The 144,179-nt window shown below is 37.5% G+C and overlaps 6 protein-coding genes across 7 annotated transcripts; 2 read left to right on the forward strand and 4 right to left on the reverse strand.

Annotated features, from left to right (window-relative positions):
* Positions 1-27,391: 27,391 nt before the first annotated feature.
* On the forward strand, positions 27,392-51,642 carry LOC145766180 (complement receptor type 1-like). The gene is made up of 26 exons (XM_082577840.1): positions 27,392-27,478; positions 27,892-28,006; positions 28,619-28,750; positions 28,916-29,008; positions 30,781-30,918; positions 31,820-31,946; positions 32,929-33,126; positions 37,436-37,633; positions 38,711-38,908; positions 39,054-39,251; positions 39,612-39,812; positions 40,618-40,815; positions 41,169-41,369; positions 41,548-41,748; positions 42,029-42,226; positions 42,473-42,673; positions 43,594-43,791; positions 44,020-44,220; positions 44,501-44,698; positions 45,977-46,177; positions 47,103-47,300; positions 49,244-49,444; positions 49,941-50,138; positions 50,796-50,996; positions 51,086-51,283; positions 51,438-51,642. Exons 1-26 carry the CDS (start codon positions 27,392-27,394, stop codon positions 51,640-51,642), a joined length of 4,683 nt encoding a protein of 1,560 aa, XP_082433966.1.
* Positions 51,643-52,401: 759 nt separating this feature from the next.
* On the forward strand, positions 52,402-64,040 carry LOC145766189 (P-selectin-like). Its single transcript, XM_082577850.1, has 14 exons — positions 52,402-52,424; positions 52,865-53,062; positions 53,444-53,644; positions 53,786-53,983; positions 54,396-54,596; positions 55,104-55,301; positions 55,884-55,996; positions 56,689-56,889; positions 58,509-58,697; positions 59,711-59,896; positions 60,417-60,528; positions 60,745-60,890; positions 63,367-63,530; positions 63,814-64,040. Exons 1-14 carry the CDS (start codon positions 52,402-52,404, stop codon positions 63,994-63,996), a joined length of 2,313 nt encoding a protein of 770 aa, XP_082433976.1. The 3' UTR covers positions 63,997-64,040.
* Positions 64,041-64,362: 322 nt separating this feature from the next.
* LOC145766196 (potassium voltage-gated channel subfamily A member 1-like) lies at positions 64,363-77,004 on the reverse strand. The gene is made up of 6 exons (XM_082577862.1): positions 76,973-77,004; positions 75,129-75,229; positions 69,089-69,291; positions 68,671-68,852; positions 65,407-66,100; positions 64,363-65,168 (listed from the first exon to the last, which is right to left on the reverse strand). Exons 1-6 carry the CDS (start codon positions 77,002-77,004, stop codon positions 64,737-64,739), a joined length of 1,644 nt encoding a protein of 547 aa, XP_082433988.1. The 3' UTR covers positions 64,363-64,736.
* A 2,923-nt stretch (positions 77,005-79,927) lies between these two features.
* Positions 79,928-89,049, reverse strand: LOC145780630 (uncharacterized). 2 transcript variants are annotated; one of them, XM_082592257.1, is made up of 4 exons: positions 88,918-89,049; positions 83,496-83,687; positions 82,606-82,738; positions 79,928-80,538 (listed from the first exon to the last, which is right to left on the reverse strand). In XM_082592257.1, exons 1-4 carry the CDS (start codon positions 88,961-88,963, stop codon positions 80,409-80,411), a joined length of 501 nt encoding a protein of 166 aa, XP_082448383.1. In that variant the 5' UTR covers positions 88,964-89,049; the 3' UTR covers positions 79,928-80,408. The 2 variants fall into 2 exon arrangements, with proteins under 2 accessions (XP_082448383.1, XP_082448389.1); XM_082592263.1 differs by lacking the exon at positions 82,606-82,738.
* Positions 89,050-113,754: 24,705 nt separating this feature from the next.
* LOC145780647 (uncharacterized) lies at positions 113,755-119,510 on the reverse strand. The gene is made up of 4 exons (XM_082592273.1): positions 119,379-119,510; positions 117,625-117,720; positions 116,671-116,797; positions 113,755-114,633 (listed from the first exon to the last, which is right to left on the reverse strand). The coding sequence occupies exons 1-4, from the start codon at positions 119,422-119,424 to the stop codon at positions 114,501-114,503; spliced, it is 402 nt and encodes a 133-aa protein (XP_082448399.1). The 5' UTR covers positions 119,425-119,510; the 3' UTR covers positions 113,755-114,500.
* Positions 119,511-129,866: 10,356 nt separating this feature from the next.
* Positions 129,867-130,322, reverse strand: LOC145766206 (uncharacterized). The gene has a single exon (XM_082577873.1). It carries the CDS (start codon positions 130,320-130,322, stop codon positions 129,867-129,869), a length of 456 nt encoding a protein of 151 aa, XP_082433999.1.
* Between the last annotated feature and the right edge of the window lie 13,857 nt (positions 130,323-144,179).

Raw genomic sequence — 144,179 nt, forward strand, 5'->3', positions numbered from 1 at the left:
GGGGGGGGGGACTTGTATACCAGCTCCAAAAGTTGTTTAAGGGGTTTTCCATGAAAAACAAAATGTACTTAAATGTCATTTTACAACAATGTTTTGCACTTTTAAGACAGCATGTGTTATAACTATGATATTTAAGAGATAATAACATGTTTATCATCAGCAGGTAATCATAGCCAAAGTATGCAGCTTAAGCATGTGCTGTTATGATTTGCTTACACACACAAATAACCTATACAGTTGGGCAGAAAAGATAACATACAGATTTGTGATGCAAACTTGACTAAATCCAAATCTTAACATCTTAACAGAGAAATTCCAAGACAATTAAAAAAAAATTGTCAGTAACTTTACTCAGAAAAACATGACAAGGAAATATTGCTTTACTTTGCACCAGTTACGACAACATGAGCAAATAGAAATGATACAATAGCTGGAGGCACTACCGTACTCTCACGAGCATGCAGCATAACACAGCCACACAACCTTCAAGGATTTAAAACAAACTCTTTCAGCATCACGTAGATTGTAGATCAAGGGTCTCAAACTCGCAGCTCGTACGGATGTTTGGTGCAGCTCGCAATGCATTTTTAAACTTTGAAATAATGGACAATTCATATTTTTTATAATACATAATGGCTTAATAAATTACACAATGAGGTTAGATTGTTGTGCAAATGCCAGCATTTAATGAATGCAAAATAGCAGTACTGTATTATACCATATTTTTTCTACTTAGAAAGATAAAATGCACTTCAAAATTGCTCAAAAAATCTAAAAATGCCTATCAAACTTGATACAACTTTTTAGCACAAGTGCTAAAAAGTTGTATGAAATTATTAAAAAAGTTGGGAAAAAATTGAGTTGTACAGTAACTGTTGCTCTATTATGTGTGAGAAACTCTTGTTGTTGCATCACAATCACATTGCCTAATGCCTATCCCTATTCAATTATTGTGTTGTTTCATTGTTTGCAATGGTAACCTTGGTATTTGCTATAAGTCAGTTCTTCAAGGGTTTAGTTTTTTCTGCACTTTGCAAGTTGATTGCAAGATTTTTGCTCATCAGGTCCGTCGTTTCGTTTGCACTCTTTCATTTTTTTGCATTTGTACAGTGTTTTTACATCTCTTTGTTCATACTGCTTTGTTGTGATCTAATGTTATTAGTGCATTCTCTGACTACTTTTTTTTATTGCGTTTTAACCGTGTTACTGTGCTTACTGACTTCTTATTGTGTAGGTGTAGGCTAGGGTGTACCAAAAAAAATAAAGTTTTTTGGATTTTTTAGCCTATTTGCTAAAACTTGCATTTGGGGTCACAACCAACTTTACAACAAAAATTTTTCAATTTTAAAGACGTCTCACGCCGGTATTCTGCGTTTCCATGACAACGCGGCCAAAATTTCATATTTTGGTCATATCTTCAGATCCGTAAGTGCTAGAGACTTCATTGTTGGTGCTATGGATGCAGAATGTCCACTTTCCTATCACCATTCAATACATTTATATACCCTAAAGTCTTTACTTTTTGAGATTTTTGCTAAAAACTGATTTTTGCCATGTTGTCATAGGGATTTATCCAAAAATAATCTTAAAAAACATGAAATTCAACAAATAATTCATGCTAAATGTGCATATTTATACTGGTACCGGTATGTAGGATAGTTTAAATCCAGCTGCTTTACTAACTGCTTTTCATTTGTTTTTTGAGACAATGCAATTTAAGTGGTATAACTAGCACAGTACAAACCGGCACCAGCCAGTTATATTACAAAGCAAGAAACAAAAAATGTTAAACAAGAATGTTTGTCTTGTTGCAGACAAATATGAAATTAGCCATAGCTAGGCCATTAACACAACTTGTATTTGCAATAAGTTTAGACTTAAACAATATCATAACCAGAAAATCGTACATGTGGTATATCTGTAATGACCACCAAAAAAACGCGGGATAAAATTAGAACTAAAATGGGTAGTCAAATTAAGAGACACAGTGAAAAACTCTCAAAAATGCTCAACATTTGCGATACAATCTACTGTACAATGGGATGGCCAACTTTTGCATCCTACAACACAGCACACTCAAACAAAAACGCAACACATGGCTATACTTTTGCAATGCCTCATTGAAGATGAAGAGATCCTCTTGTCTCTAAGTCAGTAGTTCTCAAACTGTGCGTCGCGACGCCCTGGTGCGTCGTTTCACTTTTTCAAAGGCGTCGCAAAATAGTTCCGTTTCTTGGCTGAACTCAGTTTTAGATTATAAAAATAAGGTTAACCCTTTGAGGACTGCTGGGACACATGTGCATCATGCACTTAACCGATTACACTGCAATTAACTAAAAAATTGCCACTGCGGATACCCTAACGTAGTATTGAATGTCTATCCTTCAAAAAAAAAAAATTGAAAACTCTGAATCATTATTTCGGTTTGAAAACAGTGAAGAGTTGAGGTTACAAGTGCGTTTTTTCCCTTCAAATTTGCAAAGCATATTTATTTACATTTGTCCAAGCTCGAGTCGAAATTTGCACAATACTTCCCGGAAAAATTTTCAAACTACGAATAGATTTGTGATCCTTTCGTAGTAGGAAATCCGGCAAATTTTTGAATTCATTGAATGACGATTATTCAGGTTTGGTGAAAGAAAGCATTGCAAATTATTATCCTATTCGCCACGTCGTATTTATGTAAAGCAGGATTTTCTGCCTTGGCGGTGATAAAACCACATATCGATCACGAATAAACAGTGAAAGAGAAATGCGGGTGGTAATTTCAAGAATTCTCCCAAGATTCAATGAAGTTTGCGAAAACAAACAAGCCCACAAGTCACATTAAATAATATGCATTACTTTTTGTTGTTGTATCAATAAACAAAACTTTAATCATAAGTTTCTTCATTTACTTTTATTTGCTGGTGCGTCGCAAGTCCAGAAAACTTTTCCAGAGGCGTCGCAACAAAAAAAAGTTTGAGAACCACTGCTCTAAGTGATGTGAAAAATAGTGACTCTGAATTTAATGCGATAATTCAACAATTACAAAAATATTGTGTTGATATATCCCAAATTGTTGGTTTAGTGTTTGATACCACTTCTGTGAACACTGGTTGTAACAAATGTATTGTGATTCGTCTTGAAGAATATTTAGATGAAACCTCCTTCTATTTGCTTGCCGGCACCACATCTTTGAGTTAGCATGTGGTGTTGCATGCAAAACTGTTTATGGACTGGAGAGACATCCTCTCCAAAAGACATCACATTTAATGCTTTTAAGGAGCTCTGGTTACGATATTTGTGACAACAGTGCTTGGCCACGATGGACTAAGACCAGATGTGAAGATGTGCTGATGTTTTGTTACCTGGTCCTGAGTATTCAAACAAATTTCGTAAGGATTATACAGAACTTCTTGTGCTTTCTGTTGTGTTTCTCAGAGGAGCATTACCAAAAAAGGAGAACTTTACATTTAAAGCTCTAGGAGTCCATCAGTCCAGGTGCCACCAGTTATGCTAGGTGGATGGCAAAGCTTTTCTACACTTTTAAAATTGCTTTATTTCAATCGCAGTTGAAAGCAAAAAGTGTTTTCAATGAAGAAGTTCTGAATAAGGTGTATTCTTTGGCAACTTTTCTTTCTCTAAATTATGTAAAAAGCTGGTTAGAGTGCACTAGTGCATGCGATGCCGCACTGAATGACTTACTGCTGTACAAGCAGCTGAGTAAAGATATTCCATTAATGAAGAATGGTGCATCTCATCTCCCTGCTCAGTTGAGTCACATTGCTGAAGAAAATTTGAAGAAGCTAGACTGCCATCTCTGGTATCTATCTGAACGCTTGGTGGTGATGAGCTTGTTTGGCGAAAAAGTAACTACAACGGAAAATTCTACTTTGAGAAAATCCTTTTAAAATGCAAAAGAAAAAAAAACAACCACACGTCAGCATAAACCAGATAACTGAACAGCAAATGCCCAAAAACATCAGCAAGGACACGCAGCTGCGAGATTTATTTGGCTCAGAATCATGGATTCTTCTGGACACAATTGGAATAGACTCTTCTTTTCTAAACAGCCATCCAAGGAAATGGGCAGAAGACAGCAATTTCTTGAAAGATGAAGAAATGGTTCACAATATTTGTGTTGTTAGTGATTCATGTGAAAGAGCATTAGGTTGTTGACAAAATTCCACAGCAACCTCATCACCACAGACAAGCAACAGAAACAGTTTTTATACAAAATAATCCAACAGTTTTCGAAAGAACAAGCTATTACAGCAACATCATCCAAAAAATTCACCAAACAAAATATGATCAAATACTTTGCTTAGCTTCTAACACAAAGAGCTTATTGAAGACTGCTATGATGCTATATAGTAGTTTTATAGAAGTTGTGTTATTCAGATTGGACTCCAGGGTTAAGTTGTACATTATTCTACATTGTTGCTGTTAGTTTTAACTATTTTTTAGGCAAGTTAATTGCTTCCAATTTTCTTTTCAAAACGTTTTTGCTGGTATGTAATATTTTTTGTTGAATTTCATGTTTTTTTAAGATTTTTTATGGATGAATCCCTATGACAACATAGCAAAAATTAGTTTTTAGCAAAAATCTAAAAAAGTAAAGGCTTCAGGCTATATAAATGTATTGAATGGTGATAGGAAAGTGGACATTCTGCATCCATAGCACCAAGAATGAAGTCTCTAGCACTTACGGATCTGAAGATATGACCAAAATATAAAATTTTGGCTGCGTCGTCACGGAAACGCAGAATACCGGCGTCAGACATCTTTGAAATTGAAAAATTTTTGTTGTAAAGTTAATTGTGACCCTAAATGCAAGTTTTAGCAAATAGGCTAAAAATTCCAAAGAACTTTATTTTTTTTGGTACACCCTAGTGTAGGCCTATTGCGGCACTCAGGTTAATTTTAAGTGTTTATTTGGCCTTTAGAGCAATTTCAGTTTGAGACCCTGATATAGAGTCTTTATAGACACTACATATTGTATCACCATTCGACCACAACAAGTCAACAATCAACATAGAGATAGTCAAAGTGCAATATTATCAAGAAAAGGTAGGGCATGTACTGTTGTACTGGTAAGTAATTAAGACAAAAAAAAAACAATTTTACATTGACACAATATAAACTTGATTGTTTGAAAAACCTCTGGAGTTCATGTAGCCGGATGCAACTTAGTTCGTACCATGAACAGTTCGGACCGTCAGTTCGTACCTTGAAAAGATCAAGAAAAAAAATTAAAAAAAGTCGAAGTCGCTGATTGCAGTTTCCGCAATCATTTAAAAATTTTCCCCCTTAAAAGATCGAGAGAAAAAAATAGCTCAAAACCGAAGTCCGCTGATCGCAGCTTCCGCAAAATTTTTTCCGCAGTTTCCGCTAACCCTAATTCTAACCATAGAGTAATCTATGCTCTAACCCTAACCCTCGCTGATTGCAGTTTCCACAAACATTTTTCCGCAGTTTCCGCTAACCTTTACCCTAACTATAAAGTAATCTATGCTCTAACCCTAGCTGATCGCAGTTTCCGCAAACATTTTTCCGCAGTTTCCACTAACCGCTGTTTCCGCTTACCCTAACTCTAACCATAGAGTAATCTATGCCCTAACCCTCGCTGATCGCAGTTTTCGCAAACATTTTTTCGCAGTTTCCGCTAACCCTTGAGTTTGTTTCAAATTGTTTCGGGAAACTCCGATCAGCGACTTCGGCTTTGTGCTATTAAACTGCGATCAGCGACTTCGGCTATTTTAATTTTTTCTCTTGATCTTTTCAGGGTACGAACTGACTGTACGAATGGTTCAAGGTACGAACTAGGTTGCACCCCATGTAGCCTACCAGGCGGATGCAACCCAGTTCGTACCATGAACAGTTCATACTGTCAGTTCGTACCTTGAAAAGATCAAGAAAAAAATTTAAAAAAGCCGAAGTCGCTGATCGCAGTTTCCGCAATCATTTTAAAATGGCAGTGGCTATTTGACCGGCTCCGGTCTTTGAATCTGAAACATTATTTGACCGGTCATGACGTCACTATACGTCACTATTTTTTCTTTTTCTCTTTCAGAGCAAAAAACGAGAAGCGCCTATATAAGTTCTAAATTTGACAGTTTTAATCAACACGTTTCGTGGCGGGTGCGTTACGTCTCCTCCTCCCACTCTAGAGGGAATGAGTTCGATACTACGCGGCAGCGTTCTTTTTCTTTTTTTTTCTTTTAACTAAATTTTGACCCGAAGTGCATTTTTTTAGTCAATTTTTAATTTGAGTTGCCTACAGCGCAATTTTTTATGTCTTTTCAAATGTGAGTAATAATGTTAGAGTTTTTTTAATTTGCTTAAATTTGAGAATTTCTCTGGGTAATTTCCGTAGTCCGGGTAGTATTTGAACTCAATCCCTCTAGAGTGGGAGCCGCAGACGTAGCGCACGCGCCACAGAACGTGTTGAATAAAACTGTCAAATTTAGAACTTATACAGGCGCTTCTCGTCTTTTGCTCTGAAAGAGAAAAAGAAAAAATAGTGACGTATAGTGACGTCATGACCGGTCAAATAGTGTTTCAGATTTAAAGACCGGAGCCGGTCAAATAGCCACTGCCTTTTAAAATTTTTCTCTGAAAAGATCGAGAGAAAAAATAGCTCAAAACCGAAGTCCGCTGATCGCAGTTTCCGCAAACATTTTTCCGCAATTTCCGCTAACTCTAACCATAGAGTAATCTATGCTCTAACCCTCGCTGATCGCAGTTTTTGCAAATTTTTTTCCGCAGTTTCCGTTAACCCTTACCATAATTCTAACCATAGAGTAATCTATGCTCTAACCCTAACCCTCGCTGATAGCAGTTTCCGCAAACATTTTTCCGCAAAGTTTTTCCGCAGTTTCCGCTAACCTTTACCCTAACTATAGAGTAATCTATGCTCTAACCTTAACCCTCGCTGATCGCAGTTTTCGCAAACGTTTTTCCGCAGTTTCCGCTAACCTTTACCCTAACCATAGAGTAATCAATGCTCTAACCCGCGCTGATTGCAGTTTCCGCAATTTCCGCTAACCGCTGTTTCCGCTTAACCTAACTCTAACCATAGAGTAATCTATGCTCTAACCCTCGCTGATCGCAGTCTCCGCAAACATTTTTCCGCAGTTTCCGCTAACCGCAGTTTCCGCTAACCGCAGTTTCCGCTAACCCTAACCCTCGAGTTTGTTTCAAATTGTTTGGGGAAACTCCGATCAGCGACTTCGGCTTTGTGCTATTAAACTGCGATCAGCGACTTCGGCTTTTTTTAATTTTTTTCTCGATCTTTTCAGGGTATGATCTGACTGTACGAATGGTTCAAGGTACGAACTACCGGTAGGTTGCACCCCTACCAGGCTACCACCATATCAAATCTTAAACTACCGGTACTGTACCGTACCTAATTCGAATCCTGCTACATGTACTGCGTTTTGTGTGCCAAACTTATTGTTGAATAGGCTTGCCAGGTCCACTTATGGAAAAAATGCTAAACAACTGGTCAAAAAATGCCAAATAGGCAAACCGCTGCAAAATCGAAGGTTTCTTCATTAATGAGTAGCCTAATGAAAAGTGAAAAGATTTGATGAAAAGTGGATAAAACTGCAAAAAAGCTCACCCCACACTTACAGTACTGCTATTGCATAACCTAGAGAGTACCGGTACCGTATTCTTCAGAAAAAAGAAGCAACCAAATTCACATACATCATTATTATCCCAGCTATCACCATTAAGCATAGTATCACTTCATAGAATGCCTGTAACAATTGAAAGCCAGGTATGAAAAATTATGGAATATGAAGTTGTTTTCGTCACGTTTTGCAAGCAAGACAATAGCATTATAACAGCAACATAAAAAAGGTTCATAAAAGCCTTGAAGATGTTACTTCAACTATCAAAATTTATCGGTACTACAGTAGAAACAATATTCGTAAACACACAGTACCGGTAATGTTTACAAATACATGTGAAACGTGTTCATTTGCCATGTAAATGGTTCTATTGAAATTGCCAATCACAGTGAGTCATGGAAAGAACGGTTTAAAAAACCAAAAATTAAAAATGCCAAACAAAATTTTTCAGGCAAAAGAACAACAAAAAAAGGCCAAAAAACTGCCAAATTTTGAAAAAATGCCAAACAGGATTTTTTCATGCCAAACAACATAAAAAAATGCCAAATTTGTGAAATTTGGCATTAAAAATGCCAACCTGACAACCCTGTTGTTGAATGTTGACAAGGACAAGTCAAGGCAGTAAGGCAAAAAAAAGATGCCAGAGCAAGGTTGCCAGAATAAAATTTGCAAAAAGTGCCTAACTCACCAAAAAAATAGGCCAATTTGAGGACAAATAGGTAGAAAAAAGACCAAAAATAAGCCAAACTCAAACAAGATAAAATAAGTCGGCAGCAGTGGCTGAGTGGTTAGCGCGTTGGGCTCGCAGTCGACTTGTTCGACTCCAGCCACCCGCACTAGCTGTTGTTTCTCTGGGCAAGAAACTTTACGATAATTGCCTCTACCCAGTGAACGATTTCGAGTAATGGGTAGTACCAAATTTAAGTCATAAGTAGACAACCGGAAACAGACATTGCCGTCGGCTGCAGCGTGGGTCAGGTGTACGTCGGAACGGAAGGCGTACACCGATGCATAGCGCTCAAGTCCGCTTTCCTGCAATGCAGGATAAAGATAAAACAAACAAAGAAAACAAACAAGCCTTGTAAGTTGTGAATCAACGTGCCAGAATCCGAGCTTGGATTTGTTCTTGTTGAATTGGGTTGAATATCAGCATTCAGCAGCAGAGTTGCCAAATTATGAAAAGCCAAAGTAATACAAAAAAAGGCCAAACAAGGAAAATATTAGATAAATTTTATTTTATTATTCATTTATTTATTTTGCAATCAGACTCAAAGTCCATAGAATTTAAATTTTTAACAGTCATCACACAAAACATCAGACTAACACAACATCAAGCAGGCTACATCAAACAACGTACAAAATACTGTTGTAGTGAATATAAAATGTAGAATTAAAGTAATAATCAGAAGACATAACATTGCGCAAAAGTGGATTAATTGATCTTTTGCAACGTTCTACAAATGCATAGCAATTTTTTCCTAATAGAGCATCAAATGTTAACACGTCGTTCTGTACCTGATACACTCTAGCACTGTCGCATCTCGACAAATTGTGGAAATAAAAATAAAAATAACCAAATAAAAATAACCAAATGGATATTTACCTGTTTCTATCAAAGTAATGTCTATAATATTTTTATTTATTGATATTTTATGACTTGTAGCGGATTTTAATAAAATGTAGCATAACTATTTCTGAAAATAGCCCAAAAAATGGCAAGTATGAAAGAACTGTGGCAGATGAGTTTTAATCGTCCAAAGTGGTGACATCTGGCACCACTGGCTGGTTTAGAGGGTGAGCGCCAGTGGTGCCACGGCTTGTGTTTTAGCACAAGATCTTGTGTTTTCACTTTTGATCTTGTGCTCTTGTGCTTTCCGATCGATTTTTGGCTAAATCTTGTGTTTTTTTATCAAAGTCAAATTAATCGTTGCTACCATGGTTTGAGTTTGGTAGAGAATTAAGGAAGTTCTGGAACTAAAAGCAGTGCCGGTCTTAGGGTATTTCGGGCCCTGTGCGGAATGTGCTTTGCGGGCCCCAATGGCAATGATCCATTTCAGTAGCGTAGCTAGGTATTTTGAAATGGGAGGGGGTTGATTTGATGGTCGGCGGGCGAAGCCTAATGGCGTGTTTGCCGAAAGCGACACCCTGCGGCGGGAGATCTGGGGAGCTCCCCCAGAAAATTTTCAAAAAATTACTTTGAATTTGGTGCATTTTGAGAGCATGTTCAACAAAAATTTGGGCATGATCATTACTGTAAAATCAAAATGGTGCTGTCCAGTGGCATAACAACACGATAAGATCATGTTTTCTTTAGCATTTTTCGGAAATATAGCTATGTCTCTATGTTGAGTCTGGATGCAACCTATTTCAGTCAGATAAGTTAAATCTGGTGTGTCCGCCGTGAGACTTAATTTGTCCGCCGAGATAGCCGCTCAGACTGGACAGGTTTGTCCGCTGTCAACAAAATCGAATTTCGACCTATTTCGTCCCCTGAAAAGATCAAGAAAAATTTTGAAATGTTTGCGGCAACTCCGATCAGCGACTTCGGCTCTGTTGTTTTTTCTCGATCCTTTCAGGGTACGAAATGTTCAGGGGACGAAAAGGATTGCACCCGTTGAGTCTCTATGTTTTCTTGTTGTTAATTCCTTTGTTGAATTCACTTGTTGAATTTTTCCATGGGAAATGACAAAAATTACTGCATTTTCTGAGTAAATTCCGGGCCCCGGGTCGATATGTAGCCTTTTGTAAGATTTGCGATATTAAATTAAAGGCCACGAATCGAAAGAGAACATTGATTAGTAAGCATGTATCTTCTCTAAACTGTTGATTTCAGAGTCATGCAGTTCAAATTAGCACAAAATGGGTCGCAAAGGTTCAATTTTGCAATCTTGTGCTTTTATATCCAAATCTTGTGCTTTTTTTTTCTTAAATCTTGTGCTTTTTCCAAATTTGCTGTGGCAGCATTGGTGAGCGCAGTTTCACTCGGTAGGCACTTTAACCAGAGATATAAATACATAATTACAATAAAAAAACAATAAAAATAGAGAATACAATAAAAATACAATAAAAATACATAATACATAATTGCCCGCAAACTGCAAAACGTGATAATTTCAAGCAGTTTACCCAGAGGTTTACAGGTTTAGGGAGGAAGTTCCATGGAATTTGATTGTTCCAGTTCAGTTTTGTAGAGCTTGCATTAATATTCGTCTATTGGAAAATTAAATATGGTAGATAACTTAATTGCTATCAAGCTAAGTTACCGTAGGCTATGTATTATTGACCAGTCGGCAATAAACCTAGCAGATTACGGTAGCCCTTTTGGATTTATTGATTGTTTTGCGAGTATGTAGGAAGCAACATGCAGGTTTAGCAAGAGTTTCAGTTTTTAAACTACCTGGCTAAATACTTAGTCATGGGCATGGTAGTTCTTATTGCCGTTTGCAAGATTAGGTTATGAATTGTGGTGTATTTTACAGTTATGAATTCTGTTGTTATAATCATTCATATTTGTTTTATAATTTCAGGAATGTTATCATTATACTATTTATTTGCAGTTATTTATTAGATTATAAATGCCAGCTTCGAATCGCCCAATTCCTCAGTGTCACACGCATAGAAGTAAATGGTTTTTCTATATTTAAACTGTCAATGTTTATGCGAAAGGGAAGTACGGTAGCCTACAAAGTGTGGCATAATGAAGTTTTGAAGAATGTCATACTTTAACTTAAGTACAGAGATGAACGTGATCCAAGAGATAATATTAAACAAGTTCTTCACAAAGGAAATGCTGGAATTTGTGAGGAACACTTTAATGCAGAAGACATAATAATAAATTCCAAAAGTAGCAGTAAATCTTTGAAGTTTGGTGCCGTCCCATGCTTAAACTTGCCACAGAGAACCGGTGATAAGCTGCTGTATCCACTATGCGTCTAACACTGGTCCGAGACCAAATTACACCATCAATAGGCTACATGAAAACATTGGAGATGTCAGGAAATCTTTTAACAGGATAAAACGAATTGGGTGGCAATTTCAAGAACATGCAGATTATATTTCAATTCAAAAGAATGACCTTGTTCTTATTGTAAATATCTTAACATTAGGCTACAATACAAATTTAGTGTGTCTAACTTTCATTTTAAAGTGTCTGAGGACAGTCAGGACACAATGTTCTGTAACAAGCTTGGTGCCCAAACCACAGAATTAGAAGCACATCCAGAAAAAATGTGTCCCGGTATTACAACAAAGCCGGTCATTGGCACTAATTGCATTGTATATTACAAAGCATACAATGTATTACAATGTTGACTGATTTTCAAAAAATATTTTTTGAAAGTCAACTTGAAGTTAATCAAAAGAATTGTAAAACAAAATATCATCCTGAGATTATCCGATTTGCTCTCAGCCTGCAGTTAAAAAGTTCCTCTGCATATGATCAACTCGGATCAACTTCGTGGAGTTTTGCGCTTGCCATCAAAACGTAGCCTACTTTATTTGATTATCGTCATATGCATCAAAACCAAACCGGGACATTCAACAATCATATTCCGGATGCATTAAAAAAAAGTCATTCATGGATTCATGCAAAGATTTTGAGAAATACTTTTATATAATGTTTGATGAAATGAAAGTACGATCTAATTTAGTATTCAAACCGGAAACCGAAAAAACCATAGATTTTTACAGATTAGCCTATGGATCAAATTTATCAACCGATTTAGATGTGGCCAATTATATGCTTGTGGTTTATGTTATAAGTTTTGCAGGAAATATCAGTCGGTCTATGGCCTATTATTCAACAAACACAGCTAAATGTCATAATTTAGTGAGCATTGTTTGGGGAGGTGTAGACAGCTTGGAGACACATTGTAATTTGAAAGTGCTGGGAACTGTTTGTGATGGTAGCGCAAACAATCGAAAGTGTTTGGAAAAATTGGGATCTGGTTCTGAAAAAGTAAAAAATCCATTCACTGAAGAAGATAGGTTTATTTATTTAATTAATTTATTTAATTATTAAATGATCCGCCCCATCTTATAAAAATAGCAAGAAATTGTTTATATGCAAACCGAGTTGGAGGAACACGATTGATGCAATACGTTAATAGAGAATTGATCTTGTGGGATCATTTTAAAGAAGTGGCCTTTACTGAGATCAGGGGCGCCGGAAGCGGGGGGGCAGGGGGGGCGAATGCCCCCCCTGCCCTCAAATTTTCTGCAGATGGAGGGGCAGGGGGAGCAATGGTGCCCTTTTAAAGTCATGTATCCTACTACACATTTTGCAATATAACAATTTCTGGTATTCGCTTTTGGCCTAATTATAATCTTTCATTTTTGCCTCAAAATAATATTTTTGGCACAAAATTTTGCAACACCAGTAGCCTACAGGCCTTAAAACTCGTTTTTTTTTCGGCATCCATCGTCTGCTCGTGGCCTACCAAGAGCTCCTTCTCGGTGGCCAAATCTGCGTGCTTGGAGGCCAAAATACAAAATAAAAATAACGATAGCACAAATAAATAGAATTAAACTTGCAACAATGCTAAAATGATCACTTAGCGTTGTTGAAGTTTGGGCCTGGGCGACGTCCTACCATAGAATCGTTGCACCACGCAATAATTGCTTTATCGGGATTGTAATCCAGTAGGCTACTATTCAAACGACACTCGCACGAGTGTCCCCAATGTGGCTGATTTTATAGAAGTTTGCCACTCCCCTCAGAGAATTCTTTTTAGCAACGAAAAACAACGTTCGACATGTGTTGACGATGAAGGCAAGGTAATAAAATAAGTATTTCAATAATTAAAACATTACTTGTAGGCTTTAACTGCCCTTTATCAGAACTGACGATGCACTAGAAAGTGCAAAATATTTTTTCTGTTACATCTACTGACATCTGATCTCTGTTGCCTTAGCAATTGAGGTTTTAGCTATTTCAATGATGTACATTACTAAAAGACATTAGTAAAAGAAGCATAATTTTTGCAAAATATGATCAAAAAATGTTTTCCCCATTGATTTCAACTAACTTAGTTCTCCTTTTGAACAACGGTTCAATGTCGGACAACATCGAATCGACATAAAAGCGACAATATTGCCAGCCGATGTAAATTAGCACTTCGGATTAAGACTTTGTTAAAATAAACGTCGGGAATTACAAACAAGACTTACAGCGCTGGCGATCGCAGATGGATATATTCCATCAATAACAAATATTCCCGCACAATGCAACAGTGGCGATTATGACGCGCTGACCTAATTTTGCGTCACTCTTTGATACTACATATTTTCGACAGTTAATCCACAATCATTCTATTGCGAAATTAAATAATTGGCTAGAAGAGACCGGCGGCCAAACTTGGCCGATTGAGGAGGTAGCACCGGCGGTTCATTCAAGCACTAATTAGCGGCCATGGCCGCAGGCTGCTTTAAGGCTTGACAGTAGGTTACATCATTATAACATAGCATGGTGCCCTTGTATACCGGATTATCATTATCGCTATATTTTATCTTAAAACTTGAAAAAAAAATGGCCTTTTAGTAAACAAAAGTGCCCTTTTTTTGTAATCTTGCCCCCCCAGTCAAAAATCGTTCCGGCGCCCCTGACTGAGATGAATCGAGAGTTGCGATATTTGCCAAGAATATCAAATAGTCACGCTTACTTGACTTTTTTTTCTAAAATGAATGTTGCTGTTGCTCCCCAAACACTAAGTCGCTGCGTATCAATGGAGTTGGAGAAGTATGGTTTTAATGCCACAGCTCAATATTGTTCCATGTTTAACAGGTTCTTGGATTTGATGAGCACAACATGCAATTTTACAGCAGGTAACCCGGATTTAAAACCATATTATTCAACTAGCCTACTGATGCCAGACTTGAACGATTGCAAGGTGTATTTTTGCCGTATCTTAATAGTTGGCATGAACAGATAAATGCAGACACTCAAGTTTCCAGGGTAATTAGAAAAAAGAAATCATATCTGACCAAACCTTTAAAGGATTGAAATTATCAGTTAATGGCATGATTGGAACTATCGAATGCCTTTTCTTTTGTCAAACAACATGCCATTTGTTTGTACAAAACGTGTGAGCCAAGACGTATTGGAACATAGATAAAACTTCCATTTTCCTATAGCCTAAAATATATCGTATGCTTTTATAACCTTCGTTTTCAAAACGTGAACTAAGTGAACTCCGAAATCGGAAATACTGTACTGAATGCCTCGTAGCCTTTCCCTGATCGCGGTTGATCCATATCCACGCACCGTGACGGTGATGTCATCATTTTTCAACATCGATTTACGAGTTGGCCACTTTGCCTATCTCTGTATTTATATCTCTGCTTTAACGTAGTACACTCTTCGAAAAACGTACACGCAAATCAGCTGACTTCAGTCATGTGACTCAACACGTGATTATCTGGTCGTCTTTGCGAAAAATTTTGATACAAAGAAATTTAACTGAATACATCCCCACAATCTGCGTGGCCGAATGGGTTAGGGCAAAGGAGTAGTAATTTCGATTGCGTGTGTTCGATTCCCACCTTCTGCTAATACAATTTTTTCTTCTGCAACTGAACTGAGTGCAAGAAGAATCTTAATGATTGCAATCAATGGAGTTAGACTTACCATAATTTCTTGGGCATAATCCGGGACGCATCTTTCCAAAAGGTACCATTAAAAAATCCCCTTAGATAAACAAAAGAAAAACGCAAATCATAGTTAATTTAAGTCATCGGTTTTCCATCGGCTGACTTGGCGCAGAGGGTTAGGGCGGTGATAGGTTAGTCATTTCATTGACGTGGGTTTGATTCCCACCACTGCTATTGCTCTTTTTTCTTCTGTAATTACCAAACAAACTTCAAAGGGGATTTTTTAATGGTAAGCTACCTTTTGGAAAGTTGCATCCGGGACAAACTCAAAACTATGAATGAAATAACTGGACGAAAGGCCGAAGGCCTGAGCTTGGCAAATTTTTATTCCATATTTATATTTATAAGCTTTAATATTGCATAATAAAGTATTCTACTTTGATTGAATAAAAAATTTTATTACTTTATTTAAAGGAAAATACATGTTAATTTAAGCAACACTAAGTCACAAATCAGACATTTATAAGAAAAAAAGAAAGAACAAACACTGAGAACAAAGAAATAACACTAACTCACAAATCAAACATTTATAGGGGGATGCATTCAGAAACGATTGGCTTCATCGTTTCATTGAAGTCAATAGAATAATGACGCAATAAACGTCACTCATTATTCCTTAACTAAAAGATTTCTCAAGCTATGCGCGATATTTTATTCAACCTAATAAGCTAAAAAAATTAAGATATTAAAATAAGCCTCGAGTTAAAGCAAAGTTATGCCTTTTGGGACGGAATTATTTCATAATTTTGCATCAGGTTGGAGTTAATTTTGAAAATTTCACTAAAGTAAAATTCAGGGACATTTTGCTAACCGGGACGGGACACCGGGACAGATGTTTAAACCGGGACTGTCCCGGCCAAACCAGACGTATGGTAGGTCTAGAACAGTGTCTCTCAACCTTTTTTGGCCCAACGCTCCCTGTATAAACTAACGAAATTTTACCGCCCCCCCCTCCCCAGCCCAACAAATACGATTAATTACGAAAAGCAAATATATATTTGCGAGCATGAAAACAGTATACTGGTAGTAGTGGTTACGTCATAATGAAACTCACCAGATTTTGTGATATACTGAAAAATTACTGAATTTTAATTTTAAATAGATAGCGTTTGTAAACAAAACAGTTGGTCAATCAAATACGACGATGGTGTAAGACAGTGCTTCTCAACCGGTGGGTCGCGAAGCTATTTCAGGTGGGTCGCGAAGCATTTTTAAATGTTACTGAATGTTAAAATTTTCTATAAAATACCGACATTATTATGGATCTCACAAGTCACAGTTTGGTCTTTAGCAGTAGTGCGCCTTCGCCGTCGCTACTCTTATCTTCACTTCATTTGTTGACATTCCATTTGCATGAATTGTGCACCCTGTTTTCTATTAGATCGGGAAATTATTGCATTTCATTACGTAACAATTATGCAACAAATATGTAACAATTAGATGTGTTGTGTAGCATTAACTTTTTCAGTACGTAGCCTACGCCATAGCCTAATAAAGATGTCATATCTCGTTGTGGGTCGCACAATAAAGCTTGCATTAAAAGTGGGTCGCAAACTGAAAAAGGTTGGGAAGCACTGGTGTAAGAGAAATTGTTTGGCTATCGTGCGAGCATGTCTGAGTAGATTATACAGACAATGATGTGACGAAATCGTTACGCTGGTCGGCAGATGGGTTAAACCATAATGCCCATTAGGGGAGATGTGGGACCAATGAAACAAAATGGGTATTTTTTCCGTTGTCGCGCGTGATTTTCGCAGTACAGGGCTACTTAAGCGTTTGAGGGAAGCACATCTTCTTACTGTATTTATGCATAGCTAAGGCTTCGGATTGGACCACAGATTAAAAAATTATTTCACTTTTTAAAAGTTCACTTTTTTGTATCATTGGTCCCACCTGGGTGGGACCTTTGCAACACACCATTGGGACCAATGAGACAGGTTTACTACTTACACGAAAACTGTACTTTTTCTGAAGAAAGATTGCATTTCGTGTAAAACCAAAGAACAAGAAGTTTCTAGAACGAACATGGACAGATGGAAGAACGAACAAGCTGATTCAATACAAAATTGTTTAAACAGTAACAGTTGGCTGGGGAGGGGTCGTCACAGACAGCAATGTGATATTGTGACAAGTTTATTGCAAATTTCAAAACACCACACAAGCGTTTCGTTTTGGCAACAGAGGTTGGGTCTGGCAGAAGACATACAATATCACAATGAGACACATAAGCCACATTTTCATTTCCTGGGAACACAAAACAATCCTTCATTTTGTCCGATGTTTTCTCAATTTAGTTTTAAAAACTCCATTTCATAGTCATTATCTTGATCAGGTCCATGTGCAAGCCGGCCGATGAAATGTTTAAATTTAACATCTGCATTTGCATGAACTTTGGCCACTACATAGGTTCCAGCAGAAAGACAATCAGGAATTATGTTTTGCAATGCATTTTCTTTACATGAAACATCACTGGTATCGGTGCAAACACTCTCAACGTCAGTTTCTAGATGAACTTCCACAACACTGCTTGTGTTAGATTCTGAAGATTTTCACAACTGATTTACGTTTTCGTGATTTTTTCTTTCTTCCCTTTGCAACTGCTTTTGGATATGGCCGTATTGAAGATAACAAAATCGAATCATTTTTTTGTAAGGAAGCTGAGGTACAAGGCTCAGTTTCTCCTGTTTGGTGATGCTCATCAGAAGTTACAGAATTCTCACATTGTAGGCTACGTTTCCAGAAATACCTAGATTGATTTGGAGAAATTCATAAATTTAATGAAGTGTGACAACACTTCAGAAAATGGCTCATTTTTCATCCATCCTTCAAGTATCTGCCAAAAGTGGTATGATCAAATTTATGTTTTTTGGCAGCTTTTCTCACAGATAAGTTATATTAAACAATGTCATGCAAAGCATTATTTGAAGCTTCATTTGAAAAATTCCTTTTTAAGCCTTCGGATGGCTTTAACATAGGCATTTTCTGCAAAAAATACTTTCAAATTCAGACAGGGACCTTTGAGACATGGTCTCAATTAACAGTGTCTCAAAGCTCCCCCATCTCAAAAACTTTGAATTAAACGATAGTTTCACAAAACTCGACTTATTATTTCTCATAAAGCCTACCAATCTTGTAAAATACCTTCCTACGTAGTACATGAAAAACTTAGCATTTGCTATAATAAACACTTGAACATAATATTGAAAGTTTTCCAGAAGTACTACATTTTACTTTTGCCTGCCAAAAACATACTTTTGTCTCTCATTTCTGCATTTGCAACAACCTAACTTTCAAACCTCGTGGCAAAGAAGGTTTATGTAATCTCGTTCCAATAACTATCAAAAAAAAAGTTAATTTTTAGTAGGGATCAAAAACGAGCTGTGTTGTATTGGTCCCCTTGTATCATTGGTCCCACATCTCCCCTAATAATCAAAACGCCCTCCTTAAGCCGAGGTAATCATACCGCCCCCCTGCAAAATCAAAACGCCCACCGGGGGGCGGTACCGCCCCCGTTGAGAACCACTGGTCTAGATTCTAGACAAAAATTCTAGAAAAAAATTCTAGACTCTAGAATAAGGAAAATTGTGACTGAAATACCTACCAGTGATGTCATATACGTCACGCATGATTGCGTTATGGAATTCGAACAGAAATTTTAGATTAGTCAGAACTCAGAACATGTCTTGAACAATGGTGAAAATGGTTTTCATCTGGTTACGATATATGAGAAATATTGGTTATTATGCATTTTGAAAAATAAATTTAAAAAAAACAAATTTTAAGGCCAAATGCATAACTTCTAAGGCCAATAGACTCTAAAAAAAGCCAAATTCGAGAAATTTGGCGTTAAAAAGATCAATCTAGCAACCTTGTGCCAGAGCTCACAATTTTTGGTCTTTGACATCATCACACGATGTGACGTCATACAAAAAGGCGGAACTACTTTTGAGAAAAAGGAAAAAGGTGAAAAATCGCGGAATAGAAGTGATGAAGCGGAATGGATTTAGATTTTTCAAAAAACTTTCATAATGGGCTACCTCCACCAAATGTGCTGTAGCTTTCACATTTCTGATCGGATTTTAATAATTTTACTATCGTTTGAAAGCATGATGCTGCTTCTACCCGAATCGATTGGTTGCAAGTCTAAAGTAGGCATTATATTTATCTGGCACTAACTTAAACTTTACCTGTTTGTACCAATTCTCAGCAATTCAATTTTTACAATGAAAGTACCAACCAACACAAATTAAAAGAGTAGGCCTATGTCTTTCTTTATTCACCTAAAAACTTCCATGTTTATTATGTTATCTTCAAAATGAGCAATCGTTGTTCAAATATAACCGCTCGACGAAACTTTTTACCAAAACATAAAGCGATTAATTTCGAGTGTTCTTTATGAGCCGCCATCGTTCGCTGTGATCATCGGTGAATAGCCTACTGCCTCCACCAAATGTGCTGTAGCTTACTCATTTCTGATCGGATTTTATCAATTTTACTATCGTTGGAAAACTACCCGAATCGATTGCCAGTCCAAAGTATGCATTATATTTCTCTAGCGCTAACTTTGAAACAGTGAATAGTGAAACTTAAACTTTACTATTATTCCAGACGTTGATGAGCACCAAAGAGCTTTTAAATTTCAACGTCCGGAAAAATCCGCTCTTTGTAAACACTATATAACTTCAGACCATAAAATTATTTGGACCAACGCTACTAGGCTTTGTGGAAAAAAAGAGCCAACAAAACCAGCAAGCACCTGAGAAGGACATTGTACCGTGAGTCATTGAAAAAATCGCAAGGGGACCATTAAACAATTTTTTTGAAAAAGTGTGAGAACCACTGTTGTAAAATGACGAAGTGCGTTTTGTTTTTCGTGCAAACCATTTTAAATAAATTTGTGAAATATGTTGCTCTGAAGCGCTGTTTTGCACAAACAGCAACATAAAAAAATCGATAATGCGATTTGTTGTAGGTTAAATAACTTATAACTTCATTATAATGATTCACCAACCCATAAACAATCTGCCATAGCCTAGTAAAAAACAACCGTAGGCCTAATAGGCTAAATATTTTCTGATAAATATCACCCCGGATAAAATTATTCTGGAAAATATCCACCTTCTCCTATAAACATTGAAACTCTTTAGTGAGGGGATATTTGGAAAAGGTTATTTTTTCGGGTGCGTTTTTACTAGGGTGGACTTTTTTAGGATGAATTTTCAACGTTTACTGGTTGTAGATAACGAAGTAAAGTTTCCATACGATTGCAACCCACAACATTCATAAAACTTTTAAAACTAGCGATGAAACTAAAATATTTCTTTTGAAGCTTTCGAAGTAGCATGTAGCCTATTCGCTGAGTGAAGATGGTAAATTAGTCTACTTAGAAAGATTGGAAAATTGCATTATGATTGCCCATGAAGCTGATAAATGAGGCTATTGTTGGAACATGATTTTTCATAATATGTTTATTAAGCCAGAGGTAGCCTACGTGCCTAATAACTTTCCAATTTGAATATAATGACGGCTAGGTCATTACGTTGTTAAATTTAAATGAAATAGTAATGTGTTGTAAGCATACGTGATTTCCTTTTCAGCAACGCCAATTATTTCATTAATCAGTGCACGGTCAAATCGTCCGTGCACCATTTTTTGGCTAAGTAAATTGAAAAAAATTCTTATATAAAGAAAATCGAATTTTCTCACAAACATTTTGTGACGTGGTTACTTGCTTACTGTCCCACTGATGCAACAGTCGTCATGCAGGTTTTGTTTGGTGCTGTAGTCTTAGCAGCGTTTGTTACAGTAAATGGTGAGAGCTACAGTCAAATATAAAATTAACTATTTCTATCTTACATGGAGTGCTTTATTTAATTTTAGAAACTATACGGCATGGAATTCCACTGGAGTCTGCTTAATTTATTTTAGGATGCTGCATATTTTATTGCGAAAAATCTGAATCCTTGTAATGTTGACGCTACGGAAACAAGACATTTCATTAACATCAAGCAATTTTTTTACAGGTTTAGTTTGCTGGGAGTGCTTCAACCAAAATAATCTAGCCTCATGTTTGCGTACTGGAGTTGCCAGAAGATGTCAGAGTAATGAGGTGAAGATTTCTATTTTTCTGATTGTGCAATAAGTTACTATTTTTCAAATCTTATTTATTTTATGTAACCTACTTGTTGTTTATGGTTCATTAACTTCGAGTGGTCTCTTCTAGCTTTGAGAGTGAAATTTATATGTCTTACTCCCAATATTTCATATTTGTTTCTTTATTAAAATAAGTGTTCAACGAACACCCGCGACAAATCAATAAAAAAGCTTTGAAATTAAAAATAGCAAGAAGCACGCACTTTATTACTGAGCTTGTTCTTTACTTTCGTGTTACTTTTATTTTCCTCAGTGATTTACGCAAGATTTTTGATTTATGTGAAGATGATGAGAGCTATAGTAGGCTATGCTGTGCCAGTCAATCAAATTTATTTTATTACCAAGAGCCAGATGTAGCCAGCCAATGGCGCAATTTCACAATTGCTAGAATAAACAATTTTTGATTTATGTTTTTATCTTTTTAACTTTTATTAAACATCAATGTATATTTAGTTTTAAACGTATTTGCCGATGCTTGATATTTTTCGGATCAAGGACAGAGAAGCAACTAACTCGATGCTGTTTTTCGCTACTTCCTGTCCGTTGTGGAATTTCGTTTTCAAAATCACTTTGTTCGTTCGTTGCTCCATGAGGTTTATTTGAGACCCTGATCTTGCTTTGTTAGACCATTATGCAGTGGACCTAGTGTTCTTTAGTATAACTGTTAGCCGGCTTTTTCGACACTCTGAGTTTTGTGACGATTATTTCACGCGTCCAACAGCAGACGCATTGCATGTTGGATTGCTTCGAGCCCTGTCATTTCCAATCATGCATATCAGAAATCTTTTGTCAGCAACTATCGGGAAATCAAGATTTCTGGCCAGTATACACTCTTTTGTAATGTACCCCTGTGAGTGTTGTGGTACATCTAAAGATGCACCGTGCATCCCCGTAGAAAGCATTGATTTAGCTCGTGTGCTGGCAATGATTTTAATCTTTTACTTTTATTTAGTTTTTTCCACTTAGAAAGAGTGAACTGAACTTGGTACAGTATGATCTACATGTTACTGTTGGTAAAAACAAAGTTTTGATCGGTAGTTTCGTGTCCGTCTTCATTCAAGATAAGGGCGTAGGCCTTTGTGTCACGATCACTGCAAATGAGAAAGATATTACAATCATGCCTTCCTGTCATCGGCTTCCAACTCTGAGAGCAAATCATATCGTCTCGAAATATTATTGTCACGTTTCATCAAATTTACCAAAAAATAAGAAATTTTCCCACAATCTTGAACACAATTTAGCTTGAGTGTAAAACCATAAAACTAAGAAGATTTGTCATGGCAGTGACATAATTATGGAGCTTACATTACCTAATTGACAAACCAAATATGGTCATTATCACGTTTTGCCTTGTAACTAGTAAGCTGGAAGCATGAGAACATTTCAATCAATCCTAACGCAATCAAAATCGTCCGGCAGTCAATCAAACTTTCTTTGTTACGTTTTCATCGTATTATGCTGTATAGTGGCTGCATCAACAAAGCTAAACTTTTTTTCAACATGATTACCATCTGTCTTGGTATCTTTTTTACTACTTAAATATTTCATTTTAAATGGTTTCACTCCCAAGAATTGTTTGTCTGGTTACGTCACCGCTATTCTGTCGGCCCCTCTCAAAATTTTATCATGTCTCTTCCAAAAAAAACATGTTTCAATATGTTTTCAATGCTATTACAACGTTTCATTATCATTCTAATTCAATGTTTAATGACGTTTGCTCTCAACAGTTGCTATAGCTCAGGGCCGTTGTGAGGGTAATTTTGGCTTGGTAACAATGAAGTCCTGGACCCCCTTGTCAACGGTACTGCTTTTGCCCCCTAAACTTTTCTGTCTAGATACGTCACTGATTTATACCTGGAGATTAGAACCAGTGTTGCTTTATCTTGCTGTTTTGTTGTTTACAAATTCGAGCGCCAACTAAATATCCAAGTCAGATAAACTCTAAGCTCATTAAAGTTAGTCCTGTGTTTATTACGATACATGAAGGTTATTATAGCCTAATGTTTATGGCAATTGAAGTGTTTGCAGTAAGCTCAAATCTATTAGCTGGGACATTCAAGTAAAATATTCATTTTACATCGACATTTTTTCAATTAATCGGTCTCGTTGTTGCCTCGTTCTGGTTGGATTAAACTTGTGCAGAAAGAACGATAAAAAACGGAGGCGAATTTTCAGAAAGTATGCAAACTGGCCAGTCTTTCACTCAATGTCTGCCACTCAAAGCACTGCAAAATCATAACCAAAGCCGGGCGCGGCCATTAGGCAATCGCCCAAGGCGCAGCCCTTAAAGGGACGCAGAACTTTCTTTCCTTGCAATTTTGTAACGTTTTTGAAGTTGCTTTTCTGTAGTTTAAACAAAGATATCTTTGTAGTTTGAATATTGTCGCATGAACTGTAGGCCTACTGAAATAGATGCAAAATGAGAAAATTACACTGAGGCTTTAAAATCATTGAGATACTTGTAGGCTACATTTTTAGGGTAATTGGTACTGTGTTGCGATCTGATGAATATTTTCAAAAATGCAGGTTTGGTGGTCTCATCTGAAAACACGCATTTGCATTTGCAAGTATTCAATTTACATTTGTGGTGTGCTTGCTTACCGGTAAATTTTTTTGTTTTAAAGTAAACTTCACAAGTAAAATGCTCCAGAAAAGTAGGCTACCGTAATGTTGATTTGAAAGCAGTCTACACTCTACAATGCAGTCACAGGCTATGCGAAGAATCACCCTGAGAAATGCAGAATATTGCAGATCCTATGAAGGCTTTCATTTTCAAGAAACCTTACCCTATCTGATGCCACTGAAATGGTTAAGAAACTGAAAATTCTTTCATCATTTGAATAAGAACTACTCAGGAAAATAAAAAAGTTAGGGAAATTCGATAAAGAAGAGAGATGATGCGGCAAAAAACCGGGGCGCAAGTTTATAGCAGAAATCTGCTTTGCTGTTTTAAACATGACTTTAACGTTTGTTTAAATATTGGTCTATCACTTATGCTAACAAAGTAGAGACAACATTAATGTATAAGCATCATGGTTCATGGAATTCAAATTCCAATGTATTGTAGATGAATAAGTAGCCTAATACACAAAAAGTTGAATTGGGTTATCTACATTAGAGTTCAGGATAAAGACACTTTCTTTTTAAATGTTTTTTGATACATGCACCACTCAGCAGTCAATGCAGCATTGTTGAAGCCAACTTGCTTTTCAGTTTAAGCTTGCAGGTAGACCATATATAGCCTTTTTTATTTCAAATTTTGTACTTGGAAGTTACAGTCTATCACGAAGCGTTTTATTTATATAAAAAAAGGTTTCAAAATATCATTGTCATGCAATGGCGCGCAAAAAGAAAAATAGCGTTTTTTTGTTATATGGCGTCGGCTAAAGGCTATCGCATATTTGTAATGATGCAGACATAATTAACTGGGTTGACGAAGCCTATTTATTTTTATACCATTTGCATTACATCATTTAAAACCACACACATAAAAATACAGTAGATGCAAAGACAAAATGTCATATATGCTGTGATCAACTTACAAGCACTGTTGCTTCCAATACATTTCTAAACGTTTCATGACGTAATTTTATTTGCACAACCGGCCAAACATGATCCAAGCCAGCAAATCAATCCATTTTTGCTTTGATTGTACGTCGTAAACGTTTGCTAGCTGGAATTGCTTTGTCGTGTCAAAAGTTATGCTCGTTGTTCACAGTTGGCATCAGTCTTTGTTTTACTGGAAATATGTTTAATTGTTTATACTTACGTTTTGGAAATATAATAAGTGCACTAGGATGGTGCTGGTAGGCTTGCACGCAGCCTGTTTCATTAAAAAATTTATGCCATTGAAATCTCAAGCTATTTGTTGTGAGCGTATGGCTTCAACTCTTTTAACTTCCATTTTTTAAGCTGAGGTTCAACAAACGATCTGCATATAGGTTATATGTTCACACTTCATGAAATTCTACGATACTGAAAACGACAATTGTGATGCGCACTTAAGTTGAATTGCGTTGAGCAAACGTGACTGCGTCATAAAGTGTACAAATGCATTGGAAGCAACGGTGATTTGTAAGCTGGTCTCAGCAGATGACATGATTTTTATCTCTTTTTAAAAAAAAAAAAAACCTTGAAGATCATCTTTGAGCTTAGACAAATACAACCTAACAACCACACAGCATTTAACATAATACAATAACAGGAAAAGAAACTATAAATTATGAACGTTTGCAGCCATATTATTGTTAGCCCTTATCAAGTAACAAAATGACTGATGCTATACATAAATCGAAAAAACATAACTGATCTACAAACACTGAATCGAAAAAAGAAATGCACAAGAATGAACCGACAAGGCAGAAGAGAGGCAAAATCACATGACGCATAATTAAAAGTGAAGACGTTTAGAAGATTGGAGGCACTTGCGGCAAACAACTGCCTATTGAGGAGAGGGTTACAGGGTTTTATGAGCAAAGTCTCTTGTACTTTTGTATCTAATGCGGTAAAGCAACTACGTACAATTCTAAACGACTCCAGGAATGGTTTATTGTATGAACAGGTTTGGCAGTCGAGTATATGATCTTTAATGACACTTTTTCTGGTGAGAGCAGTTAAATTCAAGTGCTCCTTCCCTCTTGTTGCCAAATGTCGCGTGGACATATCAATGTACAGTATGTAGGCTACAGTTTGCATGTGTTCGCATGTATGTACATCTTCAAGCTACAACCAAAACAATTCAATACAGTTGAACACAGAAAGAAATGGAATGAACTGGCTTGAACGCCCTAAGATGGAAGAAGCATGGTAAACAAAACAGAAGACTGATGAAACAGATTGAATAAATTTACAATGAACCAGGCATAATGGCAAATCAAAGTAAAACCAGATAATCAGTCGTTGTATTTTAAATTAGTTCAACGTCTACTCTAGGCTAATGTAAAAACGACTAATTTTTCGTCTGGAAATGTAAGCTTAGTGGAAGCTGTTGGTTTAACATTACAGCTTAAGACGATTCGTAACACTAATCTTTGATGCGATTTTTATCAGCTATACTGCTTCAGTGAGATAAGAAGAGGCTCTGATGGGCCGAAGTTGTTCAAGCGATGCAAGCAACCACATGCGTGCTTTAACAACGTTGATCAGGTAAAACGACCTTAATAGGCTAAATTTTATGTAATTTGATAAAACTGAGGCAAAATTAACTTATACTGCACGTGGGCTAAGAGCTCAAACCTTCAACTTTTCATTTTGGTTAATTAAAAAAGCATTTATAACTTAGAGTCTGACTTTTGAGAAAACCTTTTTTTCAAACTAGGCTACTCTTTAGTTAAAACCCAGAAATTCTACGTAAACTTTAAAATAATGTGACTAACCTAAAATACGTTGTAAAGTGCTTTTGACGAATGTAACCAAACAACTATTTGTGATTGTCATGGAAGCTCTGTCTCGTGAATTTTGCGCAGGATGCCTACATAGATTACTTTATGCTGATGATCTAGTCATAGTTGCTGACTCGCTTCTGAAACTGGAGCAAAAATTTACTGCTTGGAAGGTCGGTCTGGAGTCACATAGACACATAGTCACAAACATGAAAAAGACCAAGGCTCTACAATCTACATAGTAACTGTAATGTTATCTGCCTGAAGAAGGATATCGAAAAATTTCCGTGCGGTGTGTGCAGACAAGGCGGTGTTAGCGGCAAGTTTAAAAGAGATCCCAACTATATGTGCAAGAGATGTTGTAATAAAACTCTTCCTTTAGAAAATGCCACAACGCACTTGAATTTAGGTGAAGACTAGTATGAATGTGTTAATGCTTTCTGTTTTCTTGGCGATATGATTAGTCAGTCAAGTGGATGTAGGGACGCTGTCACAGTTAAAATCAGGTCCGCATGGAAGAATTTCCGAGAGCTTCTTCCCTTTTTGGAAATCAGCAGTATCCCCTTCCTAATTAGAGGACACGTGTACAACATGTGTGTCAGAAGCTCAATGCTTTATGCCAGTGAGACGTGGCCAGTCATTGCCAAGAGCAACAAGCGTTTTAATGACAACGCTAAGGTGAAGTAGATATGCTCAAAACGACTGGCGGACAGAGTATCCATTGAAGAATTGAGAAGAAGGCTTGGCATCCACCAAGTAGAAGAGGTCGTACGATGGAGGAGACTCCGTTGGTATGGCCACGTAGGCTACAACGAATAGAAAAGGACTCCTGGCATAAGAAGATTCTGTCGATGGAAATAGAAGGCGTAATCCACGAGGACGACCAAAGAAGAAGTGGTGCGATCAAGTGAGGAGCGACCTTCGAAAGGGAAACCTTGTGGCGGTTAATGTTCAAAATAAGAGTACGTTGAAAACGGTTGTCAAGCCAGATCGACACTTACTGACGTACAACCCTCACAATACGGGGAACAAAGGACGTAAAGCCGTGCATTAACTAACTAATTCATAACAACCTTGTAATTGTTGTTTAGAATCCTCGAGCAGCTTGGGGTACATATCAATGCAACCCAAGAACACCAAGCTCTGTCTGCCGATGCTGCTGCAACCACGATCTGTGTAACAGACCAACAGAACTTTGTGTGGATCGTACGTTTTTAGATTAGAATTGATTGATTGATTGTGGGATTCGGTATCTTCGTACTGTGAAAACTTGTTTCAGAGCTCAATCCGGACACTTTTGCATACTTGTAGAGGCTTTTAACCACTGACGCTGGCCCGGTCACCGAGATTGACAGAGTCTGTAAATTATTGGCTTAAATTAAATTTGAAACAAAATTTCATGAACAATTTATGTAACTGTTCTATTTTGCTACACGCTCCTAATCATAATAAAACAATACAAAAAAAAATGAATCCAGTCATGACTCGTTCCACTAGCCTAGACCTAGACTATTGGATTTGCTATAATGTGAAATATTTTGTCAGGACTCCGGAGTGGTTGGGTAATACGCTTATTATGCATATAAGCGTAAGAACGTGAATGTAACAGCCTTACAACTTTAAGGCAGGCCGACTTCCCTCAATCAAACCAGCTTTTCTAAAAAGAACTGGTCTGCAGCATTCAGGCCAATATGGCTTTTGGAATGTGGTTTACATCAGGGCCTGCACGTGTTGGTGACTGGTCTTTGTCTTATTGTTATTTTGTGGTTAGTTTCTATATGAACCTCAACAATTTCATTTTGTCTTTCATGCATGCAGCTGTTGGTGATATGCCAGAATGTGAAAAAATTCCAACTCCGAGAAACGGAAGAAAACAATGTGCTCCAGTAGAAGAAGACTTCAAAAACACGGTCGTTGTTGGAACTGTTTGCGGCTTCAAATGCAATTTTGGTAGGCTACTTACAAAAATACTCTTATAAATTTTCAATTTTGTAAGAGTATTCAACAACCAATTCCAAACCACGCCGTTTTAAGCTCTGTTTACTAAACTTGTAGGCCTTAGGTTATAATGTACACGATTATAGTTTTAATTACGTTTTTATTGATTTGTTTAAGGCTACACACTTATCGGAGATGAAGGGAGTGTTTGTGAACTGAACAGCGATGCAACAGAAGCTAGATTTAACAATCCAGTACCCCGATGCGCATGTATGTCCCATGTGTGTAGTAGTTGTAACATTCATTGTTTTTCTTTAAGCTTGTGGCAGAGACGAGTGTAGCATTTGACTGCGAACAATAGATATGAAGATTTTTGACAAATGTAGCATTTGACTACAAAAAATAGGCAGAGATTTTTTCAAGAAGAAAAGCAAAAAAACAACCAAAACTCCTGTTTGCAATTTATCTGTGAATGGAATGATTTACAGGTTAAAGAAATCAAATACCTTTGTAGGGTAGCCTCGAGCCTAATAATGAACCGGAACGCACAAAACAAAACGGAATTCGACATAGCAGCAGCTTAAGCAAACGTAAACTTTTATCAAATGAAACGCTTTTTTTAATAAAAATATCTCTTTTATAAGGCAAGATTAAGGGTTTTAAATTGCTAGATATAGGCCTACTCTGTTTTCACTACTGTAGGCCACAACTCCGAAATTTGGAGCATCCTTACAAATAAGGCTGAAAAAATTAATGCATTGGAAATGTGATGCTTCCGCACTCCGCAGAACGCAAGATGTTTCATGACCAGCAAAGAAGACAAACACAAAAATTTTACTCCAAATGAATCAAACTAGATCTTTAGTGAAAAATATCCATGCTACTCACTATAAATTTCTCCACCACGTCAAACAGACAAAAACTGCAAAATCTTTCTTTATCTGGTGAACTTAATGAAAAGCACGCACCTGAAAAAGAATGACAACTTATATGAAACTATTCTGTGACAAGAAAGAAATATCTATAAATCAAGCTAATAGAGAAAAACTGGACTAACCAGTCTTCTGAGCCCGGCCATACCTGGATCAGGCAACACAAATGAAGAAGACGTTAAAAGGACAAAAAATTTCGTCAAAAGGACCATGAAATGGGATCATCTGCTTTCACCTATCAGCTGCGTAGCTAATAATTATGACTAGGGCAACCAAAAGTCAATAAAGTCTAAATTTTTCTGCCTTGTTCAAAGTTTATAAAACGTCCATAAACTAAACTTCAGGCTGACACGAAGAAAGGTTTCAAAGTTGTAAAAAATTAAATCAAATTCTTCTAAAGTTTGTAGTACAGTAGCCTACTGCTTGATTACGCTTCTGATTATACCTGAACACCTAAAGGTGAATGACAGAAGACAGGAACTTCAAAGGCGATAATGTGAAACATTACTTGATGTTGAAGTATAATACTGCAGAACCCTCTCAGTAATTTCCGGATATTTAAAGACACTCCATATTTATCTTTTGCAGTTTTTCGAGTGACTTTCATTACCTGTTCGTTAGCTGTGGTGTCGTTGAGTCTTCCACTATTTTCTTTTATTTCATTAGAAAATAGAATATATCCTTACCTAACGGTTTGATTTCTAATATGCTTTGTATTTCGCATTTGGTTTGCAAACGCAGAAAGTTATTGGTCAAAATTTGGTCAAAATTAGTAAATTATAAAGTCAAAATTTCAAGTTTTTAGGTCAAAAATTGGTTGCCCTAATTATGATACATTTCAACCAAATTAAAAAAAAATAATTGGAAAAACCTAGGTTTTAAGTTTAGTTACAAAACATTTATTTGTTACCAGAGAATCTTACAAGGTTTAGTTATTCCAAGCTAAGCTCGCCTATTTACGAGCTTGTTCATTTGTCTATTCAGCAACGTTATGAGTTAACCCATGGTTAACCTATGTCAATAATCGTCTTTTCCAGATTTACACACTTTTTCTCTAACACCAGTGAAACTTTACTTGATGTATTGAAAAACTGAAATGTTCTTGCGTAGCGAGATTTTGCTATCCACTTCGAAGGCCCCCTGACAATGGACAGGTTGATTGCAATGATCGAAACAATATCGGCAGTAGATGTCTCTACGAATGCAATCCTGGGTTCCGTCTCTCGGGAGAAAGCAGAACTATATGTCGTGAGTTACCTAAATGCTATTGAACACTAAGTTAATATCTTGCATGTTCCTCAATTAAAAATTTAACAGCGATTTTAGCTAATTCATGAATGAAATCTCATGCATTTTAAACAGAAAAACAGATTGGCTCGTTAGCTCCTGCCGGGAGTTTGTATTACACTCCTAATAAGGTTCTATTTTACATTGTTAGCGAGACAAAAGTGCACCAATTTCCTATATTCTTCTCTCACCAACTGTTTTTTGTTCATTTTCCTTGCATGCTTGAAATGGAGTTGCTTGAAACTCTTTTCATCGACATGGTTTATAATACAGGGCTGTGAAATACAAAAAATGTATGACTCTGACTCCTCGAATTATAACTGGCCGACTCAGCTTCAACTCCGACTCCGACTCCGGCTTCAGTATTGGCAGAGTTTTTAGGGTTGCCAGGTGTTTTCAAATTTTTGTCCTTTTTATTTTTATTTTTTTAATTTAATTTCACTTAAGTTGCAATCGATATTGAAACGGGAATCTCACATAAAATGAAGAAAACAAACAATTCTATTTCTTGGTGAATTTTTAAAGCGCAATAGGGCCTATAGGCTACAGAACAAGAAACAATAATTTGAAAAAAAAACTGCAAACAAAAATTTGATTGTCCATCGTTTTGTATCAAATCGGAGTCCGAGTCGGCCTTTTTAACGACTCCAACTCCTTTTTAACGACTCCAACCATGAGCCAAAATTTTAAAATCTCTTGGCCCGCACAGTGACATGCTTATCTTTTCTTGGCCTTGTTATATAGACCATGCATGTTTAGGCTGCATGGATAATTCTAAAACTTTTTTCATCTGAGGAAAAACCGTTTTACAACTAGGCTAAAGCTATTAACCATCATTCATTTTCATTTTCTTGTGTTTCAGTTCGTACCAGAAAATGGAGTAATCCAGCTCCTACTTGTATTTCTTTAACATGTAACCCTCCTCATGAAAATCCAGAAAATGGGCAAGTTGACTGTACGGATGAAAACAACCTTTACAGTTTTTGCAGGTAAGCTTTACGTTAATTCGATTTTTTTTGCAGAGTGAAAGTTATTTGTGTGTCATTGAACATAATATTGGTTTGAACAAAACTGGGCATAGATTACATAAACTAGACTATTTTTTATTCCCCTTTCTTAAAATACGGTAAGCATGCAATTTGAAGCTTACTTTGATATTCAGTTGAAGTAACAATAACTTAACGGTTTCACCTTTTTTTTTCAATTGAAAGTAAAAAGGAGTCCATGATATCCCAATTGTGCAGCAAAACATAGAAGCCATGTAGAACCATTTTTAGACGAATTTGATAAACCATCGACCATCATGACATAGGTAAACTTCATAGTCTTTTTTTGCCTTTTTTAAACTAACTAGAAAAATTTCAAGAAGAAACATTAAGTGGTTATTCTTTTATCTAATGAGAACTTCCTTTTACGGTGCTCGAGAAAAAGCTTTTTTGGACCTCGATGAAGTTGTGGTTCGAAAATCTTGAAACGATTTTTCATAGTTGCTCCATGTAACCCACTGGCCATATCATGATCATCATCAAACAGCCAGTCATGCCACTGCTGGCAGATGGCCACCACATATGTTTCTACACCATTTTGTCTTTCATTGTTCTCATCAGGTGATACCAATATTTTCTTCACTGTCATCCGCCATCTTCTTTTCCGTCTTACTCTAGTTTTTGTTCATTCTGTGGTTATTTTGGTCTATCTGCTGTCTATCATTCTTGCTACATGTCCTCCGATTATCAGTTCAAGGCCAACATGGTCAATAAAAAAGACAATTTACAGTGTAGTACATATTGCAACAACTTTTTAAATATAGCCAGGCTAAAATATTGAGACTAGTTTAAAAGCATCAAGCTTATATCTATTAAAAAAAGATGTAAGATGTGCTCCATGTAAAACCAGTAGAATTTGAATTACTATTCAAAAGACTCATTTACTAAGGCCTATAATGGCATTTCGTTTTTTGCAAACTTACAGATTTACTTGCGACGACACGTATTCTCTGGTTGGACGACCTTCGTCTACGTGCAAAAACGATGGGGATGGGGATGATCAAGGTGTATGGAGCAACCCCGCTCCAAGTTGCCGCAAAATCGAATGCCGTCCACCTCACAGAAATCCTCGAAACGGCGAAGTTGAATGCACCAGCAGCAATCTCGAGGGAAGCGTTTGCAGGTCTGATTACAGTTTAGTGAAATACATGGATGGATGACGAGTGCCCGGTTGGTATGGGCAAGCTGCTCCACAACTTTGATCTTGCTTGTTGTGTAGCCTTTTATGTTGAGCTGCAGAATGGTGGGGAGTCTGAGCTTGTCCATTGCCCCTTGCAGCTGTGCCGTCCGGGTGGAGGCTCTTGGTTGACAAGTTTCGTTTGGCATCTTCTGCTTAGGTGCAGATGTTACTCACAGGATGGGGAACGAGGAGCCACTTGTCGTATATCTCTGTGAAATACATGACAATCAGTAGCTTTGTTTGCTTTGTAGCCTATCTACTTGCCCAGCACTCGTACTCTTAATTTCTTGTATAATATTGTATCAAAGAAACCTAACCATAAACATGAACCCGAAAAGAGTCAATGATGATGGCTGACTTGGCTGTGTCGCTAAAGAAGGGGTGTACAAACTTTTTACCAGGCGGGCAAGATTTGATAATGCGGAAGTGCCAGCGGGCCAACAGTCTTTGATAATCCTAATTGTTTTTGCGTAAGGAAAGATGAATATACAGCAATGTTGTATTAATTATTTAATGTCATTTTCATACAACAAGCAAGGTTAATATACAGGTATACAGTGGCGTACGCAGGATTTTCTCAAGGGGGGGCCATTGAGAGTAGCGTAGCCAAGAATTTTGAAAGAGGGGGTTTTGACGACCGGCGGGCGAAGCCCGACGGCATTTTCGCTTAAGACGACACCCAGCGGCGGGGGGTCTGGGGGGCCTCCCCCAGAAAAATTTGAAAAATTACTTTGAATTTGGTGCATTCTGAGAGCATTTTTAACAAAAATGTGGGTATGAATATTCCTGTAAAATGGTGCAGTCAGGTGGCATAGCAAAAGGATAAGATCATGTTTTCTTCGGCATTTTTCGGAAATAAAGCTAAGTCTCTATGTTTTCTTGTTGTTAATTCCTGGCTGAGATGTTTGGTATTGGCAAACCTCGCTCTTTTAATGCAGTTTTGTTTAAAATTAGGCAAGTTTTTTTTAGACTGAAACCATCATTCTCAAGCATAAAGAGACTGAAAGCATCATTCTCAATATCGTGACGTCACACGCGTGCCAAAGTGGGGTTGTAACCCCCAAGGCCCAACCCCCCCTTGGCTATGCCACTGGCCATTGATATCCCTAGTTTAGACTTTATCCATTTCTCTGTCACTAATCACTATAATAGGCTTACAGAACACTATGCTACATTGGCATACCTGGGGTGGGGTAGGTGGATTGGGCTATGTATTTCGTATTGGCTTAGTCTATAAAACAACATTGTTACAGTAATTGCTTTGAAAGAGCAATGCAAAACATATTAAATGCCTTAATCTACGTCGTTAACTACTAAAACATTTTTAAGGGGGGGGGGGAGGGCCATGGCCCAATGCCCCCCCCCCCCCCCTGCGTACGCCACTGCAGGTATACTAATATGCAGGTTTAAGTATTTTGTTATAGCCTATACATATCACGGGATCAGAGATGGGCGTGATCTTGATCTTGAAGATCACAAGTGATCACAATATCACTTTTATTTTAGTGATCTTGATCTAAGATCACTTTTTGTTGTGTGATCTTGATCTTGAAAATCAATAAGATCAAGATCACTTTGGAAGTTAAGTTGACTTATTACATAATATAGAGACATTTTTTTTAACTGGTACTACTGTACAAAGTAGGCTAATTAGTGGTAACTACTACCATTTAGCTACTGTTAATATGACTCTTGCGTATAATAATAATCGATTTGAAGTCTCAATCGAGTTTGGTTAGAGTTGTCATTTCAAAATAGAAAAAGCTTTCTGTAGTAACCAGCCTACGACTGTATATCAAAAAATGATAAAAAATTACTAAAATTTGTTTACATTTCTGTTTTGTGAATTCTAAAATTTTGTTTGCTTTCGTTGATTCAATCTTAGATGTTTGAAAAGTTTAGGTTGGCGATGATAAAAAAAAAGAACTCTAGCCGAATTTGGTCACGTGAAGTGGCTTACTGCACACTGCAGTGCACCAACCAGACTGAGAATTGTTTAGGTTAATATAGGTTAAGAATAAAAAATAGTATATAGCCTAGCCCTAAAATGTGTAAATAGATGCTATCTTTTTTTATATACTTTTTGATTTTGTTTGAAACGGTTTATCTGACCTCAGATCTGACCAATACTTTGATGAAAAATGGTGTAGTTCAAAAATGTTCTTCCGATTATCCCCCCTTGAGATTATTTCATCTTTGAGAGCTTGATCCTGGAAGTTTCGCATACTTGTTTAAGCTTTGAATCACTAATGCATGCCTGGTTACCAAGATAGGCTGAGTAAAGTTTCTGATTGTTGGTGTTGTTGCTGATGGCTGTTAATCATTTCATTCACTAGGTGCCGCTGATTTGAGAGCTGTCTTTGAAATGCGTAGTTAAGCAAATACCCCGAGAGCCGAACCAGGGCCGTTCGATCTTGAGGTTTCTTTGTCAAGTGATCTATTGGAGAACTACCGGTATTCCATTGGATGCAAATCAAAACAACCATTTGCGCCTACCTCTATCAGTGCTGGATGGTCTGAAAGCCCTTGATGAAGATTAAACTGTACAACAACTCAAATTATGCGCAGGCATCCAATACGGGTCGACTAAACAGTACACGACCGAAGTAGTCGAAATAACACTAAGCCTTGAGGTTGCAAACTTTCGATCCTACTCAAACTACAGCAACGATTGATGATAGCAACAGTCATAAACTTTGTACAACTTTTAGGCCAATGTTCAAGTAGTTAAAAACAAAAGTTTGCAATTGGCCAATGACCTTTAACTAGGTTGCTTACGTGTAAAATTTGTTTTTTTACACCCTCATCGATCAAAAACTGCATTTTTTCAACTACCCCAAAAAGTGATCTTGAAAGTGATCTTGATCTTCAAGATCACACTGTTGGGTGATCTTCAAGATCACGTATTCTTGGTGATCTTGATCTTCAAGATCAACCAAACAGGTGATCTTGCGCATCTTTGCACGGGATATGATAAGTTAGACTGTATACGTTATCTGCTTTTCTACCAGAAATTAACACATCTAGAAACTTTGTAAAACACAGCAGTGTTGATATGAAGGATGAAACTGACGTCTTGATTTCTCTACCCAGATCAGGTCTGGTTCGAGGTTAGTGATAGACAAGCGTAACACATCACGAAGGCAGGAGTCGCTCAGCTTTGATCTCAAGCGGTCGCAATTCAAGTTCATAAGTCTACCCCGGAATGTATTCTCACACTGCTCAGTTTAGCCGGCCATAGCCCTAAGAAGGTCCGTAAGAATTTCTCTATGGAGCAGTATAGGCTACTGTTCATAATCATGAGAGAAATCAAGGGCTATATAATAGTCGAATGGGCTTCTCCTCAATCGACGGTGTGATATTAAGCGTCTTGCCAAAGACGCGGCCACGGGCTCATCAGATGTTGAATCGGCGCCCTATTGCATGTCGAACCAAGGCTCTCACCACTTGGCTATGCAGCCGGCCTATGCTCACACAAATATGTTGAATCGAACAAGCTCAATATTTTCTTGAAAAGTTTCGCATTTCTAGAAATTTGTTTTTATCCAGCTGCAGATAAAAGACACGAGAGAAAGACGCTGCTCTGTGAAACTGTCAGTTTCGGAGAGAAGCTCAATTAGATGCAGGAGAGTCGGAGCCTCATCAGGGTTCAAGCAGAAAGAAGTAAATAGCAATAAGTCCTATACATTTGCAGCAAAATCTCTAAAGGGGTTGTTGAATTTGCTTGCAAGAAAATGAACGAATATCACTCTATCACTCTCCTGTATCATTCTCCAGGCAAGAAATAATTGATTTCGCAATTTTGTCGCAATAATGATTCTAGCTTTTCTCGCCTGGCTTTTGTCTGTGAGTAAATACGGTTTTTACTAATTTTGCACAAAATGCAAGTTGAATTTGTATGGTTTCTGTGTTTTCACGGGCCAAAAATAACACATTGTGCAACAAAAGGCGCGGGCCACACAAAAAAGTCTCGCTGGCGGATTTGGCCCTCGGCCCGGATTTTGAACACCCTTGAGCTAAAGTGTAGCTTATAGTATGGCTCAATTTTAATTTAACATCTTGACGTGCTGTAAAATAGAACAAATCATGTAGGCTACTTTACCATGTGTATTTAATTTTCAAGGTTGTTCGACAAGATTATAGAGTGTAAGTTTTAAAATAAAAATCTTTTTGTTCGAATGAGATTGATATTATAAGGTAGGCTATAAGACGGTCAAGAAGAACATTCTGTAAGTGACGACATTGTTTTTAGCTTCAACTGCCTACCTGGTTATTCCTTGGAAGGCACCCTGCGTTCAACCTGTAGAGATGATCTCGACGGAGACAATCTTGGTTTGTGGAGCTCTCCTCCTCCTCTTTGCAGGAGAATTACTTGTAAACCTCCTCATTCCAATCCGACAAATGGAGACGTTAATTGTTCTGATGAAAACCTTGAAGGAAGTCTTTGCCTGTAAGTTGAGGCTACTGTAGCCTATAACACACTGCAATTTACTGTCATCAGCAGTGCCAGGTAGCAACGAAACAGACGCTTTGCAGGATAAAACTTTAGTTTCTCGGATGATTTCGAGCATTCAATATAGCCTACGTAAGATAAGAGACTTTTTACATTTTCAACACTGTTATACTTAACATATGTCCATGTCGTCTGGTTGTCATAACCTTCGTCTGGCGACATAGGTACAATTTTATTGTAACTTTTGCTGTTTTAAAATGTGATATCTTTTTTACTGGAAGCTGTATCAACCTGACATTTTCTAACATTTCTACATTTTTAAGTTAGATTGCATAGGCCAAATTTGAGAATAACGCTCAACACGCTCCCGGGATAGGGGGCCAAGTTTTTTTACACCCTTAACCGGCGGCATAGGTACAATTGTATCTTCGCATATTTTGTACGGAATTAATGCAAGAAAAAAAAAAACTAATTTATATTTTTGAAGGAATAATTTTTTGTTGCAATAAAAGAATACGAAACACCTTATTGCCATTTCAACAATAATTTAAGAAGCTTATTTATTGTCACAAATAGCACAAAGTTGTCTTTGTATGTGAATGTTCGTCACAAACAAGTTGGACGTGAACACCACACAGCTTTTCATAGGTTTACGTAGTTTCCGCTTCTCGTCTAGACATAGCATCTGCCAACAATCCTCGTTGAATATGGAATATGCCTGAGCATAGTGTTTAGGAACTTTTAGATCAATGAAAACTATACAGAAAATATGCATACGCTGATATTCATGCAACATATAGTGTATGAATCTACAATTGTACCTATGCCACCTGTACAGCGTTGTAAAATTATGCCTTCAGACGAAGGTTAAAAGATAAGTCTTTTTTACGTTAGGCCTAAGTGTATTTTGATCAGAATATACAGATAATATAAATCATTCAATGCATTAAAATCTATTTAATTTCGTTCACCGCTTGAGCTGAAAAAATCAATTTGACTGCTGAATTGCAGCAGTGTTACAGCCTAGGCCTACTACATAAAACCCACATAATCAAAATGCGTTCGTTGATACAGTTTTATGTGTGACGCTGGACATTATTTGGATGGGTCCATTAATTCACTTTGTGAGGATGATGGAAATTTCGATGATGATGGAGAGTGGAGCCAACCAGCTCCAGTGTGCAGAAGAATCACATGCAGACCTCCTCACCGCAACCCAAGAAATGGAGATGTCACTTGCTCGGACTTTAACAATGAAAGAAGTTTGTGCAGGTGACTGTAAGTTAGCTACAAAATGAATAACTAGTAATGAATCGTTGCTGCTTGTATTGCCCAATGTTAAGGAGTCATAAAATCTTGCTTTCTCCTCTCTGATATTAATTTACTTTAAGAAAAAATACTTTAAACGTTTTATCAGCTTCACCTGCCGCGCTCAATATTTCTTGAACGGCTCTCCGAGATCGCGATGCGAAGATGATGATGACAATGACGCTCTTGGTGAATGGAGTGAACCTGCACCTACCTGTTCCAAAGTTATTTGCGTTCCACGTCAAAGAAATCCTTCAAATGGTGACGTTGAGTGCACAGAAGAAAATAATGCTGGAAGCATTTGCAGGTTACACAAGTCATCTCTAAATATTAGGCTATCACAAATATGGAGTTGGACTTGAAATATCGGACTTCGACAACGCAAAACCTTTCTTACTTCTAGTTCAGCACCAGTTTAAATAATGACACCACGCACAAGCCAACATTGAACAGTGCAGGCTACTATTAAAAGTATCAGATACAATTTGATGGATATGAAGCTAGTATTTAAATGAAAGCGTTAGTAGCTAACTAGCCTAGGCTATATTTTATAGCAAATTTTCATTTTCAATCAAAATGTTAAAGTTCACGTTTTACTGCTAGATAGCCCACTTTACTAATTATACTAGAGATTTCCATTTATTTAAACGCGGTTTACGTTCTTTAGCTTTGCGTGTACTTCTGGATTCTTCTTGGATGGTTCACAAACAACTGTTTGTAGTGATGATTTAGACGGGGACGAATTTGGTGTATGGACTGACCCTGCTCCTATTTGCCGACAAATCATCTGTTCTACAAGTTTTAGAAACCCTTTAAATGGAAGAGTAACATGTTCCAACCCAAATAACATCCTTGGGACAAGCTGCAAGTAAATCAAAATACAATATTATGTTGCAGAGATAGCCTACTGTATATCGCTTTACTTCAAAGTAATTTCGATTTGTTTAGTTGAGGCGTAAGTGATAAAAAGGATCTAAAATATGGGCTCACTCAGTGGCGTAGCCAAGAGGAGGTTGGGGGTTTCAACCCACCTTTGGCACGCGTGTGACGTCACGATATTGAAAATGATGCTTTCAGTCTCTTTATATCTCCAAAACAAAGTTTGTCTAATTTTATACAAAACTGCATTAAAAGAGCGAGTTTTGCCAATACCAAACATTCAAATATCTCAGCCAAAAATTAGCAATAAGAAAACATAGAGACTTGGCTTTACTCCCGAAAAATGCCAAAAAAAACATGATCTCATACTTTTGCTATGCCACCGGACACCACCATTTCACAGGAACATTCATACCTACATTTTTGTGAAAATGCTTTCAGAATGCATCAAATTCAAAGTAATTTTTTAAAAATTTCCAGGGGAGGCCCCGCAGACCCCTCGCCGCTGGGTGTTGTCTTAGGAAAACACGCCGTCGGGTTTCGCACGCTGGCCGTCAACCCCCCACCTTTCAAAATTCCTGGCTGCGCCACTGGGCTCACTTATAAAGGAAATTTTTTAGTTATTGATTACATTTTAACTAAAAATCACTAGTCTTGTAATCTTGGAAATCTATCAATATTCATACCTTCTTTGCACGAGTTAAGTCAAACATAACAACATTAACATAATACATCTTTAATTACGATATTTTGATTACCACTAGGCTAATAAATTTTTCGATCGCGTTTTCTAGATTTTTTTGTGATAATGGCTTCTTCCGACGTGGTACACAGGCATCACAATGTGTTGATGACAATGATAACGATGCTCAAGGTGTTTGGAATCATCCGGCTCCTGTTTGCGTTCAAATTACTTGTCCTCCTCCTCACGTTGCCCCTGACAACGGAGGTTTGAGATGCTCAAACTCCAACAATGATGGAAGTGTTTGCAGGCAAGCACTGTTTATCACAAAATAGCCACTGCAGTTAAATCATCGAGTTTCTGAAGTTTTCTAAATCTTTACTTGTACATTTAGTTGCATGTAGGCTATACTATACTTTCATTGCATAAATCACTAAAGTACGGTAATGCACAAAGGGTAAACGGGTCAGAGTTATTTGCATTGGTGAAAAACTAACTTTATAGGCTTGCGTTTACAAAAACTTTGTAATAACATAATCCCAATAACACCATAAGGGTGTGTCTTTGACAGCTTTTGTTAAAAAAAACTTTAAAAGAAAGACTTGTGCAAAAAGTGAGCTGAATATGTGTTTTTTTAAATCTTTTCCCGAAATGTCTCTGCAGATTCACTTGCAATGATGGGTATTTCTTGGATGGTCTCCAAAGATCTGATTGCAATGATGACGATGATGGAGATGCTGAAGGTGTATGGAGTCAACCTGCACCAACCTGTGTGCCAATAAGATGTACTCCAGGGTTTCTTGATCCAATGAACGGTGAAGTGAGATGTGATGATCTTCTCAATAACTTGGGAACAATTTGCGGGTAAATTTGAAATTGTTGATGTAATCTTTCATCTAATAATTTCATCGTTTCTTCATCGTTTAGTCGACTTCGATTCTCGACTACTCTATAAATATTCTCCTTTCACAGCTCTTAATTCTCTACAACCTCTTTTAGCTGTTCATGCTTGTTCATGGTCATCTTTTATTACTTAATACAGCTTCACTTGTGATGACGGATACTTCTTGGATGGTTCCCAAACATCTGTTTGCAATGATGACGATGATGGAGATGCTCAAGGTGTATGGAGTCAACCTGCACCAACCTGTGTGCCAATAAGATGTACACCAAGGTTTACCGATCAAGAGAACGGTGCAGTAAGATGCGACGATCCTCTCAACAATCTGGGAACAATTTGCGGGTAATTTTTTGTTTTCTCTAACATTGTCATATATCATTGCACTGCTTCTTTGCAATGTTATTGTTTGCAAGCTATATAACTAACTCTAATTGTGACTGCTTGTTGCTATTCAGTGAAAGATCATCGTGGATTAATGCATTTGGTCCTGCTAGCCGATATTAAACAAATAAAAATGAATGGAGACGCTACAAGTATTGTTGTTTGAGTTTGAACAGTGAATTCATTAAATCTTTACACTTTAAAATATTATTTTATTTTTTCTACGATTTTTTTCTTTTAGATTTTCCTGTAATGATGGGTACTTCTTGAATGGTTCTCCATCTGTTACATGTCTGGATAATGATGGCAACGATAGTAGCGGTATGTGGAGCAGTCGAGCTCCGACTTGCACTCGCATTACTTGCCCACCACCACATACAAATCCAAGCGATGGTCAAGTGAGCTGCACAAACTCTAACAATGAATACAGCGAGTGCAGGTGCTTGTTTGGTACTTATTCAGTGTTCACTAACTCATTTTTGTACTGCAGATTATTTGAACTTAAACTTTAAAAATGGTCAGTGAGCAATCCAAATACTCACAGCAAATTCTCTTGCCCATTTTTAGAAAACCTTCAACCACCTGTTGCGTAATTTTTACCATTATGCTGAATAATCAAATATAATGACTAACAGTCACGATTTTTCTTTTTTTTTAATAAACTTTATTCTTGTTTATTGTACAGCTTTGTTTGTAATGCTGGATTCTTTTTGACTGGAGCACCATCGTCGGTTTGTAACGACGACGATGATGGAGATGCAGAAGGTGTTTGGAGCGAACCTGCTCCAACCTGTGTGCCCATTCGCTGTCTGCCTGGTTTGGATGCTCCTGACAATGGCGGAGTTTCCTGTGACAATACCAGATACGTTTTGGGAACCATATGCTCGTACGTAGGCTACAAATGGAATGGAGTGTTAAAATAAGTAATGTCGTGGACAACAAATGTAAAGTTAGTAGACCTATAGTAGGCTACAGAGATCGGCAGCTTACAGTCCGTCAAGCAAAATTACCCGGCACAACCGTTTTGAAAATTGTAGTAATTTCATACTGATCGTTATTGGTGTAATATTTGATGAACCTACAGTAATTCTATTCATTACAATAGCATATTGATTGCCAGTTACAACAGAAAGAGCTCTAACAATGCTTGGAAACGTATTTCGTATGTTTGCTTTGAGAACGCATAAAAGACCATCGAATTAGCAACAGCATTGTGAACTTATATGGAACGTATACTGTATGTTTTATTTACCAGAAAACATTGTAGTCTTTTTCAAACTTAAAAGACGTTGTAAACATAGTGGAAAAGAATGCAGCTCATTTAGTCTCAATCAAACCTTCGTTAATATTGCCAACTACTCTTATGAACAGGGTATAAATTTAGTGACTTTCATTATTTCTGGCAACGTTTCCACAGTTGAACCTGTATGGTATAAAAAATATAATCATAATATTGTTATAATAATAACAGCATCTATATAGCGCCGCATCCACTGTGCACACTATGCTACTGGACACATTACATGACAATAGTGATGAAATAATACGGTAGTTTCTGACATAATTTTCAGCAAAATAGAATGTTAAGCGAGTTTTGAATTCATTTAAATTTTCAGCTTCCCTTACTTACGCCAATAATCAAACAATTCCACCAACTACAAGCAACAACTGGGAAGCTGCAATTTCCATATTTAGGCTTACATGAAGGACTGCTTAAGAGCAGTTGATGTTGAGAAAGCAAAGTTCTGACAGGTTCAATTCTTAAGTTCTATTTTTAGAAACTACTTTGTGACAACATTTCTATAGATTCACATGCAACGATGGATACTTTGTGATTGGCTCGCCAACCTCGGAATGTTTGGATGATTTAGACAACGATGCTGATGGTGTGTGGAGTGAGAGTTCACCGACTTGTCAAAGAATCGTTTGTCCACCACCACATGTTGATCCGAGAAACGGAACAGTAAACTGCACAGAGAGTAACAATGAAGGAAGTATTTGTAGGTAAGGTACAGCAGTTTGTAGGTCTACAACATGCTGTTTTTGTTTATGATTTAGTATTTAATAGCCGCCTGAAAGTTAGTATGTTTTTCAATTTTATATAAGCTTTGGTTCCAAAAAGACATTTGAGTTGTGGAGCTTCACGCAGCTTTAAAAAGGAACCAAAAAGCCTAACTCGTGTACGAAATGGCGTTGAATCAAACAGCTCTATCTTGATGCTTTTTCTTGCAGCTTCACTTGTGATGATGGATACTTCTTGGATGGTTTCCAAACATCTGTTTGCAATGATGACGATAATGGGGATGCTGAAGGTGTTTGGAGTCAACCTGCACCAGCCTGTGTGCCAATAAGATGTACACCAAGGTTTACCGATCCAGAGAACGGTAAAGTAAGATGCGACGATCCTCTCAACAATCTGGGAACAATTTGCGGGTAATTTTTTGTTTCTTTTAACCTTTTCATACATCATTGCACTGCTTCTTTGCAATGTCATCTTTTGTAAGCTATCTAACTCACGCTAATTGTGACTGCTAATTGCTATTCAGTGCAAGTCAATCGCAGATTAATGCATTTGGTCCTGTCAGTCCATATTAAACAAATAAAAATGAATGGAGACGCTACAAGTATTGTTGTTTGAGTTTGAACAGTGAATTCATTAAATGTTTGCACTTTGAAATATTATTTTGTTGTTTCTACGATTTTTTTCTTTTAGATTTTCCTGTAACGATGGGTACTTCTTGAATGGTTCTCCATCTGCTACATGTCTGGATGATGATGGCAATGATCATGGCGGTATGTGGAGCAGTCGAGCTCCGACTTGCACTCGCATTACTTGCCCACCACCACATACAAATCCAAGCGATGGTCAAGTGAGCTGCACAAACTCCAACAATGAAAACAGCGAGTGCAGGTACTTGTTTGGTACTTATTCAGTGTTCACTAACTTAGTTTTGTACTGTACACTATTTAAACTTAAAATTTAAAAATGGATAATATGCAGAGGCGTTGACAGGGGGGTCTAGGTGGTACTTTTGGACCCGGGCCCGAAATATTTAAGGGGCCTGGGTTTGAAAAATTCCCCGCGACTTCAAACATTATCAAGATCTTAATACAATCAGATCTGAAGGAATCGCCATCAAAGGTTAAAACAGCCATATCAGCCATCAGATGGTAAAGCATCGGGCCCCCTCTGGGTACCGGGCCCACTTCAGTTTTCTGGTGGTAAAATAGGTACTTCAGCCACCAAACAGTAAAATAAGAATTTAGTCTAGTATAGTGATTTCCCTAACCACGAATATTACCCGAAACACGAATTTCAAAATAAACAGGCTAATATTTGTTCAAACTCAAAAACTGAAATGGCACAGGTAAGAAGTTTGCTATCCCTATTTCTGCACTAAAAATTAGACCAAAACCTCTTTCAGATAGCAGCAATCAGCAAATGTTAGACCAAGGCCCATAAACACTTTTCCAAAATTAAAATGGGCAGCCCATATTAGATTTATGGGTTACATATGGGCAGCCCATATTAGATCTATGGGTTACTTATGGGCAGCTCATATTAGATTTATGGGTTACATATGGGCAGCCCACATTAATATGTGGGTTGAATGTGAGCAACCCACATGAAACCCATAAATGAATATGGGCAGCTCGTACTGGCTCAATGTGATGCCCGCGGATACAATGTGTATGGGTCCCGTATGGGCAGCTCACATGGGCCCATACACCAGCCTATATAGCCCATATGTGCTTGCTGGCTGGGCACTACCTTTGCTGTAAATTCTCTTCTGGTGAGCCTTGAATGACTAGTGAAACATCAATGGAATCGGGAAGTAATACTAGTAGTTAGAGATAGTACGTTTTGCGGTTCAAGAAATTTTAAGATTGCGCAAGATTTGTTAAATGACCATGCTTAAACGACATCAATAAAAGTTTGTACACAATCTTTATATTTATAACATTGTCGATGAAGGAAACTCGAAAATAAATTGGTACCGGGCCCGAGAAATCCTGTCAATGGCCCTGATAATATGCAATCCAAATACTCACCACAGATTGTATTGCCCATTTTTAGAAAACCTTCAACCAACTGTTGCGTAATTTTCTACCATTATATGCTGAAGAATCAAATTTAATTATCAACTGTCACAATTTTTTTTAAACTTTATTCTTGTTTATTGTACAGCTTTGTTTGTAATGCTGGATTCTTTTTGACTGGAGCACCATCGTCGGTTTGTAACCACGTCAGTGATGAAGATGCAGAAGGTGTTTGGAGCGAACCTGCGCCGACCTGTGTGCCTATTCGATGTTTACCGGGTTTGGATGCTCCTGACAATGGCAGGGTCTCTTGTGATAATACCAGATACGTTTTGGGAACCCTATGCTTGTACGTAGGCTACAAATGGAATGGAGTGTTAAAATAAGTAATGTCGTGGGCAACAAATGTAACGTTAGTAGACTTATAGTAGGCTACAGGGATCGATAACTAACAATCCGTCAAGCAAAATCACCCGGCACAACCTTTTTGGAAATTCTAGTAATTTCATACTGATCGTTATTGGTGTTATATTTGGTGAATCTACAGTAATTCTATTCATTACAATGACATAGTGATTGCCAGTAACAACAAAAAGAGCTTTAACAATGCTTGAAAACACTAAATATTTTGTATATTTAACCATCAAATTTGCAACAACATTATGAATTTATATGGAACGTATGCTGTATGTCTTATTTACCAGAAAACATTGTAGTCTTTTTCAAACTTAAAAGACGTTGTAAACATAGTGATAAAGAATACAGCTTACATTTAGTCTCAATCAAACCTTCGTTAATATTGCCAACTACTCTTATGAACAGGGTATAAATCTAGAGACTTGGATTATTTCTGGCAACGTTTCCTCAGTTGAACCTGTATGGCACAAAAACTATCATAATAATATTGTACTGTAATAATAATAACAGCATCTGTATAGCGCCGCATCCATTTTGCAAACTATATGCTCCTGGACACTGTGCAATGTGCATGACAATAGTGATAAAATAATACGGTAGTTTCAGGTATAATTTTCAGTAAAATAGTAGGTTGTCAAGCGAATTTTGAATTCATTTAAATTTTCAGCTTCCCTTACTTACACCAAAAAATAAACAATTCCACAAACTAGAAGCAACAACTGGAAAGCTGCAATTTCCATATTTAGGCTTACATGAAGGACTGCTTAAGAGCAGTTGATGTTGAGAAAGCAAAGTTCTGACAGGTTCTATTCTAAAGTTCTATTTTTAGAAACTACTTTGTGACAACATTTCTATAGGTTCACATGCGACGATGGATACTTTGTGAATGGCTCGCCAACCTCGGAATGTTTGGATGATTTAGACAACGATGCTGATGGTGTGTGGAGTGAGAGTTCACCGACTTGTCAAAGAATCGTTTGTCCACCACCACACGTTGATCCAAGAAACGGAACTGTAAACTGTACAGACAGTAACAATGAAGGAAGTATTTGTAGGTAAGAAAGTACATTGCTTTTTATTATAAACCAATTTAGCAATGAACAGGTATTAGTCATAAATGGTCTACATCAGAAGAGTCCAAAGTCGGCCCGCGATAGGTTTTTGTATGGCCCGCACCTATTGTTGCACAATATATTATTTTCGGCCCGCAAACACACAGAAATCATACCAACTCAAATTAAATTTTTAAAAAATTTTTAAAGACAATATTTTCTCACAAAAAAAGCTAGGCGATGAAAGTTAAAATTATTGTTGCGGCATAATTGCGAAATTAGCTGACATTGTTACAGTCGAGCATTCATTCATTTTCTTTCTAGCAAATTCAACGATCGCGTTTGAGATTTTTCCATAAGTGTAACGGACTTATTGCTAATCACTTCCTTCTGCTTGAACCCTGATGAGGCTCCAGCTCATCTGCAGCTGATTGAGCTACTCTGCGAACGACAGCAACAACTTTCTCTCGTGTTTTTTTTTTTTTACCAGCAGCTGAATAAAAACAAATTTCAACAAATGTGAAACTTTGCAAAGAAAAATGTTGAGCTTGTTCGGTTCAAAATATTTGTGTGAGCATACGTTCTCGGTTATGAACTTGAACAGTTCCAGGTCAAAGCTCAGCGACTCTTACCTACATCTAGGGTTGCAAGTATCGGTTCCAAATCGCTATTCGATAGCGCTATTCTCTACTTTTTCAATATCGATTACGTCGAAGTCTTTTCTTTTTTCAGCCAATATTGTTTATGGTTTTTTCATTACTTCTTTTGACTGAATCGATATTTTTTATTCGATTGTTTTGCGACTTTTTTCAAACCTTTAATTCTACGTAATAACATACGACGGACAAAGATATCATAGCATATTTTGACGCTCATGCGAGATAAACGATATAATTAAACAATACCGATCAAGCGGAGTTGAAAGAATAAGCATTTTGTTTGAAGTTATGCATGATTGAACAGAAAGGAAACACTTGTAGGCAGTATAAAATCAGATACTTGATTTTTTTTTTTTTTTTTAATTGCGTTTAATATCGATTAGCCTATTCTTTATTTTCTACTTTTTTGGGAGGCTATTGAAATCGGATATTTCTCTACTTTTTTGGGAGGCTATTGAAATCGTATATTTCTCTATTTTTTTGTTTGACTATTGATATCGATTTATCCCCAACTTTTTTCAATATCGACTTGCAACCCTGCCTACATCATATTTTACGCTTGTCTGTCACTAACCTCGAACTAGACTTGACCTGGGTATAGAAATCAAGAAGTCAGTTTCATCTGTCACATTAACACAGCTGCGTTTTAAAAAGTTTTTGGATGTGTTAATTTCTGATGAAAAAGCAAATGACTATTATACAGCCTAAGTTATCATACCCCGTGATAATTATGTATACAACAAAATAGTTAAACCTGTATATTGCTCTGTTGTATGAAAATGACATTAAATGATACAGCATTGCGATATTTCATTAACGTAAAACAAGATTGTCAGAGAATGTTGGCCCGCGGGCACTTTCTCATTATCAAATCTGGCCCGCCTGGGAACAAGTTTGTACACCCCTGGTTTACACCTTCGTATTTCATCTTTTTACTGAAATACAACTAAACTTAAGCTATCTACAAAATTTATATACACCATGGTTGCTTTATCCTTGGTCTGACATCCATTTCGAGTGATATGCACTGTCTGGAGACCGAGTCCGTGTAACTTTATTGTACTGCAAAAGAAAGTTCAAACAAGGAATGGTGGTTTAGATTGAGTTTCAGAATGAGACGGGTAGAAGGTAATTGAACTAAACTGATTTTGAATTCGAGTTCTGTTAAGTTTTCCATTCCAAAATGTTGTTTCTCGGTATTCAAAGGAGGAGAGTTTTTTTTAAATTGATTTGAGTTCTAATTCAACAACGCGATGTTGATACTTACTGTAGTGTACACTCGTGCAGCTTCACTTGTGATGATGGATACTTCTTGGATGGTTTCCAAACGTCTGTTTGCAATGATGACGATGATGGGGATGCTCAAGGTGTATGGAGTCAACCTGCACCAACCTGTGTGCCAATAAGATGTACACCAAGGTTTACTGATCCTGAGAACGGTGGAGTAAGATGCGACGATTCTCTCAATAACTTGGGAACTACATGCAGGTGCGGCATGCCAATTTTCTATTGAACTTATTTTATTGGACTTGATATTTATTCGTCTAAACAAACTTCTTGTTTGAGCTTAGGTTATATGAACTGTGTAAACTAGTTTATAACTTTAGGGTTGGATGCACCAATAAACTATTTTTATTGATTAAGCAGCTTACTGCATGAACTTAATTAGTTCAATACTTATTCTCAGGATCGCCAAGTTCTTATCCATAGCTTAACTTTTCTCAAACTGATCCTCGATTAGCTAATCTAATGATTACCTTAATTGGCGTTTTAAAAGATCTGCTGTTGGTGCATATTGTCTTGATACGTAGAGTCGTACATGTTACCCTTGCTTCGCGTGAGCGGTGTCAAAATTGCTTCATACTTATTCACATCTTCCAAAAGCAACATTAAATTTTGATGCCATGACAGTTGAAGTACGGTAAAAGCAAATATTAAACTACCTACTACTTTATTAATCATCATGGTTATGGATGTATTTTAGCTTCACATGTGACAATGGACACTTCTTGAGCGGTTCAGCAACTTCCGTCTGTAGAGATGATGGTGATGGAGATGCTGAAAGAGTCTGGAGTGAAGATGCTCCGTCTTGCATCCGTGTTACATGTGTTCCTCCACATATGAACCCCAACCACGGAAATGTTGAATGCAGTGATTCTATCAACGAGGGAAGCCTTTGCAAGTGAGTCTTATATATTATACGGCAGGAGTGCCCAAAGTTTTTCAGCCCCATGCCGTATTTCGCTTTTTTGCAAATCTTGACTTTTCTTGAATCTTGGCCAGCCGCATTAAATATTTTACTAAATTTTTCCTTGAAATTTGGCTTAAGCATTAAGATAGTATAATATTCTAGAGCCAATGAAGATGATGTTTCCGTGAGCTGCATGCGAAGCTGTTGTAATGCTTTCCGTTAAAAACCGAAGTTAAACGTAGGCTTAATGAAGATTTTTGTCAACAAAACTATAGGTGTGATCCCATTTCTGATAAACAAACAAATAGTCGGAACTTTGTGGCAAAATTGGTAACATTGTTATTGCACTCTCGACAGCAAAGAAATGAAAGCAGAAGCAAAATGTTTAAAAAACCATTTACGGTTTATGTTAAAATCTGGCAGAGTTTGGCTACTTTTATGCACGTATAAGTTGGAGTTTATGTATCAAAAGCCTACTATGTATTTTTGAAAGTCTTTGGCATACTCAAGTTTCAATTTCAATCAGAAATATCTGACCCAGTAGCGATAGGCATACATGCATGTCATTGTGCCATATGACCCTACCGTTATTTAAAAGAATAAAGCAAAAAATCATTTTAACTTCTTGTTTTTATATGTCGTCGACAGTTTTTCGTGTGATGTTGATTTTTATTTGGTTGGATCTGAATCTTCAATTTGTGAGGACGATGGAGATGGTGACGAGTTTGGTGAATGGGATGAAGATCCTCCAGTTTGCCGCCCAATTATTTGCGTTCCTGGATTAAACGCTCCCCGAAATGGAGGGATATCATGTGATGATCTTTTAAATAATCTTGAAACTTTATGCAGGTAAATAAGCGCTTTGAGTTTATGGAATGTTCTTAAAAAGAAATACATTATATAAACATCAGTTAAACAATCCATATTTTTTCTTGCAGATTTACTTGCGATGAAGGTTACTTCTTAATAGGATCTTTAACTTCCATTTGCGAAAACGACTTTGATGGTGACGCAGTTGGTGTTTGGAGCAACGTTGTTCCAGTTTGCTCCCGAATTACATGTTCACCACCCCACGTTAATCCAACTGACGGCTCAGTTCTTTGCACTAACGAAAATAACGAAGGGAGCAATTGCAGGTATGATTTTAACTCCAAAAGATTGATCAAAAAATGTTTTCCCTCAAACTTTCCCAAAATTAACGTTATACTTAGACGTTGCTTCAGACCAGTTTGACGGTTTTTTTTTTCTTCTAGAAATTGTGTTGTGGTGATGCTTTCATTCATTTTGTAGTTTTGAATGCAATCGTGGATTTTTCTTGGATGGTTCCCGCGAGTCAGTTTGTGAGGATGATTTTGATGGCGATAATGAAGGCTTGTGGTCCCAGCCTGCCCCTATTTGTGTTCCTATACGATGCTCTCCGGCTTTAGATGCTCCACAAAATGGAACAATACGATGCAATGATCCTTTGAACAACTTGGAAACTATTTGCGAGTAAAATATATACATTTTATGAAATTATTTTAGATTACAAAGTAAGAAAAGCTTTTTTTATCATACTGAAAATGATAAAAATTTTATGTTGTCTAGTCTTGTATGAAATCGATTGTAACCTCCATGTGACAGTACTACTTTTTCTTGAAAGCGGGTTGTTTTTCTTTGTAAATAGTTTACGCTAACAATGTAGTTTTTGGATTAAGAAATGCAGGTCAAAAAAATTAATTCAAACTAGGTCTAAATGAAAAATTCTTTACTTCTTCGAACGGAAGGAAGACAACCAACTCCAGTAACACTAAGCCATAAAAATATATAGCCAACAACAAGGCAAGAACCACAACTACAGTGCAGTAGCCTAGTGAATTTCTAATATGAGAAATATTGTATGGGTATGGACGCAGGATGCATAATGCAAACCCTGTAGTCCAGAGTAACATACGAGGCTGCAATAACGACAGCGCTTGTTTTAGCTAATAAATTTATTAATGGGAACTTAAGTGCAGTGAACAATATATCTGCGTTGGCACACTAATAACTTAATAAAATTAGTGTAATCATCGATTTTAAATCAAATTTTGCATCGAGAATCTGTATCTGATAAGTATATAGTATCAATTTTCAGCTGCTGGTGAGATTGCAAGAAAACTAATTAATTGATAAATTTGTCTTAATGTTGCGAGAGATCGAATTCTCTGTGTAATGTAATGTGTAAAAAAACGTTTCCCTTTCACAACGTAAATTTATGACAATCACAGACAAAATGGATATAAAAGTTCAAGTCAAGTAATACAAACTCCAGCTAGCTTATAGGGTGCTACTATGATAGCTTATGAAATGATATTTATTAGACTGACAATTCATTGGAGATCGTTCATTGAAAGAACAAGAAAGTTAATCGAAAGTGCATAACATAAAACTGATTCCGTCCCCATAGTAGTAGCTTCTCTTTGTTGAAACCTCATTCATTTTTTATGAATTCTCGTGCGATATTGTTTTACTCTATATTGCTTGATCAGGAGTTTTCTGAATTTTGTGCTCATCGAGGAGAGCTGCACGTGAAAAATATTCATGCTAATTTGATAACACTTTTGATGCTAATTGACAAAATTTATATTTGACGACGGACAATGTTTTGATTAGACCCTGGATTTATTTAGGATGAAAGATTTAATAATTCTCTTGCAAACGAATCAATTTTACGAAATCACTCACTTGCCTTGCAGTTTCCGATGTGACGACGGATTTTTCCTGAGCGGCTCGCCAAGATCAGAATGCGTAGATGATTTGGACAATGATGCTCAAGGCGTCTGGAGTGAAGACGTTCCCATTTGCACCCGGATTGTGTGTCCGCCTCCGCGCGCTAATCCGGACAACGGTGCAGTTGCTTGCATCGATGGAAATAATCTTAACAGCATTTGCCAGTTAGTTGCGCTTTGTTTGTTAATATTTCTCGGTTCAGAAAGGCATAGATGTTTTTCTTCAGACATGCTTTATGTAGAAGACCCGCACGTTACATATTAAATATAAAAGTCAATATGATTAGCTTCAGTGATAGCATATTTCATTGTAGGCTTGTTTTTCAAACTTGACCTTTAGGCTAAGTGATTTGTAAAACTTTATAGTTGACTGGATTGAATAATAATTGAACTGTTGGTTATAGCTGGTTTTAAAGTCAACATCACGGGTCGAGATATATTAAGTTTTTTATTCAAACAAGTATTTTGTTGAAATTTTCAAAAATAAAAAGATTTTTTTGATTATTTTTGTTTGGAAAATCAATTATGTAATGTTTCTATTTCTAGATTCACTTGCGATGACGGTAACTTTTTGGATGGTTTCCAAACATCTGTTTGCAATAATGACGATGGCGGAGATGCTGAAGGTGTATGGAGTCAACCTGCACCAACCTGTGTGCCAATAAGATGTACACCAAGGTTTACTGATCCTGAGAACGGTGGAGTAAGATGCGACGATCCTCTTGATAACTTGGGAACTATATGCAGGTACGGGACTGCATGTTTCTAATTGCTTGTGCGCTACAGTTCCACCAACCATCTTTTAACCGCAGTTTATCTTTAATGTATGAAGTAATGTAGAAATTTAGCCTACTACTTATGACTTGCCTAAAATTAACTTATATTTAGATTTACTTGTGCTGATGGATACTTTGTAAATGGCTCGCCAACCTCGGAATGTTTGGATGATTTGGACAACGATGCTGATGGTGTGTGGAGTGAGAGTTCACCGACTTGTCAGAGAATCGTTTGTCCACCGCCACATGTCGATCCAAGAAATGGAGCCGTAAACTGCACAGACAGTAACAATGAAGAAAGTATTTGCAGGTAAAAGTATTGCAAGTATAAAATACTAGCTCTAGATCATTTATTGTAGTACTCATGGCCACCTAATAGTACTACAAATTACATTGCTTAACTGCTATTTATGAGATCATTACAACAACTTTTTCTCGGAGTGAGTGGTGACGAAGCCATCCACAACTACATACTGCAGATGTTCAATTACTAATAGGCCTATTCAGTTCCAGTGTTAATTCTTGTTTGTATTTGGTTAGAAAAGAATGTCAAAGAAAAAATGTCCAATCAAAATCATTTCAAAAAACCACGTCAGTTCTACTTAAAAAATTCTAAGAATGGTTTAATACTGAACGCTCTTAAATTGTCACTTTTTACTACTTATACAGTAGGCTATACGAACATAGTCATGCAACAGTTCAATTTTTAATTTTTCTTGCAGCTTCACTTGCGATGACGGATACTTCTTGGATGGTTTCCAAACATCTGTTTGCAATGATGACGATGATGGAGATGCTCAAGGTGTATGGAGTCAACCTGCACCAACCTGTGTGCCAATAAGATGTACACCAATGTTTACTGATCCTGAGAACGGTGGAGTAAGATGCGACGATCCTCTCAACAATCTGGGAACAATTTGCGGGTATGTTTGACACATTCTACACATGCACACTTGCAATTATTTCCTAGCGGCTTTAATTGAACTTTGAAGATGTGTTGGCCTGGACACAAAAAAAATGGTCAGCTTTAAAAATAAATTATTGCGTAGGCCATATTAAAATATCATAGGTTGTTACGTAATAATCCTTCAAAGTTGTGAAGCGCTTTTATATTGAAAGCCTTTATTTTTAGCTCATCAAAAAGTACACCCCATCGGCATCGATCCTTTAACATGCTGTTTAAAACCGACTTTGGCTTCGGCCTATCATGGGCCTATATATTTTTAATGCTACTCGTTGTACCAAATGATATTCTTTAAATTTATAGCTTATCGATTAGTTGCCAGCTCAATTTCTTCCTTGTTTTTTCTTTAGCTCTAAGGATGGCTGACTAGAAGCAATAAAGAAACATCAAGAAAGATAAAATCGATGACTACTTTTACACTTTGATTTGTAGCAATAATTTTGTTAACAATATTGTCTTTTCCAAGGTTTCAATGCAACAGCGGGTATTTCTTGAATGGTTCACCGTCTTCTGCGTGCGTTGACGACAATGATGATGACGCCGATGGTGTGTGGACGCAAGGCGCCCCGACTTGCATACCAATCACTTGTCTACCACCGCATGAGAATCCTGTCAATGGAAAAGTTGGTTGTTCAAATTTCAACAATCTAAACAGCAATTGCGAGTAAGTTGTTGCAAATTTAGTTTTGTTGTTTCAGCACCCTACTAACTACTTCAGCTATGCAGCCACTGCTCATTGCTCAACACTAAGCGATTTCATCGAAATTCTTTGTAAGATATTTTTTTTTAAGTAACCAAAATGGCTTTCAAGTGAATAATTGTAGGCTAGTAGCTTATGCATTTTTTCACATGCTGTTTGAAATAGCAGAAAGATTAGGCTTCTCAGAATAGGAATGAAGTAAATCCCTCTTTAAAAATAAATTCAATAGGTTTCTCCATAAAAATAAAAATTGAGTATCGAAAAAAAAACTTGCCAAATGAACCTGAAGATAATTTTCCTCGTTCCCTATCACAAATAAAATACTGCAAAGCATATATTAGAAAGCAAACTTTTATGGCATTCAGAAGATAAAGTTACTTGTGGGATTTTTTGCACAAAAGTTATTTTGCGGAAGATGCTTCTGAACTTATGTCAGTAAAGAAGATATTTCAGCCGAGGCGATTTCTCACTACATTTGCAGACTTTGAAAATTATTAATATGTGCAAAACTTGCAAACTGCTATAATAGTTCATACAATGATTTAGATTCACCTGTAACGAAAATTATGCCCTTGTTGGCGAAAGACAATCTCTTTGCGTGGACGATAGAAATGGAGATGAACTTGGAGAATGGGACAATGAGGCACCCAGATGCCAACGTATGTTTAAAAAAAGTTTTCTTGATAGGCTATCACACACGTGCTTCCTCATTGTTATAATTATAAATATTATGTACGTTTCATAAATATCAGCCAACAAAAGTGATTGTTGGAGATACAAGGTGGAAAATGCATTGCGATAACATTCATGGGCATTGGTCTTATTAGTCTGTGCAAGTAAAACGTGATCAAGAAAAAGTTTTTTTTTAATATTGCGACCTTTGAAAGTTAGTTTGAACGCAAAAATGCAGCATTAGCCTATTTTTCACCAATATGTACACAAAAATATATTTTTATATCTAGAGTCTCAAATTACTCTATGCATATTTCATCAACTATTTTTAAAGTGATTTTTAAACGATTAACATTTTTTGTTACACTCAATAGCATACTGCAATATGTATACGTGCGCACTTGTAAGCGTCCATTTCTATATCTATCACCATACTCTATCTATAGAAACTGATGATTTGATTTCAATAGAAAAATCCACAAAATTTTCCTTAAATTTTCTGGAATTGCTCGTTTGTTGTGAACATCTATTGCGTACAAAAATCTACTTTTTAATCTCATAAAATGACTCGAAAACTAAAGTCAACGTCCACTTGTAGAAGGCTGTATTTTTTGAAGTTGGGTTTGTTACTTTTTGTTTGTAAGCAACAAAAACGAATTAATTCACTTCGACTTTTCAGTGATCGTTTGTCGTCCTCCGTTTACCAGCATTGACAATGGCAACGTGGTATGCACGAATGACAACGTCATCAACAGTGATTGTCAGTTTACTTGCAACGATGGATACCAGTTGGAAGGTGAAATATCGTCAACTTGCGTGCCTACAGATGGAGGGAGTGTTTTTGGAGAATGGACCGTATTTCCTGCACCTGTTTGTACAAGTAAGCAAACGTATTTAAGAATTATGCAAATACAGTAGGTAGGATACTGTTCATTTGACATTGCAAACTACTTATCAACAATGTTTCGTTTTACTTGTAAGATCAGTGAAAGCGAGTACAGTTGAATGTTCAACACCGACCGGCTAACTACATATTATGTGAAAGTGTTGGCCAGTGATTTACCATCAGACTATGAAGGCTGAAGCTTAGGGCCTCAAGATTTAGAGGCCTCAAAATTTAGGATGTAGGCTACCACGTATATTTAAAAACGTTTAAAGATGGCCTATATGTTTGGAGAAACTTTCACCTGGTTATGACGTAAAATTTTCTGGCAACCAGTTCTAACAAAGTAAAGTAAGTATTTATAAACAGGTCGTAATGCAAATTAAATTTTTGATGTGTCTCTTATGGAAAGGAAATAATATGACACAGGTTATTATCTGCTAATTATCTGCTAATTTTTAACGAACGATGTTAGTTAATGATTTTCTTTTCTCTAACGTTTCCTATTTTACAGTGTCAGTAGCCTAATATTTCACAAAATATTTACAGTCAAATTACAAAATTTGGTTATCTTCAAATGGTTAATTTCAACACTTGCGTGCAGGGGCGTAATCAAAGGGGGGAAATTGTCCCCCCAAAATATTTTTTATATGTACACCGACTACAGTAACAAACTTTCAAGCTAAGCTATTATCCAATAGACATTTATATACGGTAGCCTACTGTCAATGTCAGTTGCATTTTTTTTGTCTAAAGTGACAAAGTTATCGTTTCTGTAGACCGTGTGGTCGTTTCGTTGTCTCGCTGTCGGTACGGGGACTTGTGCCACTTTTACAGTGTATATAAAACTTGCATATTTCGAACACGTACTGTTTCTGACAAATAATTTATTGACTGATTGTCCGGTCTCGCATTGATGCAAATAAACAGAACAAAACAGTTGTCTTGGTTTTATGTAAATAAACTTTTTTGCCTTAGTTGCGACATCATTTGACAGAGTTTCACTATATTGGGCTAAAAGTGCTCTCAGAATGCGCAATTTTAAGCTATTTTTTTCAACATTTTTCGGGGAAGTGTCCCCCAGACCCTCAACGTTGCTGGGCTCACTGGCATATGCAATAATAGCCTACTCACTTGCCCTCCCCCTACCCCGAAATTATGTGTTGGCGACGTACCTGCTTGCGTACATATTTCTCCATCACTGATAATTCACAATGAAATCAGTGGTTGTTTAAAATACTCGTCTCTAGGGCTGTTAGGGTAGAGGCCTAAAATTGACAATAGCCTAGGGTCTTTCTTTCTCTAAATCCGGGCCTGGTATTGGCTCGTGACAGCGCCTGAGGTAATAGTCAGGCGGGAAAAGGTGGTTAAACGTACTGTTGACATTAAACATTGAACTCAACCCTATCCTACACTAAACTATGAACACGAGGTTATCCTCGTATGCAATGTCGGGTTCCGATATGCAACTATCCGAAAATTGTGGGCAAAGGTGTTATGGAAACAGCCAAGTAGGGTGCACCGATAGGCTATCAAGGGAAGTTTCAGGCACCCTATTAACAAAATTCAGTAGTATGTTTCTTTGTGATTTTGCAAGTTATATTTTAAATTTTCAGGAATAGGCTGCGGTTCCCCACCAGAAGCACCACAAAATGGTTTCAGAGTGTGCAGTGATGGAACTTTCCTGGGTTCCGTGTGCGAGTATGGTTGCGACGATTATCATACCAGAGTTGGTGCTTTATATTCCGAATGTGTGGAAACTGCTGATGTATTGGCATGGAACAGACGGGCACCTGTTTGCCAACGTAAGTGTAAAGCGTTTAGCTCTTAAGATATTATTAAAATGGCTCAATTAGTTGAGCAATCTACTTTTCCAACGAGGAAACTGCTTCAACTCTCGGGCTGTGTGCTTGAACAACGCACTTCAAGGATAGCTTTCCATTCAGTAACATCCAGTGCACGGAATGACTCACAAACAACAACTTTAACCAAAGGAAAATTTGCTTGGTCAATCTTGGCAAACAAGCTTGTGTCAGTGATTCAAGGCATCTACAAGTATACGAAGCCGCAACGATTGAGCTTCCAAAAATGCTTTTTCAGTCTGAGGATAAAAATATCTACAGCCAATACATTGAATATGTTTGTGCGGCACAAACTTAAAAACTTTACTCTTGTTACAAATAGCGATCTACAGTATTAACCGCCTGACAAGCAAACAACATGAAGTTGTAATAACACACGTAAAAGATGTTTGCTTTATTCTTAAACGAACGAGAGATCTAATTTAGCCTACGAGTGAAACGTCGAACTGATGATTTGCTACAACGCAACCACAATCTTGACATGTTGCAATCAGCGCAGGAACATAGCTGACAGCACAATAAATTCCGTACGCTAAAAGCACAGAGTGTGCTCAAGTAGGCAACAACATTGTTTGTGGTGATACAAGCGTAAATGTGATGCGACGTGATGTTTTGCAGATCTAACTACTTCAAACACTATCAGAAAGCTTTTTATTTTGATCGCTGATTGTTTGCACTCCTTGTTTGCACTCCTTGTTTGCTTGTTTTTCCGTATTTGTGTGCTGAGCCAATTGAGGACAATTTTGTCTGCAATAAAATAAATTGAAATTAAAAATTACCAATACAGCAACACCGCTTACTGATGAACGTCTGTGTGTTTCATGGTGTTGGGCAAGATATATTGCGATTGCGGTATTTTTTTAAAACACGTTAGAGGACAGTAAACTGCTGTATAGTAGGCTATAATTTCCAGGCGTTTTTGCAAATGATTTCTCTTTTCCATTATACATATACAGCCAACCGTTGTCCAAAACAGACACTCCCTCATGGAGAAGTGACCTGTGATGATCCGTCGTTAACGTCTCCTACCAACTGCACATTTGAATGCACTGATCGGGGTTACATACTCTACCCACCACAAATCACAGAAAACACTTGTCTCAATGACACAACTTGGAGTGTACCTCGGCCTTGCTGCACAAGTAAGTTCCATCATTGTCCTCTAGCACAGCCAGTCAGCATTATGCAATTATGCATATTATCTTTTTCAACACAGGTGCTTTTATGCGTTGCAAACCAAATAAACATTCATTGGCCAGTTCCTGTTAGTAACTGGTTTAACCAGCGACATGGAGAAGATATTTTTTGGGCACTGTACTAGTAAACGAACCGAACCTCCAAAAAACACAAAATCAACCTTTTTCCTCAAGAATGGGAGTTTATCAGCAAGTTCATCAAAGAAAGAGGTGGTTTACCATTAAAAACAAAATTAGATTTTATAAAAGGAATCTGAAATAGATGCAAACTCATTATATCACGATAGGACACAAAAGAAAACGCGATGCTTTATCGCGAAAACCCGATGCACAAAAGAAAACGCGATGTTATATAAATATCTGATTAAACTATTAGCCTATACTTACATTTCCTTTAGTTGATTAGTTTCTACAGTAGCCTATCAACTAAATATTGCTCGAAAACTAAAGCTTCTTGTTTGTAAAGGAAACTGTCCACCATATGCCCTTATGGATCTGAACATTATATTGGATTCTTCATCGTCCATTGGAGAACCGAACTGGGACTTAATGGTTGGCTTTGTTGAAACTCTTATAAGGTAAGTTGTGGTTGAAACAGGAAAAAAACTAAAAAAGCTCTTCAGTAACAATTCAATTTGTGGCACTGAAAATGGAGAGTAACTTATAGTTTTCGAAGCGTTTACTGAACGTAAGTCTAGTTTTTATATTTTAGTAGCTGCACTTGTAATGAAAAATTACTTGTTTTTCTTAATGTCAACTTGTGTTTTTATACTACCTTAATTTTTTATTCACAGATCTTACACTGTGTCATACGAAGCAGCTAATATTGCCTTATTTCGGTACAATGAGGTTATTAGCGATTCGGTTCCACTCAATAAATTTCCCACTGATAAAGACAAACTTATCGATGCACTGCAAGGCATGGTTTATGATGGAAATGGTATGAATGACTTAGTTTGGTTTGATTTTGAATCTTTATCCTCGGACTGACAAACCCTTGATAGCAGTGCTTCCACTTCTGACAATTGATAAATCCTCTTCAATTTCCTTTTTTGTCCTGAAAAATCCCTTTTTTTTTAGTCGGAAATGTTTTAAAATTTCCTTCATAGGCGAGGTTATTTTTGACGTTATTTAGGTTAAAAAAGGTGCTAATACAGCTTTAAAGTTATTATAATCTCAGTTAAAGCTATTTTAATCTCGATTTTATTCAGTAGCACCGCCTGCACCGGTATGTCGAAGCAACGTTGTTTTATTAGAACAGTAGGCTGCACAAAAGCAGCCCATATTTTACAATAACACGGTTTACTTCTTTTTTTCACTGTCCAGCCAAAAAACTGCTTGTCAGTTAGTCGGTTCTGGGACATTTACCACCTGGAGTCCTGGACATCATTTACGATACTAATTACCACTCTTATCTTTCCTACCCGGACTCCTAACCTACGGTATCCCTAACAGTGAAAGTGTACAGGTAGTAAATGTCCAGTTTCAACGAATTATCCATCCATTAACAAATTTATTTTTGTGTTTAGTTTAGTTTTCCTTGATGCGCTAAGCCGCTAACTTAACACTATTGGCTAGGCTATCTCTTTTTTCTCCTTGTCAGCAACGTCTTCACAAGACCGACGAAAAACTCCAGCATACTAGGCCTATTCATGATACTGACTCAGTCTGACTGTGTACACTATACATGTTGTACATACTACAATTACGGTACTACATAGCCTCTATTATTATGACACCATAATCAGTTACGGTAGCATAAGCAAAAACTAACTTTTCTAAACCGGAAGGATATCATTAGCCTAAGCTTATCATACCTAACTGTACGTCGAAGCTCAGTGAACTTTGTCATTGCTACTCAAGTTCAACTGTAAATCAACGGATTACCTAATTTTAACTCAAAGAATTGAGAACTAACTATCTCACTGCAGACTGCAATCTCGTCAAAATTCCAAAATGGCGAGAAAAGAAATCAAGCAACAGAAAGGCGAAGATGGGAAAGAGAGTAAGAGGGGTTCCGGATGTCCAGTGATGACGGAAACCAGCTGATCATCGTTATTCCAATCGTTGTTAGAATTTTTGAAGGGGAATAACAATAAAATTTTCTTTAAAATTGCTAAAAACAACAATTCCCTTTTTAAGACAAAATTTCCTTGGGAAATTGTTAAAAATCCTTAAAAAATCCTTCCTATCTTCGTTTCCTTTTTTTATCCTTCAAAGCGTTGAAAAATCCCGATTTCGGGATAAAATCCTTCAAAGTGGAAGCACTGCTTGATAGGCTATCCCTGGTAGTTTCGCATACTTGTAGAGACTCTTGACGCAGGGCCGGTTACCGAGATTGACAGAGCGAAGTTTTCTGATTGTTGAAGTGTTGTTGCCAAGAAATTATTCCATTCACTAGATGCCGCTGAATGGAGAGCAGTCTTTAGAACGCGTTGCTCAAGCGCACACCCCGAGGGTTAAACCAACGCCGCTTAACTTTGAAGTTTCTTCGTTTACGAAGTTATGCGCTGACCAATTGAGCTATCTGGGCGGACATATTGATTGCAAACGCTCACATCAGTCGGGCACGTGGGATAACCGCAACTTTGGTTGAATATCACAAAAGATAGTTTATAAATTTAAACAAAACCTGACATTGTCAATTAATTAGTAGTCAGAATTGTAGATTTTTGTTTTGCTAAGAAACCGTACCTAACAGAATTTTTAGATTAGAGGTAGGTTGTCTGAGATTATTCAGTTCGATAAATGAAATACAAATGACAAGTAAACGAATAAATATCATACTAATGTTGTATGGAAGGGCTGAAATATTTTATGATGTTTTGCTGCCCGGATAGCTCAGTTGGATAAACGTCCGTTCTTACATGAACGAAGTTGTGGTGGAGTCGATAAATCCTAGTTCAACTTTTCAGCTGTTTGCTAACGAAGCATTTTAAGGGCACCTCTCTTCAGTAGATAGAATAATTTACATCCAACGACACTGTAATAATGTGGTCATGTAGCACATCTCCAATGAGTAAAGTGATCGATCTAAAAAAAAACATTAAACAACTTGAAATGGGTGGGCCCCCAAAAGAATTGAGGGGCGGTTAACACGGCTATGCTACCCAATAGCACTCTTCAACAATGACATGTTTTCACAACAACGCTAAGAAAATCAGCATTTTTCAAAGGTGAGGAGGCATGGCCCAATGACCTTCCTGCGCACGCCACTGGCAGTTAGCATAACAGATACGGTAAAGCATAACTCACTTTCTGAAAAAAGAACGACGGTGATGAAAAAACAAAACAGAAAAATAACGAGTATTTTCCTAAACTAAGGTGTTGCTTTCACGTTTTGCCAAAAAGAAACTCAGACTACGTACAGTATTCTAGAAGGCTTGTGCTCTTTCTCGGACCACCACGTTTTGCAGGAACATTCACAGGCCAAGCGTTGAATTATTCTCGAGACACAGTATTCGATACAAGCAATGGAGATCGAAGCAATGCAAGAAATATTATTTTACTGATCACTGATGGACGAGCGCAGGATGATGTTGCTACACCAGCACAACTATTGAGAAACGATGGTGTCATGGTATGCCAGAAGCTAAGATAAGATTTATTGATCGTTAGCCTACTATGTTTAGTCTAAAAAATACATTAGTTTCCAAAATTATAGCGAATGCTTTCGATAAGATGCCACTTTGTTAAATCTAATACTTCCGGCTGCAAAATTTAAGAAAGGATCACTTTAAAAAGGTGTTCAATAAGGCCAGAAAATGTATCACAAGATGTTGAATCTACCGTATATCCATTTAAACGACGATTAGTTTACTGGATGGTAATGAGCTAAAAAATGCCACATGATTATTTTTCAGATCTACGTTGTGGGAGTCTTCCCACCGCAGGGGCAATTTGATTACGATCAGCTCACTCAAATAGCAGGAAACACAGAAAATATCTTCCTCGCTACCAGAGGTTTTGAAAGTCTGAATGATGTGTTTGCGACCACGATCAGCAACTCCCTCTGCCCAAGTCCCTGCGCAGACGATTCCAGATAAACATAAGCGAACTTAATTTATTGCCTTAACAACCTTGATCTGACATTTTTATCTTCATCAAAACTGGAAAATTGCAAAAGCCATAATCTTTCCGGAGGCCATTCTGTAATATGTCTATTAGCATTTCACTTTCATGTAAATCTGACTTTTTGGTCGAAGTCATAATCATTGTAATCTTTATTCCTTCCATCATGATTAATTGAACTTGTGGGACAATAAAAACTTTAATTTCAATGGTATATTTTTCTTGACATCATATTTAACATCATAAAGTTTTGAGAAGTACAATAAATTGCGTGATGTCACATGTCAACATGGTAATTGTAATACAATCGTAATAACGTTGCTACAGTAGGCTATATCAGAGTTGATGTGTACTCACTTTTAGAGAAGTCACGAAGTTAGAAAAGTAGAGAACTTTAAAACCTAAAACATTATTTTAACAACCAGTGCCACCATAACATTGAGGGATTCACGAATAACTAACGTGTACAAATAGAACTTTAAACTCATGTTATTATTTTAAACTAATTAGCTTCGATGACTTTTTCTCACTAACGAAGTGCAAGATAAATTATTTTATATCCGTTTAGTAAAATCCCAACACATTGCTGATCAGATTTTGTTTTTCATCATAAATTTTAAAACTTTGTGCTTTTTCAGCCTCACGAGATAGGTTGCAAAAATAAGTTTTCACATAACCAGGCTTTTTATCCAGAAATTTTATGCCAACAAAAAAATCACACGTCTGTTTCTAATTGTCGAAAAATTGTCTTATTGTTAACCAAGAAGTTGTACTTGGAAATTTTCCGCTTAGTCAAACGTTCTTTCATGTCACTCAAAGGACTGGCTTCTTCTTTCTCAAATCCCATCATAGAATCGTGACAAGTGGTGCAAGAATCTTCGGAAACCAGTGACTGCTTGCTGGCAGAGCGACTCATTGACACAGAACTGCACCTGGATAAAGGCCGTGCTGCCTTCGACGATTCTCGTGAGCAAGCGACTTCATCATGGACCAGATCATCCGTCTCCGTTTCGCGGTGATAAAAGTAGTTGAAGTTGGCTACAATGACAGGGACAGGAAGGGCGATGAAAAGCACACCAACAATTGCGCAAAAGGAACCGACAATTTTTCCTGCTACAGTTTTTGGTGCCATGTCTCCATATCCAACCTAACACGAAAACTCAAGTGAAAACCATAGTATAACCTATTCTTTGTACCACTTGAAATTTATTTGTGAATGCAAAATGTTTAGCTTAGGCTAGCCTATATTTCAAAAGATATAGATTGTTTGCTCAACCAGAGCAGGTATTGAAATTAAAACCCAAACCTGCCTTAAAAGGTTAAAAACTATGAAATTATTTGAACTATTTGTGATCAACGTCGAAATCATAAACTCATTTACTTACCGTTGTCATCGTCACTACAGCCCACCAAAAAGCTTCGGGAATTGATGTAAACTTAGTATCTTTGGAATCAATCTCAGCAAAGTAAACTGCAGATGAAAAGAGGATCACCCCAACAAAGAGAAAGAATATCAACAAACCCAGCTCGCGCATTGATGCTTTCAATGTTTGGCCCAAAATCTGCAAGCCTTTGGAGTGTCTAGATAACTTAAAAATTCGAAAAACACGAACAAGTCGAATTACTCGGAGTATTGCCAAAGACATTCCCTTTCCACCATCTCCATCGTCTTTAGGATTTACTTCGGTAGCAAGGCTGATGAAATAAGGAACTATGGCAACAATGTCAATTATGTTCATGAAATCTTTCCAAAATTTAATTTTGCTTGGACTGCATGCAAATCTGATTGATACTTCGAAGCTAAACCAACAAATGCATATGGTTTCTACAATCCAAAACGGGTCTTTTAATCGACTGAAATTGGCATGATATTTGCCAGCAGCTCCATTGTATTTGGTGCTATTAGTTTCCCCAGTGTAATTCAAATAGGGATCCGTATCAATCTTCAAATTATTTTCAGCTTTGGAATTGGACTGAAAAGCTGGAATAGTTTCCAAGCAAAAGGAAATTATTGAAAGCATAATAACTGAAATTGAGATAAGTGCGACGAAACGGGCCCACGGTGAACTTTCAGGATACCTATCAACACAAATTGTCGTCAGCTTGAAATTGAAATATTAGAGACTTTTTAAGTTACCAGGTGACATATAGCCTATGCGGTGCAATCCGATGCGCAATTGCTTGTGTTCATTTTGTAAAATTCGCTTTTTCTAACTTTGATCTGTTGAGCCTTCATGCATATGTTTCAACTAAGCATACACATATTAGACTTTTACATTACATTTACTTTTTACAGACATATTAGAGTCAGGGTTGGAAGTCGTTAGTCAAAAAACAATGACTATTTTACTATTCGATAGTGCCCAAAAAAGCAATGACTATCCGCTATCAATACTTAAAAAAAGCAATGAATAGCAATTACTAAAAATTGACTGGCCAAAACACAAGCAACCCGCAACTAAAAAAAATACGAAAACTCGAGAAAAAACAAGCCCAAACTTGCGGGAAACCGCAAGGTTGGCAACACTGTTAACGACTCTCACTGGCATGGTTCGAAAACCGGAAGGGGACTAGGTCGAATAGTAATCCGAAAACTAAATCTCGCAAATTGGTTTTAACGACGAAGTAAGTGAACAACAAAAAATGATTCAGCAGTTCTCCTAAATATCGATTAGTGAAAAACGAATAATGATTTTGTTGCTTGCATAAAAATGCAGTGAATAACGCGCATTCGATATTTACTTTTAAAAGGAATGGTTAGCCTATAAGTATTCGATATTCAGAAAGCAACGAATAACGTTATCGAGTATAGGGACAACTGGTCGTTACTTCCAACCCTGATCAGAGTCATTAGAAGACCCATATGGTAGAAAGGTAGACTTGATTATTTTTTAATTCCCAGCTGTTCCTTGTAGTTGTAAATAAAATTATCGTATAAATTACCATAAAATAATGTAAATGTAACAAAACTGCAATCAGGAAATCGATTTTTCCTGGGGCGTTGAATCTGAAGGAAAGAACGTATACTCTGCAATGCGGATGCTACCTTGCAACTTCTTTGACAAAAATCACCACTTGCCAATTTTTTTAAAATGTTGCACATTTCATGGACATTTAGACTAGCTGGTAACTGCTGCCCATCAGGTCAATACTAGATGAATTGATTAGTTGTAATGCTTTTTATCTCCATAAATAATCAGAGAGCTTCTTTGGATGCTTAATCCTGAAAATGTTGCATACTTGTAAGTTTTAACTACTATAGAAGGCCTGGGTCAACAGGATTGGCAGTGTAAAGTTTCCCCTTGTTACGTTTTTTTTTTATTTTGCTAAATGAAACATTTATCCGCTAACTAGAGAGCTGCTTTTGAAGTAAGTTGCTTAATTGCACACGCCGAAAGTTGAACGATCTTTACTTCAATGGTCTTGTCTTTCTTGAGTTGCAGCACTGAGATATCTGGGCAATGTCATCTAAACAACATCAAAAAAGTAACCAAGAGTTGGCAACGTTGTGTAGCCTTACACTGGCAAAAACATATCATCACTGCCACATCATCGAATTCACTTAAAGCCCTTTAAAGCGTCCACCCCGACAGCTCAGTTGGTTAGCGCTTGACTTCGTGAACGAAGAAGCTGCAAAATCGAGCGGCGCTGGTTCGACTCTCGGGGTGTGCGCTTGAGCAATGCATTCTAAGGACTGCTCTCCATTCAGCGGCATCTAATGGATGGAATAATTCCCCGGCAACAACACTTCAATAATTAATCGGAAACTTCACTTTGTCAATCTCGATAATCGGCCCTGCGTCAAAAGCCTCTACAAGTATGCGAAACTACCAGTAACCTATTTGGGCTTTGTCAGTCCGAGGATGAAGATTCAAAACCGAACCAAATTAAACCTTTTATGTCCACTCATTGCATTTTGCAAGCGATGTTTTTGCCCATTGCATTATAGGCTAAAAGTTGTCTAAAACGCTCATAATATTTTAAAGATTCCTGGAAGGTCTGAATGTAAGTCATCATTCTATGCATTGTATCAACAAAAGTTAAAAGGAAAATAAATTTGTAAAAACTGAAAAAAGATAAAGTTTAAATATCTGAATGAAAGCAAGGAAAATTTCGAGCAGATGTAGGTCGAAGATTAGCCAAGTAAATGAAAATGTATAAATAGATAGCATGTATTAGCAGCGAAAAATAAATAAATGTAATATTACGTGTAATTTACAAGCTTAAGTATACATAGCTGAGTGGTGAGAGCCATGATTCGACGTTCGTAAGGTCGTCAGTTCGACACCGTTCAAGAGCATGTGCCTGTAACTTTGGCAAGACAGGCGAGTCATCGATTGTGACATGCTAGAGCTCCTTTGACTACAGCCCTTGATTTTTCTCATGTATAAACAGCATGCTGCTCTAGAAAGAAATTCTTACGGCCCTTCTTAGGGCTATTGCCTACTAAACTGAATGTACAAGCCTATAAATAGGTAGTCTATATAAATTTGAAGATCATAAAGTTTATTTTGTAAATACTATTTTCACAACATATACACTACACACCATATTTGATAAATCCCTTTTAACTGACTACAAATTTATGTTTATTGCCTCAGTCTGCGGCGTTTTCGGATTAATTACAGTAATAAAATTATCTCACTTACTCAAACAGAAGCCAAATGCTTCTTTGTGGGTTTTTAGCTGGCAAAGATTTTGTTTTTTCTTTGATGTAACCTTCGTCGCTTTTGTATTTGTCGAGAACATCATTTCCGAGCTGATAGAATTTTATTTCTTCGGAAAAAAGATTGACAGGAACATTTGCCGGTCTGCGTAGCCGGCCCGAACTCTACAACATGAAAAACCCTCTTTTGTTTTCATCACTATTTTTATGCTCAGACATTATTGTTCATTAGGGTAAAATTGAGAAAATTTTACCGCATGTTGTAAGCAAACAAAGTTTTTGACGAAAATATTAAAGAAGCATTTATTTCAAGTTGATTTAAACAGAATTTTAATTTGATTAAAATACAATTTGATTAACACATACACAATGTTTGTGCAAATGAAAATTGTTTAGCCTACCTGATAAAAATATAAAATTGCATCAAATGAGCTACGGTTTCTGTTGAAAAAGTATTCGTTTTTGATCGGGTCATAATATTGTATTCTTAATTCTTTATTTCCGAGCAAAGTCAGAGGATATTGAGAAAGTGTTGTTTCCAAGGTTTCGTAGCGAAGGCCTGACACGTTGATTGTAATTTTTTCACAGCAACAAATTTTACCGGCTGAAAAAACATAAAAACCTTTGAATTTAAAATTAACGTTATTGAACTTTAAATAATGATTGAAATAACGTGATAGGTTTCCGCAAAAATAGATGAAAACTTCTGAAGACTCTCGTACTAAACCGAAACGAAAGGATATCAAAACAAAATCTCATTTTTCCTAATGGAAGTTTATGTGGGTTGACGTAAATCAAATCAGCTTTGCATTTGGTAAATTTTAAGATAATCATTGAATTTTGCCTAGTTTACCACAATAACGAATAAAATTGCATATTTAAAAAACATTAACTTTTGTGGCTTTATCACAGTATAAATCATATGCTACACTTGTTACCCTAAGACGTTTTTGTCTTACACAAACTATTTAATGTAGTTTATTTACAAATTACCAGACCAAGACGCAGAATTCAAATAATTTAGTTCGACAGTTCATGAGAACGGAACGAGTGACAGAGAGGCAGGGCCCACAAGAGGGGGGGACAACCGGTGCATTGCACCGGGGCCCGGTGAGTTCAAGAGGGCCCGACAAAATGTCTAAATTCACGTGATAAAAAGATTGATTTCAACGATTTTGCACAAAATATTGTTTTTATATTAGTTTCGTATGTCGAATGGGGCCCCCTTATGGGTAGCCTAGGCTATGCCCTTTTTTAAAATTACAGAATTTTCAATTTTTGAGTTTAGGTGGGGCCGACAAACTGTTTAAATTTGCGTGCTCAGGTCGATTTTGCATAAAATATTGTTTTTTTATATGAATATTAGTTTTGTATTTTGAATGGGCCCCCTCATGGCTAGCCTATGCTCTTTTTTAGAACAACAATGTTTTCATTTTTTTTGCGTTCAGGGGGTCAATAAAATGTTTAAATTTGCGTGTTAAGGTCAATTTTGCATAAAATTTTTTTAATATTTTGAAGTTGGTGTTTCTCATATGAAGTTGGTATTTCTTATATATTGAAGTTGGTATTTCTTAATGTCATGAACAATAGCAATGCATTCATCCTAAGTTTGCTGCCCTAGTCTCTGCAGATTTCAAGGTCAGAAATGGTATTGTACAGTATGTTAATGTAAAGCTGTAAGCACACATATGCAATGCTATGTCAGCCATGTCGGATAGTATTGCAGTTTTTATCTTCGAAATGGATGATTTTACCCACTTGTTGCCATGGTTACAATGAGGTGTTGCCAGAGTTAGGAAGAGTTAGAGTTAGGAAAGGTTAGGGTTTTGATCTTTCTTCTTCTTCTTCAATTGCCTTGCCTGAACCAGGCATCGACGGCCTCAGATGAATAATTAGACCAAATGTTCCTATTATATGTTGCATGGATAATTGTTTCTGTCTTGTCGTTAAATTGTTCCAGATGTGTTTGTCTTTGTCTGCCAGGTGCCCGCTTTCCAAAAATTTTACCAGTTAAAGAGAGATGCTCCAGTTTTTGCTTTCTTACTACATGGCCGAGAAATTTATATTGTCTGGTTTTCATACTTTTTAACAGAGTTCTGGTTTGGTTCACTTGGTGTAGAATTTCTTTATTTGTTTTCTTTGCCAGCCATGAAATGCGTTGCATTCTACGGAAGCACCACATTTCAAAAGCATTAATCTTTTCTGCCATTTTTGTTGAAATATTCCAGGTTTCAGAGTTGTAATGAAAAACAGGATAAATATAGCATTTTAAAACTCTAGATCTTGTTTTGAAAGAGATATTTTTATTGCAAAGAATTGGTTTCATTTGTTGGAAGCTTGCTTTTGCTTGGGCTGTTCTTATGTTGAGCTCTGTTTCGTCTCTTGCATCCCAATTCACCATAGTACCGAGGTATTTGAATTTTTGGACCTGTTTAAGAATTGTTCCATTAACTAATAAATTACAAATAGGAGTTTCGGTTGCTTTTTTCTTTGTTATGACCATTGTTTCTGTTTTCTTTTTATTTAATTCCATGCCAAATATCTTGCTTTTCGTACACACAATATCTAATATGTTCTGCAGTTTTTACAAGTTTTTGTTTTTGTTTTTTTTGTTTTTGTTTTCAATTCAGCGGCAAACAGCTATAAACTTTTCCTCAAATTAGGGCAAAATTCCATATCTGACGCTATTGAGGCTATATTTACACTATCTAGTGTTTTAGCATTTTATCTTTGTGCATAACTAGTGTGTATCTGTGAATTTAAAGTTATATTTACAATAGTGCATTGTTTGTGAAGTAATGGAATGTTAATACTTTAACCTAATTTATCCTTTGTAAGAACGCGCACCGCAAATTTTGCTTGTGATTGGTGAGATATCACGCGACATGTCGCGCTGGGGGACCCAGCAGCAACATCTGCACCGGGGCCCGGCAGGGCTCTTGGAGGCCCTGCAGAGAGGTGACAGGATGGGGAGCGTGAAAGAAAATTGGAGGAGTCATGTGTGACAGAATGGTTCCAGAAAAGCTAAAGGGAAGACTTTATAAAACGATGGTATAAGACCAGCAATATTGTATGGGACGCAGGCGGTAGCCCTGACGAAAACACAGGAAGGGAAAATGCAGGTGGTAGAAATGAAAATGTTGTGATGGTATCTGGGGTTGACAAAGAAGGATAGAGTAAGAAATCAAATCATCAGAGAACGAATGCAGGTTGGAAAGCTAGAAGACAAGCTAAAAGAGACACACCTTAAATGGTTAGGTCACGTTGTAAGGAAAGACAAAGAATATGTCGGAAGAAGAATAAGACAATTGGAAGTTGGTAAAAGAAAGCGAGGAAGGCCGAAAAGAAGACTGAGAGTTTGTATGACAGAAGATAGGGAAATAGTGGGAGTGAAAGAGGAAGATGCTGCTGACAGAGTTATGTGGAGGACTGCAATCTGCATCAGCGATTCCACTTGAAGTGGGAATAAAGTCAGAAGAGAAAAAAGATTAGACCATGGATATAAATTGCGCAATTCCAAACCGCGTGAAAATAAACACAAAACTTATGAACAACATAACTTAAAGACAGCTTATTATTCTTGTCATAGAACACACAGATTCAGAAAAGAAGAGCACGAGAATTTCTGGAGCAGGTAACGAAAAACAATTTTAAGACTAAACCATTTCGTAGCCAAGAACGTTATAGGACGACACTGCCAAGAAAGTTTACCAACTCAACATCTGACGGTTTATCAAAGGCCACATCAGCTCAGATAGATTCGAAGACGATTTAATTTATTTTTTAATATACAATCAACGTTTAGGCTATAGAGCGCTTTAGACTAGACGTGTAATCAATACTTTTCATCGGAAATTTTCTTACAACGTTTCGTAAAATTCTTGTTCCCTTATTACAGAGGATTTAATACCATTAAAAATAACTTGTTGAGCGCATTTTGTCTCAAATTTGGAAAAGTGCAGTGATTTTGTCATTAACAAATGACAAGCTTACTTTAGCATTTTTGTATTGCTGCCTTGGTAAGTTATACCAGTGACTTTCGTCCGGTGTACCGCGGAACACTGGTGTTCCGTGAAAGATCGTCAGATGTTCCAGAATAAATTTATTAGTTTCATAAATCTGACGTTTAATTCAATTATGCTAAAAGCCATGTCATGACGAGCGGGAGAATTGATTTTTTGTTTACTCCACAACACTGCAAACAAAAATTCAATTCTCCCTCTCGTAACCATTACGCTTTTCACGAGTGTGATTCTCTGCAATTCTGTGAAATACAGAATCACACTCGTGAAAAGCGTAATGGTTACGAAAGGGAGAATTGAATTTTTGTTTGCAGTGTTGTGAAGTAAACAAAAATCAATTCTCCCGCTCGTTATGACATGGCTTTTAGCATAATTAAATTTTTCCAGATTTTATTCCGTTACTTTCTTTTTCATAACAACAAATTATTGAACATTAGGCTTTTTGTTTCAGACTGGCAGGTAAAACATTTTTATCTCGTTAGTCGAAGTCCTGCCGACGCCCTTGTCTGTAGCCTACGTCAGATGGAATGTGGTATTCCGCAATTATTTTGCAATAGTATTCCGTTAGTCTTAGATCGTTGCTGTTCAAATAACGCAATGTGAAGCAACATTCCTGCCTGCAACCACATTAAATTTAAGGTTTCTAAACTAAATTCATATGACATCCCACCCACATTTTATCAATCATCACTTAGGCTACGTAGTGGTGGGTTGTTAAACTACATAGGCTGGCGTGGTATCACAGACAACATGAAGTTCGTTGATAAGTAGAAAAATATGAAACGTCAAACCTATGGCAAAGTTTCAGTGACAATTAAATTAACGTTGCCAAGTAACGAGTGTACCACATTTAGCATTGTGTCATAGCCTACTGTAAATGTGCCATGTTTGTTTGAATACTGCTGCGAAAAGGCAAAGTAAATATTAACAAATTACACAAAAATGAAAAAGTACAGCCTAAGCATTTGTTTTGTGATGACTAAGATTCTACTTCGGTTTGCCTGATTTATTTCCTCGTAAAAACGTTCTTGGTATTTATCATTGACTTCATTATCGATTAAACCAATGCTTTTCAACCTGGGAGAGATGGTGACGCACTTGTGCGAATGAAAAATTTTGTATTGCGGATGACAAACGTGGTGCGGATGAGGCGAATGAAAATTGTCCATGATTTTTACTTTTCCATTTGTGCAATAATTCAAATAAGCCACATTTAAAGGAATCCCCATGTGTCTGATTCTTTCATGCCAATTCAATTTTTACTCAAATAATGTGCTTCATTATAGGGGGTTGCCTGTCCGCCGATTTTCTCGCAAAATTGGGCTAGTTTTGATTCAAAATCGAGAGAAAAATTCAGCAGTCATTGGTTTTTGGGCTAGTTTTGCTTTTTGGTTGCGGTTTAATAATTTAGAATTATGCTACTTGTTCAAGTTTACATTACAAAAGATCTTTTGGCTGTTTTGCAGCACCTTTACGAGGTGAATGGTGTAACTGCGTGAAAAAACTTTGAATTTTGGGTTGAAGCGTTTGATAGATTTTCAAAAACCTAATGATCATAAACGCTTAAAGTTCTTGTGCAAAATTCGACTAGCTACATGGCTCAAAAGGGATTTAGTGCAATAGAAATTGGTAACTGGTCTGAAATTTTCACAAATATTTAGAAGTCATTAAACAGTACTGGTTGAATAAAAAATGCTGATTATCCTAATGTTCATATATTATAATAATTTTCGTTGTTGTTTGCTGAGTAATTTGGATTCTTTCCCAAGCTCTAAGGTTGAAAGCTCTTAAATTGCAATCCACTGCCGGTACTTGTGAAGGATTGAACACAATTTGCACAACCCCAAGGCTAACAGGTTTATCCCTCATCACCGAAAGCAGAGTGCTCAGTGGATGTTTTAAAAGATCTTTGGTATGACGGTTGTGGTTGTTAACGTACTAAAATTTATTTCGGGTTTTTTAAATTGTAAGGCCTACTTACTGAAAGCAGTAGCGAGTGAAGCAAATCAGAGGAAAAAAATAGCTGCAAACTAACTATTTTTGATTGTGCTGATGAAATTTTTGCGAAATAAAAAAGTGCGTACCGTTGTTTTGAAGGTTGAAAAGCACTGGATCAAACTATTGTCGCTCTGTGTTAAATACCCATACAACATTAGGCTACTATTTGTCTCACATTACATTGCGTTTAGCATGTAGGCTACTTTCTGCAGTACTTATAAGTAAATATGTCGATGGAAAAAATTACCAGAGTTTTTGACAATCTTTCAAATTTGCTCAGTTTCGTCTTAACAAGCAAGCAAAATAAGTTGACAAAAGCTTACAAATGATTTTGAGGGATTGATCGTAATACTTATACCAGATTTAAAATTATTGTCCAAATTATCAAAAACATCGATCAATCAATTAAAAAATTAGTTACATGTCGTTGAAGCTAAAATTCCGTGACTTTGACTGACAGAAGAGACCATTGAGGCAGTGCCGCCTTGTGACGCCGCAAATACATCCGATTGATGACTATGTCTGCAACAAAATTGATAATCACTTTCAAGCCATGTTTTGCCTTCTTGGTATTTTGATGGAAGGCTGCCGTTACAATTTTTCTTTCGCTGAGCTTCAGTTTTCATTGGTGGAGATATTCTGATAAAATCGTAATACCTTAGCTCAACGTTTTTATTTTTCATCGTTATCTCTAATGATTGCCATCTTTTGCGGTGCTCAAAATTGCTAAGTCATCAACATATTTATATTTGTCAGATGTTGCAGATGGCAAATTGCGAGCATAACTGTTAAAGAGAAAAAGTAGCCAAACTGATCCCTGTGGAACACCATTTTTGAGACGTCCCAGCCTGCTAAGTTTTCCGTTTCCGGTGGTAAGTGTAAAACTCATGTTGTGGGCAAGTTCCATAATCATTTTTATTATTTGTCTGTCAGGGAATCGGCGAAGTAGTTTATAGACCAGACCATGGTGCCATAGGCTCCTGTTAGATTAAGTAACACACCCCTCACTTTCTTTTCTGCCGAGAAACTCTCCTCAATGTCTTGAGTTAGTGAGTGTGACTATCTACTGTTAACCTCCCGTGTTGAAACCAATTTGTTCTTGGAGGAACAATGGGTCGATCATTGGTTCGACACGGATGTAGATCAACCTTTTAGGGATCTTAAAAGGGATGCAGAGAAAAGAGATGTGGCGATGTGTTTGGTATTGAGAAACGTGGAAGCGAATCAAAGTATGCTAGATATATATTGCCTGAGTATCAACCAGTTTGCCACTGACTTAGTTCAGGCATGAGCATAAAGATAGACAAAGTTGTTTGAATGGTTATTGTTTTAATGACAATTAACATATAGCACTTTTGTTCTACTTTTAACATGATTGTATATACAAAAAAAATATACGAAAAGTAGATCTGCTTTTACGTCATTATTACATCCTTTACCTTGACGAATTGAAACTTATTCGGAACATCAAAAAACAGTAAATTTCGTAGGCGTTCATTGAAATCTTAGCATTATAAATAATTGATTTTCGAAGCTTCTGTAACGATCATGGCTTAAGCTACAACCAAAACGACGGCACAGCGGAGCCTCCACCAAAATATATTCATTCAAACTTATGTAACATCAAATCAAAACACTGAAAAATTTAAAGTCTGTTGACTTAGACACTCTAAGCATTTTAGGAAATACTACACAATAGTAGCTGTAATTCAAACTGGCTTTAATCACTTTCTATTTTGGCTAGTGCAAGTTTGTAGCCTCACTCCTTTTTCAATAAACCGCTAGGTAGCAACGTAATCGCTTGACTATATAATCTCAGTGGCGCGGTGCCACTGTAATGCACCGACAGGATAGAATTTCAGAGCTTTTGAAATATTTATGTTGTTTAAAGAAACATTAGGATTTACAGTATCGCAAAAAGCTATCTACAAATGAAACTTCTGAGCTTTAAATTAAACGGTTTTCATGAACAGAATGTATAGGCTATTTTGAATAGGCTACCTCAGAATGTTCATAGTTTCAATTATTTTGGAATGTAAAAATCGTTAAAAATTGTGATTTAAAACTATAAACTGTAAACGCAAGTACTTTTCTAATGGAAATTTATTCATACAGCATGACTGCTTTCGTTTATAACTGAAAACAAAGCTATCTGATAAATGTCCATCTTGCTTAGGCTAAAAAAACACTACGTAGCCTACGCGAAAGTTTTTTTATCATATTTAACAAAACTATCTGAGTCAAATAACTATTGCATAGACTTACCTTTTATTATTTTCATTGACGCTTTCGCCCATGAATATCTTTTGTTCATGCAAGCAATATGTTGCCCTAAAATTGCACCCTCAAGCATCTATGAACGAAGTTAGTAGTATCTTTTACAAAGCTGTCATTCCGTTGAAATAACATTATTTCAAATCCATACGAGCTCACCAAAAATGTCACTTTATACTTCCAAAATTATTTGTTTTTGTACATTATATGAATAGAGAGAAAGTGAGCCCCTGTGCTCACCTTCAGTTATGACACTCAGTGTCTTTCTAACGTACAACCACTTGTTCTCCTTAGTCAGGGCCGTTGAAAGGATAATTAGGGCCCGGTACCAATGAGGTTCTCGAACTCCAATAAATATACCTCTATAAAGATACCTCTATAAAAACCACGCACTACATCCACAGAATACGCGGTGGTTCCCTCAAGTTTCCGGACCTCTGGGAAAGGTTATGGGACCCTGAAATTATTCCGGGCCTTGGCCAAAGCTCTCCTTGAACCTCCCTGTCAACGCTACTATTCATTGTTGTCAACCAAACAATTTTTTGAGTAGGCTATACGACAATAGGCCAAGCAACCTCGATACGTTGCATAGCTGCCTCCTGTTTATCTACAATTCCTCAGCTTACAGTGAAACATGGTCTCATTAAATCTTAGACTAAACATACAAATCTTTTGCAAGCCGTTATTGGAAGGTCATTTTCAAAGCCATTTAGTTAGATTAAAGTTTAACCCTATCTCTATCTTCTTTTTGACACGTCAAGATGAAAAATACAACCTGAACAAAGATAAAAAGAATAATTTTCATCTGCAAAACCACGTCGTTAACATTTACACGAAGTTTTAATTCTGGAAATTGAAAAATCTGAAAAAGCATAGCAAATTTCAAGAAATTTATACAACTTGGCATAATCAATAGCCTACAGGCCTATCGGTTACAATTTCCCAGTGTTACAGTGTAGGCAGTAAAATTAAACTGCAATTTTACTGCCATCTTCATTCTTCATAATTCATGAGTTTCTACTGAAGCAATTGTTAACTCTCAGACAGCTGATTCAACTACTTTCTGATCAATACACTAGGGTTTAGGCTGCAGCAAAAGCAACTTATTAGTAATGTTATTGTTTATAAACCCCGCCAAAAAAATCTTTAATCTTACTGAGGTGCTGTCACTAAAATGTTAATTTAATTTATTGTTCAGATCAACAGACCGTATTTTCTGTCTATTATCTTATAAAATAGATAGTGTTGAAGACGTCGCTAGAATGTTAATAATCCAATATAGTTCCAACAAGCCGTGTAATCCACATTAGTACATTATGAACTCTACCTAGCCTACTGTAGCTTCACACTCCTCATTGATTACTTGGTGACTAATGAAATCGTTTTGGCACACGATCCTTCTCTCGACTACTCCGACTAAGCTAAGATGTAAAAACAATGCACATTACCGATTAAATTTTATTATTAAAAGTTTGAATAAAAATTAAATTGCTCTGAAAAACAAAATTAATGTGAAAAATTAGAGTCGGACAATTATGCATGGATAGTGCGGTTTATGCTAAGCGAAGTGTTGCATAATTTAAAGCAGCAATATCACATGTTGCATAAGTTACCAAAGATCCAAAACCGACGAAAAACATCGAACGCTGAAATTCATGTAATGAAACAGCAAAAATGAATTATTGATTTTTTTTTATTTTCACTTTAAATTTTTGTTGCGTTTATGTCTAACACGAGCTTTTGTCTAGATCTGATACCTTTAATTAAATTATTCAGTTCTATTTTTAGAAATACAAAAAATTTGTGACTTCTTGTATTGCAATGCTTAGTCTAGTATTTTTGAAATAATGGTCCGTTAAATGAATATGGACATTGAATGTGCAGCCAAGTGTGTTCATAAAACATTATTATCATCCATTCGCTTGTAGCCTACTGTAATATGCATTTTATTTTCAATTACGATTATGAGCTATCTTCTATTTTGTGTGGAGGAGTTTGTGGGCCAAAATATCAAACAGTCTGTTTAATGAAACTAGTAGGCTCACAAGTATCTTTTTTTTCTATCTAGCCTACTACGCCACGCCACTGACGCCAGTGAGAATTAGTCCAGTGGTTCTAATCCTTTGTATAGTCATTGCGAAACCTGTGGGTCTATAAAATTTTAAGAGTGGACTTAGTGAAAAAAATTAAAACATTACTTTCGAAAATATTGGCTTATTTGCTTTCGTTGTTAAATTAGAGCATGAACGGACAACTTAAAACTTTTTAGGAAACGCATAAAAACGATTATAGGTTATGATAATTTCAAGTAGAGTATCACTTCTACAGTAACTGTCCATAAAATTTTATTTTCATACAGTATCTTAACTCTGAAGTAAAAAACAATTTTCCAGAAAGCTGTGGTAAGCAAAATCATAAATGAAGGATCGTAATTTGCCATAAATTGCCTGAAAATATTCCTTAACGTTTTTGTTTTTTGTACATCAGAGCTCTTTTATGTTTGTGGTAGCCTATAGCAGCGCAAAATTGAATCGTTTGGAGATAAAGTGACAACGAGGCCCTTAAAACAATGTACAAATTTTATTTTATAATTTCAAGTAAGTTACTGGCTAGACTTAGTCTAGCCAGTAGGCTACTATCCGCTAGAGCTTATTCCATTTGTAATGTTTGATGAAGAATTTTTTTGGACCAAATCACATTACATTTATTTTTGGACCAAAACACAAAACACAATAACTGCACGCTGTTGGTGAGCTGTGACAATATAAATAGCGTTGAAAATATAATACCATCGATCAGCAGTTCTATTTGTTTTTACGAGAAAAATTAGTGCTTTTGAAATGTGTTGCTTCCAAAAAATGTAACGTATTTACTTCATGGCTAGCAAGGAAGACAAATAAGGAAGTTCAAGTAAAGCAAACCAGATCTTTATGAAAGAATATTAAAGCCAGACAATATCAGTTTCTCGGCTATGTAATAAAAAAGCAAAAAAAACAAAAAAAACACTCTTTAACTTTTAAAAATGTAGAGGCAACTGGCAAACAAAGATTAGGCAGAAGCAATTATTCATAGGACATAGAGCCCGATAGGAATAGTTGGACAAATTCTAATTATTCATCTAAGTCCGTCGATGCTTAATTCAGGCAAGACATTTGAAAAAGTTTTTGTATTGATACACCGATAGCAATCTCACACTGTACGTATAAAACACGCTCTCAAATTTGTTAGATAAACCATGATCTGATTGCTTTTACCGATTTGATTTAGATTAATTACACATTTATTTCTTTGCTATTTGCAGACACTTCTGAGTCACCATACTGTGAATCTCCAAACTAGCCTATAGCCTACAGTATCTTGATTATTAGAACAAATTTTAATAATTTCTACTAGTTTTCTAGAAAATGCTACGTGGCCTACTGCTTTTTTAATAAGTCGCGCCACAGTTAGTACATTTCTTCTCCCGCATCAGTAAACAGCAGATCAACCCAATGGGAAAGCATAATATCGCCCAGCATATTCCACAACAAGTGTAGCTGTCTTGCATAACTCCGCCTCTGAAATATAATTTTAAATATACTCGTATAGGCTTATGGTCTGGCCACCAAGTAGGCTAAAAGACGTCAATTTTTTTTCTGTTTAGAAAAGTTTTTACATCTCATCAAGATCTCCTGTTTATGAAAGGTCTTTGCACTTCGTTTCCGCGTTGCCATCAAGCTACTGCATTTGATATGATGATAAATGCTACTGTCGTGTGCGTGTTGCAAATGTGCTTTTTCAACTAAACAACGCTATGATCCAATTGGTGGCGGAGGGCTATCTATTACAATGCTAACGTTTGCTTTAGCTGAAAGTAAAATATGGTATTTATAAAGTGATGTAAAATTAAACTATTTTGAACATTTTGTAACAAAAAATGAAGTATTCAAATTGTCATGCATAAAATATGACGTTAAGACATTCAAGATAACTTATCACGGGTTGGTTCACGAGCAGAGTTAGGCATCCGCTACTTTGAAAATAACGTGCTACCGCTACAATATGACAAACGAGCGGAGATACCGCTACTCGCTACCAATCGATGAAAAGTAACGCGCTACCGCTACTTTTGTCTTAAAGGGATACTAAAGAAAAAACCTGACTTGGCGAATTTCCACGTTCTTTGTGTTTAACTTGCTACCATAAAACGATTTTCGATAAAATTTTGCCCCATTGCGGTCTGACCATCGTTGCGCGCGTGCTTTTGTCAGAGCTTTCAAAACCACAATGGGCCTGAGCAGCGAAGCGTGCGACTGTACAGTCTACGTAACAAAAGACGAGCAATCAGCTGATCACGCAATAGTTGTTACTGCCGGCGATTTAACTGTAGGCTATGTATGTATGTACATCAAAACATCAGATTTCAACGTCAAAACATCAAACAGTTTGCTCAAAACCTCAAATCTGATGTTAAAACATCAGATGTTGTAACGTGGCATTTGTTATTGCTGTCTTTTGTGACGTTTTCTCGAGCAGTGTTTGCACTTTTTAGTCATTTTGAAAAAAAAAAAAAATAAATGAAACATTGGACTTTAGGCCTTGCCAGCGCAATTAAAAACAAATTTTTTTCGGTAATTTTTTTTGAAACGTATTCTTGAATGTTCAGTTTACGCATTTTAATGCTTAATTCCCGTTTGAAAATTTCATTTAATATGCCTTTAAACTAACACAGAAAAGCTCTATTGAAGTACTTTGTGAAGTCAAAATGACCTCGAAAACAAAGAATATCACCTTTTAGTGCTACATGCGTTTTCACTGTGTCATTATGTCAACGTCATTGTGTCAAAGTCATCATGTCAACGTCATCATGGAAAACAAGGTTTAGGTAAAATTTTATTCTTTTACTCCAGTGTTTCCATCAAAATCTTTAAAGACGATTTATTGTTTTCATGTCCACCTGGAGATGCGGCCTGATTTGTAACATTATGCAGATTTTGATTACAGCTACTGCTAGTGCTTGACTGACATTTTTTGAGATGTTTTTACTTTTTGCGGTTTCCTAATGACATTAAACTTTTTTGTTGCCTTGGGGAAGCAGTAGCAAATGAGAAAAAGTAAGTTGGAAAACGCAAAATCAGACTGTTATTGAAAATTAACAGTCTGACTAAAATCTTCGAAATCAAATTTTCTTTGTTTTTCAACATGTGAGAATGTTAAAACCTAATGTGTCATCTGGAGAAAAGAATAAAGAAAGCGTAAAACTCTAATTTTTAGAAAAAAATCATTTAAACGTTTGCCCAAAGTTAGAAAAACCTGGAAATTTTTGCAAAATGTGACAAATCAAGCCGTATCTTTAGGTGACCATGTTGTTTTCTATTTTAAATTATTAGAAAGTAGCTGGTGACGGAAGTACCACTGAAGCAAATGTAGCGCCTCTCCATAACAGCTACGTAGGGAGAGAAGTAGCGTCGCTACTGCAGCTGTTACTCTAACAAAAATGTAGCGCCGTAACCACTATCGCTACCAAAAAACACAATACGAGCGCGCTACTGCCCATCTCTACTTACGAAAATCAGATATATGAAGAAACTTGAACAATCTACATCATGACAGCATAAGTTTCAAACTTGACATAGAAGGTTCACCTGCACTTTCGACAGCCACCTATAACAACTGCAGTTGCCGCAGGAGCTGCATATTGTGGTTGTTGTTGTTGCTGAACTACCGTGGTATTGATAATTGGTTGTTGTAAAACAGGCGGAGGCATAATATAAGGAGCTGAAAGCAATTAGTTTATTATATGTGTGTGTTCCTAAAGAAGCATTTTTCACAATAAAGAAGCTGGGTTTAAGATACAATTTAGTGCATCGTGTTGTACGTGCTTGTATATTCGTATATGACATAAAGTATGGACTTGAAGAAATTTTACATGAAAAAGTTTATTTATACGTAAAGTTAAAAACAATTGATAGAAATGTTTTATCGAAGAAAACATCTTGCTTCAAAGAACACAACAGCGCTTAAACGCCATCGTACGGCTTAGGTCGAGGAACATTTATTTTCAAAATTGATTCTTACGTATACTGTAGGCTACTGTAGCATAAGTTATAACCATTAGATTGTTGTATAAACTGGAAAAAGCTAAAACAAAAACAATGAGTGTTAACCTGTGGTAGGCTGATACGCCCTAAAAGTAACTATGTTTTATCATAGCTATGCGGAGCATATAACAGCCTACTTCTTTTTCATGTCTAAAAATAGGTCATGGTATATAGGCTTACTGTATGATTAGTCGCTTATCGATTTACTTCTGTTTTGTATTTCAGGAATCAGTTTGCCAGCTCATCTTGTTGGGAATTGAAAAAAAGTGTTTTTGTACAAACAAGCTTTAGTAAGATTTTAAATTTGCAAAAAATACAATTATCCATGTCAAATGTGTAGGCTACAGTGTTTGATTACCTGTGGTGAAGATCAAGGTAGTCTACTAACACACAGAAATGACACAAAGTATTTGAAAGATATTCTATATTCTTACCAGGAGGATATCCTGGCGGAGCTTGTTGTTGAGTTTGAGGTGGGTAACTAGTAGGACCTGGAGGCGCGTAGCCGGTAGGGCCTGGAGGTGGATAACTAGTAGGACCTGGAGGCGCGGAGCCAGTAAGGCCTGGAGGTGGATAACTAGTAGGATCTGGAGGCGCGTGGCCAGTAGGGTCTGGAGGTGGGTAACCTGAAGTAAGCAGAGCACTAATGAAGTTTGTGACGACATTACAAAGACATTACGATACTGCAAAACATGATGTGCGTGGGTTTACATCACAATTTGGACTCAACGTGTGGGGCGCGTATAGTGATTCTTCAAAAAAAAGTTGCTTTTGCCATACAGTTTTTTATATTGTTTCAAACATACCAGTTTTATATAGATTTGATCATGTCTTGGTGACAGGAATTAACATTATTTAAAAAAAAACTTTGCACATTAGCCCTTTGCTTTTCAACGTTTTTTTGAAGTTAACTGCTCAGGGGGGGGGGGGGGGGTGTTTTTGGATCAAATTCAATCAGCTGTTACGTGTGATTCGCTGGTGTGTTATTTCAACAGAGGTTGCACTGGTGTGAAAAAGAAAAATCATTTGTCTATAAGTTTGAAAAGTCATTATTCTAAAATTTTATATGTTAAACTTGATATTTCAACTTTTGCAAAGGTACCCAAAAACGACAATTTTTCTTTATCTTGCCGCCGTTTAATTACCGTGCTAATCTGATTTCATGCAAAAGTTCTGAAGAATAAAGAGCTCGATCAGCCGCACGAAGTGTGTGTGCGGTGTGCATACTTATTGCATTGATAAAGATTTATGCCTTGCGAGCAAATTTTATTGTAGGCTACTCATTAATTGTAAAATAGTTACAGAGTAATATTGTTACACGAATTTGAAAAAAACAAAACTGCGTTTGTTGTTTTATATTTTACAGGGGTTACCAAATTACGGCCCGCGAACCAAAACCGGCCCGCGAACTGATTTCATCCGGCCCGCCACGTGCTGCGGAAATTACAGCTGCACTACAATTCTGTACATGTGCTTCCCTTGGCATTAGCAACCGTCTTTGGCTTTGCCTTTTTGTGTAATAGAGACCTCTATGTTAAAATTGTTCGTTCTTATAGTTCGTTGTTGTATGTTGAATTTGTATATTTTTCCACCAGGCAGCCTAGCCTACATGTCGATGTTCTGTTTTTATCATTAGGCCACCACGAACGGGGACAGCCTAGGTCAAATTTGGAAAGATGTAATGTTTTTTCAAGATATCTTGTTTTTTCAAGATTATCTTGTTTTTTCAAGTATCACAGCAGGGATAACTTTTTCAGCAACATTTCGATTTTCATCACAACTTAGCTATTCCACCGCTGACTTTGTTATTTATTGTGCTCAATTCAAGTCAATGGAGATTGTAAATAGTTGTATACCTTTTCGCAATTTACATCCGGCCCGCAGCTGTTAATCTCGCAGCAATCCGGCCCTCAGAGAAAAAGTTTGGTGACTCCTGTCCTAAACTAATGCTTTCCGAAATTCATGGCCAGCTTCTAGTTTTATGGAATCAAACTTCTCATAAGTAACACCGTAGCCTACTTGAATAGCTGTTTACATCTTCGTTTGTGTATTTTAGGTCTACAATATTGAGTTTGTAGTATGAACATTTTTAGTAGAGAGAAGACAGTTGAACAAGCTGTTGAAATTATCTGAAATTCCTAAGTTCAAATTAGGTGCTTTTGAAATTGTGGATTTGTGTCAAGTCGCATCACAAATATCATGCAGGTTACATCGTAAGTCATTTGGCTTACGGGTGTTTATAAACATGATTCATGAATTACATCCACTAAAAATACAGCATTTGCATCAACAAAGCTAAGTTCGAAGCTCACTTTTTATTAAAGATTGTGTCAATCAATTTGAAAATGCATTTTTAGTCTCCCAGCGTCGAAACAATGCAACAGCAAAGTGAGGAACATGGGTAAACAAAGGAAATGTGAAATAAACTCACAGTCAGCAAATCTACATTTATTTAACGTTTACAAATGTTGAATCAATGTAAAAGGACTGAATTGTTGACTGGGTAGTTATTGTTTGAAACACAAAAAATACGCGTAAAGGCGACAAAGCGATATACCAGCAAGGCAGCGATTATGTTTCAGACTAAAAAAAAGTAAGTTTTGATTTCAAAGATAAAAATGATTAGGCTATAACGAAGCTTCAAAATTTGTCATAAAAAACATTGCAGAGATACAATAAACATAAATCATTTTGTGCCAGATTGTGAGAAGACTTCCTAGATTCTTTTCAAACATTTGCAGGATTGTAAATTATTTTCTATAATTTTATATTGCCAAAAATGGCTTCTTGGTTAAAAAACGTGGCTACAATTCTATCAAAAATTCTTAGGCCTACTACATTGAAGTAATGAAATTTTTTTTGTGATTTTTTCTGATGACGTTTTACAACATCCGAAAAGTAAAAAATACTAATGATGAATAATTTCACATAACCATGGTTTGTAAACGCTTCATAAAAATTGTTGCTTAGATTTTACTGTTAGACGTAAAACGTTTGTAAAAGAAAACTGTCGGATTACGTATTTATAATGTTTATTGCCTGTTATTGAGTTATAAACTGCCTTTGTTGTCTACCTTTGTGGTTGCCGGCCAGCTTAGAGCAGCATGAAAACTACGCGTTTATGGCATTTGCATCGTGTTATATGATTCCCGCAAATTTCCCACAAGGTCTTTGCTTTTATCATGATATTTTTGTGCCTTTTCTGTCCTAAACTTGAAGTCACTGTGCACCACAATCCACGTCGCTTTTTAAACTCAGTCTTCATTGAAAATGTTTTGTGTGGTGCATCATTTCAAGTAGTGTCTTTTCCTGAACTGTTACACAAACCGCCCAGAACCAGGTTAATAATGAATATTATGGCCGTTAAGTGGCCGTTATTGTATGTGTGGATTTATTAGATGTCTGACTAAATTCATGCCAAAGTCGAGTAAATTCTGCTTTCGGGATCCCTGCCGTTATTTACGGTATTTTTTGTTGATAAATTTAGGCAGCATTTTTCCAAGATAAATGAAAACATCGGTATTGTTCGTCACTTAGATTTAGTGTTCTCAGCATTGTTTATTCATTCGTTGATCCATTAGTTTATCCCACTTTTGGGATAATCGGATCGTTTATAAATGGCGGGTCTTCACAATAACGGGCTTCTTATACATTGGCGCAACGTATTCAGATGTTGTATCAATGATCAAGAAAGCTGATTTGTTGTTTGTCTTATGTGACGCCGAGCATTATGCTTCGTCTACCCTACAAAATAGTTTGTAGTGAAGACGAGGCATTATCATCTTTATTTTGCGCTCGTTGGAACAACACACAGTGCAAGGTGAAACAAAAGTGCAATACATAACAACAAGTAGGCGACGTAAAGCAGCGAAGGGACATGCTAGTCATCGAGTAACCTGCTACGTGATCTCATAATTTTGAGTATACAGTATCTCACAATTATTGTTTGCAAAAACGCTATTTCTTCAGCTTCTTCCAAAAGCATTTGCAGTGATACATGTTCTCAATTGCAAGGTTTGTCAATGAGAGCATTTCCATAGAACGTTTATTTTGAAACTAGGTTTTTCGTGTCCTAAGAGAAGATTTCTTATTGTAACGTTTTTTATCCGTCAAGGGATATTTACTGGTTGAAACAACTGTTTTGAATAGTTTGTGGCCTACATTGATCGTGGATTGCTATTCTTCGTAGAGCTGATAACGCAAAAAACGTTTGCTATTATTGCTTTTAATCAACAACGTTGTGATCACTGGCTTTTCTCTTGTAGCATAAGAAATAACGCGCTTTGTGTTATTGAGGTCAAACTAAACAATGGAAAACTAGACTTACTAGAGGATGCTCCTCTTTGCTCGCGCGTATCGATGCACGAAACAATTATGAGCTTATGGCTTGTTATCGCAATGTACCCGTATTTACTTGATTGTAAGCCGCGGCTTATAAAGTTTTTTTCCATCATGTTTGCAGCTTAAATTCAAGGGCGGCTTACAATCAAAGGCGGCTTACATTTTTTCTTTTTGCCTTTTTCCTTGTCGACTTTGCCATAGATGTTTTGCCGTACTGCGTTGTCTGATGCCGACAATTGTGAAGTTGTGACGTGCATTTTAAATTGTCACATGCATTTATGACGTGCATTCGAAAGAAAAAAAGGAGTTGTCAGTTTTATTTATGGTACTTGATGAACATACCGGTAAATTTGAAGAGTACTGCAATTTCAGCTTTGCGTGTAAACAGCATTTGCGGCTTACATTTAAGGGCGGCTTACATTAAATTTTTAACACTATCACATGCGGCTTACAATCAAGGGCGGCTTACAATCAAGCGCGGCTCACAATCAAGTAAATACGGTAATCCATTTCACGCTTTGCTGGAAGTTAGCTAGAAATAGCAAAAATTTACCAAAATCTTGAATTTACATGAAAACTACACAACTTTTAGCATCAAATTTAATATCATCAGATCCGCCTGGCAATTTTGGTAAAAGAAAACCAAGTGCACGGCGTTACTGTGCTTGAAGTAATCAAAGGAAATATGAGGGGGGGGAAATTTGGTCTCCCTTTGAGGAGCAAAGCGTTAGATCATTATTTTTCAAATATATGATTTCCTTGGCTATTCTAAAAGATCATTTAACGATAATTACAATTCTCAGTAAAATCGTTACTGCAGAAACTATCACTTAGAAAGTCCTAATAAAACAAGACGGAATCGATAGCTCAACATGTTTTTGTCGTATATTTTGATTCATAAGAACCAACTACTTACGTAGACTACGAAACACACAGCCAAGTTCTTACATTGGGCTAAATTAGCAATTGTAAATAAATGATAAAGGTCTTACGACTGAATCTATGTAACTTTTTTACGAAGCATTGTTTGTTTACCAACTGTTAACACAATGGCGTGGTCTTCCTCTGCAAACAATTGTGTATTTACACTTGATCGGACATCAAACAAATTCTAAGATATCTTTGTATTCAATTCGTTTCATTACGAAACTGGTGATTTAAAATCCTACTGAAAATAAGTGAAACTACACAATAAAAACTTGTTTATAGTCTGGCCTTGACTGTTTACAAAAATATGGTCCACGTCGCTCAAATTAAGTCCGGTAAGCCAGTCCCAATTTTCTGAAACAAAATTCCACATTACACAAAAAATAAAGAGACAGACAAAACAAAGAGACTTTAACGGGTTTAAAGTTATTTTGTTTTGTCTGTCTATGGTTTAACAAAGCGAACGCTGTAACAAAACTTTAAAAAATAAATACAAGACCTTGAAGAGAAGAGATCTAATTGGAAGCAATCTCTGTGGATATTCAATTATATGATAACGTGGTAGCCTATAAACTTAGTCTTGGTTACCTTGCTTTTCTGTAGAGGCCGTGTAAGGTGGAGGTGTTGGATCCATTAGGAGACGAAGAGTTAACAAAGATTAGATTTTTGAAAGTTTTCAATTTAAAAACCACGTTACTGAATTTAAATGTTCAATACCTTGTAAAAGTTAACAAATCTTGTTTTAGCTGTTTTTATGAAATTTTGGTGCACAAACAAAAGAAAAACGGTGCTTTACGTATATGCAATCAAGAAAACAAAGTCTTTGAATCTTTTCTGAATCCACACAGAGCACAGAAACACAAGTGTAGGGAATCGACAAAAAGCCTAAAAGTCATGTGGCAGATTTAAAATCTTTGCACAAACAATATGTAGATTTGTGCATCACCATGAAACCCCTTTGCTATCAAATAAGACGTTACAAATGAAAGAAACCGTGGTCTTACTTGGTTCCACATGAAAGGGGATTTAACAAGTTTCACAATCATTCAAACTTTTCGAGAATGCGTTATCGCCCTCTTAGCGGTTTCGCTCCTTTATTATACCTCTTTTGCCCCCAAATGGGGTGATAACGTCTTTATTGAGAATCACTGGTGTAGCCTCTTATCTTTTTCTGTTTAACAATATTGCTTCTATAAAACCGTTATGATAGTCTCAAATAAATTTGCTTTAGATTGATAAAGTGTGTCTTGAAACTTAAGTTTGGTAGTATCACATAGGTACGCTTGTCATACGTTCGGTGTTAGCATGGGCAGTTCGGATTTTTAAGGCTTTGTCCCGACGTCCCGGTCGCAACTTTCCAGAAGGTATCATATAAAAATTCCCTATAATATTGTGAGCGCTCTTCGTCCCGACGTTGAATGACCGGGACGTCACTGACGTTTTTTCCGGTCATTCAACTCAACAGTCCCGGTGAGGTATTTAGGCCTAATAAGATCAACATAGCTCTAGTGTTGCCAGATGTTAAATTTTGGTCTCAACTTGAAGGTTGTTTTGAACAAAAAAGCTAAATTGAGGAAATTGTCATATTTTGAAAAGCTGAAACAGGCAATAAGACCCTTTTTTACGATAAGTCCCGTTGTTCTGAAGCGTCCCTGTTTTCTGTCACGTCACAAAAACATTGTATGCTTACACATAGGTAGGCTGTAGCCTGCTAAACCTACTTGTGAAGGTTTTCGACCAGTGATTTTTTGTTTTTCAAACTCAATTCTTACCTACTGCATCAGTGGATGTGTAACTACAGTTATTACGTAAAGCTATACTTCAACTGTTAAAGCAATAAACTCAGTATTAGCCTACTATGGTCTTTTTTATACTCTACGCTAGTGATTTCAGACTTTTTGATCTATTACACGCTTTGTCTTTTGGGAACGTTTTATTCCTTCATTATTATACGCAGGGCCGTGTTATCCGCCCCCCTCCGGCCGAGGGGGTTCAGGGCAGTTTAGAGGCCCACTCATTTTAATCTGTATAATGTTTTTTTGAATATTCAAAATAGAAAAAGTTGCTACATAAACTCGATAATCAATAACTTAACTCATGCAAGGTATTCACTGCTCAAAACCGTATTTACTGCTCAAACTCCCGGCTGGGGCCCCACACATATTTAGTTCTTGCAGCGTTTTTCGGCTTGTAATTTCACATGTACGGTAACATTTAATATGGCATTTTTTTACATTTTTGCAAAATTTTCTCGTTGGCTTTGCTTGCTCACTCAATAATATTTTATTCACCTAATCAGTGATGTTGGTCAATGGGCATGCATAGCTTCAGAAGTGGATTAAGGGAGTAAAACGTTTTTTTTGTTCCACAAAAAAGCTATCAAAATAATGTAACATTTCGAAGTAAACACTGCTCAGTCAAATAGCCTATAGTTAATTAACAATTAAATTGATGCATTGTACGGTAGCATTTCATTGTTAATGGATTGCTGTAAAGTGGAATAAGCGTCGAAAATACTATAGGTAAAGCGAAGGTCAGGATGCCACAGATAAATTTTACGAAGTTTTGGCCTCCTGATAGGCTACCGCTACACTACAGGATAGCTACTAGGTTATACTAATTTTCAAAAAATAAATTATTGAAATCCTTCTGTGGTCGCAAATAATTTTTTTTAGATGGTTAGCTAACTTAAATTTTAAAATTAACCTTTTACCCAAACCCAATTTTAATTTCATGAATTATGGTGCATGCAAAACTACCTGAGCCCAGACAGCAAATAAGTCGTTTTTACATTTATTCAGCGTCTGCAGACGTTAAACCAGCGTTAAAAAAGACTGATTTGCTGTCTGAGTGGTACATACAAAGTGTGCATCTTGATAAAAAAAAAAATGCCTAAAAAGTGACCAAAACAATATCATAATTTTCAAAATTTCCGGATGACTAGCCCCCAACATCCCTCTATCCACCTTTACTGTTTTTGGACATTAAGTATTGCATTGTCCATTGTTCTTATAAATTTGCTTTGTTAAAACTCTGGTCTTCCCCAACTTTTTCCAGATCCGCTACTGAGTTTTCGGCATATTTACTATTTCTTTTTTTTCTTCTAAAAATCTTAAGAGGTGTTTATTTTTTGCTGGAATGATGAATGTGAATTTTTTTCTTACATTGAAAGAGTTTGAGACCATAACCTAACGTTTTCTTGTCCTATTTTTAAGAGCCATCACGAAACATAGGGGCTCACTACTAAATTTTTGGGAGGGGACTTAAGATGATGCTCACACGGCCCTGATTATAATATAGCAGGCAGCATATGACGGAAAGAGATCAAGAGTCATTTTTACCATAACGCACATTCTCTAACTACCACTCTGATCGAGTCTTTGCGTCTTTGGATAAAAAATTCAGCGTAACATTAGAAGGACCAAGCATTTTACTTTCTGTAGATAGAAGGGCAAGTGGTTCCGTTACTTTTTAAGATCTATAACAATATTTGCATAACATTAGCCTATTCACATGTTTCGTTTATTAATATTCACAGTTTTTGCATATATGGCCATAAGCTATACCACCCGCGGTTTATTAATGGCAAGCTAACATGAAGATTTCACAATGTAGATATACAAACGACCTGTTTTAGCCTAATGCCGCGAGTTCGCTGTGGTAGTGGCAGTTTGCATTAGTTTCCGAAACACAGTTCTCTCTTTAGTCATGTGCTAGTGCTATGACGATAGCACCTGAGTGGAGCCATAGCGCATGATAAATCTCTTGAACACGTTCAATATCCGGAATTGTCCAATCAGTTCTGTCTGAATGAGGGCAATCTTTTATTTTCAGTTTATTTATTGATATTAAGGTCAGTTGCCGGAACAGGGTTCTTACCACAATCTAAGTAGATTTTGGCATCGGACAATAAAGCAAAGATAAACCCTCACAAGATTGCACTCTTTCGGACAAAACTGATTGGACAATTCCGGATACTGAACATGCTTTAGAGATTTGTCTTGATGCATGGTTTTTCACTTACAAAACGACAATTCATCGGCAAATCTAACACCGATGAGGTCGCCACTTTCGCCGGTTTTGGTTAGTTACGGAATACCTCGAAGAATTAGCTCTCGACACTTTTTCATCAGTCTCAAAATTTTGGCTGCGATATGTAGATGACACTTATGTTATACTACAAAACAAGTAGTGGATCAATTTCATCAACGCTTAATCGCCATATCAAACTCCATCCAATTCACTGAAGAAGTCGAAAGCAACCAAAGCATAGCATTTCTTGAAGTGAAGGTCACCAGACAAACTAACGGTAGCTTACATCAGCCACATACACCACCTACTTCAACACAAATTATATATTTCCAAAACACTCTACAACCGCTACAACAACTTACTTGGTCACCTTCTCAGATAACATGAAAAAAGAAAACTAACAAATTTAAAGCACTTAATGGATTTCGTAAGAAAATGGCAGAACGAAACACTCATTTCTCCACCAACGGTCACATCAAAGAAACCATCAGCAAAACTTATAACAGTTTCAGCAACTTCTTTTCACAATAAATGTGGTGTTGTTTATGAAATTTCGTGCAATAAGTGTGACGCAGTATAATTATATTGGCCAAACTAAACGCAGCTTAAATCCCCGGGTTAAAGAACATCGCAGAACTGTCATAAACATGGAAGATGCAAAGTCAGCTTTTTGCTCACACAAGCTAAAAGAAGATCACAGAATTATTGGGTCAGAAACAAAACTTTTGAAAACTGAAACAATTTATTATCAAAGCACCACGGCAGAAAGTTGCTTCATCAACATTATATCAAAACAATGCAATGTAGCCTACTCAGCCAAAACGACAGAAACATTTTACAGCTTCTAAATCTTTATTGTCCTGACCCGCAGGCTGCATGTCTATTTGAACACAATTGGAAACGTTCTCGCAAATCAATTTCGTCTCGAATTTCTGTCAGGGCCTCTGAGAGAAATTTTCACTAGGGGTACGAAGAGTCATTCCGGGCCCCCTTTGTCTTGGGCAAAAAGTGTGATGTTTGCTTTGGCGTATTGCACACCACACAACATTTTACCGCAAAATTGGACATCTGTGCGCAATAATAGTATCAGGCTGCAATAAAACTATTATTTTGTGTTATGCATATCATGTGATCTGTCCCTTGCCAATTTGTGCATCCTGCATTGAATTCGTGTGTCAGTTGTTGATGGTGCTGTTGAGAGGTGTCGCTTGTACATCTTTAATGTAAAATTTTTAAATTCATTTTTTTATTTCTCTTAGATGTAGGGGAAAGCCGTGTAATATGAACTGCTGTTTATTATGAACCCCCTGTTTTTTTTTCAGAAAACGTGGCAATAAAAATGTTTGACTTTTAACAGCTTGAATTAAGTAAGTTTGCTGGTCATTCGACCGGAAATGTTCTTGTTGAAAGTTGGCGTGTTGCTGAAGTTTTGGGGGTATGAAGGTTTAAAGCTTGTGTGATATTATTTTGCAGATGGAGAAATTGTTGTTTTTTTTTATCAGTGTATCAATGGACTTGTAATTTTTTGATTAATATACCCTCAAATAAACTTGATGATGGAAATCACAACAAGTTTTGTTTAAAAAATGCATTATTTAGTTGATTATCAGCATTTAACTGGAATCACCACAAGTGTGTAACATGAACCCTAGCTAAATGTGTAATATAAACCCAGGTTCATATTACCAAGGGCTTTATGATGGTGTAATGAATTTTTGTAAACTGGGGTTCTGTAAACTGTGGTGGTTCCGGGTTCTGTAAACTGGGCTTCAGACTTCAATTTTATCAGCATTCTCAATGCAGTGCACGTCATTCGATTAATGTTGCTTATCTTTTTGTGAATTTAATGCTTACATTTAAAAAGTAGTGCATGTTTACTAAAATTGGTGTAAATTATTTGAAAACCTTATGGTAATAAATTTTGTTATGCTGCACATGTAATGTGGCTTGCTTTAGTGCAGCTTTGTGTAGTCAATCCACCTCTATTCAGCAATGATTCAAAGCGGTTCATATTACACATCACAGGGGTTCATATTACACAGAGGGTTGTGTAATATGAACTCTTTTGGTAAATTAATAAAATTGAAATAACTTTTTTATTGCAAAATATCACATACTAATGTATTGATGGGGAATAGGTATGCATGTTAGCTTGCTGTTCTGTAAATATTGTCCATATTTTCATTGAAGTTGTGAAATTAGGAACGTTTATTGTTAGGGGGTTCATAATACACGGCTTTACCCTAGCTTATAATTATTTCTGATGAGGACACTATGTGGTGTCGAAAACGTTGGATATAGTAGTTTTTTCATGTTTTTTATCATGTATGTTTAATGTTAAATCCGTTAACGTTACTGAGTGTTATATATATTTGGTACAAGCCAAGCTCTCTACCAGGCTCAAACATAACATCTTTTAAAACATAATCAAGTTAATCATCTGACCAATCCTAACCTTTTTTCATTAACTTTTGCATTCACCACATGCCCAGCACTGAAAGAGGTAAACGAGAAAAGTCACTTTTTTACTCCGGCTCCGGTCCTGCTCCAAAAGTATTCTCCGGCTCCTGCTCTAACTCTGAAATTCATTTTGAAGTGAAATAAGCGTGAAACTACCTTTGCAAATAGTTTTTAAAAAACACACAAAAAAACAAAAACACCTGGGCTTTTTGCCCGGGTTTTTCTCAAACCTGCTTTTGCTACACTATGCCTCCCCCCCGGACAGGAGAATAACTAACTTTTATGATTTAATTTAGGGTGCTTTTAACAGAACATTCTTGCACGTAAAGCATTAAATTACCACTTTAGGCCCTTAATTTGCTCGCAAAGCACTCGACTTCCTTTGCTAGATTACGGGTCCCCCAGGACTAAAGAATAACAACTTTTATGCTTGAAATCAGTCGATTAGGATGATTTTAACCAAACATTTTTGCGCGTAAACTATAAAACCACAATTTCGGGCCTCCCAACAAACACAGGCCTGAGCCCTCAAGAGTATGCCGTACCCCCCTTATCCCCTTCTCATAAGCCTTGATTTCTGTTGGTCTCAACTGCCCGACTTCAAGTTTAATGTTGAAAGTTTTTACGTCATCTAACGTAGAAAATAACCGCTCACACATATTTTGGTCAACATTCAAAATAATGTGTGTTTCATTTTTTCTTTTGCTTTTAACCACACTGCAGTATGTAACTTCGTAAATTTTATTTCCTATGTTATTCGCCACGAGGATGCGCATTGTCATGGTACGCGAAACGTCAGTGAAGCAATAATAAATCAACTTGTTTGTCATTGCGTTTACTTTCGCTTTCATCAGAATCCATATTTGATAGGATTTCAAATAACCTTGCTTTTTTGTTTTGCCATAGTCTGCACAAAGCAACGTAGGCTACAAGAACTAGAAGAAAAATATCTATTGCTTTTCTATTGCTAAAGCCTTTGCAATATCTGAAAGCTTAAACAAAAGTATGTAACCTCATGTCGACGAATGGTTGATTACGACAAGAACACAATAATCTTCTCCAGCAAACAAGAATTTAAAGAAATACATTGGATTGTCAGGCGTCTATAGAGACCTTCACCACGAAAAACGATTCGCGACCCCAAGGTTGAAAGCCCCTAGAATAGACTACTCATAGAAATTGTAACTGGTTATCACATCATACGCTTACTTTAGCTTTTTCTAAAGTAAAACCACCACCACAAGTAGGTTACCACTTCTGAAAGCAGGCTACCCATCTTAATGCAACGATTTGATAAAATGTAACCACTGATCATTTTTCCACTTGGCAATCAGTTGGGGCTTTCTTGGTTAGGAGGAACGCCTTATTTGTTAAGCTCTTCAGTAATCAACAAAGTTAGACAGTTTGATATCTTTGTAAATTATAGACAATAAAACGGTGACGAGGGTGTACCTATTTGAAACGGTTAATCAGTAATGAAAAAAAATAAATGAGAAAATCATTCGGAATGCAAACTAGAAAAGAAGATATCCCACGTGTTGCTTGTTACACTTGAATGGTCCTCAACGCTATTACTGGTAAGGTTTTTGAATGACTAAATTATTTCGTAACAAATTTGAATATTTCTCATGAAGAAGATAGTAGGCTACTTTATATGATAAAGCTTTGGTAGAGAGTTTGCTTTGTTGAACCTTTTATTTCTCTACTTTATATGAGTAAAAGATTAACAATACACTGCAAAATTCTCGTACCTTAAAACGACAACACAAGTTGGCAAAGGTGCACATTTGGGTTACTGCCATGGCTTACTATATTACAGGCCTCCCCGACGCTCAGTGGCACCTAAAAACTGGAGGCGAACTTGTCTTTTATGTATAGAGAATGGCAACCCTGAATGCCTGGTCCAAAAACTTGTGCGTATTTGAAAGTGCTACAATCATGTTGTAAGAGGCAGAGAGCTCATGTTATTGCTATAGCCTAGAATGTTTTTATATTGTTTTGAGGAAGCTTATTTCTTTTCTGCATTTGCACAAACATTTGTTGGTGCTTTTATATTAACTATCAATACTACTAGAACAGTAACTCCCACTAGGGTATGCTGTACACCAGCACTAGGTATGCAGTACACCTACACTAGCACTAGTAGCCATTCTTAGTTTTGCTAGTTCAGATCCTGCAGCCTGTGTAGCTTTATAGATAAAAGTAGTTTGGTAAATTACAAGTGAGTTATAAAGTGACATGATAGCCTACGTTGGAACGGCGTCCCACAGGGCTCTGTCCTGGCCCCCTTCTTCTTTAACACTTACATCTAACTGCCTGACATCATCTTCAGGAAGTATGATTACGCAGACGACCTGGCTCTCCTACATCCAGCCGGAGATTGGCAGTCAATGGAGAGGAACCTAAGCCAGGACATGTCAACTATATTAACATATCTCCAGAAATGGAAGCTACAGCTCAGCAAGGCAAAGACAGTGTCGGCGGCCTTCCATCTAAACAACAAGGAAGCAAAACGTGAGATCAACATTACCACCGATGACGAACGCCTGCCATACTTCGCCGAACTCACCTACCTCAGCGTAACCCTCGTACCAACGACACCTGGAGTCACTGCGCAAAAAACTGTCTGCGCGCGTTGCACTTTTGAGGCTGCTGGCGGGTTCCGGCTGGAGAGCTGACGCGAAAACCCTTCGCACAGCTACCTTGGCCCTCGTCCAGTGTGCCGCACTTATTCCAAGAGCGCCAATGGGCGTCTTGATTTCAGTCGCTGCTGTTCTCCATGTAGGCGCTGGAATGTACTGTGGAGGAGGTGGTCGGGGTCCAGTGCGCGACGAGCAAGGGAAATCATGGCTCCTTTACGGCGAAGCTCAGCAGGTTGGATGCCTGCAAGGATGGGAAGGCATTCCGTTGGAGTGGGACGCAGGCATCCAGTCACAGTGCGTAGTGCTTCGTTGATGGCGGTGTCAATGTGGCGGGTGTGAGAGCTGCGGCACCACACTGGTGCGCAGTACTCAGCGGTACTCAGTCGCTTTCGTTCAGACATGTGCAGATGGGGCCTGGCTCCCTCACCGGGATACGAGTGTGGTGTCACAGACCATAGGCTACAGTAGACCATGTCATCCATGACTGCCCAATCCATCAACCACCACATGGAACGCTTGGACTGAAGGCCCTGGATGATGAGACTGTCGAGTGGCTGATGACCTCATGCCCAAATATATAGTCCGGAAGAAGACAGCTCATACGACGAAGAAGAATAGCCTACGTTGCAAATTTGATAAATGCAATGCACTGAATATAGTCTAGTATAGAAATTTTGTATTTTATTAAAGAATGCAAGAAAAAGGTTGTGGATATCAATTATACCGCGGGATAATGTGCCAGACAGCCCCAATACAGTTTATCTGAGAACGGCATTGGCCTAAAAATTATGCAACAGTTAAGTGCTATGGCAAGGATAGACCAGCTGAGCTACCATTTGTGTTTACAGTTTAGTGATATCAAACCAAGTTTGCTTCCAACAAGAAATTCTATACTTAAGCCTAGAAGCACTGTCAAAGCATCAAAGATTGGAATCAATACAGCCTCTTGAGTCTTGACCAATGAGTCTACTGCAAAGTTACCAGTGCACCACCTGAAACATGCAACGCAGACGAGTCATACCAGGACTTCTGCAATGCTATAATAATTGCGGCAAAGGCCACAATACCACGTGGCCATCGAACCAGCTATACACCATGCTGGGACTCTGAGTGTGAAGCTCTCTATCGCTCCTATACCTAAACGCCACCCCGGGTACTGCTTCTAATACCGCCGCCACCAGACTACTTGAGCGGCTGGACGCAAACGAGCTTGAGCGATGGAATGAAGCCGTCCAAACCATCGACTTCTCACACTCAAGCCGAAAAGCATGGAGCATCATCAACAACCTCACCGGGCGCTCAGCAAACTCCCCTCGCCAGTGCCCCGTTTCTGCAAATGCCATCGCTTCCCAGCTAGTGCAGAACGCGGTCTACAAGACAAAGGACCGCGAGATATCCCGCCTTGTCGCCAAGGAAGTGTCTGCCCTGAGCTTGTGCTCCATGCTGGCCCTGCCCTCAAGTCCTGGTTACGTAGATTCCTCTCTTCCTGCCTGCACCACCTCACAATTCCTATAATCTGGAGAAGAGCTCTAGTAGTTGCGATTCCTAAGCCTGACAAGCCACCAGAGGACCCAAGGAGTTATCGTCCGATATCCCTCCTCTGCGTTCCTTTCAAAATCCTCGAAAGGCTGATCTATGCCCGCGTCAACCCAATCATCGACCCGCTCCTTCCAAAAGAGCAAGCTGGGTTCCGGCGCGGAAAATCCACCGTAGATCAGGTCACACTGTTGACCCAAGACATCGAGGACTGCTTTGAGGCAAAAAAGAAGGCCGGCGCTGTCTTTCTAGATCTCACAGCTGCCTACGATACCGTATGGCATCGCGGCCTCACTTACAAGCTGCTTCGACTGCTTCCTGACCGACATATGGTCCATATGATTATGGAACTTGTCAGGAATCGAAGCTTCACCCTCACCACCGGCAATCCACGGCGAAGCAGACTGAGATGCCTGAAAAACGGCGTCTCACAGGGATCGGTCCTGGCTCCACTTCTTTTCAACATCTACACCCACGACCTGCCAACCACGGTCTCCGCAAAATACGCTTATGCGGACGATCTGGCAATTCTCCACTCAACAAAGTCGTGGGAAAACCTAGAAGACACCTTGAGCCAGGACATGCAAACCATCTCAGCTTATCTCCAGAACTGGCGACTGAAACTCAGCGAAACCAAAACTGTGGCGGCAGCTTTCCACCTACACAATCGGGAAGCTGATCGTGAGCTACATGTCCACAACAACGGAAAACCTCTGTCCTTTTGCCCCGAGCCAAGGTATCTTGGGGTGACACTAGACAGATCGCTCACATACCACCACCATTTGGTGTCACTGCGCAAGAAACTGACATCCCGCGCTGCACTACTGAAGCGCCTGGCAGGCTCTAGCTGGGGGGCGAGGGCTGACACTTTGCGTATAGCAGCCTTAGCCCTTGTCTACTCTTCTGCAGAGTACTGTGCACCTGTCTGGTGCCGCAGTGCTCACTGCCATAACATCGACACTGCCATAAACAGCGCCCCACGCACAGTGACCGGATGCCTGCGTCCCACACCATTGGACAATCTCCCCATTCTCGCTGGCATCCAACCTGTTGAGCTTCGTCGCGAAGAAGCCACTCTGTCCCTCGGTCGACGGGCACTGGAGCCTAACCATCTTCTCCGCCACAAGATCTCTGCCTTCCCAAACGGGCACCCCCGTCGACTGAAATCAAGACACCCATTCGTGCCAGTCGCTCGGCTTCTGATCAACGAAGCTGATGAACAAGACATCTCTGCGGCTACTTGGGCGGACCATAAATGGAATTCTGAATGGAGGTCAAGCACCACCAGACTCCATTCATTCATCCCCGACGCCGACACACGCCCCATCGGCCTGACACTACAGAGACAGGCATGGGTGCACCTTAACCGTCTCCGCACGGGCGTCGGGCTTTTCCGCTCAACCATGCACCAATGGGGAATGGCTTCTTCTTCCTCCTGTGAATGTGGTGCCGAGGAACAGACCGCAGACCACATCATCAATGACTGTACCATCTTCAAGCCACCTAACGGAGTGGAAGGTCTGTGCGTCATGGATGATGAAACTAAAGAGTGGCTGCTCTCTAGCAGCCTTCCAGTGTAGTCCGGGAACATCGTGAATCTGGGGTGGTAAAAGGATAGACCCTCGGCCCAGAAGCTCAGACGACGACGACGACGACGAAAGCATCAATCATCATCATCATTTTGTTCCTTCCTCGTATGGAGGGTTGGATACAATGCGCCATTGTTCTCGACCATGAGCTGTGCGTACTGCACATTCATAAGTTAATTTTGTCCATTTTGTGATGTTTGTTGTCCGAATCATTCTTGGTCTGCCTTTACTTCTTTTACCGTTTATCTTCCCTTCTATTAATGATCTTTGTAATGAATTTTGCCTTATTGTGTGTCCGAAATACTTCAATTTTCTTCTTTTGACTGTTTGTAAGAGCATTTTGCTTGAATTGAATTTGGAGAGTACTTCATCGTTAGTGATCTTTTGTTTCCATGAAATTTTTAACATGTGCCTGTATGACCAGAGCTCGAAGGCATCGAACCGTTTTTCCATTTTTTGTGACACTGTCCAAGTTTCAGAGTTGTATAAAAGGGTTGACCAGATATAGCATTTTAAGATCCCGAGACGAATTGATAAATTTAAACGTTGATTGGTTAAAATATTTTTCATTTTTCCAAATGTAGTTCTTGCAATTTCTATCCGTCTAAGAATTTCATGGTCACACCTCCCATCTTCAGTTATTAAATGACCAAGATATAAAAAAGATTTTACTTTTTGTATAATTTCATTGTCAATTATAATTTGGAGTACTGGAGTGTCTGGTGATTTGGAGATTATCATTGATTTGGTCTTTTTAGCGTTAATTTTCATATTAAATTTTTTACCAATTGAGTGAACATTGTCCAATACTTCTTGAAGATCTTCTTGTGATTCAGCCAACAGAACAGTATCATCAGCATAACGTAAATTTGTTATATTCAAGCCACCAACTTTTACTCCTTTCATATCGTCAATGGGTAGAAAAATCATTTCTGTATATAAATTAAAAAGACATGGAGAAAGTACACATCCTTGGCGTACTCCACGCTTGATATCAATTCCTTTAGACAAATCTTTTTCTATGCGAATAAATGCTTTTTGATTCCAGTACAAATTGATAATAAAACGTAAGTCTTTGCCATTCATACCAATATTGGACAAACAATGAATCAGTTTCTCATGGTTAACTCTATCAAATGCTTTCTCATAATTAATAAAACATGCATATACATCTTTATTTACTGCATTGTAACTCTCACAAATTGTTCTGAAGTTAAGTATACCCTCTCGTGTTCCTTTACCAGTTATAAATCCACTTTGAGTCATGCTAACCTCATTCTCAATAGATTTTCGATTTCTTAATAAAATTATTCTCAACAAAATTTTCAGTACATGACTGATCAAACTTAATGTTCTAAAGTCACTGCAGTTCTTTGCTTTGGATTTCTTTGGTAGTCTGACAAAAACAGTTTCATTCATTTCGTTAGGTATAAATCCAGTCATATATATTTCATTACATATTTTGTGTATGCGTTTTAAACTTATGCCATTGAGTGCTTTTAGCATTTCTGGATAAATGTTATCCTTTCCTGCAGCTTTATTACATTTCAGATCTTGAATGGCTTTCTCAACTTCAGATATCAATATTTCTTCTCCTTCATTATTGGTAATTTCAGGCATACACGTTCTATCATCATCATATAATTCTGTTACATACTCTTCCCATCTACTCTTTATATCCTCTTCCTGAAATAACATTTTTCCTCCACTATCCATGATGCAGCTGTTTGCTTGTTCAACTTTCTTCAAACATGTTAGCTGTTTAACTTTATTGTGTAATTCAAGTGACTTATGAGATGCTTCTAGATGTTCTATTTCACTGCGCATTGATTTTCCCACCACCTTTGTTTAGCATCTTTGCATAATTGGGATATTTCCTTATTTAAAGCTTTATATTTCTTGTGATTATTGAATTTGTTTTTCTTTCTCTCTTGCATTAAGTCAAGTATCTTCTCAGTAATCCAAGGCTGTTTAATGTTTTTCCTCTTTGATGATAAAATGTTGGCAGCTGCATCATTTAAGGTGTCTTTAATTTCATTCCAACTTCTATCTATAGTTTCTTGTGTAATTACTTGAAGAATTTCTGTTTGCTGTAATACTTCAAACTTATTGTTTACTGTAATACTGAATTTCTCTCGATATTGTTCATTTTTAAGCATGTTTATGTCGATATGTTCTGACATATTTGTTCTTTTCATTCTTTTTAGCTTTATTTGGATTTTCATAACAACTGGATTGTGGTCAGACATTATGTCACATCCTGGATACGTTTTAACTTGTCTTACTGCATTTCTGAACCTCTGGTTTATCATAACATAGTCAATTTGATTCCGAAATTGATAACCTGGACTTTGCCATGTATACAACCGCCTAGCAGGATGTTGAAAAAGAGTGTTCGCTATTACTAAATCATTAAGTTTACAAAATTCCAGCAACCTTCTTCCACGTTCATTTAAATTGCCAAATCCATAACGACCAGTTGTGGGATATTCATGATGATCACCAACTATTGCATTAAAATCGCCCATTACTATATTAACTTCTCCACTTTTAGTATATTTAAGTACATCCTTTATTGACTCATAAAACAACTCAATCTCTTCATCGGTATGTTCTTGGGTTGGTGCATAGATTTGTAATATATTTACATTAAATGGTACTGCAGACAATTTAATCATCATAACTCTGTTAGAAATTGGCCAAAATCCAATGACTGAGTTAGCTATTTCTTTTTTCATTATCATACCGACGCCGTACATATGCTGTTCTCCTCCTGAATATACAAAAACAAATCTATCTTCTGTCACTTTACCATCACCTATCCATCTAGTTTCACTTATCCCAATTAAATCAAAGTTCATGACCGACATCTCTTGTTTTAAATTTTCGTATCGACCTGCTTTATAAAGGGTTCTTACATTCCATGTTCCTATTTTGAGTGCCCTTTTTCTAGTATTTAGCAGTCTACCATCAGACTTATGCCTTCCAGAGGGATTTGGGCACAAGCCATCATCACGAGCAGCTGTGCACATAGAAGAGGTTCCTCCTTCCCTGTAGCTTTTAGGGGACTTCACAGCAGGGGGCCCTGATCAGTCTCCATGACTCATTTTCGTTTTAATAGCTAGCATTGTTTACTATGGAATATATACTTGGTAAGGCTCCAATCTTTTCCAAGGTGACCAGCCACAATACTCTAAACGTCAAAAGTGTGCCTAAACGGGTCACATCGTTTTGCTATCATGCCTTCCAAGCCATTGACTATTTATGGTTCTTCTGCCTTTTCAGCCATTCTAGACTTTATGCACTTAAAGGGATTGACTTCCCTACCATGTTAAAGCATCAAATGCGGCACGAAATGTCCAGCCAGACCTGTATGCCATGTATGCAGAGGCACAAAAAAATTAAAAGCTATAATAACTTGTGCCATTGCATTAAAACTTTTAATTTTGCAAAAAAAATTAATTTTGCTAGAATCTAAGGAAGAATTAATATTGCAATCCCCTAGTTTTGTAAATGGTTGTCCAAAATTTGTTTTAAAGATACGCAATGATCTGCGGCTATTTAACAAATTCTGATTTATTTGCCTGGAAGCTCTATTTTTCATCCGAATTTCCCGAAACTTGTTCCGAGCACAAATAACATTAACGTTTACGCTCTGTGAAAATATTAAAAATTGTTAATAACTTCTAACACATTTTTTCCCAGATTAATTTTTTTTTTGAATTGTTGAATAGGTCCCACCCCCAGGGGACCAATTCAACATCAATCCGACCAAAACATCTGATTATTATTTTTCATTTTTAATAAAGAAAATTCAAAAAGAAAAGTATTTTTACACGCACATCAATTTGTTATAGGAGCGTCGCCAGTGTGGTGAGCGCCCCCCGTGCCAAAAACTTTTTTTAATAAAGAAAAAGGTCCGCTCCCATTTGGTTGAAGTTTGGCCCCTCCGATCCTGATAAGCTGGCGACGCCACGGGGAAGCCATGTGACAAGTTAATGTCTATGACACCAACGGTTTTTGCAGGTTAAACCACGCAGTCGGTCCCTTCAGATGAGACCTTGAAAACTCAACAGTCTGTTTACTGTTGAATTGGTCCCTGAGTCGAGTGTTGAATAGGTCCCACAACCAGCCATTTTTATATTTTACTTAAAAACGTTCTACTTGTGATAGTGTCAGATATGAAACTATGCAACTGCCTACACTAACTGCCAAGCAATATTTACCAACATCAAAGCTTGGTCAGTATGCTGTCTAAGACTATTCATCAAAGATTAACTGCACCCTTCGAAAATCATTTTTTACGTTCAGAATCGAAAAACTTCGTTTTTCTCTTTAACTGTGTGCCTGATCGTAAAAAAATAACACAATGCATTATCTTTATTTAATTAAAACTTAAAAAAATCAAAATCAAATGAATTTTTTTGCAGGGTTCTAAATACGGCACTGTTGAATAGGTCCCACTGTTGAATAGGTCCCACATGTCCCCTATATGAAGTGGTCCCAGATTGAAGAAGCAATTCGTTTTCTCGGTTCAGCAGAAGTTTGCAAAAAGAAGCAGGTGATTCATGAACTAATCACAAGTAGCCTATAGGGCGAGTTTCTGTGGAAGAAAAAAAGTATTCACCAGAAATGATTGTTCGAGCATTTGAATATTTTGCTACTTCCAGATCAGCCTACAAGCGGATAAGAGAGGATTTTGAGCTTCCAAGCATCTCATTGCTCACACAAATAACATCTGCCGTGAAACATAGTACTGATGACCAGGGCCTCCCAGAGAAGTCAGCACTGGTCGAGAAACTATACGAAAAATGGGCCCCCATAATATTTTTTAGCAAATATACAACTAATTTGTATCTTGCGTTGCACGTTCGTGTTAAGCTGAAATTGGCCTACTTTCCTCAGCATGAAAAGAACTTTGTTCAATGTAAAAATCATCAATAATCACTGGATTACACTTGCAGCAAAAATGCCATTGAGGCAAACTATTTTGTCTAGAAAGCTTTGTAAACACACATTAGGCCTACAGGCAACGAAAATAGTTCAACCAAGCATTTAATTCAGGAGTGTCCAAACTTTTTCCCACTCGAGCCAGATTTGATAATAAGTGTTCGCGGGCCAACAACCACAATAATTTTTCTGAAAACTGCAAGTTGAATTTATATGATTTTTGTGTGTCTGCAGGCCAAAAATAACACATTGTCCAACAACAGGCGCGGGCCATACAAAAACGTCTCGTGGGCCGGAGTTGGCCCGCGTGCCGGACTTTGGACATTAGGGTGGATCAAAAATGGCAAAAAAAAATTTTTTTTTCTTAATTTTAATTAGCTAGATATGGCAAAAGTTGCCAATATATCACCAAAACACAATGTAAAAAATTGAAGAGGTTTGAACAAGTTTTTGATCTCCCCCCGCGACATACAAATTTAGGCACTTATACATACAAGAACTGCAAGGCAATTTTTTTTTCGATTTTAACTCGCTATGTAACTTAGATATGGCAAAAAGTTCTAGTATAACACCAAATACAATGAAAATGTGCATACTTAACAATTTTGACTTCACCCTCTTTCAGCATATTAATTTTAAAGTGACTTGGCGGTTGGACCACCCGAGGTTCCAACAGGTAAACGCCTATTAACATTCACCATCAGATGGCCGACTATAGACTCACAAGCTTAAACTTTATATGACTGGGTTGCCAGGTGGCCAATTGGCAAAGTTACTTCCTATTAATTTATGCGCTCATGCATACAAAGACTGCAAGCAATACAACAAACAGTTACAAATTGAAGTGAATAAAGTCACGTTTAGACTCAAATGTTGGCATTAACTGACGAGAAGCAATTCGGGCACGAATGAAGCCGTCTCGATATTTCGGTCCACAAACTGCTTTAGATGCGTCGGTAACCAGCTTCACGAGCCTTTCACTGCCTGCGTGTGACATGGAAATTTGGAAAAAAATACATTGGGAGTCACATCTATCATGATGAATTGCCGGAGCTCAGCATCCGTCATTGTTTTAATTACATGAGGCTCCGTGATACGAAGATCTGTCCAGTTAATAAATTCGAAGTATTTCACTGCATCAAAATTAAGCTTTGCTCGAACTTTAAATTTTTGTATTCTTCCGCTAGGTTTTCCAGCTCTAGCTTTCATCACTCTACACAGGCCTAGTTCTCGAATATGTGGTCGATGGTAAGTTATCATAACTTAGCCAAAATTATACTTTCCGGATGAGCAAAGTATCAGTTGCGGTGAAGCCTATAACTGGGTTGATAATTTTCTTGTGCTTCGGACTAAGATATCGTGATGTGGTTATCATTTGGTGAATGTGTCTAGCTCCATCTTTGCAAGATGAGTGTGATTTTATTGTGAACCACATTGGAGCATAAACACGGATAATGAACATAACCAATGCTTGCAGTTTCTCATAAGGATTGTTATCGCTGACATATTTAAGGGTTCTATTAATTAGCAGTAGTCAGCCATCGTGAGTGTCTGAGGGATTCAAGCATCCTGGGTTTCGCATCGCCAGATCAATGCTGCATTCACCAGTGCAGTCAAACTGGTATACGCTGAATGGTGAAGATCCAAGTAATAATAAAACTAGGCCATCGCCCAGTAGGGCTACCCGTATTAGTCTAAGTGAACTGCCTTTTAATCTGTAAGAAGCGCATATAACTTATTAAACTTTGTGGAACCTGTAGTGCAAGCCAATTCCAATAATTGTAGCCTATAAAGCTTCTTTTATATCTAGTATTCTTTTGAAGAATCAAATACTGCATCAGCTAATTGTTGAGATACATAACCAAGTATTTTAGCAATGGTGATAAAAGGGTCAATTGTAGCCTATCTGTTTAAACACAAGTCGCTTATTATGACATCATAAAGCGCATAAGTGAGTCACACAGCATTTATGCTTTTGACCAAGTTTGTGGGAGAGTTTCTCCAACCCGATATTAAGGAAATTAAAACCTTGCGGGGGGCGATAAAAAAATTGTCAAAACCCCAAAAAAATTTGCATGTATGTTATTATGGGTATTTCGCACCTTTTTGAAATACTAGCTTAGAAAAATAAAATTTTTGATTTTTCGATCCACCCTATTGGACATCCCTGATTTAATTCAACCCTTTCTGGACTTCTTGCAATGCAAAATTACGGATTACAGCATCAAATGATAAAATTTTGCGACGTCTGAATTGATGCACAACATGTAGCCTATAGTTAGGCTTTTCAATCGGTTTCGAGTCATAGGCCTACTGGAACGCAAACAATTCTTTACAAATTTCAGTACGGTAATTGCTGAAACCACCTTTTCAAAGCGCAACCGTTGGAGGTAGCTACCGGAACACAAAAAAAATCATAGCAAAACTATTTGGAAAAACCTTTCGAAAGTTGCAATCAATGATTCCTTGTGTAGAGATTATGGGGTGGTTCGTTCTCGTTTGAACTCATCCAAAATGTCTTCAAAAATGTCATTGTTGTAGCCTACAAATGGTATAAGTTTGTTCACATGCCCGCAACTGCACAACAGACATACGATGAAATTTTCATGGAACTTCAAACTCATTGACGATAAATTGTGTTTGAGTTTGTTGACACATTTGTCAATTCCAACAACTATCGAATCCTTTGCAATGTACGGTAGAATACATTTCCTTCGAATGATTCAGCTAGTTAAGTGGAGTTATAAAGCGTTATGTCCTCAGGAAAAGAAAATCATTTTCTTTTAAATTTATAATTGCCACTGCAACTTTAGATTCGGTGGCAACTTTAGCCACTGCAACTTTAGATTCGGTAGATTCGGTGGCGTGTTGCAATCAGTGCCTTGCATTGCACCACATACGAACCTTAATTTGAAGCTACTACAACAATGTGAACAGGATCACTGTGCTGAGAATCACTATCCGATATCGCCATCCAAAGCGAAACTCAATTTGATGACAAAACGAATGTTCGGACACGAGCTGGAGCCGACAACAATTTGTACGAGTCAGTGTTTCCAACGTCGATGGCAATCAATATAAAACCAACACCATCAAAACCAAACAACCTAAGAATAATTGAAACAGCTTTGAGACTAGCATCAATAAACATTGACTCACGGCTGGACTTGCTTTGTAGCAAAAAGCTAGTTAGTTAGTTTTGCGTTCGTAAATCGTAGCATCATCTGAATGAATGTGTTTGGTTTTACGTTTTTTTTTTCCAGTAGGCTGCGTGTAAGTTGTAAAGTGGTAGGCTTCGAGTATCGTTAGGTTGTTTTTAGTTTTCATTCGACTTAAACCTTTCCATAAATACAACAAATGTATATTTCGCACTGCTTATCATTTTTACCATAAAGGGTTGCGAAAAATTTTAGGAGCTTGAAAGGGGTCACGAGCAAAAAAGTTTGGGAAGCCCTTGTTTGGGAATCGAACTACTTTCTGGTCAATACACTAGGGCTTAGGCTGCAGCAAAAGCAACTTATTGGTAATGCTTTTGTTTATAAACCCCGTCAAAATCTTTGATCGTACTGAGCTGCAGTCACTAAAATGTTAATTTAGTTTGTTGTTCAAATAAACAAACCGTATATTCTGTCTTCGACAGTTATAAAAAAGATGCTAAATACTCAATTTTGCAATTTTAAATCTCATTCTTATCTATATTGACATTATGTTTTGGACTCATCTGATTTGAAGACGCTAGAATGTTAATAATCCAATATAGTTCCAGCAAGTCGTGGAATCCGCATTAATGTTTTAGGGCGCAAAATTTTTCTAGTTCTTGATTTTTTTGATTTTTTTCGCAAGTAACAAAAATTGATATCCTTATTTATTACTAGAACTAATTTCCGTCAGGCGTTGCTTGATTTTGCGACATTATCTTGAGTGGAGTGCCCACTCATTGAACTAATGTTGAATTCCTTGTCAATGCAAATAAATTAGTTTGCTGAAATTGTTTTTACAATCATCTTCATAGGCTATCTTTCAAAGATGTTTTTTCTTTCAAAAAAGTGTTGCAATTTCTCAAGAGAACCGAAGTTAAGAATTATTTGTAAACGATTTTTGCCTGAAATTCAGTACGCTATAATATGCTTGATACTCATACATTATGAACTCTATCTAGCCTACTGTAGCTTTACACTCCTCATTGATTACTTGGTGACTAATGAAATCGTTTTGGCACAGAATCCTACTCTCGACTGCTCCGACTAAGCTAATGTGTGAAAACCAGTGCCGGATTAACCATTAGGCAAAGTAGGCACGTGCCTACAGGCCAGTCAAAAATCCAGGCCACTTTAAAATCAGAAGAAATTTAGTCATGTTTTCAAAATAATTATTTTCTAAACTAATAAGTATTTATCTTAATAGCTCTGTTTTTCCAGATGAATTAAAGGTTGCAAAAATCGTCAAAAAAAGACGAATTGAAACATGTTGCCACTTCCTTTTTGATGTTTTTAAAAATTTGCATTTCCGTTGGGTGACGCAACGAAACAAATGTGATTTAGCAACACTGATAATTCTAATTTTTCAGTTGGCAACCCTGATTTCTGGGCCACTTATAAAATGTGCCTACAGGCCAGCAGACCCTTAATCCGGCACTGGTGAAAACAATGCAGATTACCGAATAAATTTTATTATTAAAAGTTTGAATTAAAATTAAATTGTTCTGAAAAACAAAATTAATATGAACAAAATTAGAGTCGGCCAATTACGCATGGATTTGCTATATAATATCCAGCGAGCTTCAGTAACTTGGATTCTGCCAGGGCCAGATTTATCAGTAGGCAGAGTAGGCAGTTGCTTAGGGCGGCGAATTATTGGGGGCGGCAAAATATACGAATATATTACATTGATAATACTGTAAGTGAATATAATAATTCACAACATTATATTCAGGTATATAACAATTCTTTAATATGTTATCACATCACACACATTTATAAACAGTGCGGAAAGTCATGTACGGCAAGTCACCGCCCCTAGAGTACTTCACGCTTGATTGATTTTCAACAATATGTGCTGCTTATCGCTTCTTTTGGTCATCTGTCTTGCTTCTGTGCAATTTTTATTAGTCTCTGTTCTGTTTGTTTCACTGTTAGTAAATTTAAAGGAGCTTAGAAAAAATGTGTTTCGTCAATGTTAGGTTGATGGAAGAGTTGCAGACTATTTTGTGTAGGCCTACTTGCCTTGATGCTTCAAGTAGGCTATGTAAAAAACAAGCCAAAAGGTAAGACTAGTTTACAAAAGAACTTTAGTTTCATGAAGTTTTATAAAAATGGCGGCATTGAGGACAATGAGAACAAGTGCCTGTGTTGTATCGAAAAATCGAAAATCATCATCGAAAATTTTTTTTTGTGGGGCGGCACTTTTCTCATCTGCCTAGGGCAGCACTTAGGCTGTCCGGCCCTGGATTCTGCTCTCAAAGATGCTAACTTTGAGTCTGAGTTGAAGAAACAAATAGAAACCCACCTTAATGAACTAAAAGCGGAGTTTATCAAATACTTTTCAGATCTGGATGAGAAGTGTGAAACCTTCAGAAAGTGTGAAACCTTCGGACGTTCATCAGAAACCCGTTTCAATGCGAAGTAGTTGATATTTTCGAAGAAGGACAAGAGGAATTTCTTGAGATGAAGTTCAACTCTACAGCTAAAAAAGACTTCAAAGAAGTGGAACTTGAGACGTTCTGGACCAATTACCTTCCTGTTTACTCTTTTATCGCAACTCGGGCTCTTCGAATTCTAACAATGTTTGGATCCACGTATCTTTGTGAAGTTGCATTTTCTGCTCTCGTTACTATCAAGAACAAGTACAGAAACAGGCTGAGAGTTGAAGGAGACTTACGTTGTTCACTCTCTGGAGTTAAACCTTGCATTAAAAATCTAGTCGCTAAGAAGCAGTGTCAAGTATCTCACAGATGTGTACAATAAACAGACAAAAATGCAATTTTTTGGTATGATTACTTAAGTTATTTAAAATCTAGGGGGGGGGGGGGGCGCGAGGAACATGACCATTTTTGAAGGGGGGCTTGGCAGGAAAAATGTTAAGAACCACTGCTGTATATGCTAAGCGAAGTGTTGCGAAATTTAAAGCAGCAATATCACATGTTGCATAAGTTACCAAAGATCTAAAAACATCGAACGCTTAATGAAATTCATGTAATGAAACAGCAAAAATAAATTATTGATTTTTTTTAAATGTTTAATTCAATTTTTTGTTTCGAGGCAGTCCTCTTGAAAGTTCGAAATACAGCCTGTGATAAACTTTCTTGGAGAAAAGTATTGCATGTACAGTACATTTAATCTAATCTCACATCATGATATTGGGCTATATAGCCTAAGTAGGCCATAGTCGGCATACAGTAGGCTACTGTCTTCACTCTTCATGACTTTTATTTGCAAGTCTGCGTTTTTAAAATTAATTTTCTCCTAGTCTAACACAAGCTTTTGTCTAGATCTCATATCTTTAATTAAATTATTAAGTTCCATTTTTATGAATACAAAAAATTTGTTATTTCTTTTATTGCAATGCTTAGTCCAGTATTTTTGAAATAATAGTGAGTTAAATGAATATGGACATTGAATGTGCAGCCAAGCGTGTTCATGTCATCCAGACTTGGACAACTAGAATTTTTGTAGTCTTTCGAAATTAGATTAGAATTAGAATTAGACTAATTTAAGCTTTTACAAATTAGACTAGGGTTAGAATTAGAAACACCCAAGTTTTCACAATTTAGAGTATAATTTAAACTAGATTAGAATTGGTTGGACCAGTGCCGGTCTTAGGGTATTTCGGGCCCTGTGCGGAATATGCTTTGCGGGCCTCAATGACAATGATTCAACTCAGTAGCGTAGCTAGATATTTTGAAAGGAGAGGGGGTGGTTTGACGGTCGACGGCGTGACCGCCGAAGGCGACACCCAGCGGAGAGGGGTCTGGAGAGCCTCCTCCAGAAAATTTTAAAAAATTACTTTGAATTTGGGGCATTCTGAGAGCATGTTCAAAATTTGGGTATGAAGATTACTATAAAATGGTGCTGTTCGGTGGCATAGCAAAAGGATAAGATCATGCATTCTTGGGCATTTTTCGGAAATAAAGCTATGTTGAGTCTAGACTCTAGATGCAACCTATTTCGTCCCCTGAAAAATTCGTATCCCGATTTTGTACTCTGAAATCGGAGTAACAAAATCAAATTTCGACCTATTTCGTCCCCTGAAAAGATCGAGAGAAATTTGAAATGTTTGCGGAAATTCCGATGAGCATCTTCGGCTATGTTGTTTTTTTCTTGATCTTTTCAGGGTACGAAATGTTCAAGGGACGAAATTGGTTGCACCCGTTGAGTCTCTATGTTTTCTTGATGCTAGTTCCTTTGTTGAACTCACTTGTTGAATTTTTCTATTGGAAATGACAAAGTTGCTGCATTTTCTGAGTAAATTGCGGTCCCCCTAATTTGCGGGCCCTGCGCGATCGCACGGTTTGCACACCCCAAAGACTGGCACTGGTTGGACGCAGTTGTCACATATCTTTTTTTGGTTGAATCAAAACGCCAATGTGGCAACTCGGGATCAAAGTGTCATTCCACCATCACAGCGCCAAAACCACTTAGGCTACGTCATAATATACATGGTAATGTCAGTGAATTAATGAGTTAATCGAATTTTTCATGACTTTGCTGCTCAAGGGATGGAATGACACTTTGACCTTGATCGTTTTATTGCATTTTTTGTATAACGTTGATAAGAGCACAGTATCCTTCTATTTGCCAAAAAATACTGTTGGACAAACTAAACTTTTTAGCAAAACTGGAGACTATAGACAAGAACTACAATTAGAGCAAACAAGTTTTTACCGAATTAGATTAGAATTACCAACATTTCGCTCTAATTTATCGAATCGAGTCTGATTTGTCATCCATTTGCTTGTACTGTAATTCGGATTTTGTACTGGCTAGAGCTTATTCTATTTTTAATGTTTGATGTTGAATTTTTCTGACCAAAACACATTTATTGTAATAATTGCAAAGTGTTGGTGAGCTGTGAAAATATAAATAGCGTTGAAAATATAATACCATCGATCAACAGTTCTATTTGTTTTTACGAGAAAAATTAGTGCTTTGAAACCTGGTGTTTTCAAAAAATGTAACATATTTACTTCATGGCTAGCAAGGAAGACAAACAAAGAAGTCCAAGTAAAGCAAACCATACCTTTATTGAATAACATTAAAGCCCGCAGACAATATCAGTTTCTCGGCCATGTAATAAAAAAAAAATGAAAAAAAACACTCTTTAACTCCTAAAATGTAGAGGCAACTGGCAAACAAAGATTAGGCAGAAGCAATTATTCATAGAATATATAGCCCGATAGGAATAGTTGGACAAATTCTAATTATTCATCCAGGGATAAGATATCCCTGTATTCATCGAAGTCTGTCGATGCTTGATTCAGGCAAGACATTTGAAAAAGTTTTTGTATTGATACACCGATAGCAATCTCACACTGTACGTATAAAACACGCTCTCAAATTTGTTAGATAAACCATGATCTGATTGCTTTTACCGATTTGCTTTAGATTAACTACACATTTATGTTTTTGTTATTTGCAGACATTTCTCAGTCACCATACTGTGAATCTCCAAACTAGCCTATAGCCAACAGTATCTTGATTGTTAGAACAAATTTTAATAATTTCTAATAGCTTTCTAAAAAATGCTACGTGGCCTCCTGCTTTTTCCTCACAAAAAACAAAACAAAAAGCAATTAAAGCATGTTAGGGCCAATGCTTGGTTAAGTATTGAAAACATTATCATACGAAAGTGAAGTCAATTTTGTCAAGAGGTGAAAAGTAACAAAAAAGCAATTGAAAAAGAAGGAGGTTGCTAGCCTACTAAATAAGTTGTCCATTTCAAGAAGAACAACATAGGCTATAATTGTTTAATGAAACGACGCGCCACAGTTGCTACATTTCTTCTCCGTCATCAGGAAACAGCAGATCAAACCAATAGGAAAGAAGCATATCCCCAAGCATATTCCACAACACGTGAAGCTGTCTTGCATAACTCCGACTCTGAAATATAATTTTAAATACACTTATACTAGGCTTATGGTCTGACCACTAAGTAAAAAACGTCAATTTTTTTTCTGTTTATAAAAGTTTTTACATGTCAACAAAATCTTCTGTTTATTAAACGTCTTTGCACTTCGCTTCCGCGTTGCCATCAAGCTACTGCATTTGATATGATGATAAATGCTACTGTCGTGTGCGTGTTGCAAATGTGCTTTTTCATCTAAACAACGCTATGATCCAATCGGTGGCGGAGGGCTATCTATGACAATGCTAACGTTTGCTTTAGCTGAAAGTAAAATATGGTGTTTATAAAGTGATGTAAAAATAAACTATTTTGAACATTTTGCAACAAAACATGGAGTATTCAAATTGTCATGCATAAAAATATGACGTTAAAACATTCAAAATAACTTATCACAGGTTGGCTTACGAGCAGAGTTGGGCATTCGCTACTTTGAAAGTAGCGTGCTACCGCTACAATATGACAAAAGAGTGGAGCTACCGCTACTCGCTACCAGCCGATGAAAAATAACGCTTTATACCGCTACCTTTACTCGATACTTTTGTCTTAAACCAGGGATGTCCAACCTTTTATTATACTGGGTCGCATTGTCAATGGGCCGGGGAACCTATCAAATTTCAAGAAAAATAGGTACATAAAGTAACAATTAAAAACCATTAATTTCATCTTTGAAAATAGGAACAAATAACACGCACATAGAAAGAAACAAAAATTTATTTCTACAATATTTTTGACATTGTTTTCCAGCTAAGATGTTATCAACATTTGCATTAAAGGACGTTGTCTTGATTCTTAGGATGTTCGTTAAGTGTTTGTCGGTCGATCTGTTTCTTTCTGCAGTTTGATGTTTTTCATGGATGAAAATAACTATACTCGCAACAATATGTGTTGCCCGACATGCACAATAATTTTCTGAACAAACTAACTAATTTATAAAATTTATTACATGAATGTAACTCTTTATAATATAAAGGAAGAGTGTTTTCTCTGTGGACAGTTTTCAAACTTTCTCGACTTTGCAGTTCAAGCAGTTCAAGTTGGAATTCGGGTGGCGCTTTATTACACTGAAATGAAACTGGGTCACTGAATAATTTTAATTCAATTTCAATCTCTTTGAAGTCAGAAAATCTGATTGTAAATTCTTTAAGCAAATCTTCAATTTTACAAGCCAACCAGTAATTCACATAACTTAGCATACTTTTCATAATTTACAGAACAGTCTTGAGCTCTTTCAGATAGACTACGAAAATATACAATTGCGCCAGCTTCCAGTTGTGCTATGAAAAGTTTTAATTTCCTGGTAAAGCTACTTATTCGCTCGAACATTGAACTACACAACTGACCTTTGAAAATTCAAAGTTCAAAATACTACTTGGAGTAAAAATGATTAGTGGGCTGCACAAAAATCTCAGGCGGGCCGCAGGTTGGACATCCCTGTCTTAAACTAACACTGAAAAGCTCTATTCAAGTACCTTGTGAAGTCAAAATGACCTCTAAAACGAAGAATATCACCTTTTAGTGCCACATATATTTTTACTGTGTCATTATGTCAACGTCATTGTGTCAACGTCATTGTGTCAACGTCATTGTGTCAACGTCGTTGTGTCAACGTCATTGTGTCAACGTCATCATGTCAACGTCATCATGTCAACGTCATTATGGAAAACAAGTTTTAGGTGAAATTTTATTCTTTTGCTCCAGTGTTTCCATCAAAATCTCTAAAAACGATTTATTGTTTTACATTTTAAATTAGAAAGTAGCTGGTAACGGAAGTACCGTAGTACGATTGAAGCAAATGTAGCGCCTCTCCATAACAGTTAAGTTGGGAAAGAAGTAGCGTCGCTACTGCAGCTGTTACTCTAACAAAAATGTAGCGCCGTAACCGCTATTGCTACCAAAAACACATTAGTAGAGCGCTATTGCCCATCTCTACTTACGAGAATCAGATATATGAAGAAACTTGAACAGCCTACGCCATGACAGCATAAGTTTCAAATTTAACATGGAAGGTTCACCTGCAATTTGGACAGCCCCCACTGACAACAACTGTAGTCGCCACAGGAGTTGCATATTGTGCTTGTTGCTGAACTACCGTTGTGTTGACATTTGGTTGTTGTGAAACAGGCGAAGGCATATAAGGAGCTGAAAGCAATTGGTTTAGTATATGTGTGTGTTCCTACAGAAATCTTTTTTACAATAAGAAAGCTGGGTTTTTAACATACAATTTAGTGCATCGTATTGTACATGCTTGTAGGCTATATTCGTATATGACATAAAGTATTGACATGAAGAAATTTTACACGTAAAAGCTTGTTTATACGTAAAGCCTAAAACAATTGATAAAAATGTTTTGTCAAAGCAAACATCTTGCTTCAAAGAACACAGCAGCGCTTAAACGCCACCGTACGGCTTAAGTCGTGGAACATTTATTTTCAAAATGGATTCTTACGTATATTGTAATGTATAATCGTTAGATTGTTGTATAAACTGAAAAAAGTTAAAACAAAGACACTGAATGTAAACCTGGGGTAGGCTGATACGGCCTAAAAGTAACTACATTTTATCATAGCTATGAGGAGCATAAAACTGCCTACTTCTTTTTCATGTCTAAAAATAGGGCTTAGTAGGCCTACTGTATGATTAGTCGCTTATCGATTTACTTCGGTTTCGTATTTCAGGAATCAGTTTGCCAGCTCATCTTGCTGGGAATTGAAAAAGAGTGTTTTGTACAAACAAGCTTTAGTAAAATTTTAAATTTGCAAAAAAAACAATTATCCATGTCAAATGAGACACTGTAGGCTTCATGTTTGATTAACTGTGGTCAAGATGAAGGTTGTCTACTAACACATAGAAATGACACAAAGTATTTGAAAGATATTCTAAAACAATGAAAACTATTAATACTTCAAAAAGTGCTCAATGCTAAGCGAAAAAGCAAAGAAGAGCGAATATAAATTCTATATTCTTACCAGGAGGATATCCTGTCGGAGCTGGTGCTTGATTTTGAGGTGGGTAACCAGGAGGACCTGGAGGCGCGTAGCCAGTAGGGCCTGGAGGTGGGTAACCTAAAGTAAGCAGAGCACTAATGACGTTTGTGACGACATTACAAAGACAATTTAGAAAATGAAATATCTTCTGACAGGTGTCAAAACCAGAACAATGCTTGATGTGAACAACTCGGTAACATGTCTTGTAATGCAAAGGAATTTATTTTCACACGAGTCAGTTCAATCATATATAGCTAAAAATCGATTTTGATCAGCTAGAACAGAGGTGGGCAACCTTTTTAACGAAAGAACCAGTTAGGAGAATGTAATGCTTACAGAAGGGTCGCACATCAAATAAACACTAATTCATATTTTCAGCAATAGAGTTTATCTTATTGAACTTTTGTACAAGAATGTCATCCTCCTGCAGTGAATTCAGTTCAGGCTGGATTTCTACAGGCGCAAAACTCATTTCACAGGTACAGGGGAGTGAAAAGACGGTCATATCACTTCTTAAGCTTCGAAATTGTGTAAATCGAAATGAAAATAGCTTAATTTTAATAGCCTTATTTGGGGGAAAAATAGTTGGAAGAAGATGAAGGGCCGCACAAAAAATGGAAAAGGGGCGCATGCGGTCCGCGGGGTGCACGTTGCCCACCCCTGAGCAAGAAGCTAGATCATCTTCAGTTGAGCTTATTCAAATAGAATCTCCTATAAAAGACACCAATACAAAGACATTACGATAATGCAAAACGTGATTTGCGTGGGTTTACATCGCAATTTGGACTCAACGTGTGGGGCGTATAACGATTCTTCGAAAAAAATTGCTTTTGGCATAGAGATATTTCATACTATTTCAAACATACGAGTTTATACAGATTTGATCATGTCTTGGTAACAGGAATTAAACATTATTTTCAAAAAAAACAAACTGCAAATCAAATCATTCTTTTTGAAATATATGATTTCCTTGGCTATTTTAAAAAATCATTTGGAGATAACGATAATAATTACAATTTTCAGTAGAATCGTTACTGCAGCAACCGTAACTTAGAAAGCCCTAATAAAACAAGACGGAATCTATACCTTAACATTTTTTTGTATGTTTGATTCGTAAGAACCAACCACTTACGTAGGCTATGAAATACAATCCAGTTCATACATTGGGAGAAATTAGCAATTGTAAATAAATGATAACGGTCTTACAACTGAATCTACAGTAAGTAGCCTTTTTACAAAGCATTGTTTGTTTACCAGCTGTTAACATAATGACGTGGTCTTCCACTGCATACCATTGCGTATTTACACGAGATGGGACATCGTAAACAAATACTAAGATGTCTTTGTCTTCAATTAAGTTAATTACAAAACTTGTGATTTAAAATTCTACTAAAAACTGGTGAAACTACTCCATCAACTCGTTTGTAGCCTAGCCTTGACTATTTACAAAAATATGGTCCACATCGCTCAAATTAAGTCCGGCAAGCCAGTCCAACTTTCTGAAACAAAATTCCACACTAAGCTTACATAAAAAATAGACAGACAAAACAAAGCAACTTTAACGGGTTTAAAGTTATCTACTTTGTTTAGTCTGTCTGTGGTTTAGCAAAGCGCACTCTCTAACAAAACTTTAAAAAATACATACAAGACCATGAAGAGATCTAATTGGAAGCAATCTCTGTGGATATTCAACTCTATGATAACGTGGTAGCCTATAAACTTATTCTTTTGCTTACCTTGCTTTTCTGTAGAGGCCGTGTAAGGTGGAGGTGCTGAATCCATTAGGAGACGAAGCGTTATCAAAGATTATTGAAACTTTTCAATTTAAAAACCACTTTATTGAATTTAAATGTTCAATGCCTGAAAAAAGTTAACAAATCTTGTTATAACTGCTTTTATGAAATTTATTTTAGAGCATAAACAAAAGGAAAATGGTGCTTCACGTAGGCATGCAATCAAGAAAACAAAGACACTTAGTCTTTGCACAAACACAATGTAGATTTGTGCATCATCTTGAAGCCTCTTTCCTATCAAACAAGACGTTAGAAATGAAATAAACCGTGGTCTTACTTGATTCTACATGAGCGAGGATTTAATCAATTTCATGAACATTCTAAGTTTTCGAGAATGCGCTATCGCCTTCTTAGGGGTTTTCGCTCCTTTATTACATCTTTTTTTCACCCAAGGGGGTGATAACGTCTTTATTGAGAATCACTGGTGTAGCCTCTTGTCTTTTTTCTGTTTCACAATATTGCTTCTACAAAGCCATTATGATGGCCTCAATTTTTCATGATTAGCTACTGTCAACTACAAACTTGAAATCATCCGAAATTGCATTCAATTGATTTGCATAAATTTCGTCTCAAAACTACAAGCATGAAATGAAGCAGTTGTCAAGCAGAATAGATTGTTGTTGTTCAATAAATGAACTGAGTGCTTGTAATATCAACAAACCATATTAGTCAAAAGTTTCCGGAAGGCTAGCCCCCACACCCTTCTATCCACCTTAACTTTTTTGGACATTAAGTTTTGCAATGTCTATTTTTCTTATAAATGTACTTTGTTAATAAAACTCTGGTCTTTCCCATACTTTTTTTTCCAGATCCTTTACCGAGTTGTCGGCATATTCACTATTTCTTTTTTTTTCTAAAAATTTTAGAGTTGTTTATTCTTTGCTGAAATGATGAATGTGAATTTTTTCCCTACATCGAAAATACATTGAAAGATTCTACATACTACATTGAAAACATTCTACATTGAAAGAGTTTGAGACCATAACCTAACGCTTTTTTGTCCTCTTTTTAAGAGCCATCACAAAACATAGGGGCTCACTAGTGAATATTGGGGAGGGAGCGTGATGGTGCTTACACGGCCCTGATTATACATAAATCAGGCAGCATACGGCGGAAAGAGATCAAGAGTCATTTTTACCATAACGCACATTCTCTAACTACAACTCTGATCGAGTCTTTGCGTTTTTGGATTAACAACTCAGAGTAACACTAGAATGACCAAGCGTTTTACTGTCTGTAGATAGAACGGCAAGTGGTTCCGTTACTTTTTAAGATCTATCACAATATTTGCATAACATTAGCCTATTCCCATATTTCGTTTATTAATATTCACAGTTTTTGCACGTGATCATAAGCTACCACCAGCGTTATTAATGGCAGGCAAACATGGAGATTTCACAATGTAGATTCTAACGACCTGTTTTAGCCTGACGCCGCGAGTTCGCTGTAGTAGTGGCAGTTTGCACTATTTTTCGAAACACAGCTCTCTCTTTAGTCATGTTCTAGTGCTATGACGATAGCACATGACTACGGACATATAGCACATGATAAATCTCTTGAACACGGAATTGTCCAATCAGTTCTGTCTGAATGAGTGCAATCTTTTATTTTCAGTTTATGCATTGATACTAAGTTCAGTTGCCGGAAGAGGGTTCTTTCCACGATCTAAGTAGATTTTGGCATCGGACAATAAAGCAAAGATAAACCCTCACAAGATTGCACTCTTTCGGACAAAACTGGTTGGACAATTCCGGATACTGAATGTGCTCTAAAGATTTGTCTTGATGCATGGTTTTTCACTTACAAAACGACAATTTATCGGCAAATCTAACACCGATGAGGTCACCACTTTCGCCGGTTTTGGTTAGTTATGAAATACCTCGAAAAATTAGCTCTCGACACTTTTTCATCACTCCCCAAATTTTGGTTGCCATATGTAGATGACACTTATGTTATACTACAAAACAAGTAGTGGATCAATTTCATCAACACTTAATCGCCATATCAAACTCTATCCAATTCACTAAAGAAGTCAAAAGAAATCAAAGCATAGCACTTCTTGAAGTAAAGGTCACCAAACAAACTAACGGTAGCTTAGATCAGCCAAAGAAACTTGCAAAAAACCGACGCACACCAATAGGTAGGCTACACATCACACCACTTACTTCAACACAAATTATATATTTCCAAAACACTCTACAACCGCTGCGATAATTTGGTCACTTTCGCAGTCTCAGATAACAAGAATAAAGAAAACTAACAAATTTATGACACTTTAAAACTTAATGGAATTCCTAAGAAAGTGGCAAAACGACACACTCATTTCTCCACCAACCGTCACGTCATACAAACCACCAGCAAAACTTATAACAGTTTTACCACCATTCCATACATACAAGAAGGTTTTGAGTCGATAGGACGAGCATTGAACCGCGACGGAGTTACAGTCGTTAGCCTATACGAAACCGTTTCGAACAATCGACAATATTTTATCACTACCAAAAAAACTACGTTTCCAACTGACAACCATAGTCTGCACAAAGCAAAGTAGGCAACAGGAACTACGTGAAAAATATCGAATGCTTTTTTATTGCTAACGCCTTTGCGACGTCGTCTGAAGGCTTATACAATACTATGTTAGTGTTACCTCAGGTCGAGGAATGGTTGAATACGAAAAAACACAGTAATCTTCTCCAGCAAACAAGAATTTAAAGAAATGCATTGGATTGTCAGGCGTCTGTAGTGACCTTCCCCCACGAAAAACGATTCGCGACTCCCACAAGGGTCGCGACCCCAAGGTTGAAAGCCCCTGGAGTAGACTATTCAGTGGTGCCGAAGTTAGTTGAGGATTGGGGGGGATAAATCAATATTTTATCAAATTTTAGACGATTTTGAACATTGGGGTGGATGCATATTTTTATACACAATTTTAATGGTAGCCTACCTGTATTAAGTTAATTAAACAATGAGCGGACCTCAGTAAATTAGCTGCTAACAGCATAATAAACAGATAAGAAATCATGGAGATAAAAGTGCAACCAGTGCCCTTGTGAATGACTGCTGCAAGATTAAGAAACAAGCAAAGAAAAATTGGTACCTCCAGCAGCATTCGAACCTATATGACCTTCCAATGAATAGCCTACTTAGTTTTTCCAAAAAAAAATACTTTATACTTTTCTTCTTGTCCTCTCCTTCACTAGAATCACTACACTTAGTGCACTATAGGGCAAAGTCACTAGTCAGGAGACTGAAGACAATCGAAGCTACAGAAGAACATATGCAAACTTATGACAAAAATAACAAATAAACAACTTTCAAATACATCACAAGAACTTGTTACAGAACTTGTTATATTACGTTTTACGGTAGTGCGCATTGAAAACTCATTAGCAATGTCATTTATGCTGATGTCATTAAGAATATTTTGGTAAATGTTGCAAACAATGCTTGTATTAAACCTTTCCTGTCTCAAAGTATTTCTCAGCCAGGTTTTCAATCTATGAAGATTGGAAAAAGACCTCTCACAAACAGCAGAGCTTACCGGGTAAACTACGAGGATCTTAATCAGCTGGTGTATTTGAGAATAGAGAGGTTTTTCCAACTCGGACAATGCTTGGTAAGCTCTTTTAGTGCAGAGATTTTGCTCCTGTTGCCTGTCTGACTGAATTAATTTGATAACTCATCGATTGTTTATTCAGCTCTGGATAATTTTTGAGCATTTCAGGAACTAAGCCGGTCTTGGAAATTTGTGCAAGTTCTTTATACTTTGCCGAATCAAAATTCAGGCTACTTTCAAACCATTCTGTCAGTTCAGAGATTACTCTGTCCATGAACTGATTGTAAAGTAGTTTATAATGCAGTTGAGTGTCTGCAGTAGCTGCCATCGAGTTTCCACCCAATCTTTCTGGGACTCTTCTTTGCGTGGTGCTTGCAGAAGCGTGAAAAAATTAGCAGCAATTTTTTTTTCCGGAAGTGAAACTGCATTTTTGTAATTGCTCTCAAACTCCAAATCACAATATTTCTCTAGAGTGATTTTCAGGGTCAGAAACAGCTCTTCACAAGAGTCAATGTCAAGCTTTTCTCCTTGTAACGTGATACTAAATTTCTCCATAAGTGCCAAAGGCTTCAAATCCAGAGACACAAGGCCTGCACAGGAGACTAATACAGTGAGTCCTCTCATAAGCATTACTGCAGTGCCGTGGCCAGTGGCCTGGTCCAACTCGTCCTTAATACCTTCAATAAAGGTCCTTCATTGTCTCGCGTCAAATCCAAGATAATTTAGAACTGTGATCAAACATCAATAAAAGAATAACAGCAATTCGAGATTGCAAACAACTAAATCGAAGTAAAACTTCATAGCAAACAATTTTTTCTAAATTATTGGTGGGGATGCTGCCAAAATATTGGAGGGGGTATATCTCCCCCATCCTCCCCTACTTCGGCACCACTGAGACTATTTATAGAAATTTTAGCTGGTTATCACATCATACGCCTAGTTTAGCTTTTTCCAAAGTAAAACCACCACAACAACTCAACAAGTAGGTTACCACTACTGAAAGTAGGCTACCCATCTTAATGCAACGATTTGATAAAATATAACCACTGATCATTTTTTGGCTTTGCAGTAGCCTACTCGGTTTTGAGCTTGTTTCTCAATGTCTACTCTACAGTCATCAGATGCAATGAAAAAAAAAACAGCTGGCGTTTTCTTGCTTAGGACGAACGCCTTATGTGATAAGCTCTTCAGTAATCAACAAAGTTAAACAGTTTTATGTCTTTGTAAATTATAAACAATCAAACGGTGACGAGGGTGTACCTATTCCCAACGGTTAATCATTAATGCAAAAATAAATGAGAAAGGCATTTGGAATGCAAACTAGAAAAGGAGATATCCCGTGTGTTGCTTATTACACTTGAATGGTCATCAACATTATTACTAGTAGGCAGTAGCCTATAAGGTTTTTGAATTAGCCTACTAACTTATTTCATAGTAAATTTGAATATTTCTCATGAAGAAGATAGTACTTTATATGAGTGAAAGACAAACAATAGGCTACACTGCAAAACTCTCGTACCTTAAAACGATAACACAAGTTGGGTACTTTAAGCTTTCCTTGCACTCATAGGCTACATTCTGCTTTATTTAGAACAGTCTCCAAAATTACCCGACCGAAACCCAATACTTTTGCGGTTGTGGTAGGCCTATATGAAGGTTCGCGGATAAAGAACATCATCACCCATTCGAGCATACCCGGACGCGAAATTTTCTTCCACGAACTTTTTGTCTCATTTGCATATTTCTGTAAGTGTAGCCATTAGCCTACTGGTTACCGCGAAACGCGCGTAACTGTTTTTACCGATTCATTTTTTTTTGCGCGGTTTTCAAAGTCAGCAGCCCATTTTCGCCCTCCAGGTCCAAATCTAAACATTGAACTTGAAAAATAACGTAGCCTGGAGACACACCTAGTCTAGTCAAGTTTAAAAAGGGATAAATAACATGTTTCAATGACGAAACAGGCAATGTCGAAATCGTGAACGACGTCAGGGAGGGACTCTTGAGTCTCGGCTATCTTTTGTAGATTGGCTCAGGAACATAGGTTAGCTATGGGGATTGAAATTTAAGTTTTCAGAAAGTATTGCTTTGAAGGCAAATACAACGTTTATTAACGTAATCTGGCATACGGAAACTGTGTGATTGAAACTGCCATTTGAGTCGTATCAGTTCTGATATTTCCTGTTCAATAAGATGAGCTTCGCTGATCAATTTTAACCTTAGGAAAATGCGTTGTCGGTATTATATCCAAGAGAGTTAGTTATGGTTGCATAAACGTGTGCTGATTTAAACTAACAATAATTCATTTACTACGCTCCACTTGCGTACACCCGTGTATTGTTTTATTCTACGACTATTCATCATGTTGGGAAGTGGCGGGCAAAGATTTTCATGCAAGCAAATTTGTATATGTGATAGGCCTACTTTAAATTTAGTTTACAACCTCTTTTACAGTAATCTACTAAAAGTTTAGAGGGGAGGGTCGTGACCCTATGTCTCCATTGACACAGCCACGCGAATAACATGATGATGCCCAAGTGGCTGAATGACATAGGCCAGGGCTTACCAGACTAGGGGTCGCGTAACGAACTTTCGGGGGTCGCAGAGAGTGTACCAGTTTTACACAATGTAGCATATATGCTGCAGGCTACATACGCAATGTAGTCTGCAGCATATTAGCCCAGCACATGTGTGCAAGACGCTGTGAAAGTTATTAATTTTATTGAGTCGGGCACTCAATACCTGTAGGTTTCTGCAAGTTTATGTGGTGAAATGGAATCGTAGTTTAAAACCATTTCATTACATTGTGAAGTGAGGTGGCTTTCAAAAGTCAAAGCTTTGAAAAGTCTATCAATGTTGAAAAATGAAGACATAATTTTTATAACAGAAAAAAAATTAAGACTTGAATCACGATTTTCGCAATGACAATTAACTTTTGAAATTATGCCAACTGTCATTTTTGCTTGAAAAACTGAACGAATTTACTTGGTCCCTCCTTAGAGATAACACTGTCAATGTTTTGCATTAACATACGTATAAAATTGATGCGTTTATCAAAAATTAAACATCTGGAAACAAAATGTTCAAAATGATTAAAGTCTTAGTGAGTGCTGGTCAGCATTTTCAACAATAGGCTACTTGGTGCAGGAACAACTATTTTCACTGCCAACGCAGTTAAATTCTTTTTGCGCATATTCTAAATTAGGTACAGTATAGTAAAACTTTTGAAAATATACTACTTTTAATACGAGTTCAGAATAATTTTCTTTTTAAAACATCAATTAATACAGCCAGTAACGCAGGGGCCATTGGACCATGAGCCTCTATTTTTATTAAGTTATATTTTTTTGTATGATTAAATTTCAAACGATCAATTTTGATGATTTTAAATAGCAGCAGTCGAACTAACTCCAAAGTCTCACCAAAAGTACAAAAAATGAAATCAAGGCACGCTACTCCAAACTCACTAATGAGGAGCTTGCGATAGACTAATGATTTGTACCAGAGCTTGGAGACTTGCTGTGCTGTTGAGCTATTTGTCCACGAGATGGCCATGAAATATCGGATTTTTAAAATTTGGCCTGATTCAAAATGAACCATCAACTTTAGAGTAGCCTAAGCCATTTCAGTTTTTGGTTATAATTTAATAAAATTGTTCAATAAACTTTTGTTTTATTTCTCTTAATGTTGCAAAAGTATGACAGGATTTTTTTACTGTTATTACATACATGAACAAATTGTTATGATTAATTATTATTAACAAAACAGAGCAATCTATTCAGTGTAGCACCAGCAGAGATCGTGACTTTGATCTTGAAAGACAATAAGATCAAGATCATAATAAAGTTGCACATAGAGGTATTTTTTTAGAACTAACATTAAGCTCACTGCATTTTGATTTTCAAGATCACTAAAACTGGTGATCTTGCCCATCTCTAAACGCCAGTTAGTAGGCCTACCTGTCCAAGTAGAGTGTAAAAGCTCCACTACTTGCTAACAATTTTGCATTACAGTGTGTTGCTGAAGTGGTGCTATGCCTACACTTTAATACTGGGTAACAACTGTATCAACAACTGCGTAGTTAAGGTCTTGCGTTGCGTACAAAAATTATTTTGTGAATAAGATGGAAAATGAGAGCAAAACGATTGCCCAACTAGGCCTACTGATCAATTTTCTCAAATCCACAAGTTTTTCATTATCGAAGAGCGGTCACTTTCTTGTTTTTTCTTTCTTACGGTTATATATCTGACATACACCGATTAACGATTCGGGAACTTTCGCAATTCATATCCCTGTCACTTTTCGCAGAGAGCGTTGAAAAAACTGGTCCCTGGTTCAAAGGAACGTGGCAAGCTAACTTATTTTCTTGTTCGTTTGTGGTTCAGTTTTCATAGAAAAAAAGCACTAAGAATATGCACAAACATTTAAAATTGTCAGTAGCCTACTGCTGCAACTTCAACTTTGTTTAGCCTAACTTCTAGCTTCAGCTTTACGTTTTTCTAGTCCCTTGGGATGTTGCGGCAAGTATTATCTTACGCATTGATGCAATGATGTAACAGTGTTTTTTTGCTCGGGCGTCTGTTCCAGGCTGGCGTTGCAACTACTCTAGTCTAAACGTGCGTTCACACCAACTGTTGTGTTTGCAACTTATCTATGCAAATCAGAGGTGGTGAGCCTGCATTCCGCATTGAATCATGCGGCCTATGTCTAAATGGTGTCACAGTACGTAACGTTAAAACTAAACTATCCGGTAGGATCGAAGCCTAGTTTAATGTAAAATATTCAAATGCTTGAAAGAAAAGAAACATTTCTGACGGAAGCACAATTCCATGTTTAGGCCTAGTAGAAAAAATAGGCCTACGTAACAAATATAGGCCAATGCGTAGAAAAAAATATAAAAATAAATCTGATTTGTCATTACGACTCTTTCCATAGTGATATAGAACTATTGAAAGGAGTGTTGCTACGATAAATGGTATTAATACCACAAAAGAGTGGTAGATTATAGGCTAGTCAATGCTGGAACAAATTAAAAACTAAACATTTTAAGAAGTGCAGAATGGGAAGATACCTACTCAAAGTAGGGTAGTTATATAAGTATCACAAAGCTATTCTTCAACTATTCAACAGCTGATGTACTCTTTTCTACCTCAGAAGTAGACCGATGCTTGTTTTTTCAGTTGTTGTAGGAATGTGAAGATGACTGATTCTATCAACAAATTTATCTACTTATTTGAAGTATCAGGTCTGGTGGGTGGTGGCCGTGTTTAAGTATAGGCTACTCATCGATAAATATACCCACTTTAAATCTTTTCTTATTCGATTTATTCTTTTAAGGCTCCGATCGAACGAAAATGGAAGACGCTATACTCGAAGCTCACCCTTGTTTGGGATCATCAGTCACTCAATCAGGATCATCATCCAAATGTCTTGATATGATTATTGGATATGCACTACTAATGAGATCCCAAACAAGCGTGAAACTCGAGTATGACGTCTTCCGTTTTCGTTCGATCGGGGCCTTAATGACTTTAAAAGTCCCCACATCCCCATAATTCATCTATGTTTTAGCTCTGAAGTAAACCAATGCTTGTTTGTTAAATCTGTTGCAGTTTGAAAACTCCACAAACTCAAGTTAAGCGATCTCCTGTTATCTCACAAACTATAGCCTAGGCTACGAAATTGTATAGGTTGGATCAGAATTAATAAAACACTTTAAAGTAAGTGTCATTTGAATAGGTGCTTTTTTTTAATTTTCCAAGACGGCATTTAAAATTGAAAGATTTGCGGCCTGCTGATAATATTTTATAATTCATGCCGCCCTCTATAGTAAACTGCTCTTAACCTCAGCTCTAAATCAGTAAATGCTTAACAATGACTAATTAGAGTAACTTATTGTGCAGGGATATCTGCAACTACAAAGACAGTGTACACTTGAAACTATTTATGCATCAGTAGACTATTAGGTCCCTTGTTTTGGTGAACTGCCTGCATAACTTTTCTACAACTTTGCAATCAGCTGAAGCAATTGAGCAACAAGCTACTGACTAAAGAGCCGTTGGGAAAAGTAAAGCCAACAGTTTGGATACGTATCAAAACTAAGATGACAATGAACCGGCATGACGTAGAATGTATGCTACTATTTGGCAATGTTTGAGCAATGTTCTAATGTAATGCAAGCTTAAATTTTACATTACTGCGGTAGATGGTTTTACACACTTAAACAGTAGGGAGGGCCGTCGGGAGCAGATCGCTTAGCAACTCGAGTTTCTTAGGAGTTTATCGAGGAAATGGCGAAATCGAAAACCATTTTTAAATTGAACGCCAGGAAGACGGTGCACAACAGGGTCCAACTAATCAGTAAATCACCCCATTCCAGGGATATTGCAGTGGCGTATATTCAGGGTGTATGCGTCGCACACCCATCAAATATGGTTGATTCATCAATCATCATACAGTTAAACCATGGCCACCTAAAGATACATCTACAGGTGGTCATGGTTAAACTCAGTCAGTAATAAAGCTTGGAATGCATGACAGTCCAGATTTTCACTGTTTCCTGTTATAAAACATAAACATATTGTTGTATTCTTACTTCTGCCTCGTTATTAAGTCAGGAGATACTTCGGTAAGATATAGGTTTTTGTATATTGAACGAAACGCTTATAAGTCAGACAACACAATAACAACGCACTGTACTTCACAAACTCTTCTCTTCTACTGCATAAAGATACAACCACGTCTTAGCATGAGAGTTTACGCCTCATTGAATACTTAAGCTTCCATGCAACTTTCCGCAGACCATGTATCGAATCTAAAAGCAATGACGCGTAGCGATACACAACACCTCCTTTCTACTCTGAAAACCCGTGAAAGAGTTAACATTCAAACATTCTTTTTGACTTACGTCTTCTTGAAGACGTTCTTGGTGGTTGTTGGACCGGATTGGATGTTTCCACATCTGCTTCATCTGCTGGATGGTCAAAACGCGGTTGTAGCTGTTCGATGTGCCTTTTCCACATCGGACCGTGGGGTAATACCCGCACGTTTACACTGCGGCTACCGAACACTTTCGTTACCACAGCTGGGACCCACTTAGGGTCTTGTGTCTGTCGAGGTCCGCAATACAGCGCATAACAGGGGGTTCCCGCTTCGAACTTAGGTCTTTCCACGCTCTGAAGTGCTTCCCCATGTCCTTGCCTGTTGACTTGCTTACTTTGTGCGAAGTGGGCTGGTGACGGCAGCATGACGTCGATCTTGGCGCGAATGCGGCGCCCCGAAAGCAGTTCACCTGGTGATAAGCCACTTGATAGCGGTGTTCTTCTGTATAGCATTAAAAACTCTAGACGTGTTTACTTGGGTGGCAAGCTCGACTTCTTTAGTGCTTGCTTGACCGACTGTACAAGTGTACAAGCCGTTCTGCAGCCCCGTTCGTTGCTGGGTGATAAGGTGCCCCTGTCAAGTGCACTATACCCCTTTCTTTGCACCACTGCTGGAATTCCTCGAATTTAAAACTTGTGGCGTTGTCCGATACAATTGTATGTGGATAGCCAAAATGCGAGAAATCTTCTTCCAGCAGCTCAGTTGTAGCTTGCGTTCCCACTGATGTAGTTGAGTGAATGCAAGGGTACTTAGAGTACGCATCTACAATGACTAGCCAATTGCGTCCCATAAAATTAATTGCATGGTCAATATGAATTCTACTCCACGGCTTCTCTGGCAACATCCACGGATGGTTGATTGCTTTTGCCGGTTTGTTTTGATGTTCGGAGCATGCAGTGCACTGACGACAGTTTTCTGCAATGTCTTAGTCGATTCTGGGCCAATAAACTGCTGACCGTGCCAGCTGTTTCATTCTTTGTATCCCGAAGTGCCCAAGATGAAGAAGTTCCAGGACTTGTTTGTGAATACTTCGTGGGATGACTAGTCGGGCTCCATAGAGTAAGCAAGCATTCTCTACAGACAATGATGGAGCGATTCTTCTGAAGTCCTCTGTCGAGTAAGCGTCACAATTTGGTGCTTCAGACGTCTTTGATTCAGGCCACCCTTCCCTGGTGTATCTCATTACCGTTGATATGACTGGATCCTTGAGAGACTCTTTTGGGATCATTCCAGGCTCTGTTGGATTCAGCTGAGCGTTGATCATTTTGATAGTACTCACTACAAGAGTGTTCTGTTCCTCTTCCTTTCCGTCGAAGATGGCGTCTTCTCTCGCAGGCAACCTGCTGAGTGCGTCAGCGTTGCCGTGCTCTTGCGTTTTCCTATACTCAATTGAGTAGTCGTATTGACTCAACATGAGTGACCATCTTGCCAAACGGTTGGCTGCTAAAGCTGGTGTGGCTTTGTTTGGTCCGAATAATGCCAGTAGTGGTTTGTGGTCTGTGATTAGAATAAACTTTCTTCCGTAAAGATATTGGTGGAACTTTTGTAATCCAAAAATTATTGCTAGCGCTTCTTTTTGTATCTGGCTATAACGCCTTTGCGTATCTGTCCATGTTTTTGACACATTGGCGATTGGTCGTTCTTGGCCATCTTGGAAACGATGGAAGAGTACCGCTCCAATTCCAACACTTGACGCATCGCATGATATGCCGACAGGCAGAGAAGGATCGAAATGAGCCAGTACAGAATCTGCGCAGAGCACCTTCTTTAGAGTTTGAAAAGCTTCTTCCTGATCTGCTTCCCATTGCCACTTTACTCCTTTTCGTGTGAGCTTATGAAGTGGTTCTGTCGTGGAAGATAGGTTTGGCAAAAACTTACTGTAAAATTGCACGGAACCAAGAAAAGACCTCAGGCTGGACACGTCGTTTGGTGGTGGCATCTGTAAAAAACTGCGTCCACTTTATGTCCTTTTGCAATGCCTGTCTTGGATAGCCAGTGACCCAGGTACTCAACGCTTGGTTGAGCAAAGGCGCATTTTTCCAGACGACATCCTAAACCCTTTTCTTGCAAGCTATGCATAAGAGCTCTTAAATTTTGCAGATGCTCCTCGGCGTTGTGTCCACTCACCAAAATGTCGTCTAGGACCTAGGTAGACTCTAGGTAAACGGCTACTCCTTTCAAATCAGAGGTGAGTTGACCCATAATTTCTTGGAAATAGCCAGGAGCTGAGCTAATGCCAAAAGGTAATCTCATCTGGAGTAAGACTCCTTGATGGGTGCTCAGAGCAAGCTTCTTTTGGCTTTCTGGACTCAGTGGTATTTGATTATAGGCATCAGCCAAGTCGATCTTTGTGAAACCATAACCACCTCCCAGCTTGTGCATGAGCTCTTCCGGCAGAGGAAGAGGTTGTCTATGTGTTTCCAGCTGAGAGTTGGCGGTGACGGAATAATCTCCACAAACTCGGAGGGATGCTGTGCTTTGCCCTGGAAGTTTTGTCTTGCGTACAGGCACCACAGGAGTACCGTAATCATTAAACTGGGTTGGCTTCCAAACCCCTTTGGCAATGCCAGCGTCATACGCTTGGGCTAAATCAGACTGTATGGCAAATGGTACCGGTCTGGGCTTGCAAAACACGGGCTTGACATTCGGTTTAAATTTGACATCAAGCTCAAAATCTTTCAAACACCCCAATTCTGGTTTAAAAAGGTCAGGGAACTCATTGCATGATTGCTTACAAGCATTTTGGAGAGATGTGTCTGCGGAAAGGTTATCAAAAACATGATTTACACCAATCAAATTACACACTTTAGTATCAGCAGGAGATATCAAAGCATCTACAGAAATTTGTAATTTAGAAATTGCATCTCTACCAAGTAAGTTCAAATCATTTACATTTGTCACAATAAACGATAAATTGTTACAGTTCACTTTAGACCCTTCTGTCGTAACGGAATTCGGGTGAAAAATGCCCATAATTGGCAATTTGTGTCCGGAAGCGGAGTCGAATTTCGAACTGCAATGTTGCAATGGTGGCTTGCCAAGCTGCAGCCAACGACGTTTACACATGAAATTTTCCCCAGCTCCAGTGTCAACTTCAAAACTAAACATCATGCTATCAATAGAAACACATTGTTGGAGCTGAGGCACATTATTAGTTGTTTTTACTTTTTGCAATTTAGTTTTACAAATCACCTTAACATGTGCAGTTCGCTTCTTCTTGAAACATGCCGGTTCGATATGTCCCTTCTTGTTGCAGTAGTTGCAAATGGAATCTTTGAAACGGCAATCTTTTCCAGTGTGGCCCTTCTTCCCGCAGCGTCCACACTGTAAGTTTCTTTTCGGGTCTGCTCGCTCTCTATGCTTATAGGAATCAGCTTGTCCCCTGTGCCATTGTCTCTTTTCCTCGACCACGTTAACTTGGCCAGGTGTAAACGGCTTTGATCCGTAAACTGTCTCTTTTGCTACCTTAGCAGCATCTTCTGTCTCCAAGGCAAGTTGTATGGCCTTGGCAAAACTTAATTCTTCCGCGTCTACTTTGAACAAAGCTTTCAACACCGCTTCATTGCTGACGGAGCAAATAAAGCGTGTGCACATGGCCTCATCTTGAGCATCCTTTATAGAAGAAAAATCGCACGTTGAAGCGTCCTGTCGTATTCGAGCTGCCAGCGTGTTGATAGACTCGCCTGGCTTGCGGTGCATGTCGATCCAGAACTTAAATCTTTCTCGTATCGTAAAACGTTTCGGGTCGTATTGGTCGTTCATGAACTTTGTTATCTGTTCTAAAACAAGTTTGTTTATCTCCACAGGAGGGCTCTGTTGTGCTGCAAGATTCTGCAACATCTTGTATGTGACTGCACTTTGATTTGTCAAGAAAACTTGCGCAGCCTTTCCTTCGGGGACGGTTATAGGCGAATTCTTCGTAAACAATTCTTCGTAAAGCAATTCTTCGTAAAACAATTGTTCGTAAACAGTTGTTGGTGAAATGAAATCCGTAAAAGAATTTTTCGTAAAGCATTTCTTCGTATACATCAAATCTCCATTGCATGCACGAATAAATGCTTTGGGAAGAATTGTTTTACAAAGAATTAACTTTACGAAGAATTGTTTTACGAAAAATTGCTTACGAAGAATTGCTTTACGAAGAACTGTTTACGAAGAAAACGTCGGACACCTTCGGGGACAGAGTGTGCTCCCAAAAATGTTTTGAATCTGGCGTGATAGTCAGACCATAACTCACTCGACGGATCGAACGCGCTGAAGTTAGGAATAACAGAACTACTCTCTGTTTTAGTAGTAGTTGTCCCTTGGTCTCCAAGCTTTTCTAAAGCTTTCGTGAGCATTTGCATTTGTGTTGTTCCTGCTGCTGCTGTAGTGCATGTTGTTGAGCTTCGTTTTGTCGATCAATTTGCAGTTGTTGCTGCTGTAGCTGTTCTTTCATCAGTTGAATGAGCTCTTTGTTCGACATTTTTATTCACTTTAAAAACCGATTTCAACTTGCGTTAACTTCTTACCAACTCACTGCTTAAAACGAATATCCCATCCTCGTCGCCAAAACTTCTGTTGTATTCTTACTTCTGCCTCGTTATTAAGTCAGGAGATACTTCGGTAAGATATAGGTTTTTGTATATTGAACGAAACGCTTATAAGTCAGACAACACAATAACAACGCACTGTACTTCACAAACTCTTCTCTTCTACTGCATAAAGATACAACCACGTCTTAGCACGAGAGTTTACGCCTCATTGAATACTTAAGCTTCCATGCAACTTTCCGCAGACCATGTGTCGAATCTAAAAGCAATGACGCGTAGCGATACACAACACATATATTGCGAAAAGATACATTGGAAACATGTGTGCTCAGATCTTAAAACATACATAGTTGGTAGCCACTTAAACATGTTAATTCCCAGTAAGACCCCAATTGCAGCGTTGACACCGCCAACCAATCAAAGCATGTTGAAAGTGGCTACTGTCCAATTGTAACCCTCCTGGCAGGCAGGGTTACCTAGACTCAAAGTAAGCTAGGCTATAGGGCTAGGTCAGTGGTTCCCAACTTTTTTTTATCAAGTGGACCCTTTAGTCGATATTCAAATCTAAACTCCCCCTTATAAATTTAGTTTGGTAAAAACTCGTTTACATTAATATTTTAATCTAAGTCTTGGAAGATCGTCGTCGTCGTCGTCGTCGTCGTCGTTGTCGTCGTCTGAGCTTCTGGGCCGAGGGTCTATCCTTTTACCACCCCAGATTCACGATGTTCCCGGACTACACTGGAAGGCTACTAGAGAGCAGCCAGTCTTTGATTTCATCATCCATGACACGCAGACCTTCCACTTCGTTAGGTGGCTTGAAGATAGAGCAGTCATTGATGATGTGGTCTGCGGTCTGTTCCTCGGCACCACATTTACAGGAGGAGGAAGAGGCCATTCCCCATTGGTGCATGGTTGAGCGGAAAAGCCCGACGCCCGTGCGGAGACGGTTAAGGCGCACCCATGCCTGTCTTGGTAGTGTTAGACCGATGGGGCGTGTGTCGGCGTCGGGGATAAACGAATAGAGTCTGGTGGCGGTTGACCTCCATTCAGAACTCCATTTATGGTCCGCCCAAGCAGCCGCAGAGATGTCTTGTACATCAGCTTTGTTGATAAGAAGTTGAGCGGCTGGCACGAATGGGTGTCTTGATTTCAGTCGACGGGGGTGCTCGTTTGGGAGAGCAGAGATCTTGTGGTGGAGAAGGTGGTTAGGCTCCAGTGCCCGTCGACCGAGGGTCAGAGTGGCTTCTTCGCGACGAAGCTCAACAGGTTGGATGCCAGCAAGAATGGAGAGATTGTCCAATGGTGTGGGACGCAGGCATCCGGTCACTGTGCGCAGGGCGCTTTTTATGGCAGTGTCGATGTTATGGCAGTGAGCACTGCGGCACCAGACAGGTGCAGTGGTGCACAGTACTCTGCTGAAAAGTAGACAAGGGCTAAGGCTGCTATACGCAAAGTGTCAGCCCTCGCCCCCTAGCTAGAGCCTGCCAGGCGCTTGAGTAGCGCAGCGCGGGTTGTGAGTTTTTTGCGCAGTGACACCAAATGGTGGCGGTATGTGAGCGATCTGTCCTGTGTCACCCCAAGATATCTTGGTTCGGGGCAGAAGGACAGAGATTTTCCGTTGTTCTGGACGTGTAGCTCACGATCAGCTTCCCGATTATGGAGGTGGAAAGCTGCTGCCACAGTTTTGGTTTCGCTGAGTTTCAGTCGCCAGTTCTGGAGATAGGTTGAGAGAGTTTTCATGTCCTGGCTCAAGGTGTCTTCTAAATTTTCCCACGACTTTGCGGAGTGAAGAATTGCCAGGTCGTCCGCATAAGCATATTTTGCGGATACCGTAGTTGGCAGGTTGTGGGTGTAGATGTTGAAAAGAAGTGGAGCCAGGACCGATCCCTGTGGGACGCCGTTTTTCGGGCGTCTCAGTCTGCTTCGCCGTGAGCTACCGCTGGTGAGGGTAAAGCTTCGATTCCTGACAAGTTCCATAATCATATGAACCATATGTCGGTCAGGAAGCAGGCGAAGCAGCTTGCAAGTAAGGCCGCGATGCCATACGGTGTCATAGGCAGCTGTAAGATTTAAAAAAACAGCGCCGGCCTTCTTTTTTGCCTCAAAGCTATCTTGGAAGACAAACTAAACTTTCACTAGTAATAAGCTTTTTAGCGTGTAATATTCCTTTTCGAACTAAAGTAATTTAATTAAAGAAGAACGTAGCTGAAAAGTATTTTAATCAAAGAATACATTCAAAATTTAAGAGTCAATGCATTTAACAGTCTGTGTGAATTAGCTTGTAATTTTTGTTTTGACAACTCATGAATGTGGTGGAAGAGTATTGGAAAGAGCATAACGAATATCATTCTTCACGTCTAATCTGTTTCTTTGTTTTATTTCCATTTGCAAGAGTTGAAGAACCTGATTCGCATAGATAAGAGGAAGCAAACGGAAGGATATACTTCGAATAGCTTTCTCTGCCACTTTGGGATAGAAATTACACATTAATTGCCAAAATCCAGTGATTGATATTTCTCTGAATAAGTCTTTTGCGCAAAAATCCGTTTTGAGTTCTAAAAATTCATTCTGCAATTTATCGGGAAGCTTTTCCATCAACCATGTGAATGAATTTCGTATTAAAATCAAGCTCATCGTAATAAATTTTAGAAAAATATTGAATGAATTCCAGTTCTACCGCTGTAAGATGTTGCAAAATCAAATTCTTTTTCCAACTCTGGAAGAACTTGTTCTTCGCCGTCAACAACCAGCAGCACCGATGATAATTCTTTGAACATGGTAACATGTTCAATTAAACATGTTAAATTTTTCATTTTTACTTTTCAATTATTATGAAGCTTGCTGGTGAAAGTAAATACAGATCCCCGATGTTGATACGCAATCTGCTTTAAACGGAGATGGCGATTGAATATTTAGCTTACCGTATAACCTATTGGTGTTTTTCCTTGCATTTTCAGATTTAGTTTATTTAATGGACCAAACATATCAACCAAATAAGCAAGGAATCTTATCCATCTGTCATTATTCAGCAATGAAACAAATTCCAATTTTATTTAAAGGTTAAAAAATATTTTAAGCTTGTCTATGAGCTCAAACACTCGCTTGGTTAGGTTTCTTCTTGAAAGCCATCGAGTATTTGCATGAAAAAGAAGTAGTCCTACGTGATGGATTGCATCCATGTCAGTGCACAGCAGTTGCTTAAACAATCGGGAGTTAATCTAATAATAATTTCCTCTTTAACGCTCTAGTCTAGGCCAACTTACTAGGCTTAAAAAGGTTTACAATCCTAAAGCCAAATTCCCCCTTAAAAATTGCAAAGTTTCCCCGGTTGGGAACCACTTGGCTAGGTTAGATAAGCAGGGTATGCAAGTAGCCTACTTGGTAGCCTATATTAAAAGTGATGGCATGGGATAGGCCTACAAGTAAGTAGGCTATTTGGTAGCCTATGTAAAAGGTGAAGGCATAGTATGCAAGTAAGCTAGTATATAAAAGGCAGAAGCAGGGTAGGATGGGCATTGCAGGTAGAGTAGGTATAAAAGTGAAGGCAGGGTATATGACCTACTCAGGTATCAGGTAAGTATCGGTGCTCAGAGAAGGCAGAACAGGTAGTGTGTTATAGCCTACTGACTGAAGCAATAATAATTGGGTTTTGTTTCAGTGAAAAATTTATTCACAATAATGAAGTGGAGGAAAATTTAAAACACAAATCGCAATTTATTGCAGGTATTCAGTAGGCTACAGTAATAGCATACTAGTATAGCCTACCAGTCGTGTTTTACATTGATTGATTGAATACAAATAATCAGTAGGCCTACAGGTGGCAGTTTATTAATTAATTGCAGTTAATTGGTCTATAATAGTTATAACATGGCGCACATACTCGAGCTGCTGATCCGGTGTTCGGCTTTGCCAAAGAAATGAATGAGCTGGTTCTTCCCACAAGTGGTGACGCTTTCCGATATTGCACCCGAGTAAAAGAAGAATACAAAATCATGAAGAAGAACGACATCGGAGATTGCATGAAGGAAATGGGGCTGCGCGAAATGGCGAAAGCAGTGGCGACTAAGATAACAAGTGTCTAAGATTTCGTCACAGTGGCGATCATCATGCGTGAGAGAGTGATCATGAGGATTTTGAAGGAATGGGCCCTGGTTAAGACGAAGAATAAAATCCTCACAGCGAGAAAGACGGCTGAATGGAAAGCTTCACTGAAAGCCAGTCTTTGCCTCGACACTCTTTTCGACGTCGTTCGACGTCGTTGACGCTTGTAGGCTCACTGCCACCATGGCCACCTGGAGATGCGGCCTGATTTGTCACATTATGCAGATTTTGATTACAGCTACTGCTAGTGCTTGACTGACATTTTTTGAGATGTTTTTACTTTTTGCGGTTTCCTAATGACATAAAACTTCTTTGTTGCCTTGGGGAAGCAGTAGCAAATGAAAAAAAGTAAGTTGAAAAACGCAAAATCAGACTGTTATTGAAAATTACCAGTCTGACTAAAATCTTCGAAATCAAATTTTCTTTGTTTTTCAACATGTGAGGATGTTAAAACCTATTGTGTCATCTAGGGAAAAGAGCAAAGAAAGCGTGAAAATCTAATTTTTAGAAAATTTATTTAAACGTTTGCCCAAAGTTAGAAAAACCTGGAAATTTCTGCAAAATGTGACAAATCAAGCCGTATCTTTAGGTGGCCATGCTGCCACATATTAACTATAAGTCCTATTTTTAGGATTTTGGTAAGTTTGCGAATAAGTTTCACCCCCCCTGGCATATATGATCTACAGTACGTCTGCATATCTCAAATAGAATTTCTACAAATTGAAAAACCTTGTGATTTTCCACTAGGCTATTCTGCAACTAATAGACAAACAAAACAAAGTAACCTTAGCGGGTTTAACATGTTTTATTACAAGGTGATAAAACATAATTAAAAAAAATCAACTCAAACGTTTTCGACACGTAGCCTACGTATGTCCTCATCAGGAAATTACTTAACTCTGCAATATACTGTACTTAAATGAAAATTATAAGATAAATCTGACTATGCACTATAACTATAACGACACTACTGACTAAAAAGCACAAACTGAAGAAGTGATGTAAGAATAATTACAAGTAAATTATACGTCGGGAAACAGATCACAAGAGATATAAAACACAGGCATGTGACAAACAGTTAGAACACACACAAAAGGAACGATGGGCCACAGGCCAACAACTACTTGTTGAGAGACGGATTATTACGTTTGATTCATTAAGGCTTTCACGATTTTAGTCTGAAATTCAGATCTGCCTCGAGAGATGATATTAAATTGGTTGATCGAGACATTGTCAGTGCACGTTATACAAGAAGCGATGTGCTCTTTAATTGCACTTTTGATTGTTAAGTTTAGGTTTAGCCTAAATGCTCCCAGGCCCTTGTCAACAAATGTCTAGTTGTCATACCAATGTATGTCTGGTTTGCGTCACGCAAATACCTAAATTTATACACAACAAATGAAGAAAGAGCAAAGAGGATAGGCGACTTCAGTTGTAAATGTTGGTGCACTTTAAATGTTTTATACACAGGATAAATGTCACATAAAAATGTCTTTTTTATTAGTTTAGCTAGTTTTTTTGCAAAAAATATTTTACTAAAAGGGGTATAGACCTACTAATAAAATAACTGAAATCTACCTCTTCAGGGGTGTCCTTTGTCTTATCGGCCATGAAGGTGTTTGAGACTTTATTGAAAAAATGAGAAGGATATCTATTTAAATAAAACATGTTTTTCAATTTCTTCATTTCTTTCTGAAACAACGGATCATTACAGTAGAACACACCAAACGAGCACGAGCTAACAGACACAAGATCAAACCAGATTTCCATTTGTTAGGGCACAGAGCGTTATAATTTAAAACCAAGCCAGTGTTGGTAGGTTTTCGACAAATCCAGGAGTCAAAAGAATTGTGTTTAATTTCAATTTCAACATTTAAAATAGCGATAGTATTATTGTATTTTTTAAGTGTAAATTCGATATTTTTATGCTACGAGTTTAGGAGGTTTAAAATTGAAAAACATGTTTTATTTAAATGGATATCCTTCTCATTTTGAATGGCTGATCAACCAAAAGACACCCCTGAAGAAGTAGATTTGAGGTTATTTATTAGTATAGCCTTTTTCGTATAAGATTCAACAAGTTTTGCAAAAAAAAAAAATTAGCTAAACCATGACCACCTGGAGATGCGGCCTGATTTGTCACATTTTGCAGATTTTGATTACAGCTAGGCCTACTGCTAGTGCTTGACTGACATTTTTTGAGATGTTTTTACTTTTTGCGGTTTTCTAATGACATAAAACTTTTTTGTTGCCTTGGGGAAGCAGTAGCAAATGAGAAAAAGTAAGTTGAAAAACGCAAAATCAGACTGTTATTGAAAATTAATAGTCTGACTAAAATCTTCGAAATCAAAATTTCTTTGTTTTTCAACATGTGAGGATGTTAAAACATATTGTGTCATCTGGGGAAAAGAATAAAGAAAGCGTAAAAATCTAATTTTTAGAAAAATTTATTTAAATATTAGGTAGCCATGGCGTATCTTTAGGTGGCCATGGCTAAACTAAAAAAGTAATTTTCATGTAACATTCATTTTGTAGGCCGATATAAAACATTTAAAGTGCACCAATATTTCCAACTGAAGTCGCCTATCCTCTTTGTTCTTTCTTCGAATGTTGTGAATAAATTTAGTTATTTACGTGACGCAAACCAGACATACATTGGTATGACAACTAGAAATTTGTTGGCAAGGGCCGGGGAGCACTTAAACCCAAACTTGCAGTAAAAACCAAAAGTGCAATTAGCCTACAGAGAACATTGCCTCTTGTGTAACGTGCACTGACAATGTCTCGATCAACCAACTTAAAATCATCTCTCCAGGCAGATCTGAAATTCAGACTAAAATCGTGAAAGCCTTAAGAATCAAACGTAATAATCCGTCTCTCAAAAAGGACTCATCATTCCTTTTGTTTGTGTTGTAATTGTTTGTCACATGCCTGTGTTTTACACCTCATGTGGTCTGTTTCCCACCGTATAATTTACTCGTAATCAGTCTTGTATCACTTGTTCAGTTTGTGCTTTGCAGTCCGTAGTGTCGTTACAGTTATAGTGCATAGTCAGATTTATCTTATAATTTTCATTTAAAGTGCCCCTGACAGGTTGGACCCAAGTATAGTAACTTTTGTAAGCATTTTCTAGCGCAGAATTATGCTTAGCGAACTTTTTAATCTTAACCTCGAAGCTCGACTGGTAAGGGCGAAATTTATACAAAACGACAGTTCCACAGCGCCACCACAGGCGAAACTCAATATTTCACTGCTCTGGGACGACTTTGGTGGTGTTACGTCATCGTGGGTGGGCGTCGTTAGCGACGAATAAAACAAATGCTTTCTAGATGTAATTGGTGGATCACAGTTTGGTCGGAGTTGGTACAAGCGGTTGCTTTTTTCGAATATTTTTTCTTTTTTGCAGTTTAATAAAACTGTACTGGATACGTTCCTACAAAACCTAAAATATACTTGAAGTGAAAAATGAAGAAATCGTACGAATCATCATTCATATTTATTTCATCAACACTATTCATAAATAAATAAAAGTTCTCTCTCTCTCTCATAATGTGCCTTCAGTTGGCCATTGAAAACCGGTGTAATAGCCATCTGGACTTTAAAATTGTTTCGGATTTGCCAAACAATGCATGATGGCAGCACAATCCGATTGTTGCTTCCGAGAGTACCACCTTGTAGTATCCACTCCAATACATGCCTGTGGTCACAGCGGTAAACCATAATTTCTTCGTGGGAAAATTGTAACTTAAAGTTCCCGGATCCTTTCGTCTGCATATAATGACCGAAGAAACACACACTTGAACTTCTTTTCAAAAAGTGTATTTCTGTAAAAATTAGCCCACGGCTACCGAAAACGAGGGGGTGCAACGCGTACACCACTGAAAACTGTCACTACAGAACAGATTACTTGGATAAAAGACGGAACCTTTGTCCAGCTAGCAAGCACTAAGCCAACAGTTAAATGTGCGGCCAACTTTCAAACAATCATTTTACGAATGACCAGAATAGATAGCAATATCTCAAATTCACGTATGCAGTACTGTGACGCAATAATGAAAGACAATTATGAAGTCATTCCAACAGGTGTTTAAAGCTGATGTAATATTTCCTGTTTAAACAGGCCCAAACAGGCCCAAACAGGTTTGACACAATTCTTATGAACGCTGGTGCAATTTTGGCACATGCTTTAGGAATTTCCATGACGTAATATTCAGTAGACTTGAACGGTTTTTATATGACGTTTGATTTGGTGAAAATTGTCGGGAACAGCCTGTAAGCGACTAATTACCGATACTGCCTGCAAGGAAATAAAAGCACTTTGTTTAGTGTGCATTCTTTAGCGTTTAGGGTATTTTTAGCCTAATGTAGCATCCTTACTCTTTCGATAGGTCTCCGTTTTCTCCTTTCGGTTTATTGCTTTTTCTCCAGTTCTTCCTGCTCCTCATAAAAAAAGTCCTCAGAACTGCAGGTTGTAAGTGTGCCTCAAAATGGGTCAAATTGGTAACACAGCTAGATGGGTCTTTCTTCAAAAGTGCTTTCGTCTGTGGCACTTCATGGCAACATACACATTCATTGGGCTGGGACATAGACTCGCACTTGTGGCAAACGCACCACCTACAGTTCCCAGCACGCCACACATTGCTAAGAAGATCCAAATCGGGTTTGTGGTGTTAACAAAATCATCTCCATTGAAGTAAAGAGAACATATACGACTAGTTTTGTATGGTCCATCCCACTTTCGAAGACTTGAAGAAAACTTTGACTATTTTCTTCTCAGCACCTTGTTTTGTTTGAAAGCATGAAAAGATAGCACATGTCTTTGTCAGCGACTCTGTCATATAAACAGCAATTTCCAGGCATTACCTCAACCATAAATTAAGGGTACTGTTTGTGAGATACTGCTGTTACACTGCAAATGGCTATAGCCAGATTAGGACAAACAAAAAAATTATCCAAATTGTAGCCCTACAAGAGTTTAGAAAAACTGCAATTTCAATTGAATTGAGATGCTGTTTGATAAAAATAAACTCATTCTATTTGATCTAAACCTGATAGTAATAATAAGTTGACTGTTTCATTTCGGTAATTCTCATTTTGCACATGCTTTAGACCAATAGAGCCCCACACATTGACGTTTTGGAGCAGTCGTACCATACCTTACCAACTCACCACAGAGAAAGAATGTATCCTTCCCACCCACGGTGACGTCACAGCGGTGTTGCCGTTTTTATTTTCGTAATTGACTGATTGCCAGATTTGCCGAAAATGAACGAAAGTTTGCAAGCGTGTAACTTAGTAGCCTGTTGATATTTTTTACGATTTGCTGGTCAGGGAAGTTTGTTAGTGTCATCTCTTTGGTATCTTAGCTAAATTTAGCAAATTTATTTTCCTGTCAGAGGCACTTTAAGTACAGTATATTGCAGAGTTAAGAAAGTTCCTGATGAGAACACGTAGGCTACGTGTCGAAAACGTTGAGTTGATGTTTGTTTACTTATATTATATGTCTGTATAATAAAACATGTTGAACCCGCTAAGGTTACTTTGTTTTGTCTGTCTATGGTTCAACAAAGCAAACTATCTACCAAAGCTTTATTAGGCTAACAAATAGGCTATGAAACACTATTGCTATTAATGGTCAGCTCTGGTATATTAGTGAAAATCCATAGCCTACGACTC

Source organism: Aplidium turbinatum, chromosome 1 (assembly GCF_918807975.1).
Source record: "Aplidium turbinatum chromosome 1, kaAplTurb1.1, whole genome shotgun sequence".
NCBI classification, from domain to species: Eukaryota; Metazoa; Chordata; class Ascidiacea; order Aplousobranchia; family Polyclinidae; genus Aplidium; species Aplidium turbinatum.

What these genes read in the sequence shown, in the direction of transcription:
- LOC145766180 (XM_082577840.1), top strand. Translation starts at nt 27,392, where the DNA reads ATGTGTGTCAGAAGCTCAATGCTTTATGCCAGTGAGACGTGGCCAGTC. An exon ending in AACCTTTACAGTTTTTGCAG is followed by an intron (nt 31,947 to 32,928) that starts GTAAGCTTTACG and finishes GCAAACTTACAG; the next exon opens with ATTTACTTGCGACGACACGT. An exon ending in CTCGAGGGAAGCGTTTGCAG is followed by an intron (nt 33,127 to 37,435) that starts GTCTGATTACAG and finishes CATTGTTTTTAG; the next exon opens with CTTCAACTGCCTACCTGGTT.
- LOC145766189 (XM_082577850.1), top strand. Translation starts at nt 52,402, where the DNA reads ATGGATATAAAAGTTCAAGTCAA. An exon ending in ACCTCGGCCTTGCTGCACAA is followed by an intron (nt 59,897 to 60,416) that starts GTAAGTTCCATC and finishes TTGTTTGTAAAG; the next exon opens with GAAACTGTCCACCATATGCC. An exon ending in CATGGTTTATGATGGAAATG is followed by an intron (nt 60,891 to 63,366) that starts GTATGAATGACT and finishes CACGTTTTGCAG; the next exon opens with GAACATTCACAGGCCAAGCG.
- LOC145766196 (XM_082577862.1), bottom strand. Translation starts at nt 77,004, where the DNA reads ATGGGCGAAAGCGTCAATGAAAATAATAAAAG. An exon ending in CAATTTTATATTTTTATCAG is followed by an intron (nt 68,853 to 69,088) that starts GTAGGCTAAACA and finishes TTCATGTTGTAG; the next exon opens with AGTTCGGGCCGGCTACGCAG. An exon ending in CTGTAGTGACGATGACAACG is followed by an intron (nt 65,169 to 65,406) that starts GTAAGTAAATGA and finishes TTTTCGTGTTAG; the next exon opens with GTTGGATATGGAGACATGGC.
- LOC145780630 (XM_082592257.1), bottom strand. Translation starts at nt 88,963, where the DNA reads ATGGATCCAACACCTCCACCTTACACGGCCTCTACAGAAAAGCAAG. An exon ending in TCCGCCAGGATATCCTCCTG is followed by an intron (nt 82,739 to 83,495) that starts GTAAGAATATAG and finishes AATTGCTTTCAG; the next exon opens with CTCCTTATATTATGCCTCCG. An exon ending in GGTGGCTGTCGAAAGTGCAG is followed by an intron (nt 80,539 to 82,605) that starts GTGAACCTTCTA and finishes ATTATATTTCAG; the next exon opens with AGGCGGAGTTATGCAAGACA.
- LOC145780647 (XM_082592273.1), bottom strand. Translation starts at nt 119,424, where the DNA reads ATGGATTCAGCACCTCCACCTTACACGGCCTCTACAGAAAAGCAAG. An exon ending in GGCCTCTACAGAAAAGCAAG is followed by an intron (nt 117,721 to 119,378) that starts GTAAGCAAAAGA and finishes TGCTTACTTTAG; the next exon opens with GTTACCCACCTCCAGGCCCT. An exon ending in TCCGACAGGATATCCTCCTG is followed by an intron (nt 116,798 to 117,624) that starts GTAAGAATATAG and finishes AATTGCTTTCAG; the next exon opens with CTCCTTATATGCCTTCGCCT.
- LOC145766206 (XM_082577873.1), bottom strand. Translation starts at nt 130,322, where the DNA reads ATGCTATACAGAAGAACACCGCTATCAAGTGGCTTATCACCAGGTGAA.